Source organism: Aricia agestis, chromosome Z, assembly GCF_905147365.1.
Source record: "Aricia agestis chromosome Z, ilAriAges1.1, whole genome shotgun sequence".
NCBI classification, from domain to species: domain Eukaryota; kingdom Metazoa; phylum Arthropoda; class Insecta; order Lepidoptera; family Lycaenidae; genus Aricia; species Aricia agestis.
Genome location: NC_056428.1, coordinates 7,929,256 through 8,043,477, shown reverse-complemented (window position 1 = coordinate 8,043,477; position 114,222 = coordinate 7,929,256). Strand labels below are relative to the sequence as shown.

The following is a 114,222-nucleotide window of genomic DNA, read 5'->3' as shown; positions in this document are numbered from 1 at the left end:
AACATTTTTGCCTATTTTGTCTAGCTATGTATTATTGTACATAGACACAAAATAGGCAAATATAGTTCGACCAATGACCGATTCGACAAGGCTTTATTTGAACCATAAAATTAATATTTAACTTTATGATTTGAACGTGGGTATGTGACATTGACCGGAGCGCTGCTGGTAAAGGAGAACTGTCAAACATATGTCAATACTCAATAATGACGTTTTTCTATGATAGAAGCGTTTAGTTCCTTTTCTCGCCACGTTCAAATAAAGCCTTGTCGAACTGTTACATCTCGATGGCCGCCATGGCGGCTGCCGGCTAGCCGCTGCCCGGCGCCCGCTGCGGCTTGTCCGCTTGTGCCCGCCCGGCTAAAGAAAACTATCGTCTATGGTCAAAACTCAAGAAGTGACAACTGAGAACTGATATGTATTCTCAACACAGGGTTCCCAACACGGCAAACTGCACCTAATGAGGGTTATAGTGCCCCTGATTTGTCTATGTGTACTTCAAATTTATCTTCTCTTTTACACTGGTCAGTTCTATCATCTAGTCACGGTAGTGATCACTTCCCTATTCTTCTGTCTCTCCCCTGTAAAAATAAAAAGCAAAATCATCCTACTAATTCATCATCATTAAAATATAACTTAAAAAATGCAGAATGGGAAAAGTTTTATCATACACTAAAAAATAAACTACCCAATCTTCCTAGTATATCACCAGGTAATGAATCTGTTTGCGCTGATGCTCTAGCATCTGCTTTGATCGAATCAGCTGATGAAACTCTTCCTATTAAGAAAACACCTAAATGCTACATTCCATCACCTCCTTGGTGGGATAACGACTGTTCAGTCGCTATACATAAAAGAAAACAGGCTGAAAGAGAATATAATAATAATTCTACCTTTGAAAACTACGATATTTATTGTAAGTCTGTTAACGATGCAAAAAAAATATTTAAGAAAAAGAAGTCTGCAAGCTGGAAAAAGTTTTGTGAATCTATCTGTCCGGACCATAGACATAATATATACTGTCGTAAAGACCACCTGACAACTCGAAAATGCGTGACCCTTTTTGATCTGTCAGTGTGTGCGTGTGCTAGTGATGTATATTTTACTATCGATAGTATAGTATTTTGCTATCGATAGTTTAGTCCGTTCGAGTTATTTTACCTGAGTTTCTATAAGAAATAAATAATATGCAACTTTGATAGATTTGTATTTCAAATTAGGTATCATAAATTTTAATTGGCAAAAAAAGGTGACGATTGAAAAGTAGATACACATTTTCTTTTGGAATTATTTTTCAATCGTCGGATATGTTATGACATGAGGTTCTTATAGGGGTAAATAATTTACACATAACACATTATAAAGTTACTTATTTATTTACTCAGGTAAAATCTATCTGGTAAATCAGTCCTTACATTGAAAGTAAACGTTGAAAGTAAACAACACACATAGTATATTATATTTTATTCTTAAATTAAATACATATTATAAAATATCATAATATTTTATTACAATTATTTTGAACCGACTTCCAAACAGGAGGAGTCTAGACGTTCGCCTGTGGATATATTTTTATGTATGTTCAACGATTACTCCGCCGTTTATGAACCGATTTTCAAATTTTTTCTTTTGCTGTACATTGTATTGTTCCGAGTAGGTATCATGTTCACAAAAGTGGTGGTCTGGTGATGGAAACAATGAGAAATCGAAGTGACTCCTTGATATTCAAATGGGAACATATGGTCCCAGAAAACGTTCAAAATCTTTCGATTAATAAATTTAAAAAAGTAGTCAAAGAACGTTTTGTGCCAAAGCCAAAATTATTTCATAATTGATGGCACATCTTGGGAGTAGAATGCTGAATGACTGCTTGCAAGGCTACTTCTACATGACTTACAATTATTATGTATCTATCTATGTTTACATTGTATAATTTTTAGTTACAGCATTGTAAATTTTGTTTTAAAAGATTTTTTTTTCTCACTTTTTTTGCTAAAAAGTGGGCGTGCGAGTTTCTTACGCCGGTTCTTCTCGTCGGCTTAGTTACCGAACCGGTGGTAGGCACCATGTATTCTGAAAATATATTTTATTTTAGATTTGTTCAGAAATAAAGCAATTTTGATATTGATTTTTTAAAACACCAACTGTAAGTATAGAAAACGTTAAGGAAAGCTAAAATGAGTAAAATTATTATTTTTAAACAAAAAATTAAAACCGACTTCCAAGGCAATGACAATAGTAATATTATACTTAAATGAACTAAAAAGTATTAAAAAATTCTTATTCTGTACTCAGTATTAATTCTGTTCTCAATCTTCATTATTTTGCAATCGGTACCAGCTAACCTAATCGCCAGTTCTCTGACAGAATAGGTATAACAGCAACTTATAAACTTAGGACTGGTACCGACTTCAAAATTATGAAGATTGAGTACAGAATAAGGATTATTTAATACTTTTTAGTTCATATAAGTATAATCATAAATGAACTAAAAAGCATTAATTGCTTATAATTGCTTATTTTTAATAATTGCTTCAGTAACAAGTGCAACAGTATGTCAAGCTTACTGGCACAAATAAAGTTGGGATAGCTCCTTTAACCAAAATAGTATTTATTCTAATTTTTCTTTAAAAATTTTCAATGAAATGTTTGCCTACATATTGTTGAATTTTTCTTGGAATTCCAACCAACACGCCCAAATAATTTCAGCCATTTTCCTCTTATTAGAGGATCTTGAGGGAATCTGTAAAACAAATGATTATGATATATAAATATAAACCTTCCTCTAGTTTTAGAGTCACTCTATATTATAGTAGTTATATTATATTAGCTATATTATACTATACTATATTATATTAGTTAAAATAAGATAATATGTCCTTTTTAGTCCGGCCGCACATTTTCCGAATTTCTGATCACAAAAATTCGGACGCCCCGCCCCGCTCATACATTTTGAGACGTCAGAAATTCTTTTAGTATGATGGGTCTACAACAAAATGTATGAACAGAGTGCGTTCCGCCGGGCGTCCGAATTTTTCTGATCAGAAATTTCGGATAATGTGCGGCCGGGCTTAAGGTGATAAATATAAAGGTAAATGATTTTTATTTTAGATTTATGTTATTGTAAAATATCGATAAGCATATCGATAAATTTGATTCAAGCACTAGCGTATATGTAAGAAATTTTGATGAAAAATTTTTCTTCAAAATTTGTGTAATATAGGAACAATAGTACCTTTAGTTACGCAAAATATGAAAGTAAAAAGGAGGATTCACAATATTTTATTTGAAATAGAGAACTAAAGACCAGAATATAGCAAAAATAAACACATCGTAGCAATTAGGACATGAAGATTAATTACGGGTGAAATGTATATTTTTCAGGATTATTCCTATGATTTACACTGCAATCACTCACAGCACAAGTTATTATTGTTATATATAATAGTATTTGTTGAAAATAACATACGATTTAAATAATAAATTGCAAATACCGAAAGGGCATAAAAACGATTGACGACTTTTGACGACCTGTCAAATAAAAGTTGTTACAATTTTCATTAGACTGCCTCTCTCTTTTCATCTTGTTATAATTCCATAAAGGATTTTCTTCTCTCTCGCACTCTTTGTTGGTCTTTAGTATTATATTATGTCTATGGTCCGGACACACACGCCTCTATAGTTTGGAATAATATTAAAAGGTACAGGTCTGCATATAAACCTCCTTTTCATCCTATGCCAGACTCTTTAGCCAACGATTTTTTAAATAGATTAGCACCTCCTTCTGTATCATTTCTCCGTCCATCACCTTTAGGTGAAGTTAGCCTTAAAGATCTTAACTCGCTTTTTACATGCTTTTTACTCTTCAAGAGTTAAAAGGTGTTGTGACAAATTTAAAAGACTCGGCTCCGGGCATCGATGGTATCCCATACTCTTTTTTTAAACACGCTTCAGATGAAATTTTAAATTATTATTTGGATTTGGTTAATTTAATGTTAATAACGGGTAATATTCCAAATTCATGGAAAACACAAAAGGTTATTCCCATTTTAAAACCTGGAAAACCTCCGTCTTCAGCTTCTTCCTATCGCCCCATAGTCTTATCATCAGTGTTATTAAAGATTGCAGAGCATCTCGTAAAGAACCGTCTGGAGTGGCATATTGAAAAATATAAACTTCTTGCCAAAAGTCAATATGGATTCCGTAAAGGAAAAGGTACTATAGATAATTTAGCTCTTTTTATCACTGACGTTCGTATTGCTTTTTCAGAAAATAATTCAGTTTTAGCAGCTTTTTTGGACATAAACGCAGCATATGATAATGTAAGGATAGATATTCTCAAACGAAAGTTAGATTTATTAGGTGTTCCGGAAATTATAAGTAATTTTATTATAAACATTTTATTGGAAAGATTTATTGCTCTGCCTTTACAAGATACAACGTCGACGGAGGTGCGGGTTGTTGATAAAGGGCTGCCCCAAGGCTCAGTGATAAGTCCTCCTTTGTATAATATTTATTCGTCAGATATAGAGGATGTAGTGACTAGCGTGACTTCAGATTTGGAATCATATATGTTAACAGATATAGATGGTGAATTGTATCTTCTGATATATATAATACGCCGATGATTTAACAATTTATGTAATAGATCAATCTATTGAAAGGGCCTCCATTAGACTGTCGCGAGCCCTAGCACGTCTAAAGGTATGGTTAGATGAGAATGGATTAGATCTTTCAGTTAAGAAGAGTTCCGCTGTACTTTTTACCCGTATGCGCTTTCCTCCTCCAGTGGTGGTAAAATATAATAGATTACAAATTCCAGTTGACAAGGAGGTCAAATTTTTAGGCGTAATTTTAGATTCGAAACTTAATGGTAATGCCCATAATGAGTATATTGCGTCGAAGTGTGAACGTACGTTAAACATAATTAGATGTTTATCTGGAGTGTGGTGGGGATCTCACCCGTTTAATCTAAAATTGCTGTATAACGCTTTAATAAGAAGTGTTTTAGACTATGGTACATTCCTTTTAGAACCTTGTAACGTAGCTGGTTTTAAACAGTTGGATAAGATACAGGCAAAATCTATGAGGATAATTTGTGGAGCCATGGCATCATCGCCAATAAATGCATTGCAGGTAGAATGCGGTGAACCACCGCTCTATCTAAGGCGGCAATATCTGGCTGACAAGTTTTTTATTCGTTGTTTGCAATTTTCAAACCATCCCCTTATTCCGAAATTAAAAAAACTGTTAGATTTAGTAAATAATAATCAATTTTGGTTGCACAAATCTCGCCCTTGCTTAGTTAATAGCTATATTCGTTATTTGTCGCTTGATGCCCCTACACATAGATTACCTGTTTTCCCGCTTTTTAACTCATCCTTTGAATCCCTTGTTTTAAATCCTGATATCCGTTTTGACATAGGAATTAAAAAATCTGATAAATATTATGCAAAGCCTTTTTTTAATTATTTAACAACGAATAATTGGCATGGTTGGCATCACATTTACACGGATGCCTCTAAAATATCAGTAGATAATAATAATTGTGTTGGAGTAGGTATTTACCATCTCCAATACAATATAGTTCAAAAAGTTAAATTTCCTCCACAAACTTCAGTATTTACTGGTGAATGCTTTGGTCTTTTAAAGCAGTTGACTACATATTACTAGCAAAGCTTAAAAACACTGTAATTTTTACTGACTCTTTGAGTGCCCTGCAAGCATCGAGTAGATTTACGTTTAGATCAAAATGTTTTCCCATAATCATACAAATCAGAAACCTTTTGCACAGGTGTATTGTCAGTAATTTGTCTGTTACATTTGTTTGGATTCCAAGTCATTGCGGCATTCTTGGAAATGAGGAGGCAGATAGACTGGCCAAAGATGCGGTTTCTTGTGGAGATGTGTTTCCGTATGTGAATTATTGTCACGACTTGCCGTCTCTTGCCAAGAACTTTCTCCAACTGGATTGGAGTAAGGACTGGGCAGTAAGTAGTCAAAGAAAAGGTGTTCATTATAAATATATACAACCTGAGATTCAGTTTAAGCCTTGGTTCTTCAAAATAAAGCTATCAAAAAGTACAACTTCATCTATAATTAGAATGAGGTTGGGACATGTCATCACACCGGCGCACTTAAAAAGAATTCGGATTCGCAACGATGATGCATGCGATTGCGGTTTGGAAGTGGGTGATTTAAATCATATTATTCTTTCCTGTCCTCTGTATGATCACTCCTGTCTATATGATAACCTCTCCTCTATATCTATACCCTTTCCGACTTCTGTTCCAATATTATTAAATTCATGTAATAAATTAGTTTATTCTTTTTTATCTCAATATTTACGTCACAATTTAATAAATATTTAATATATTTTATTATGAAACTTTCTAACTAGATCCAAAATCCTAAATTCCGTACTTACTTTGTTTTTCCACCGCCTATTCCCTACCTTTGTTTATGGCAAAGTACACCCCAGTGTCAGTGCCAATTCCCAAAAAAAAAAAAAAAAACTGAGAACTGACAATTGATTGACAAATTGACAACAACACATCTGTGAAGTGTGGGAAAAAAGAAGAACAACATTTTTTGTATTTTGTTCTGCAAAATATTTATTTTCTATCATTGTTAGAAGAAATGGACTCAATCGAAGAAGAACAGTGTTTACATCAATGTGAAAATTATATTCAAAGTCATAATATTCAAATATTGTTAAAGGATTGTATTGTTCAGCTTTGCCTCAATAAACCTGAAAACCCTGTTTCATTTTTGCGTCAATATTTCCAAAAATTGGAAAGAGTGAGTCTCATTTACTAAACAGTTTTGAAAAAGTCATACCCAGTTCTAATAGCAAAAGCTAATTATAATACAAAATATATAATATTTATGTTGAAAAACATCATAGGACAGTTTTCTGTATGACAGCCGACTGACTACTAAAATAGAATCGTGCAAGTTTCTCAAATCGCAATCTTCCTCCAAAACTATAAATAATGCGTTAAAACTATATTTAATATGATATTACGTAATTTTTCTCCTAGACTTTAGTGAACATACTACACTTCTGTTCACATTTAAATACTTATATTATAACATTACATAGTTGAATAATCGATTTAAAAGCACTATTAATTTTGGAATGGGGGTGAGAAAACAAATACAATAAATATAACTGCTTTTAGCTATAATTTATCAGACCTGAATGATTATTTCATTTGAAAAAAATATTCTTCATACAACATATTGTAGTGCATGCAGAGTCTGTAAAATATTTTAATGTTATTGTATGTATTCATATTAAAATATCATAAGTAATTGTACACTGTTCCCTTCTAGAATGCTTCATAATTCTAGTAGTGATTATTTTGTTACTAGGTACTATGTTGTTTACTTCTAAGCCTCTTTGTAGGTCATATCTTGAATGTGCATTATTTCTCATTTCATTTTAGTTTAATTCATTATGAAGAGACAATATTTATAATTATTATTGTTTACTGCACAGTTTTTTAATTAATAACAAATGTCAGGTTTATAAGATAATCTAAAATCCCAAGTCCCAACTCAACAACAATAACACTTAAATAAAAGCTAAATTCTAAATTAATTTATGAGTAAATTTTTATCTTTAGTTTTATCATATAAACATATGACTGTGGTACTTATATTAATACTATTTGCTATTTTGATTTTACTGCATTACAAAGTAATCTTATTACTTACATTTTTTTAGAAATCAAATTAAAACAGTACAATATATTTTATCCTTAACAGAAACTACTTTATAAAAATGCATTTCGAACAAAAGTTTACGAGTTTGAGTAACATCAAATCAGAAAATGTGAACAATTTTTATCATTTGTCTAGTTTTCCATTCCATAATGCACCAAAATTGCATTAGGCTAGATGTAATTTAATAAGGTGAAACAATAAACACTCAAAGCTGGAATAAATCCTAGGAACAAGTAAAAGCCGCGGCGGCTGCGGCCGCACTTTCCGAGGGGGAAGCAGATGGAGAGCTCTCACCTCTGCCAGTGCCCGGGGGCCAGCTGCCACGACGACGGGGTGGCATCAGCGCTGAGCCCGTCACAGAGGAAGATGCTACCAGCTACGTCAAAAAGGTATCCATACCGCAAGAGATGGCAGTGTAGTAAATAATTATTTTTTTGTTTTGAATTGGCATAGGCCAACAAGTAACAACTCACCTGCAAGTGCAACTCTTCTGATGTTGTGAGGGTCTGTGGTAGTTGCTTTCCATCAGGTTGCATTAAAATTAGGGGGCAAATTATTTGTTCTGCTGTACAAGCAGAAGCTGTTTGCCCCCTAATTTTATAAAAAAATCATCAGTTTGCAGCACTGTCATTGCGTACGTTCATAATATTCGTATTTGAAATGCGAAAGTTTGTTTCTTAATTCTTGTTGACCTACTGAAACGATTTTGTGCCCTGGAAATAAATTCAGGGCCGTCTCTAGCCCATGTGACGCCCGTGTGCAAATATTACCCTAGCGCCCCCTAGAAAGCACGCATTCAAAATCAAATGGGTACAGAGTATAAGTACAGTTAGTTCGGCCGCTTAAGGGTGAGGATAAAGCTTAGGCCAAACCTACGCGACCAAAGCGACTGCGAAGCGGTAGCGTCTACCGCGCGGCGGACGCTGCTTATGTAATCATATTATGGCGCCGTGCACACCTACGCGACCGCGACGCGAAATGTTCGCGTCGGCAAAGCGAATCATGCGCGTCAAGTTGTCAGACGCGTGTTTTGAAGTGTACATAACTAGACCTCTTTTTTAAAACCTTTTTTATATTATTTTGTACAACTCTTTCTTCTTCTTCTTTTGGCGTAAGCCTCCCCATTTAGGAGTTGCCAGCGTCAGAGTTGAGGCGAAAAATGTGAACAGTTATAACTTATAACGAAAACTGTTTGGCATGCAGTGGGCACGGGTGATGACTTCATGCGACCATGCAAATACAAGATATAATAATAATGAAACAGAAAAAACCAGAACAAGCAAATATGTACAGCAAAATATTGTTTCTTAGCCTTTAAAGATACACAGAGTACATAAACATAAATACAATATAAATATAATAAATGTAAAAGGAAGAGAATTCATAATATTATTACAACTAGAGCCTAATGTGATTATGAGCAATGAACGAGCATAAGATGTCTTTAAATGGAGAATATACTAACGATAAAATAGATTTAAGATTAGTGGGACGAGGAATATTAGGAGGAAAATAATCGTACAATGAAAGGTTGTTTTCGCAAGCAAAAAATATACCTATGGTCTGGAGAGCCTTCATCCAAGCCACATTCACACAATGAGCTATCCCTCACCCTTATTTTAGCTAGAAATACCGGGTTACACGAGTGACCCAGACGTAGCCGACAGATAGTAGAGCAAACAGGCTTATTAGCTTTCAAATATTTAAAAAACCACGGTCGACTAGGTACTGAATCCTGAATTTCAGCGTAAAAACGTCCTTTATTCCTACTCGACTCAGTCCAAATGGTATTCCACTCCAGAGTCAAATGCGACTAGGCCAGAGGAAGAAGATCCTGACAAAAATTTTTGAAGTTACTTAAACCACCAGACTTTGCAGCTTCTTTGGCATATAGATCCACACATTCATTTCCTATAATCCCGCTATGACCAGGAATCCAAGCAAGTACAACCTGTATGTTGCTACAATAGCATTTAAATAATAACTCCCTAATTTTAAAAATTAAAGGGAAATTAAATTTACTTCTAAAGGGGTTTGACAAAATCGCTTCCAGGGAACTTTAACAATCGGACATTATAATTGTCTTATTAAGTTTGTGCGATTCCACAAAGGAAATCGCTTCAAAAATTGCTAGAGATTCTGCATTAAAAACCGAAGAAAATGAAGGCAATTTATTATTAAGGACAACATTAAATTTTGAATTCCAAACGGCACTACCTACACAAGAAGTATCGGATAATTTGGAAGCGTCCGTAAAAATCAACGTCCAATCTTTAAATTTATCACTTATTACAGAATTAAATTGATTATTAGAAACAGGGGAACCTTTCACTATGGGTAAATTTAAAATAATATTGGGAGAAAACACAAGGGAGGAAAAAGAAGCTTCAAATAGTGGATTAATTGAAAATTAGGCCACAGGACATGGAAGAGAAACTATCTTTTGATAGCTCTTCACAACACTAGGTAAATTTTTATGCGTCCAATAACTGCTGGTTGAAAATTGTGAAAGAGAAAACAGCTTTTTAATAAGAGGGTGACGAGACCACTGGTATACCTTAAATATAAACCTGTCCGACAAATATTGTCGGCGTAGGGACAAAGGAGGCTCCGCACATTCCACTTGAAGCGCATTAATAGGGGAAGACTTCATTGCACCTATGACTACCCGTTAACATTTTGCCTGCAGCTTATCACACATTTTTAAACTAGATTTGCTACATGGCTCTAATAAAAAGGACGCATAATCCAAGTGGCTACGAATGGGGATTGTCCATTTTTTTTAAATTTTGCTCATTACAAAAACATTTCGAGGAATAAGGTCAGTGATCGTTTTTCTGTATTTATACGAAAAAAATACCCATTAGTTACTTATATTTTTGAACAAATACGTTTAACCTTTGTTTGACCTTCAATGGCGTTAAATTAGCAATAAATTCGACCAACACTACGATTCGAAATTTTTTTAAGCTTCTCGTATCAGCTTTCACATAATGAGAACTTGCATTTGACGAAACAGCCATTATAAATAAGATTGAAAGGAAATTTAAAACATATGCAGAGGTCAATTGGCGGCCGATGATGACGTCAGAGCGAAACTTTAAAAAATTATTGAGAAAAAACTAGCCAATGAATTTCAAAATTATTTAATTTATATTCTTAAAATACCCTATTTTAACGAAAAAAAAATATAAAAAGTACATGTGATTTTTTTTGGACAATGCCCATTAAAGCATTGTACATTAACTTTTGGACGTATGGGTGAGAACCCCACCAAACTCCTGATAATGATCGAAGGATATCTAAATTTCTTTCCGCCTTTTTTAAACAATTATTAATGTGGCTTGTACCAGACAATTTCGAATCCAAATGAAGGCCTAAATATTTAACAGAATCCCTAATTGGAAAAACTTGGTTACTGTAAACTACAGAAATATCCGGGATATACTTAGCTCTCGAGAAAACAGCGGCAGAGCTTTTTTCTATGGAAATTGAGAGACCAGATTCTCCAGCCAGTCGCTTAAGTAGGACACTGCAGAATTTAGTCGATTACAACCTAGAATAATATCCTTACAGATAATATATAGAGCCAAATCATCAGCATACTGGAGAATATACAGAAGCAGCTTACAGAGCTTTCAAGGTCACAGGTATAGATATTGTATAGAAGTGGGCTAAGGACAGAACCTTGAGGAAGACCTTTCCAAACATACCTTGGAGGAACGGATATATTCTTATATTGCACATTAACAGTCCTAGACGACAGATAGTTACAAATATAATTAACATTTTTTCTTGATACACCTAATCTGAGTAATTTATGTCTAAGAACGGGGAGGAGAACATTTACAACTCTTTCGTTTATGATTTTTTGATTTGTTTACGTTTTGATAGATTGTGTCATGATATAAGGGTACCTACCACATGTGCATGCTTGAACACAGTTTTGCTAGCGCATGCTTCTCGCATGAAAAGATGTAAGACTGACTTATATACCACATGCATGCGCAAGCCACGCAATGTTTCTCAATGAAGAACTATATTTTCTTCTGATTTAATTTTTCCAGTGTTTGCTAGTGACAAAATTGATGAGCGATTGATGATGAATTGATTTTTTTTTATTCCTCCAGTCAGAATAATCTTTCGATTTGATCTTCCACAGAGCGAGCAGAGATTTTTATAATTCAATGAATTCAGTTGCAAACTGACGTTTATAATATGTACGTAAATCTGCCATTTTATAGCAGCGTGCGCGCATTTTTACACCATATTTTGACTGACAAAGAGCGGCTTGAACACTGAACTTCCAACCACACGCGCAGACAAGCAAGTTTAAAAAACAACAAGACAAAATTTGGGGCTTGCGCGAACTACGGTTTTACCAACTACACGCACAATGTTCAGTGTTCAAGACGGCATGTGCAAGCAAATCTGTAGTCAAGAATGCACGTGTGGTAGGCGCCTAAATTAATTCAACTTGACCATTGTGGACGTGTTTTATTCCTCTGCACCTTCCAAATCAAAAGCAAGCTTAGCATCTCGCAACCCTCATGTCCGTCCGACGCATCGGACTCTGATATTAAGTATGAGGATGTCATTACCACAACAGTTAGCATACACCAGATAAAGTCGCGCGTCTTCAGTGACTATTCATTAACAAATGAAGTTTGACGGTTCGCGCCGTAGACGTGCAGGTGTGCACGGCCAGTTTCGCGTTGCAGACGCTCCCGTCTCGCGTACCGCGTCCCCTGTCACTGACGCGTAAGTTTGTTCTAAGCTTTATGCCGGTCCTGTGCGAATACCAAAAGTGGCTCCCTTCTAAATAAAAAATAGAAGGGCGCCACTTTTGGTTTGGCCAATCGGCAATCGGTTTGCTCATTACAAAAACATTTCGAGGAATAAGGTCAGTGATCGTTTTTCTGTATATAAACGAAAAAAATACCCATTAGTTACTTATATTTTTGAACAAATACGTTTGACCTTTGTTTGACCTTCAATGGCGTTAAATTAGCAATAAATTCGACCAACATTACGTTTCGAACTTTTTTTAAGCTTCTCGTATCAGCTTTCACATAATGAGAACTTGCATTTGACGAAACAGCCATTATAAATAAGATTGAAAGGAAATTTAAAACATATGCAGAGGTCAATTGGCGGCCGATGATGACGCCAGAGCGAAACTTTAAAAATTTATTGAGAAAAAAGTAGCCAATGAATTTCAAAATTATTTAATTTATATTCTTAAAATACCCTATTTTAAGGAAAAAAAAATATAAAAAGTACATGTGATTTTTTTTGGACAATGCCCATTGACCACCTCAAAGTCTAATGACTTTGAGGTGGTCTGATCTGATAGGGGTCTGTTCTTGGCCTTCTTCTGTGAAACATCGGCATTACATCCTGCGAGCGGCCCATCTCCGTGGGCTACGTTTGGTCTGCTATCCAGACGATACATATGTGCTGGCCCACAGAGATATTTTTGAGGAGAAAATACGCCTGGCGAGACTGGGGTCTCAGGTTGTAGCGCTTATAGAAGCAAAATTACCGGCGCGGCTCTCATTTTGGCGCCCATTTTGACGACAATATAATCTTTATTTATGTGTTGTAACTTGTAAATTAAATAAGATTCATTTCACGTTGAAAAATAAAGTTTATATATTTTATACTAGCTGTTGCCCGCGACTTCGTCCGCGTGGACTTCAGTATATAGCGCGCGATGTCAACAAAATTGGTGTCAAAAGCTTTTATAAAAAAACCCTGGTACCCCTTAAATCAAAACACCCAAAAACAGCTGTGCAGTGTGCACATAACTTTTAATTAAACTTTATTTATGCCAAAATTTAATTTAGCCCCCCAATTACACAACTTCACCCATAATGATAATAATAAATCTATGGACGCTTCACACCACTTTAGTCTGGCCCCGTGGTAAGTACCTGATGGACTTGTGTTACAGGTACCAGACAACGGAAATATATTTAATACTTTTATACTATACATATATTTAAGATTTTTATTATATGATACAAATATTTAATACACATCCATGACCCAGGAACTTTGAAAACTTTTTGTTCCGTCGGCGGGATTCGAACCCGCAACCCCCGACTTGAGCTACCAACGCGCTCACCACTGAGCCACAGAGGTCGTCAAACCCATAAATTACTATTTATCATTAATAGGTTTAAGGTTACGTCACTGCATAGATAAAGTACTGAGTTATTTAATTAATAACGTAATAAAGAAGTAACAATCGAAAAAATCGAAAATCTAATTAATGCAAGATGATACCACCTCTTATAGAAAGACGTTTGAGTAAGCGTCAGCGCGATGTAGGAGACGGCACGGCGCCATCTATTATGAATTTTTGGAACTAACTTAATTTGAACAAATTTACGCATTTTCACCCCCTTACAACCCTTTTTCCAATTAAAAAAGTAGCCTATGTCCTTTCTCAGGCTTTAGAATATCTGTGTACAAAATTTCATTACAATCAGTTCGGTACTTTTGGCGTGAAAGCGAGACAGACAGACAGAGATACTTTCGCATTTATAATATTATTATTAGTATAGATTTCAAAAGTCGAGCCGCTCGAGGCGCGCCTTGTTTTGCTGTAATTCGACAAATATAAGAAGAGCTCCAGATGCTTCACAAAATGTATGCAAACTGGAGTCTGGTTCTTTTTACGTTGGTCAAGCGCGGCGGCCGGCCAACGCGGGCGTTCCGAGCGGCGCTTGACAACGCCCCTAGGACCGCGGCGCCCGTGTGCAACGCACACCCTGCACCTAAGGGAAATACGTTGCCCCTGCTGGAAAAGAATTACTATAATCAGACGAATATTTAATCAGGCTAGCAGATGAGACAACTGATGTCGCCTCTGTCAGACCCTCATTCCGCTCTGGATTAATGTATAAGCAGTATAGGCTATGGCCTATGGGCGGCAGCGTCCTGGGGAGGTGGTAGCGTCCTAGGTTGGCGGCAGAGTTCGTATATAGGGGCGGCAAAATTAAGGTTCCTCATAAAAAAAATATTTCCGTCCCTGTCCTCAGTTGTCTTCATTCATTTCCTCAGGTTGTGCCAAAAGATTACAAAACGATGGGGGCGCTGTCGCGGGCGATCGCGTCCAACGTGCTATTCACACACTTGGACGAGTCGGAGCGGGCGGACATGTTCGACGCCATGTTCCCCGTGCAGTGTCTCCAGGGCGAGACCGTCATACGGCAGGGCGACGAGGGCGACAATTTTTACATCGTTGACTCGGGTGAGGTCGAGGTCAGTACTGAGTAGTTTATACTTTATTGTTGTTTGCGACTGCCTTAATGTAACGACCACACAGAGGCGGCATAGGGCGTGGAAGACCTTAACCTCGCGGTCCAAGGGGCCTCGTGCCAAGGATTTTATGACCGTCACACAACTTTATTTTCTGCTGAATTTGTAACAGGTTCTTGTGAATGGCGAAGTGGTGACGAGTATAGGCGAAGGTGGAAGTTTCGGCGAGCTGGCGCTCATATACGGCACGCCCAGAGCGGCGACGGTCAGGGCCCGTACTCCGTTGAAACTGTGGGGGCTAGATCGAGACTCCTACAGACGAATACTGATGGGCTCCACTATAAGGAAACGACGAATGTACGACGAGTTCCTATCGCGAGTGTCTATTCTGGGTGAGTGAAATATAAGTTGAATTACTTTGGCCTACTTGCTCCAGTCTGGGCTAAAATTTACCCTGACTTAAATATTAACACAACACTTATGTAGTTTCTCTTGTTTTAAATATTATGTTATTTCTCTTATTTTTGCATTCATGACAGCATGATACTGTTACGTGCTAGGGTTCGAGGATTTGGAGAGAAAGACCTGGTGACTCTCTTGAAGACTTTATTAACACTGCACTAAACACTAGGTCACAACACTTAGCACTAAGTCCAAACACAAATCACTAGGTCCAATCACTAAGCACTATCACTGTCCTAGGTCGTAGCCAAGTCGCAGGTTTCACTGGTTCACTCACTATTGATCACTTGTTGTCGCCTCGAAGATCGCTCGAACTGAACTGACTTGCCGGGCCTGCCTGCGGCTCTTTTTATATGGCGAGACGAATTCCAGAAAGTTCCCGATTTACGTAAACAAGTAAACAACCGTGGGAACTTTCTAGGAGGCTCGAGCATGTACCACAATAAAAGTAAACAACTAAACACGTAAACAAAATAAACCGGTAAACACGTAAACAAAATGTTGGACTTTTCTAGATGGTTGAGTATGTACTTGCGCACCTCATGCCATCTAGTATTGAGTAGGGGATTTATGTTGCCTGTGCTCCCTCGGTAAGTTTCGCTGGTTTGTCGCTAGATGGCACCACGTGTCCGTATACCATGTACCGTAACAATACTAAGAACTTATCTTAAGTTTTTATAAAAAATAGAAGTTAGTTGTAGAATATAAAGCATATATTAATGAAAAATTTTGATAACTAGGTATTTAAAGTTAATCTCTTTACTAAGGAGTAAAGATTTAACATTATTTTGTTGAAATTCGAAGACATATTAGTAGTTGGAGCCAGCATCTATTTCAACTTAATTAGCCACATATTTTTATTAAGTATATTATTATAAATTTTGTTTACTTAATCTTTACAGAAAGCTTAGAAAAGTGGGAGCGGCTTACTGTGGCGGATGCATTGGAACCCGTGTCTTTTAACGATGGCGAGACTATAGTCAGACAAGGCGAGCCTGGAGATGACTTCTATATTATAGTTGAAGGTAACTAAGTTCTTTATATTTTATATGATCAATACAACAAACAATACTGATGATGATGAATGATGAAGGTGGCTTGTTGCTTGCATTCTCTTGCAACTAATGAGTTTTATTGTCGTAAAGAGAAATAATTTTCTAAGTTATTTGTGCTGTGAGCCCAACTAAAATTAAAATTGCAGAGATTCCAAGGATGATTTTCAGCATAATCTTGGCGATAAAAACGGGTTTAATAACATACTAGCTATTTGACTGAGCAAAGCTCGGTCAAATATATACATAATAGTATTCGATAAAACACGAATAAAATGACATTTTCTAAAAATGATTTCTAGCTAGATCGATTTATCGCCCCCGAAAACCCCTATATACTAAATTTCATGAAAATCGTTGGAGCCGATTCCGAGATTCCAATTATATATTATAAATATATATACAAGAACTGCTCGTTTAAAGAAATAAGATATGGGCCTAACTGTAAAAGGACACGATTTCACTTTGGTGCCCGTAATCCATGGACACTTAGTAAAAGCCCGGGCGCGCACTATCGGCCTGGTCGCGGCGGCCATCGAGATAGATATCTAAGTATGAAACCGCCATAGACCACGCGCACCTGGCCGCCACCCGACCAGCGGCCACACCATACTTTCGATGGCCGCCGCGACCTGGCTGCCGCGGCCTGGCCGCTAGTGCGCTATTGTGGTAAGAGAAGTTGATTCCTAGGCAGATGGCGACCTAAATAATTTGGTCGCGTTAAAGTCAAACCCATCCGACCGATCAAGATCACATCATCACAGCTAACATTGAATTGACATAAGCCGACCAAATGACGACCTGCCTAATAAATAGGAATCAATTTCCTCTAGTGTATATACTTAACACGTTGAGCGCCATGTGTATCGATTTGAAAACACAAAGCGCCACCTCTTGAGGCCACGTGTATCTTTTTGGAAACACAGGCAGTGCTTCATTGCGAGGACAGTGTTTCCAACAGGATACAAATTTTAGTACATTTTATAATGGAAACTGATTCGTCTGGCCTCCACGGTTGTTTCAGTCCGAGTGGGTTCTTACATTTTAACAAAATAAATACTTTTAATCTTTTTAATTATAATGGTTTTTTTACATGAAAAATCAATAAAAAAAAATCTTGTATATCTGTGAACGAAAAAATGAATAAAAAACAATGAATAATAAATAATAAACGAAAAAATGAATAAAAAAGGCAAAAAAAAAATTAAAAAGAAAAATGTGTTTCCGAAAGTATAACTAATAAACTGTATACTTTACGAAAATTTCTACACAAAAGTTTTTAGAGGCCTTGTGTATATTTTTGGCACATAAGGAAAATGGGGGAAAATCAAGGAAAATACTGTTTTATTTTACCGCAATATAGTACCAGAGCACATTATAAAATGATTTAACAAAAAAATATATATGTCCAAAGAAATGAAAAACACTGTCTTTGAGCTTGGCGGTCAACGTGTTAACATATTGTAACTGCCGTCCATAGTCCATACTCTATTGTTTTTGTAATAACACTTCGTTTTTTACCTTTTAGGTACAGCGGTAGTTCTTCAGCAGCGGGGGGGCGGTTCGAGCGCGGAGGCGGGCGAGGGCGGCGCGGGAGAGGAGGTGGGTCGCCTCGGGCCGTCGGACTACTTTGGCGAGATAGCCCTGCTACTGGATCGCCCGCGCGCTGCCACCGTCCGCGCCGCCGGACCGCTCAAGTGCGTCAAGTTGGATCGCGCCAGGTATTTTTTTTATTAAAAAAAAACGAGTTTGCTTTAGACCACATATCTTAAGTAAAACTTCTTGAGCTCCATCCATATGTATGTATTATTGAAAGAAGATGATGAAGTGCGTGCGCACATCTCCGTTCGCCTCGTTCGATCACACTTTCGTAACGTTCTCGTCACGCATTTACCAGCTTAGAGCCCAGTCCACACCGCGCGTTGCGTCAGCGTGCGTCGACGCAGCGCTGCCGTTGCGTTGTTTTACATACAAATAACCAAGACATTCACACGGCGCGTTGCGTCATTGCAACGCACACATGACGGACAGCAGCCGCCGAGACGAAGCGGGAAGGGGTGTTGACGTTGAGACTGCTTCGTAATAACGCTGCGATGACACAGCGCCCGGTCAAACGGCAGCGCAGAGCGCTGCATCGACGCAATGCGCCTTGTGGACTGGCTCTTCCCAAGTCAAGCGAGCGTAAAGAAGTTTTACTTCAAAAACTTTGCATCTCTTGTGCACTTACTAAGTACTTACAATATAAATGTAAATGGATTTCACGTTAACTGATTTTTAAATAGATTATCACATTAGCGCCTGCGACAGGCCTAGCCTTTTAAATAAACTTAAAGTATAACCTATGTAGCTTATTTGTTAGCGCGTTGACGCTCAAGCCGGAGGTTCTAATCCCGTTGAGGAGAGAAGTTTTTCAATGTATCTGTTGCGCCGCCGCGGCCTGCGTGCAACTCTTTGCCGTGAAGCCACACGTAAACCACTAGTATAATAAATAATCGATAACGGCCTAATTGTTATCAGCGGGGCTAAAATGGTCGCTTTGGAGAATCATATATATCATACATATTATGTATTATTATATCATAATACATAATATGTATTATGTAATATCCCAAAATGCAAGTCTGCTTGCAATTCATGTCTACAGCTCGACAAGGCTTTAAATCATAGGTTCTCAACGTGGGCGATAACGCCCAACCTGTGGGCGTTTGAGACTTTCGGGGGGGCAGTAGAAGACCCAGAGAAAATTAGGGGGCATTGAGATGTCGCAGATGGGGCGTGGGTAGATTAAAAAATATAATCTATAAAGGCAAAAAATACACGCTAATCACGTACTAAAGTAAATTAAAAATTTACTTTAGTACGTGATTCGTCTAATTCGTTTAATTTTTGTTATTGTAGGTAAGTATAATTGTAATCATTTTTATCATGTGTGCACGTATTATATGTAAATTCAAAATATTACTCAATATAACTAAGCATGCGTTTTATTTGAAACATTTGAAACACACATTCTCTTTGAAACATTCTTCTTTCTTTCTTCATTTTAAACTCAGATATAGGATAGGGGTAATATTCCTATCTTACGACTATAATATAATGTTACATTTAAATATAATCGTTAAAAAGTAAAGATGGGGGATCTAGAAAAAAACATATTCTCAAAGTGGGCGGTAAGCAAAATAAGGTTGAGAAACTATGCTTTAAATTAACGTGGCGAAAAAAGGGAACTAACGCTGCCATCACACAAAAACGTCATTTTTGACACTTCTCCTCGATCTCCTTCATCAGCAGCGCCCCCGCCAACGTTCGCCTTGTCGCACCATTGAGATACTGTCGCACTTTATGCTACTCATATACGGTTTTGCTCGTAACGTACGCTACATAAGCTACATAGGTTATACTAAGTACTCACATACGATTTTGCTTGATACGAGTAGTTATACTCCAAATCGAATGAAATTACATATTTGACATATTTAATTCCATCGAACCGGCTCGAAGCAAGCCTTCGAGCTGTCATTTCCACACAGTGCTATATTGCTCGATTTGGAGTAAAACTATCGAGCAAAATTGTATGTGAGTACATAGCTTTAGTAATTCGTACTAATTTGACATTTGTCAGTTTGACAGTTTTTACAATTTATTAGCTGAATTGTTTGAGAGGAATTGCTATGTGATCATTTTCCCCCGCAGTATTTGTAATGACTAATTATAAGCTTTTATAGAGAGAGATGATAGCGTTTTTTTTTTCGTTTGTCCACAGGTTTGAAAGAGTACTAGGTCTCTGCGCAGACATTTTGAAACGGAACATTGCACAATACAACAGCTTCGTCTCCCTGTCCGTGTAACGGTGTTGCCAATTTATTACATATGTTAGCCATTTAAATTAACATTGCGTTGAGAGTTATTTATTTTTATTTTAATGTGAGGTAACTTGTATTTGCCGATGTGTAATTATACCGTTTTGTAAATTACACTTAATTATATGCCACTGTAAAAGCCTAAATTGTAATGAATCCTCACATGGGCGTACCGAGGGGGGGGGGGGGCAGGGGGGGGCAGCTGCCCTGCTGGATCATGTTGACGTTCCTACTAAGTATATTATCTAGTACTTTTATCTATAAAAATTAAGAACGAATTTTTGCCATTTGTTTGCAATACAATATTTTTACAACTAAAAATTATTAATTTTTTATTCTTTATAAACACCTAGCTTATGAAAAATTTGATTTGCCCCCCCCCCCCCCCCCCCCCTGGCTCAGAACCTGGGTGATTTGCCCCCCCCGTGGCCCAGAACCCGTGGGTACGCCCATGAATCCTCATATTTAGCAGTAAAACTTAAGATTTTTTAAGTAGAGGAAACGAAAAGATAGACCGAGTAAAGCTTATACTGGGTGCAATTATTGCAATAGTACACTTAGTCCTAATAGTTACACCTCAATCTCCCCGAATTTATAAATTTATATAACTGCTGTGGCCTGTGTGGGAGCACCTTCGTGTTCAGCCAATTTAAGGAGTAGCGGTTTATCTGTAATACAATAATACGCCTTTGCACTGTGCACACCTTAGATTGACCAATACACGGGCTTTTACAGTAATATACCTATTACAGTATTTTATACTATACTTACAAGGGCTACAAAGAGCCTTTTCTTTATACAAAATTACAAGTCATAAAATATATTGACTAGTAATTTTGTATAAAGAAAAGGCACAATTCGCACACACAGTAAATTAAACATTATTCGAAGCAAATAGTCATTTATTGAAAATCAATTTTGAAATTGTACCTTCTACATCTTAAATACATCGGCCACATTTCTACATCCGAATAGAACAGAATCGGCCACCAACACAATAACTTTACTGATTGAACATAAGTACGTTTTTTATGACAATTATTATCCTTCAGAACATAATACGTAACTAATTCTGTAATCCAGAAATCCACAATTTTTATTTTATACAATACCGTACTTACTAAAATAAAAAGAAATTGAAAATGAAACAAGACAAATAATTATATTAATACTTATGAAATCACCATAATAACACAGCATTGTGTTAGTGAGGTATAAGTACATGTAACACTGCATTTGAAAGGTGTTCACTTTGCATTGTGGTAATAAATTAATAGTCTAGTGAATAATAGGTATACTAAAGTAGACTAAAGTAGCAAGTAACTGAATAAAATTAATATACTTATAATATTATTAATATACTTACTTACTTTAAAGTTATGTATTATAAAATATTTCTATGTTCGTCAAGTAACTTTATACGTGTTTCGTGCCACATTGTATCAGTATGTGTGCTTTAGTGTTCTCATACTTACAAAATATAATTATGACCTATGATTACAAAATATGATTAATACTTGATACTACAAATGATTTAACCATTAAGACTGGGTTGCACCAGAGGCGTGGGTAAAGTTAAATATGGCGTCCAAACACCCCATATTCTCATACGACATCTGTCAATTTTTCCGGTTATAGTTAAGGTTAAGGTTAAAGTTAAAGTGAGTTGGTGCAACCCAGTCTAAGACTGGGTTACACTACTACCAACTAACAATTAACTTTACCCACGCCTCTGGTGCAACCCAGTCTAAGATAAAATCACTAACTTTATGATTTTTTTGTAAAATATCACTGAATTATTGACTAAATTCTGTATTCATGCCTTCTAAGTTCTAGCCAATGGTCCACTATTTTTTGTTTAGCATTTCCTTTCATGATAAAATAATTAAAAATATTCGGAACTATTCTTTTGTGTACTTATTTCAGTTTCTATTTTAGATAACAATGTTGGGTACAGTCTTCTTGCAATTGTAACTACATTCTTAAATGATTATAATTAAAAATCATAACACCAAAATATTTAGGTGTGATGTGAAGTAGGTATAGCTATGGCGGTTGTAATTTGTTATTTGTTATTAATGGTATACTGTGAGTTAAAAGTCTTGGATGTTGGTAAATGTGCATATTATGGTATTCTCAATATAATAATTACTACTTAATTTTTTAAGGAATGTGAATAAATGTAAGTTTGTTATTTATGTTGTTTTCATTTAACCGAATAAAATTATGACAATATATTTTTTGGAAAGGTTCAATCGAAATTACTTTCTTCATGACCAAAGTGTATTCCTATAAATAAATAAAATTTAATGAAAATATTATTTATTACTGTATTACCAAAATTATTATAAGTAATATATAACAATTGATTTAAGTACAAAATTATTTCATTTGTATAATTTGCTGTGTAGCAATTTTTACTATGCCATAAAAATCTTCATTCAAATGAGATCTCCAAAACCTACATTTGCCCCAAACTAATGCTGGATAATTTGGTGACGAGATTCCCTGAAATATTCTGGCAACACTGCGTCCTGTAAACTTACAATCCTTATACATAACGATCAGAGCTCTTACATCTGCAGTAACTCTTTCAACATCCAATGGCCTTTCTTGTATAGCAACATTTTCAGGGAAGTAACTTTCTCTTTGAAAATAGCTGTTTATTACATTTTTTAACTCATCAGATTCTTGTTTCACATTCTCTTCTGAGAAGTCAATGTAGTCGCAAGGTTTTTTGCAAAGTTTTGTAAAAGACTTGGTTATTTCTTCTAATTGGTATAACATAACCTTCTCTTGTAAAATAACATTAGCATGCAGGTCATCTAACATCGAGTCAAGTTCTGCTGCAGACAAATCTCCAGGTGCTTTAATCCTAAATCCAAGTGTGTTAAACTCAACTTTTAAATGTGATCTTTGGGGCACTCCACCAGTTGATGTCCATTCTAAATTTTTTAAATGATATTTAGCCATCCCACTGTCCCAACCTACAGCAGCTGCAACTTCAATAATATTAAATTCTAATAAACTATTTTTCATAACATCGGGATTTCTCTTACCCTCTATCAGATATGCCATTGCAAGAGGAGGACAAGATTTAGCAGCCTCATGTAACTTTTGTGGTCCACCATAAGATGAAATTTTACATGTCACATATGCATTATTAAGTACTTTGATGTAATGCTTGTGGTGAAGTTCAACATAACAAAGTAAGGTTGCAATATTTTCAGATGGTAAATCTAATTCTTCCACTGTTTCGTCAATAGGAATTCCCACCTCATGACCATTACATCTATTTTTTTCAGCAACTTTATCAGATTTGCATTTACATGGTATGAATACCTTTTGTATAAGCTTTCTTATCACAGGTCTATCAATAGAGTTAGCATAGATGTGTTTGAGCAGTTCATCTTTGTCACAGCTGCTATTGTTTAGGAAAACATGGCAAAATGCAGGATGCCCATCCCTACCAGCTCTTCCAACCTCTTGCACATATGATTCAAAACTAGGTGGCATGTTGTAATGTATTATACATCTTATATCTGATTTGTTTATACCCATACCAAATGCAACTGTCGCTACTATTATTTTGAGGGTTCCATCCATAAAATGTTTTTGAATTTTTTTCCTTTGAGCAGCAGACATACCAGCATGATAAGCTTCCGCAATATATGACATTCTCTTGCGCTTGTTGTTTTGTTTCTCCATACTCACTTTTCCTGGTTGGGATAGACATGACCTCACTATTGCTGCAACTCTTTCACATTCATTTCTTCTGATACAATACACTATTATAGAGTTAAACATGCTTATTTTTTCTGTAGTAAGTAAAGATACTAAAGCTTTGTCCTTGTCTTTTTCAAAAGACATTGATAAGTATAGGTTGTCTGGTAAAGTTGGATTAGTAAGAACTCCATTTAAGCCATCGGGCACATTAATATGGTCTATTATACTTTTAATAGCAGGTTGACTTGCCGTAGCAGTAAGACCAAGGATACATTTAACATTTAATTTTTCTCTTAATACTCTACAGATCATTAGATAACTAGGTCTGAAGTTATGACTCCATTGTGAAACACAGTGTGCTTCATCAATACAAGCAAATGCAATTGGGGGAAGTGACTTAAACAACCCAGTAAATCCATTTGATGTGTCACCAGCAATCAAAGCCTCTGGTGAAATCAAAAGAATATTAATTTCTCCATTCTTTAAACATTCTATAATCTTGCGCCTCTGTGTAGGTTGTTGATTAGTATGTAGGCATCCAGCTTTAAGAAACTCTGGCATATTTAAAACTTGGTCTTCCATCAAGGAAACAAGGGGTGATATAACTAATGTTACACATTTATAATGTTGACTATAAATATAAGCAGGCAGCTGATAACACAAAGATTTACCACCTCCTGTGGACAGTATAAGCAATGTAGACATGCCACACAAAATCCTTTTAATTGCATGTTCTTGACCTGGACGGAATGCAGTGTGATTAAATTTACTGAGAGCTTCATACAACTCGGAGTTATCTTGATGAGCTAGGTCATATATTGGTTTTATATTGTCACTGCTTGGAGCCTCAGCTAATAGCTTCAAAACATTGTCTGGCACCTTGCTTGTTTGATGCACAACTACTTGGAGTTGTTCAACAGTAAGAGTATTATCTGTTTCTTTGTTAACAATTGCTTGCATATCTTCCAGGGTTGGTAGTGTATTTTCCTGATAATTATCTAAAGGAAGAAGTGCATTTTCTTTTTGAGCAGTACAATACCTTGCCATGTGTCCATCAGAACTACATTTAAAGCAAGTAATTTTTCCACCCTCTGGAAATTCCATCCCACCATGAAGTGCTTTTTTATCTTTCCACAATTTCTTTTTATATTTTGAATAATTCAAATTTTTCTTTCCCCTTACAAAAACTTTTTTCTCAATGTTTATTTTGACAAAATTTTCATTTAGTGTACCATTCTTGATTTTATCTTCTAATCTACTATATTCCTTATCACATGATAGCTGTTCTGTGTTTGTGGTCAATGTTTTTACAGTTTTCAATATATCTGCAATGTTTTCATGCCGTGGAGTTACATTTTCTTTTAGACCAAAAGGTATAAATTCTGTTATATCAGGAGGTGCATAATTGGAAATATCATCTTTTATTTCTTTGGATTTCTTGGACTGTTTTGGTTTTTGTTTAGGGCTTACTTTTGATTTTTTAGAACCTTTTCCCTTGCTTATTTGTATGTCCTTACTAATTGTATCTGTACCTAAATGTCTGTCATCACTTGCACCAATAGGTTTGTCCACCTTGCGTTTTTTTAAAGCAGGTTTTAACTTACTTAATACAATATCATCTTCTGAATCACTGTTTTCTACAAAATCCTCTATTTTTTCGACAGTTTTCAGTAAAGTTACATTACCTAATCCAAATGATTGTGTTGCATTATCAATTTTGTTATCAATACAGACACTTTCGTTAACACTACCTGTAGCCCGCTCAATCCATTTTGAATCTATGTGTCTTGTAGGTGTATTAGATAGGTCATCAAATTTTGAATTACTTGAAAAATAAGGTTTCACAGGTAATAGTTTACTGTCATCACTATCCAAACTTTTACCACATAAATCACGATCACACAAATTTATGTGTTTGTCATCATTATGCTTAAATAAAATATCAGCATCTAGCTTAGCAGAAATTATTGTGCTATTATCATTATCTATTTGTGAGGAAAAATCACTGTCTATATTGTTCTTTGATACAACTAGACTATTATTAGAAAAAGATTTTTCTTTATTAACTGTTAATTTTCTAGGGTTCCGAATAGAAAACTTTCGGTTATGAAACAGCTTTTTCGATAAATTTTCAGTGAAAGGACTGGCAGATTCTACTTTCTTCTGAGATTTAGAAGCAGAAAGTAACTTATCCAGCTGGCTAGCACTTGGCAGTTCCGGTATTGCTATTTCCTCTCCTGGAGTTTGTGCAATATCGAAAGGGATTTCAAAATTTTGTGCGGGTTCGGGAGAACCAATACAATCTTCTTCTAAGTCACAGATTGATAACGAACTTTCTAGTGCAGCACTTTTAAGATGAAAATATTTCTTATAGGCGTATTTAATTTTTGATGGTGCTTCTTTGATATCAAACTTAGATGGTGTTCTGGAGTGTTTATTTTTGAAATCGTTTTCCCAACTTTTCACAATTTGTTTACATTTTAGATAAGCTTTATCCCTTTTTATTGATTCTATAACATCCATTTTATAGTTTTTCTAATTTTGGAAAATAAAAGTCAATTTTCTAGTTATTATACTGATAAAAATAGTTTCACCCGCCAAAATAGGACACGGTACCTAATCAAAACTTCAAATTCATTCTGCTCACAGATTACTAGTTTAAATTTGATTCTGCTGTTTTATGTTTGACACATGAATGACATGTTTTTTTTTTTCTTATTATGGCACTTCGACTATTTAACCATGGCCAAGCGGGCATGCGGGGCTAAAATGGTCACATTTAGCAATTCCTCTCAATCAATTCAGTAAATGAATTGTCAAAACTGTCAAACTGACAAATGTCAAATCAGTAAAAAATACAGAAATGAATTGCAAGCAGAGTTGCATTTTGCGATTTTAGAAAAATGAATCATATTATGATTCATGACATGATTCTTAAAAGCGACCATTTTAGCCCCGCTAACCTCGATTATAATAATTTATTATGTAACGCTCGACTTATGATACGGGATACCCACCTGCTTTTTGTGCCTAATTGAAGCGGAATCAGCGGCCCCAATGCGGGGGAAGAGAATTAAATCTGACATATATTTTTTAGTGAAATAAGGGGGCAAACTGGCAAACGGGTCTCCTGATGGAAAGCAACTTCCGTCGCCCATGGACACTCGCAGTATCAGAAGAGCTGCAGGAGCTGCAAATGGCCGCTCTATCGTTATTGGTTGTCATCACTCATCAGACATCACTAGTATACAGTAGTATTGATTCCAAGTACTCTCACTGATACGGCCTTTACACTCGCGCTTCATCCCTCGCCTCGTGGCTCACCTCGTCCCTCGTGCGAGGCTCGTATAAGTTGCCTGTTTACACTCGCGTGCCGCGTTCAGTCGTCTTTGAGCTAGCAACAATGAAGGACGTCGAAGTTTTAGCAGCAACAAGTTTGTGCGTACTGGGCTTATACTGCTACGTCACTAATTTAAATAAAAGGAAGCTAACTTTTTGGCTGTTCTTGTGGCATTATTTGTTTAGGGTCCCAAATCGTTCTTTTCGAAATAGTTCTATGAACTTAAATGTTTCGACTTGCGACCAATCCATTATTTGACGACCTCTGTGGCTCAGTAGTGGGCTGTCGGTAGCTCAAGCCGGAGGTCGCGGGTTCGAATCCCGCCGACGGAACAAAAAGTTTTCAAAGTTCCTGGGTCATGCTTGTGTATTAAATATGTGTATTGTGTATAATATAATAAAAATCTTAAATATATGTATAGTATAAAGGTATTAAATATATTTCCGTTGTCTGGTGCCCGTAACACAAGTCCTTCAGGTACTTAGCCCGGGGCCAGACTGACGTGGTGTGAAGTGTCCATAGATATTATTATTATTATTATTATTATTATACGATGCATTTTTGTTTTTGCCTATTTTAAACTAAACCAGAATGTAACCAGAAAAAAAGCCAGAATGTAGCGGGAGGGCGAATGTAAACACCCACTCGCGTGCGACGCGAGGTCCTTTGACTCGTACCCCAAAAACCGCCCCGGATGCGAGCGCCGCGAGGGACGAGATGAGGGACGAGGCGAGCCACGAGCGTCTGTTCACACTCGCACCTCACCCCTCGCCTCGCGACTCGTACGCGAATGTAAATGGGCTATCAGCGCCAGTATAGTGACTTTCAAACGTCATTTATACGTCAGATTTCTAGTTCTCTTCCCCCGCATTGGAGTGTAGATGGAGGAGAACTATCTCTGTATGTAAAAAGTGTCCGCTGAAATGCGTTAAATTAGGGTGGTAAAGTAGCAACAGGGTAAATTTTAAATCATTTAGCTTTTATTTCAGCTATTTTAGGTTATACTTTTCAAAATAATAATAATAGATCCCACACCGGTTTTCGGTGACGCTGGCCAGTTTCATTGAAACCAGGCCAGCTACGCAGGAGTAATTTTATAGTGCCCAAGAGTGTGCGCAGTACCAGGGTTCAAATACCGGTATTTTTTTATAACGTTATTGCTTCAAGGGCATAGATAACGGTATGAAAATTTACCCGATACTAGAAATAACGGTAAAAATTGGAATTAATACCGGTAAATGTTATAACGGTAAATAGGATTTATAACGGTAAATATATGTTCTTTGATAACGTTACCTTTTGTAAAATAAGTACATACTTAATAAACCTATAATGCTAAAGACCAACAAAGAGTGCGAGAGAGAAGAAAATCCTTTATGGAATTATAACAAGATGAAAAGAGAGAGGCAGCCTAATGAAAATTGTAACCACTTTTATTTGACAGGTCGTCAAAAGTCGTCAGTCGTTTTTATGCCCTTTCGGTATTTCCCATAGACATAATATATACTGTCGTAAAGACCACCTGACAACTCGAAAATGCGTGACCATTTTTGATCTGTCAATGTGTGCGTGGGCTAGTGATGTATATTTTACTATCGATAGTATAGTATTTTGCTATCGATAGTTTAGTCCGTTCGAGTTATTTTACCTGAGTTTCTATAAGAAATAAATAATATGCAACTTTGATAGATTTGTATTTCAAATTAGGTATCATAAATTTTAATTGGCAAAAAAAGGTGACGATTGAAAAGTAGATACACATTTTCTTTTGGAATGATTTTTCAATCGTCGGATATGTTATGACATGAGGTTCTTATAGGGGTAAATAATTTACACTTAACACATTATAAGGTTACTTATTTATTACTCAGGTAAAATCTATCTGGTAAATCAGTCCTTACATTGAAAGTAAACGTTGAAAGTAAACAACACACATGGTATATTATATTTTATTCTTAAATTAAATACATATTATAAAATATCATAATATTTTATTACAATTATTTTGAACCGACTTCCAAACAGGAGGAGTCTAGACGTTCGCCTGTGGATATATTTTTATGTATGTTCAACGATTACTCCGCCGTTTATGAACCGATTTTCTTTCTTTTGCTGTACATTGTATTGTTCCGAGTAGGTATCATGTTCACAAAAGTGGTGGTCTGGTGATGGAAACAATGAGAAATCGAAGTGACTCCTTGATATTCAAATGGGAACATATGGTCCCAGAAAACGTTCAAAATCTTTCGATTAATAAATTTAAAAAAGTAGTCAAAGAAGGTTTTGTGCCAAAGCCAAAATGATTTCATAATTGATGGCACATCTTGGGAGTAGAATGCTGAATGACTGCTTGCAAGGCTTCTTCTACATGACTTACAATTATTATGTACTAGCTGTTGCCCGCGACTTCGTCCGCGTGGACTTCAGTTTATAGCGCGCGATGTCAACAAAATTGGTGTCAAAAGCTTTTATAAAAAAACCCTGGTACCCATTAAATCAATACAGCTGTGCAGTGTGCAAACAATAAGTACTTCATTTTTGTATGTTAAACTTTATATATTATGCCAAATTTTAAAGCTTATTTAGCCCCCCAATTACACAACTTTACCCATAAACTATTTATCATTGATAGGTTTAGCCCCAATTTCACCAACGTCTGTTAGTGTTAACAGCTTGTTAAAATATCCTGTCTTCTCTTTCATTCATATGAAAAACGAAACAGCTAACGTGATACTAATTCGAGCATTAACTTTAACAGTCGTTGGTGAAATTTGGTATTAAGGTTACGTCACTGCCTGCACAGATAAAGTACTGAGTTATTTAATACCGTAGAATAGATATAACAATCGAAAAAAATCGAGACTTAAATGTAAGATGATACCACCTCTTATAGAAAGACTTTTGAGCAAGCGTCAGCGCGATGTAGAAGACGCACGGCGCCATCTATTATGAATTTTTTGAACAAATTTACGACCCTTACAACCCTTTTTTCCAGTAAAAAAGTAGCCTATGTCCTTTCTCAGGCTTTAGACTATCAGTATACAAAATTTCATTACAATCGGTTCGGTAGTTTTGGCGTTTGGCGTGAAAGCGAGACTGACAACAGAGATAATTTCGCATTCATAATATTAGTACAGATTATGTGCACACTGCACAGCTGTTTTTGGGTATTTTGATTAATTAAGAGGATTCCACACCGCCCTTTTTTCCATACAAACGTTGCCCCTGTTTCCTCCCTGGATAATGCTAGTAGAGTTATATTTTTTTTCCTGAATATCTACGGCCACTAATACAATGTCCCTATGTTTTATTTTTTTTTTCATAATTTAATTATTAAATAAGATATGAACGTTCAAAAACCCAAAAAAATGGCCAGATTTTCCACTGTGTTCAAACGTCCAGAAAACAGATTTGGCTAGATTATACAAAAAAAGCAAAACATAGGAACACAGCTCAAGCCTTTTTTTAATCTTTAATGAAAAAAGTACTTAAATCGGTTAAGTTTTGGAGAAGGAATCAGGGGACAACGAATCGTTGATTTTCTGGATTTTCTGCAGTTGTCTCTATCGCGTTCTGCGGTATAGGCTTGAGGTAAGGGAGACAGCTATAGATATTACACGTACTTTTTTTTCATTTCTCTAGCCGCTGTTGTATCCTCTTAAGGGCCGCGCTACACCGGAATGGCAGCGGCGAGGCGAGCACTTTCAGCGCTGCCATTCCGGTGTAGCGCGCTGCGCGGCCCTAAGAGGGGTACCACTTACCAGGGTTTTAAAAAGTTTTTAAATTTGACACAAATTTTGTTGACACCGCGCGCTATAAACTAAAGTCCACACGGACGAAGTCGCGGGCAACAGCTAGTTATGAATAAAAACAATAATATATAATAAAGTAGGTATGATTAGTTCTGTTATAATAATGAAGTAAAAAAATAAAGCGCCACCTGTTTTCATATATTAGAATTAAAATGTTGATTGCATTGATATATTTTCTGGATGGAATATAGGCCAACACAACACACTCGAACTCCTTAGAAATGCAGTAGGAGTTCTATAAGATAAGATAGATTGATTATTATTATAGCAAGTGATAACATTATTAAACATAATATTCTAACGTATTAAAAACTATAAACAAAAACATAACAACTAATAAGTATGATTAGTTCTATGTTACAACGAAGTTAAAAAAAAGCGCCATCTGTTGAATCGTATTAGAACTAAAATGTTCATTGCATCGCGTCGATATATTTCTGGATTTTTTATAATATTATACATAAAATATATTTAAGATTTTTGAAATATTATTTTAATACACATCCAAGACCCAGGAACATTGAAAACTTTTTGTTCCGCCTGCGGGACTCGAACCCAGGACCCCCGGGATGAGCGCTGGCCACGCGCAATGCGAAGTAATTTTCATCGATATTTTCATGGAAATAAGATATTTTCCCACATCAAAATGTAGCCTATGTCCTTTCTCAGACTCTAGAATAACTGTGTACAAAATTTCATTGCAATCTATTCAGTAGTTTTGGCGTGAAAGCGAGACAGACAGGCAGACAGACAGACAGACAGACAGAGATACTTTCGCAGTATATTTCGCAGTATTTATAAGTCGCGGGCAACAGCTAGTTATGAATAAAAACAATAATATAATATAATAAAGTAGGTATGATTAGTTCTGTTATAATGAAAAAAAAATAAAGCGCCATCTGTTTTCATATATTAGAATTAAAATGTTGATTGCATTGATATATTTTCTGGATGGAATATAGGCCAACACAACACACTCGAACTCCTTAGAAATGCAGTAGGAGTTCTATAAGATAAGATAGATTGATTATTATTATAGCAAGTGATAATATTATTAAACATAATATTCTAACGTATTAAAAACTATAAACAAAAACATAATAACTAATAAGTATGATTAGTTCTATGTTACAACGAAGTAAAAAAAACCGCCATCTGTTGAATCGTATTAGAACTAAAATGTTCATTGCATCGCGTCGATATATTTCTGGATTTTTTATAATATTATACATAAAATATATTTAAGATTTTTGAAATATTATTTTAATACACATCCAAGATCCAGGAACATTGAAAACTTTTTGTTCCGCCTGCGGGACTCGAACCCAGGACCCCCGGGATGAGCGCTGGCCACGCGCAATGCGAAGTAATTTTCATCGATATTTTCATGGAAATAAGATATTTTCCCACATCAAAATGTAGCCTATGTCCTTTCTCAGACTCTAGAATAACTGTGTACAAAATTTCATTGCAATCGGTTCAGTAGTTTTGGCGTGAAAGCGAGACAGACAGACAGACAGACAAACAGACAGACAGACAGACAGAGATACTTTCGCATTTATAATATTAGTATAGATCTATCTATGTTTACATTGTATAATTTTTAGTAACAGCATTGTAAATTTTGTTTTAAAAGATAATTTTTTTTCTCACTTTTTTTGGTAAAAAGTGGGCGTGCGAGTTTCTTACGCCGGTTCTTCTCGTCGGCTTAGTTACCGAACCGGTGGTAGGCACCATGTATTCTGAAAATATATTTTATTTCAGATTTGTTCAGAAATAAAGCAATTTTGATTTTGATTTTTTAAAACACCAACTGTAAGTATAGAAAACGTTAAGGACAGCTAAAATGAGTAAAATTATTATTTTTAAACAAAAAATTAAAACCGGCTTCCAAGGCAATGACAATAGTAATATTATACTTAAATGAACTAAAAAGTATTAAATAATTCTTATTCTGTACTCAGTATTAATTCTGTTCTCAATCTTCATTATTTTGCAATCGGTACCAGCTAACCTAATCGCCAGTTCTCTGACAGAATAGGTATAACAGCAACTTAAATACTTAGGACTGGTACCGACTTCAAAATTATGAAGATTGAGTACAGAATAAGGATTATTTAATACTTTTTAGTTCATATAAGTATAATCTTAAATGAACTAAAAAGCATTAATTGCTTATAATTGCTTATTTTTAATAATTGCTTCAGTAACAAGTGCAACAGTATGTCAAACTTACTGGCACAAATAAAGTTGGGATAGCTCCTTTAACCAAAATAGTATTTATTCTAATTTTTCTTTAAAAATTTTCAATGAAATGTTTGCTACATATTGTTGAATTTTTCTTGGGATTCCAACCAACACGCCCAATTAATTTCAGCCATTTTCCTCTTATTAGAGGATCTTGAGGGAATCTGTAAAACAAATGATTATCTATACTAATATTATAAATGCGAAAGTATCTCTGTCTGTCTGTCTGTCTGTCTGTCTGTCTGTCTGTCTCGCTTTCACGCCAAAACTACTGAACCGATTGCAATGAAATTTTGTACACAGTTATTCTAGAGTCTGAGAAAGGACATAGGCTACATTTTGATGTGGGAAAATATCTTATTTCCATGAAAATATCGATGAAAATTACTTCGCATTGCGCGTGGCCAGCGCTCATCCCGGGGGTCCTGGGTTCGAGTCCCGCAGGCGGAACAAAAAGTTTTCAATGTTCCTGGGTCTTGGATGTGTATTAAAATAATATTTCAAAAATCTTAAATATATTTTATGTATAATATTATAAAAAATCCAGAAATATATCGACGCGATGCAATGAACATTTTAGTTCTAATACGATTCAACAGATGGCGCTTTTTTTACTTCGTTGTAACATAGAACTAATCATACTTATTAGTTATTATGTTTTTGTTTATAGTTTTTAATACGTTAGAATATTATGTTTAATAATATTATCACTTGCTATAATAATAATCAATCTATCTTATCTTATAGAACTCCTACTGCATTTCTAAGGAGTTCGAGTGTGTTGTGTTGGCCTATATTCCATCCAGAAAATATTTTTACATTTTAATTCTAATATATGAAAACAGATGGCGCTTTATTTTTTACTTCATTATTATAACAGAACTAATCATACCTACTTTATTATATATTATTGTTTTTATTCATAACTAGCTGTTGCCCGCGACTTCGTCCGCGTGGACTTTAGTTTATAGCGCGCGGTGTCAACAAAATTTGTGTCAAATTTAAAAACTTTTTAAAACCCTGGTAAGTGGTACCCCTCTTAGGGCCGCGCAGCGCGCTACACCGGAATGGCAGCGCTGAAAGTGCTCGCCTCGCCGCTGCCATTCCGGTGTAGCGCGGCCCTTAATTAATCAAAATACCCAAAAACAGCTGTGCATTGTGCACATAATCTGTACTAATATTATGAATGCGAAAGTATCTCTGTCTGTCTGTCTGTCTGTCAGTCTCGCTTTCACGCCAAACGCCAAAACTACCGAACCGATTGTAATGAAATTTTGTATACTGATAGTCTAAAGTCTGAGAAAGGACATAGGCTACTTTTTTACTGGAAAAAAGGGTTGTAAGGGTCGTAAATTTGTTCAAAAAATTCATAATAGATGGCGCCGTGCGTCTTCTACATCGCGCTGACGCTTGCTCAAAAGTCTTTCTATAAGAGGTGGTATCATCTTACATTTAAGTCTCGATTTTTTTCGATTGTTATATCTATTCTACGGTATTAAATAACTCAGTACTTTATCTGTGCAGGCAGTGACGTAACCTTAAGACCAAATTTCACCAACGACTGTTAAAGTTAATGCTCGAATTAGTATCACGTTAGCTGTTTCGTTTTTCATATGAATGAAAGAGAAGACAGGATATTTTAACAAGCTGTTAACACTAACAGACGTTGGTGAAATTGGGGCTAAACCTATCAATGATAAATAGTTTATGGGTAAAGTTGTGTAATTGGGGGGCTAAATAAGCTTTAAAATTTGGCATAATATATAAAGTTTAACATACAAAAATGAAGTACTTATTGTTTGCACACTGCACAGCTGTATTGATTTAAGGGGTACCAGGGTTTTTTTATAAAAGCTTTTGACACCAATTTTGTTGACATCGCGCGCTATAAACTGAAGTCCACGCGGACGAAGTCGCGGGCAACAGCTAGTGATATATAAATATAAACCTTCCTCTAGTTTTAGAGTCACTCTATATTATAGTAGTTATATTATATTAGCTATATTATAATATACTATTAGTTAAAATAAGTTAATATGTCCTTTTAGTCCGGCCGCACATTATCCGAATTTGTGATCACTAAAATTCGGACGCCCTGCCCCGCTCATACATTTTGACACGTCAGAAATTCTTTTAGTATGATGGGTCTACAACAAAATGTATGAACAGAGTGCGTTCCGCCGGGCGTCCGAATTTTTCTGATCAGAAATTTCGGATAATGTGTGGCCGGGCTTAAGGTGATAAATATAAAGGTAAATGATTTTTATTTTAGATTTATGTTATTGTAAAATATCGATAAGCATATCGATAAATTTGATTCAAGCACTAGCGTATATGTAAGAAATTTTGATGAAAAATTTTTTTCAAAATTTGTGTAATATATGAACAATAGTACCTTTAGTTACGCAAAATATGAAAGTAAAAGGAAGGATTCACAATATTTTATTTGAAATAGAGAACTAAAGACAGAATATAGCAAAAATAAACACATCGTAGCAATTAGGACATGAAGATTAATTACGGGTGAAATGTATATTTTTCAGAATTATTCCTATGATTTACACTGCAATCACTCACAGCACAAGTTATTATTGTTATATATAATAGTATTTGTTGAAAATAACATACGATTTAAATAATAAATTGCAAATACCGAAAGGGCATAAAAACGATTGACGACTTTTGACGACCTGTCAAATAAAAGTTGTTACAATTTTCATTAGACTGCCTCTCTCTTTTCATCTTGTTATAATTCCATAAAGGATTTTCTTCTCTCTCGCACTCTTTGTTGGTCTTTAGGTATATATTATGTCTATGGTATTTCCAATATATTGTTTAATTCATAGACTTAATATATACTGTCGTATAGACCACCTGACACACTGACGTGATACAACCGATAGAGGATGCAGAGTGAAGCAACATCTCGGCGTAATTATATTTTATTCTTAGATACATTACATAGTATATTATATTTTATTCTTAAATTAAATACATATTATAAAATATCATAATATGTTTACAATTATTTTGAACCGACTTCCAAACAGAAGGAGTCTAGACGTTCGCCTGTGGATATATTTTTTATGTATGTTAAACGATTACTCCGCCGCACAGACTATTAAGAGATTTTTTAAAAGAGATTTTTTAAAACACCAACTTACAGTTGGTGTTTTAAAAAATCAAAATCAAAATTGCTTTATTTCTGAACAAATCTAAAATAAAATATATTTTCAGAATACATGGTGCCTACCACCGGTTCGGGTACTAAGCCGACGAGAAGAACCGGCGTAAGAAACTCGCACGGGGCCCACTTTTTACCAAAAAAAGTGAGAAAAAAAATAATCTTTTAAAATAAAATTTACAATGCTGTAACTAAAAATTATACAATGTAAACATAGATAGATACATAATAATTGTAAGTCATGTAAAAGTACCTAGCCTTGCAAGCAGTCATTCAGCATTCTACTCCCAAGATGTGCCATCGTTTATGAAATCATTTTGGCTTTGGCACAAAACGTTCTTTGACTACTTTTTTTAATTTAGTAATCGAAAGATTTTGAACGTTTTCTGGGACCATATGTTCCTATTTGAATATCAAGGAGTCACCTCGATTTCTCATTGTTTCCATCACCAGACCACCACTTTTGTGAACATGATACCTACTCGGAACAATACAATGTACAACAATAGAAAAAAATTGAAAATCGGTTCATAAGCGGCGGAGTAATCGTTGAACATACATAAAATATATCCACAGCCGAACGTCTAGACTCCTCCTGTTTGGAAGTCAGTTAAAAATAATTGTAATAAAAAGTATAATAGGTATACTATGTGTGTTTTTTACTTTCAATGTAAGGGCTGATTTACCAGACAGATTTTACCTGAGTAATAAATAAGTATCTTTATAATGTGTTATGTGTATATTATTTACCCCTATAAGAACCTCAAGTCATAACATAATTATCCGACGATTGAAAAATCATTCCAAAAGAAAATGTGTATCTACTTTTCAATTGTCACCAAAATTTATGATACCTAATTTGAAATACAAATCTGTCAAAGTTGCATATTATTTATTTCATATAGAAACTGAGGTAAAATAACTCGAACGGACTATACTATCGATAGCAAAATACTATACTATCGATAGTAAAATATACATCACTAGCACACGCACACATTGACAGATCGAAAATGGTCACGCATTTTCGGGTTGTCAGGTGGTCTATACGACTATGGCCGTGTTCGTCGGCGTAATTTTTAGCGCATTCGCTGCAAAACCTAATTATTGCGCATGTCCAAATCATGTCATGCCATGGCAACGACAACTGTTTACGACTTGACATTTAACCCAATTGCAATTTGTTGGTGGCGTTGCAATGAACAAACCAGTGGGAGAGCCATGCTTCGGCACGAATGGGCCGGCTCGACCGGAGTAATACCAGGCTCTCACAGAAAACCGGCGTGAAACAGCGCTTGCGCTGTGTTTCACCAAGTGAGTGAGTTTGCCGGAGGCCCAATCCCCTACCCTATTCCCTTCCCTACCTTCCCCTATTCCCTTCCCTTCCCATCCCTACCCTCCCCTGTTACCCTATTAAAAGGCCGGCAACGCACCTGCATCTCTTCTGATGCTACGAGTGTCCATGGGTGACGGAAGTTGCTTTCCATCAGGTGACCCGTTTGCTCGTTTGCCCTCTTATTTCATAAAAAAAAAAACAATTAAATTTTTAAATTTTTCAAAGTGATCCATATCCATATTTTCCAAAATAAAATAATCAAACACTATCATAGTGTTAAATAAATTATTTGTGCGGCTGTTAGACAATTTAGGCTTATGTATTTATGTTTAGCTTTTATTATTTTAATCATGTACTTATAATTAGTAACATAGAATATCATTGATGTCACTGATGTATAAACAATTAAGACGTTGTTTACGACTTGACCAGCAACTTGTTATGGCGTTGCCATGACATCTTTTGGACATGCGCAATAAAAGGTTTGTCCAAAAATACGCCGACGAACACGGCCAGTATATATTAACAGTGGCCGTGTTCGTCGGCGTAATTTTTAGCGCATTCGCAGCAAAACCTAGTTATTGCGCATGTCCAAATCATGTCATGCCATGGCAACGACAACTGTTTACGACTTGACATTACTAACGTAACTAGATTGGAAGTTGAAAAAAACATTTAAATTTTTAAATTTTTCCAAGTGATCCATATCCATATTTTCCAAAATAAAATAATCAAACACTATCATAAGTCTATGCTTAATTTATTCAGGCAATTCAGTATGCAGTATGCACAAAATTAAACTAGACGTGTCTGGTGACTAGTAGGTATATAAGGTAAAAGCACTAATGGCAGACGCTTTAAGGAAACATAGAACATTTGAATTAGTCATAACAACTAATAGATGACATCACAGAAAACGAACATCACTAATAGTAGATACCAGAACTAATAGTTAACATAGAACATTACATTACATTTAACATTTTTCCTATTATTAGGTCTTTATTTGCCGTTTTTTCAAAAGATTTCATTTACTTCATCATAGTAACTACATGCATATGAAAAATTATCCACGCTTCTTCCATGCTAAAACGTTACGTTAGTAACATAGAATATCATTGGCTAAAACTATCTTTCCTATTTTTATTTTTCATATATTTTTTCCTAGCAAATTTATTTTCAGTCTTTAGTCTCCATGCATCTCTTGCCCCTTCTTTTTTCTTCTTTCTTTTCTCAGATCTCCTTTTTCTTCTTTTTACTGCTAAAGAACTAAAGCAATCGATTTTTAAATCAGACAAGGTCTAGACCCAGTTTCATCAAGCAATGTTAAATAAATAATGGCTTGTTAAATCAGTTAATGGCCTGTTAGAGCTATCGAGCGTTCCACCATGCCCTAATGTCATGTTAAGACCCAGTTTCATCAAGCAATGTTAAATAAATAACGGCTTGTTAAATCAGTTAACGGCCTGTTAGAGCTATCGAGCGTTCCACCATAAGCTAATGTCGTGTCAAATCGCCTAACACGGTGTTAAATTTTAATTCCTGCTGGGGAGGTCCGTTAAATATATAACAGGCCGTTATAATAGTCAAAACAACAACTTTTTAAAGACAATATCCAATATCAATAAAATAATCTGTTTTGACTTTTAAGTGTTGCCGCCATGTTTCGCCACATCCTTACATATTATTTCTTATTTTTCATGTTATGCTTAATTATTTATTTTCATTTTGTCAAAAATTCAGCCCTCGGATTTTCCTTGACATTGCAAATACACTGACTTGTATCAAAATTACCAAGCCGAAATAAGTAAATAAAAGTTTGTATCATGATTCATGTTTTCAGCTTTGACAGATCATAATTATTAACCTGGTAAATTAAAAAGAACTATTGTAGTGTAACAAATGTATGCGATCAGTGATATTTTAATTTGATCGCATTATCTACCAGATGACGTATTAAACGAATAAGGTGAAAATGACACATTGCAGCCAACATGTCGTATTAAACTTGTACATTGCAATTTCGTCGCCTTATAACAAGAACGAACGAATTGAATGTTATTCACTCGTTGTTCACTTAACGTTGCATTTACTAATCCGCTGTTAAATTTTTACTGTGGGACATAAGTATTTTAACAGGCTGTTTAATTTTCCAAGGTCCATTATGTAATGCCTTGTTAGGATTTAACAAACAGAGGTTGGTGAAATTGGGTCTAAACAAATTGCAGCACCATCTTGACTTGTTAAGTCAAAGTTTTTTTTTAATGAAAATAAGGGGGCGAACGAGAAAACGGGTTTCCTGATGGAAAGCAACTTCTGTCGCCCATGGACACTCGCAGCATCAGAAGAGCTGCAGGTACGTTGCCGGCCTTTTAAGAGGGAATAGGGTAATAGGGGAGGGTAGGGAAGAGAAGGGAAGGGAATTGGGCCTCCGGTAAACTCACTCAGTCGGCGAAACACAGCGCAAACGCTGTTTCACGCCGGTTTTCTGTGAGAACGTGGTATTTCTCCGGTCGAGCCGGCCCATTCGTGCCGAAGCATGGATCTCCCACGGATATAAAAACTGGTGCTCAGGAGTCGGAAGTTGGGCTGCGACTGAGATTTGGTGCACGACGCATACCGCATACCTGATGCCAGAAAATATCGTTATATTTACCGGTATTTTTATAACGATATTTTTTGGTTATGTTACTAGATATCGATAAAAAAAATACCGCTATCTAGCTACCATTATGAAAATACCGGTACGTAACGATATTTTTTCGGGTATTCGATAACGTTATGAAGCCCTGCGCAGTACACATTACACAAGAGCACTCTCTATAACGAACGCGGCTTTTATTAATTGAACGTGGCGAGAAAAGGAACTGTACGCCTCTATCATAGCTTACCATCAGCGCTCCCGTCAATGTCACCCACGTTCAAATATAGGCTCCTTGGCAGTTGGCGAACTGTAGATATTAACTGTCACGAGTCACGACTCACTACTTCACCAGACCTTCGCTACATAGAGCAAAGTCCTTTAAGCCACTCTGACATTGGCAACTCACCGAGGCGGCCATTTTTAAAAGAAGAAGAAGACTCACGACTACGAGTGACTCCTAAGACTGGGTTGCACCAACTAACTTTAACTTTAACCTTAACTGGAAAAAATGACAGATGCCGTATGAGAATATGGGGTGCTTGGACGCCATATTTAACTTTAACATTACCCACGCCTCTGGTGCAACCCAGTCTTAGTCTTTTCTTACCTACACTAGGGCCGGTATAAATAGTCAGTACTCAAAATGTATCTCGGTCTCAAGACACGGTTCAGGCTCTGTGATTGGTTGGCTGTCAAAATTTGGACCAATCACAGAGCCGAACCGCGTCTTGAGACCGGGTCGCATCTTAATAGACTTAGTTAGTAGTTAGTACTGACTATTTATACCGGCCTAAAACAATGTTTAATTATTCTCCATCATGGGCGTACCGAGGGGGGGCAGGGGGGGGGGGGGCAGCTGCCCCCGCCTGGAACATGTTGACGTTCCTACTAAGTATATTATCTAGTACTTTTATCTATAAAAATTAAAAATTAAGAACGAATTTTTGCCATTTGTTTGCAATACAATACTTTTACAACTAAAAATTATTAATTTTTTATTCTTTATAAACACCTAGCTTATGAAAAATCTGATTTGTCCCCCCCCTGGCCCAGAACCTGGGTGATTTGCCCCCCCTTGGCACAAGAACCTGGGTAGTTTCCCCCCCCCCCCCCCTGGCACCAGAATCTGGGTAATTTGCCCTCCCCCCCCTGGCCCAGAACCTGGGTACGCCCATGTCCTCCGTAATTTATTTTTTCATATTATAACATATTTTTTCCATATTTTCGATTTTTTCGTCCATATTTTATGTTATATATGTACATATTTTGGATGTTTTAAATTTTAATACATATTTTTCCGGGCCCTAATCATAAATCTACAGGAAATCATAGGGTTTTTAGTTTAGTTAGCACTGAAACTATTTTAGATTCCATAAACAAGTACTGTATATTTACACATGTTGGAGGGGTAATAATATTGTGTACTTATAGATAAAAAGTTACATCACACAGTTGAAATAATATTATGTAAACAGTAAACCTGATATTAACCACTTATAAATGAGAACAATATTATTTTTTTTGTCATATTCTCTGAAGTCTTCCTGTGTTTACATCTAATTTGCCTACAGTACCCTTAGGATCTGGCGAAAGTGAACTCCAATCAATCAATTTGCAGTTATGAAACTTGTGACCACCGCATACCAACTTTTCATCATGAAACATGTCGCTTGTGTAAGAAAAACAAGAACCCAAAACACTATAAAATTCTATACTAACATTATCAATCCACTCAATCAAATCCTCCTTCAATCTCTTGATATTAGACTTAGATATTTGTTCTAACATTTTTTGTTCATCTTGACTAGGTAAAAAGTTGTCTGGTTTGACAAAGTTGATGTTTTTATATGAATTTTGTGATCCACTGTGAATTAAGTTTGTTTCTTGGTGGGAAACTTCTTTGCCAGAAAAGAATTCCAATGGTGTAATAAGAAATTTGGTCAAAGCAACAGTATGTGTCCGGTCAAACAATCCAACTTTCCAAACTCCAGGCAACAACGGAAGCTTTATGTTGGGTTTTATGAAATTCGTTAAATTATTTTCATCCTTAAATATATTATTCACATCAGCAACATGACCGGCTGGGTCCAACCAAATAACAGTCAAGTTTTCTATGCTTTTGTCCATTTGCATGGAAAATTGATAAAATAAAACTGGCTCTGTCAGTGGGCCTAATATGTTACCCAAATTTCTAAAGGTTATTTCCTTTTGATCATACTCCGAACTCACTTTAAATATTTTGATGTATCCAGAGTTTTGATTGTTAAAATTTAAATCCAAGTGTGATTTAGGTTTGTACCATGTTTCTAGTAACAATTCAGAACCTTTGTCATCAATGACCTTATGCAAAATGAGATTTCCCTTGTAGACATCGGCATACTTATAAACGTTAATTTCTAAGATATCTTTAAAATGCACAATACATCCTTCCCTAGCAAGAATCTTGCCATTGTGGCGGACAATGCTTCTCGCGTGCGAAAGAATAACGTCGTCAGTGCTGGCAGTGAGATCTTCCACATCATATAAATTTTGCCAGTAAGATTCCAAGTTATTAATTTTGTAGTGGTCATGAAAGCCTATATACTGCTCAACTCTGGTTATAATTTCTTGATTTATTATTGGCTCAAACTTTCTTGCAAAAAATAATTGTCTATTTTGTGTATTCTGTATTCTAGCCCAGTCTTCCGTTCTGAAATCATTGGGAGAACACCCACACCAATCGACGACATGTTTATACTGGCACTTGCATCCTAACTTCCTTTTCCAATTTGTTACATGTAGGTTATTATCAACATAAGTATTACAGAAAATAGAGTTTCGTAAGACAGTATGAAAAAAAGACTCAGCTGGTAAAAGAGTGTGTTCAAAAATTACTTCAAGTCCCGCCAGAAGCTCATCTTTCTTACTTAAAACATAAGTAACAAACTTGGGTGAGAGTGCAATCCAATCACTGCCTCCATCTATAACAATACCTCGAGGTAACTTTCTTTCACCAATCCTCCACATGTGTGTCTCACATTCAACAAATGTTTTATCCAGGCCTTGCTTCTTTACAAACCGTTGCACTTCACGTCCATGGGACTTGACAAAATTGAGGTTTTTGTTAGCACCAAGAAATTTCTCTAGCTCTTCTAATGACTTTATTGGAAAATCACTTTCACTTAAATTGATAACATAATCCCAAGTCCAGCCCAAACTCAATATGTCTTGCATTGATGCCATAAGCATTTTTAATAGTGATGCTCCACCCCATATTGTAGAATACCTTTTTCTAGCTAATTTTATGTTTGCAAATTTTTCTTCTAATAAAGCTAATTTGCGGTGTAAATAGTCTTGTCTCTGTAACAATGAACATCATAGATAAGATAAAACTTGTTTGTTTAACAAATTCTTTTTATATAAATTTAATTTCAACTCAGAATTATATTACTTAGATACATTTTTAAACTTATTCATAACTTAGATTATAGTTTTGCTATAAACTCAGTAACATATCATTGGTAGGATGTATATTTTTAATTGAAAGAAATTGACTGTTACTTACTTGATCAACATGTATATAAAAATAGTGGTTAGATCTATAAAGAGCATTGATTAATCTGTGAACTTGACGTAATGCTCTACCATTTAAAGTAAGTAAAAATACTATTCTTACTGAACCTCCCTCTTCACTGCTTGAAGCTGGGGTCTGAGGCGTAAATTCTGAAATCAATAAAACAATAATTAATTTTATGCCTGTTGCTTCAGAATCTAAATAAAATAACACACTACCATGGTGCTTGTATAATATTTAAAAGATTTTTCATCTTTTCAGTGTCATACAAACTTAATCAAGCAGACATTTATTATAACTAGAGATCGCCAACGACATTAGGACTACTACCTAGTACCTACCTATGTTTTGTAAAAAAAATATTGAATAATTTATCATATTTTTTTCAACTCTTGTCTCTGGGACTTAGCTGATCTCAGACTGGCCGTGAAAGCATTGTCTAATAGTATCTAAGGCCGATATAAAATATAAATAGTCAGTACTCAAGATGCATCTTGGTCTCAAGACGCGGTTCGGCTCTATGAGTGGTCCAAATTTTGACAGCCAACCAATCACAGAGCCTGAACCGTGTCTTGAGACCGAGATGCATCTTGAGTACTGACTATTTATACCTTGCTAAGATTTAATAAAAAAAACTATAATCCATAGACCATAAATAAAAGAGTATAAGTCGTATAAATAGGTTTGTAACTCAAAAATCTGTCATCTATATGTAACGTTTATGTTGTTAAAAAAATGTATGATAAAAGCATAATTTCAAAATAATATTAGCTCGATGCACTCCTTCACCATGTAAACTATAACTGTGCAAATTTTCATTCACCTACGTTTCTGCATTTTTCGTGAAAAGGGATATAAAGTTTTTCGCTTGCGTATTAATATACAGGATGCAATTAAACCTACCTGCCAAATTTTTTTGGGGCTTGGGTATCATTAGGTGAGTCAATTAAATAAAAAAAATAGGATGTTAATTTTTTTACAATAACATATTTTATCCCAAAGAAATTCGGTGCACAATGGCCACTTCATTAGTTCATAATAATTACGATTACCGCTAGTCTGACATCGGAAGACTGGTTATGCCTAGGGGTAAAGCGGGGTGGGAGGCGGGAGGCGGGCCGGTCGTCGGCCGCCGCACACTGGTCCCAAAGTAAAATAAATGGGACATTAAGAATTTTTGGATCGAAGGTCAACGGATCAGGCTGATTTTTTTTGTAGACAGCTGATGCAATTACAAGTCACTTTTATACACTCAACTGCGATTTTTGCGCCTTTCAGAGCTACAGGCACTTTATTTTTATTTTTTTGGTCAGCGGATGAAGCATACGTAGTATCCCCTTAGTAGTCTGAGGATGAAGCTGTTTTTTTGTAGCATCTGATGCAATTACAAGTAACTTTTATATATGTTGTTTTTTTCAAATATGCCTTGTCTACAGAGAAAAAAAAATAAGAATTATTTTTTTGTATGGACGATACAATGAATAAGGAAACAGATGGAAGCGACATAACTACAAAAAAGTGTGGCCGGCGCCATATTGCCAAGAACTAAACATGGCGGCCTATAGTGATGGGACTCGGTTGATATTTGTCGAGGATATCGATAAGTAAGATGTTATGGTTAAAATCTTTTAAATAAATATATTTTTTAAATTCGATAAAAAAGTACATCACTAAATTTCAAATCTACTAATTTCTATGTTGATTAAATATCGAAAATCAAGCCATGTTATATTCTATGATCTATTCTATCACAAATCTTATTTACTGTCTAATTATTAACTAAATTAGCACATACGAAATCAAGCCATCTGTAAAATAACAAAAAATTTAGTAAAAATATAAACGTACCGATCCAAGGACAAATTTTTTTAAATTTCTTCACTTTTTTGACGGACTATAAATTAATTTTAAAAAAAGCAAATTGGTCGAAAAATTTGACCGATATTGATATTTTTTCAAATATCGATGTATCGATATATCGATATTTTCTTTCAATTTCGACATCCCTATATTACGACACTTTGACAGTTTATGTACCTCGGAGAACCGGAACATAAAATGACGGACCGGCCACGGTATTTTGATTTGGTAGAGACCATTATGCCGCGTCCACTTATAAAAGTCAATGGGACGAAATCATAATTTTGTCATTTTATTCCAAGATTCAAAGATATCTATACTAATATTATAAATGCGAAAGTATCTCTGTCTGTCTGTCTGTCTGTCTGTCTGTCTGTCTGTCTCGCTTTCACGCCAAAACTACTGAACCGATTGCAATGAAATTTTGTACACAGTTATTCTAGAGTCTGAGAAAGGACATAGGCTACATTTTGATGTGGGAAAATATCTTATTTCCATGAAAATATCGATGAAAATTACTTCGCATTGCGCGTGGCCAGCGCTCATCCCGGGGGTCCTGGGTTCGAGTCCCGCAGGCGGAACAAAAAGTTTTCAATGTTCCTGGGTCTTGGATGTGTATTAAAATAATATTTCAAAAATCTTAAATATATTTTATGTATAATATTATAAAAAATCCAGAAATATATCGACGCGATGCAATGAACATTTTAGTTCTAATACGATTCAACAGATGGCGCTTTTTTTGTACTTCGTTGTAACATAGAACTAATCATACTTATTAGTTATTATGTTTTTGTTTATAGTTTTTAATACGTTAGAATATTATGTTTAATAATATTATCACTTGCTATAATAATAATCAATCTATCTGATCTTATAGAACTCCTACTGCATTTCTAAGGAGTTCGAGTGTGTTGTGTTGGCCTATATTCCATCCAGAAAATATTTTTACATTTTAATTCTAATATATGAAAACAGATGGCGCTTTATTTTTTACTTCATTATTATAACAGAACTAATCATACCTACTTTATTATATATTATTGTTTTTATTCATAACTAGCTGTTGCCCGCGACTTCGTCCGCGTGGACTTTAGTTTTTAGTGCGCGGTGTCAACAAAATTTGTGTCAAATTTAAAAACTTTTTAAAACCCTGGTAAGTGGTACCCCTCTTAGGGCCGCGCAGCGCGCTACACCGGAATGGCAGCGCTGAAAGTGCTCGCCTCGCCGCTGCCATTCCGGTGTAGCGCGGCCCTTAATTAATCAAAATACCCAAAAACAGCTGTGCAGTGTGCACATAATCTGTACTAATATTATGAATGCGAAAGTATCTCTGTCTGTCTGTCTGTCTGTCAGTCTCGCTTTCACGCCAAACGCCAAAACTACCGAACCGATTGTAATGAAATTTTGTATACTGATAGTCTAAAGCCTGAGAAAGGACACAGGCTACTTTTTTACTGGAAAAAAGGGTTGTAAGGGTCGTAAATTTGTTCAAAAAATTCATAATGGCGTTCATATGGCGCCGTGCGTCTTCTACATGGCGCTGACGCTTGCTCAAAAGTCTTTCTATAAGAGGTGGTATCATCTTACATTTAAGTCTCGATTTTTTTCGATTGTTATATCTATTCTACGGTATTAAATAACTCAGTACTTTATCTGTGCAGGCAGTGACGTAACCTTAAGACCAAATTTCACCAACGACTGTTAAAGTTAATGCTCGAATTAGTATCACGTTAGCTGTTTCGTTTTTCATATGAATGAAAGAGAAGACAGGATATTTTAACAAGCTGTTAACACTAACAGACGTTGGTGAAATTGGGGCTAAACCTATCAATGATAAATAGTTTATGGGTAAAGTTGTGTAATTGGGGGGCTAAATAAGCTTTAAAATTTGGCATAATATATAAAGTTTAAGAGGATACCACAGCGGCTAGAGAAATGAAAAAAAAGTACGTGTAATATCTATAGCTGTCTCCCTTACCTCAAGCTTATACCGCAGAACGCGATAGAGACAACTGCAGAAAATCCAGAAAATCAACGATTCGTTGTCCCCTGATTCCTTCTCCAAAACTTAACCGATTTAAGTACTTTTTTCATTAAAGATTAAAAAAAGGCTTGAGCTGTGTTCCTATGTTTTGCTTTTTTTATATAATCTATCCAAATCTGTTTTCTGGACGTTTGAACACAGTGGAAAATCTGGCCATTTTTTTGGGTTTTTGAACGTTCATATCTTATTTAATAATTAAATTATGAAAAAAAAGAAAACATAGGGACATTGTATTAGTGGCCGTAGATATTCAGGAAAAAAATTATAACTCTACTAGCATTATCCAGGGAGGAAACAGGGGACAACGTTTGTATGGAAAAAATGGCGGTGTGGAATCCTTTTAACATACAAAAATGAAGTACTTATTGTTTGCACACTGCACAGCTGTATTGATTTAAGGGGTACCAGGGTTTTTTTATAAAAGCTTTTGACACCAATTTTGTTGACATCGCGCGCTATAAACTGAAGTCCACGCGGACGAAGTCGCGGGCAACAGCTAGTTCAAAATAAATCAAGCACAGCTTATAGAGGGACTCTTGTCGTACATTTTTGTTATAGACACTCAACTGCGATTTTTGTAAGTAAGTTCGCTGACCAAAAAAAAAAAGTGCCTGTAGCTCTAAAAGGCGCAAAAATCGCAGTTGAGTGTCTATAACAAAAATGTACGACAAGAGTCCCTGTATAAGCTGCGCTATGATTTATGTTGAACACATTTGAATCTTGGAAGAAAATGACAAAATTATGATTTTATCTATACAAAAAATAATTCTTTTTTTTTTTCTCTGTAGATAAGGCATATTTGAATAATAACAATATCTATAAAAGTTGCTTGTAATTGCATCAGATGCTACAGAAAAGAATCAGCTTCATCCGCTGACCAAAAAAAATAAAATAAAGTGCCTGTAGCTCTAAAAGGCGCAAAAATCACAGTTGAGTGTCTATGACAAAAATGTACGACAAGAGTCCCTCTATAACCTGTGCTATGATTTATTTTGAATACGTTTGAATCTTAGAAGAAAATGACAAAATTATGATTTTGTCTATACAAAAATAATTCATATTTTTTTCTCTGTAGATATGGCATATTTGAAAAAAACGACATCTATAAAAGTGACTTGTAATTGCATCAGCTGTCTACAAAAAAAATATCAGCCTGATCCGTTGAGCTTCGATCCAAAAATTCTTAATGTCCCATTTATTTTACTTTGGGACCAGTGTGCGCCGGGGGCCGTTTAGTACCCCGCGCATTGTTGTATAGCTAACACGTAATTATTTTGTTTGTCGCGGCCCCCGGGCCCCCGCGCTTTATTTAGTATCTGTGACAAAGTACCCACGATCGAGTGTTATGAAATATGGAGGTGCTACATTTTGAGTGGCGAAAGTTTACGCGGAACCCAGAGACTGCACGAGCAAGAAAGCCTTTCTCGTCTTCATAACAGCTGATTGATGATTCTCGAATGCAGCAGCTGTACCCTGAATCAGACGAGGTTAAATGTTGTGATTTTTGTAAGTAAGTCCGCTGACCAAAAAAAAAGTGCCTGTAGCTCTAAAAGGTGCAAAAATCGCAGTTGAGTGTCTATAACAAAAAAATACGATAAGAGTCCCTCTATAAGCTACGCTATGATTTATGTTGAACACGTTTGAATCTTGGAAGAAAATGACAAAATTATGATTTTATCTATACAAAAAATAATTCTTTTTTTTTCTCTGTAGATAAGGCATATTTGAATAATAACAACATCTATAAAAGTTGCCTGTAATTGCATCAGATGCTACAAAAAAAAATCAGCTTAATCCGCTGACCAAAAAAATAAATACAGTGCCTGTAGCTCTAAAAGGCGCAAAAATCGCAGTTGAGTGTCTATGACAAAAATGTACGACAAGAAGGGACTCTTAACTATAACCTGTGCTATGATTTATTTTGAATACGTTTGAATCTTGGAAGAAAATGACAAAATTATGATTTTGTCTATACAAAAATAATTCATATTTTTTTTCTCTGTAGATAAGGCATATTTGAAAAAATCAACATCTATAAAAGTTGCATCAGATGCTACAAAAAAAATCAGCTTCATCCGCTGACCAAAAAAAAAAGTGCCTGTAGCTCTAAAAGGCGCAAAAATCGCAGTTGAGTGTCTATGACAAAAATGTACGACAAGAGTCCCTCTATAACCTGTGCTATGATTTATTTTGAATACGTTTGAATCTTGGAATAAAATGACAAAATTATGATTTCGTCCATACAAAAAATAATTAATTATTTTTTATCTCTGTAGATATGGCATATTTGAAAAAAACGACATCTATAAAAGTGACTTGTAATTGCATCAGCTGTCTACAAAAAAAATATCAGCCTGATCTGTTGAGCTTCGATCCAAAAATTCTTAATGTCCCATTTATTTTACTTTGGGACCAGTGTGCGCCGGGGGCCGTTTAGTGCCACGTGCATTGTTGTATAGCTAACACGTAATTATTTTGTTTGTCGCGGCCCCCGGGCCCCCGCGCTTTATTTAGTATCTGTGACAATGTAGCCACGATCGAGTGTTATGAAATATGGAGGTGCTACAATTTGAGTGGCGAAAGTTTACGCGGAACCCAGAGACTGCACGAGCAAGAAAGCCTTCCTCGTCTTCATAACAGCTGATTGATGATTCTCGAATGCAGCAGCTATACCCTGAATCTGACGAGGTTAAATGTTGTGCTTAACAAACTTTTAAAGTCTTAAAGACAATGTGCAAAACGCGCTAGACTCTGCTTAGAGCAAAACGGATTGCAGTTTGAACTATGTTAAGTGTAGGCAAGATGGAAGTAAATAGGATTTAGAGGTGGGTGGTTTTGATTTTTAATTACAGTAGTTGTACTGTGTACATAAGTTGATTGAAAATTTTAAATACGCCTAAATGCAAAGGATGTGGTTTAGATTTATTATAAATTTCTAAAGTGCTTATTGTTTGTAATTAAAAAGTTGTAATTTCCCATTATTTTGATGTGTATCAATTAATTTTAATCTAAACATACCTGTCTAGGTCCTTTACATTTTGACGGTCCTAAGCTCCTTGTGAGTATAGTATTCGTTGGTCCTAAACCCGTCAAAGTACGAAGAGAAAATTCGCAACTTATGATAATAACAAGAATGTCAATGGAAGGGCGAGGCGCGCCGGGCCGCCCATGTGTGCATATTTTGTGGGGTTTGGTAGGATACCTTTCAGAGGCTATTTCTCAAAATTTTAGTACTGAGTGATTATAAAAGAAGAAATATGTGTATTTTTATTTTTAACAAGGATCAATATATCCAAATTAGGCAGGAAGGTTAAATTGCACCCTGTATAGATCTAATCTAATGAAAATAAATGTTAATAGAAACTTTTTTAAAATTTATTCAATGTTAATTGACTTACTCTCTAGTCCTGTTTCAAAAATATTCATGGTGAAATAACCTCCACACATCTTTGTCAAATCTCCAGGGCATTTCATATCACACAATCCATCTGTTAGTTTAGAAGCTGCTGGTGGAGGGTTTTCTCCACAGAAACATTCAGATCTGTAATATTGATATAATATTATGTATAAGCTACAACAAATTATATATTGATGATTATAAGGGCCAAACTGCAAAATGATATCAGAAGAGGTTTTAAAAGTCTACATAATTAGTAATTAGTGATGAGTACATTGGTCTAAACAAAAGTTTAGAGTAATGATTGATGAATAATACTATATGTACAGTGTATCAATTGAATTCCTCTGAAACTTACGCATATTGCACTCCAGCGAATGGGAATCCCCCTTGGACACAAATATCAAGACATAATTCAGGTGTATTTGTATTTACATAATTGCCATAAAAACTGGACAATAGTCTTAGCTTCTTTTCGTCAGCATAACAACCCAAATTTCGCCCATATACTTTATCTTTTGACTTACAAAGGTTTGGCAACTTAGCTTGGTAAAAGTTTCCATTTTGTATCATACACGTTTTATTTACTATCTGTTGCTTGCAATTTTGAGTTTTAGCTCTGTGAATAGCTGATACTGCTTCTCGGCTTTTGATTTCACAAGGCGGTATAAAGTCTAATTCTTCAACTCTTAGTTGTACTACAGGTCTATTTTGGACGTGCACTCTAGAGGAAAAATCTTCATCATCTTCCATGCTTGGGAGAAGTTTTCTGGCAGATTCTCCACCCCCATGCTTAACACTTGAAGGATGTTCAATCTTCTTAAGTAAGTTGTCGTTGATAGAGGGGAAAAGGCTTATGGATATAAATAATTGAGCAAAAAATGCAGTTAACACTGAGATCGCTAGACATTTTGCATACTTAAAAAATATTCTTCTGACGTTAATCGCCATTTTAAACATACACGTGTGTACTATGAAAACATCTTACAAACTTATGAAAATGAAATCATAATTTAATTTTTAGCAAAATAAACAACAATAAATTACAACATTTTCGTGAAAAGCCGAATGATCATATATCGTAGTAACTTATTCTTCTTCTTTTTTTTTTTTTCTTATTATGGCTTCGGCTATTTAACCATGTAAACCATGGCCTTTATTGTTCTCATAGCTAGTATTGAACTACGTTTTACATACGACAGTATGGATGAAACGGTGGTTAAAAGAAAGAAAAACGTTGAGCCATTTTATTTTAATTAAATATTGGACTCTGATGATTTTCTCAATTATTTTAGAATGGATGAAAATACTTTCAACGAATTCTTAGAAACTAGCGACCCGTCCCGGCGTCGCACGGGTTTAAAATATATAGCCACTTAAAAAAGTGATTAAAATTGATAGGCTATGATCCTTTACTTGGTCTACTTCTTATCTGTGCCAAATAAAATAAAAATTGGTCTAGTAGTTCGCATGATATAAGCCCTTTCAAATAATTTCCCCCGTTTGTTCTACATTCTCCTCAATGAATAAGGAAACAGAAAGCGACATTACAGACAGACTATTACAAAACATGACCTGTGTCTTGTTTTGTAATTAAGGGTTCATTAATCACTGTTGATGCGAAAAGCTGGGTCTGTGGAAGAATATTTAATAGCAACGTAAAGTACCTGACAGACGTACGAACTTAAAGTATTATATTCTTTATCGTTAGGTCTGTATAGGTCCGGGGGCGATACCGGTTCCTCCTAGTTGGTGTCCCTGGGCCCCTGGATACGCCACTCCGCCCCTTACACGGAGCGAGGTACCCAGGGTGGCTGATCGCCGGTCTGTCTCTATCTTTCACTCTTTTTGGTAGTTTACACTTCTTTTGTCATTTTATTATTCGTTATTCTATCTTTTCCCCACCTTTCTTCTCTATCTTTCCTTGTTAAGTTAACTCTTCTATACAATAGTGTGTGTTTGTGTGTGCAAATCAGTGAGTGTTTGTGAGACGGATGGGCCTGTGGGCCCCCAACCCTAAACTGGTGACGTCCGGTGACGGGGTGCATGGCGGGTGGGTGACCACGCAATGAGGATGTGGGGCAGAATCACCCCTTAACTGATCTAATATGGAAGGCAATACGGAGAAAAATATTCCCCGGGTGGGTCTCCGAAAGGGGGAATCCCACACTCCGGCTTCGGCCGGGGGTCGCTCCACGTATACGGGGGGAGCACCTATTGCTGTGGAGGAGGAGGAGAGGAGAAAGGAGAGGATAAACGACGACTTTGGCTTGATTACGGAAAAGGATTTGCAAAACGACTTGATTGCTTTGACGACGTCGCGCGTTACTCCGGAGCCGGTGCCCCTTACCGCACCGGTAGCGGAGCGAACGGCGACATGGAATGAAGATTCTCTTCACGCACTGCAAACACCGGTGGTGCAGCTCGAGAGAATAGATTTGACAGACGGCTCTCGGGCAGCAACGCCCGCGCCGCTACAAAGTAAGTTCTTCAATCTTGGAGGAAGAACTTCGGATGACTTCGAGAGTGGAAACGAGACCGCCGTCTCTCGAAGTCACGACGAGGACAAAGAGCGGACAAAAAGGCATTTCCGCAAAAGGCGCGGCAGTAATGTGGATGAGTCCGACTCTGAGAGCAGAAAGGGCACGACCTCCTCGAAGAGCGCAAAGCGCGGAAGTAAGCGTGGTAGGGGCAGGCCCCCAACCACCGGCCATTACGTAGGTTTGGCCAAAGCCCGACAGGATCAGATCACCCTTGAGCGGGAGATAGTGAAGGTGGAGGCCAAAGGCGCCGTTCCTAAAGAGACTGTAAGGACTCAACAAACGCGCTCGTTCCGTTTGTCTGAGTCCTCCATCTTATCGGATACGACAATGGCAGAGGAGGATGCGGTCACGAGGGCTAAACTGGGCTCCAAAATAACACAGAGCCTGGAAGTCATCACCAAAGTGGCCAAGACCTCTAAAAACTTGAGTGGGATTAAGACTCTGAAGATGGCGGTGTCCGACATCCAAGAGTCCTGCGCGGCACTCCTAAGACACTCAACGTCGGAGGAAACAAGAGCTCTGGAGGCGGCAAACACGCGCCTCTCCAGGGAACTTTCAGAGATGAAGACCGAGCTTGCGACTGTAAAACGCGAGCTCCAGAATATGAGACCTCAGGCTGCCCCTGCAGCCCCCCCAGACATCGAAGAGATGTTAAAGAGGGCGGTTCAAGAGGCAGTCTCTTTATCAAGCGCAAGGCTTAATGCACGACTGGAGGGGTTGGAAGCCCGGCTACTGCCGGAGCCTCGCCTGCGCCCCCCACTCGCCGCTGATAAGAGAAAGGAGCGTGAGGCCCCTGCTACAACACCTGCAGGCCCCTCACAAAAAGAAAAGAGGACGCCGCCGCCGGAGCCATCGGTCTCGACTCTGATGCCTCCGACGAACCCCGGCCCGGCGCCGAAGAAGGCGAAGAAGAAAAAGAAGTCTGCCGCTGCCATCGAAGCGGCAGCCTCGAGGCACGACACGGCAACAACAGCAGCGGTGTCGCAGCCCGCCACCACCTCAGAGTGGGCGCAGGTGGTAAAGAAAGGAAAGGCGGACAAGAAAGCTGAGCGAAAAGCGCCGCCTAAAAAGAAGAAAAAGAAGAGCGGAAATAAGCTACGCGTTCCTAAAACAGCAGCCGTAGTCCTAACGCTGCTACCGGACGCGGCGGAACGAGGTGTCTCCTATGGGGACATCCTCGAAAAGGCCAAACAAGAGCTGGACCTGACGGCACTGGACATTCCACCAGTGAGATTTAAGCGGGCCGTGACCGGGGCCCGTATGTACGAAGTTTCTGGTCCAGCCTGTAAAGAAAAGGCCGATGCCCTTGCAGGAAAATTGAAGGAGATCATCGGGGAGGACGTCGTTCGTGTTTCTCGGCCACAAAAGTGCGCCGAGCTACGCATAGTTGGCCTCGATGATTCTGCCTCTGCGCAGGAGATTGCCGCCGCCATCGCGAGATCTGGAGGATGCGCAACGGATGACGTCAGGGTCGGCGAGATCCGAATTGATAGAAGCGGCCGCGGCACTACCTGGGTCAAGTGCCCGATCGAGGCGGCGAAGCAGGTGACGACACCGAACACCAAGATGTACATCGGGTGGACCTCAGTGCGTGTGACGCTCTTGTCCTCACGACCTATGAGGTGCTACTTCTGCCACGAGATTGGACACACACGGGCCACTTGCCCCAAAGGTGACGACCGCAGCGTGTTATGCTTCCGCTGCGGCCGAATTGGCCACATGAATGCGCAGTGCAGTAATGCACCCCACTGTGCGTTGTGCGACGGCCACGGCAAACCAGCGGACCACGTTGTGGGGACAAAGGGCAAACCCTGTAGTGAACCCGAGACCAAGAAGAGGAACGGCCCCAAGAAGAGCCAAGCGACCAGGAGGAACGCCAAAACATCTAAGGCGGCCTCCGGCGCCAGAGAGGTACCTATGGAAGCCCAATAACGGACAACCTCAGGTTCCTGCAGGGAAACCTGAATCACTGTGCCCGGGCACAGGACTTGTGGATTCAGGAGATACTTGAGTCGAAGATCGATGTCGCCGTCGCCGCTGAACCGTACCGCGTCCTAAACAGAGACGACTGGCTGGGGGATGCGGACTCACGGGTCGCGCTCGTTTTTGGTCCCAAGGTTGCGCCACCGACCTCCCGTGGCATAACAAGAGGCAATGGGTTCGTGTCTGCCAAACTAAGGGCACTCACTGTGGTGGGGGTATATTTCTCCCCCAACAGGGCCCTTGCCGATTTTGAGTCGTTCCTGTTGAGACTGACCACGTTCGTCGAAGGGACATCCGGTCCGGTGATCATCGCCGGGGACTTCAATGCGAAGTCGACGCTATGGGGTTCCCCGGCGACGGATGCCAGAGGCCGAGTCGTCGCTAACTGGCTGGCGTCCAAAGGCTTTGTGTTGGCAAATCGCGGTACCACTAGCACCTGCGTTCGGTGGCAGGGCGAGTCGATAGTAGACCTGACGTTGTCCAGCCCAACTGTCGCTCGCCGGATCACCAATTGGAGAGTACTGAGCGACAAAGAGACCCTATCGGACCACCGATATATACGCTTTGACGTTTCTGCTTGCACGTCAGAGCTGGGTCGCCGAACTCCTTCTCACGGTGGTCCAAGGTGGTCCTTGAGGAGGCTCGACCGAGAAATGCTCAAGGAAGCAGCGATAGTCGCAGCATGGAACCCCCTCCCTCCCGAAGGAGGAGTTGAGGAATTGGCCGATTGGCTAAATGACGCGGCGCATAATATTTGCGATGCATCAATGCCCCGATTAGGTCCTGTCAAGCCTCGTGGCCAGACATATTGGTGGTCCCTGGATCTCAAGCGTCTCAGACAAGTGTGCGTGGCTGCTCGGCGCCGATACACGAGATACCGTAGAAGACGCAACCGGACTGAGGAAGAGGAGGCGGTCATTTATGACGCATACCGTACGGCGCGCCACAACCTACGCGATGCCATACGTGCAGCAAAGAAAGAGGCCTGGGATGAGTGGCTTGAGTCGTTGGAGCAGGATCCTTGGGGCAAGCCTTACAAGTTGGTGAGGCAGAAGCTCCGACCTGCTGCCCCACCGCTCACACAGACCCTACAACCGGAGTTCCGCAGCACCATAATCTCGGCCCTGTTTCCATCTAGGGCCGAGTGGTCCCCGCCCCCTATGGCATCACCCACTACGGAACCCGAAGAGGAAGTAGAAGTGCCCCCGGTGACAGCAGCAGAGCTGGCAGCTGCGATCCATAAAATGGGCAAGAACAAAGCCCCCGGTCTTGACGGAGTCCCCGGAAAAGTCTGGGAGCTTTCGATGGAACAGCTGGAGTCCCACGTACTCTCGGTATTGACCAGTTGCGTGGTCCAGGGACAAGTGCCGAGGCGCTGGAAAACCGGCAAGCTAGTTCTGTTGAGGAAGAATGGAAAGCCCGAAGACCAGCCGTCGGCCTACCGCCCTATCGTCCTGATAGACGAAATCGGCAAGATCTTGGAAAGAATAATCGTGGCGCGTCTCAACCAACATCTCGAGAACGTCGGCCCGAACCTTAGTGAGGCTCAACACGGTTTCCGATCTTGCCGATCGACAATAGACGCGGTGGCCCGGCTGAAGGCCATCACGGAGGAGGAAGTCGCCCGGGGCGGGGTGGTTCTAGCTGTGTCCCTAGACATTAGCAACGCTTTCAACTCCCTACCCTGGGCAACCATTGAAGAGGCCCTGAAGTACCACCGCGTTCCGAGGTATATGCGGAAGCTCATCCGCAATTACTTATCGGAACGATCGGTGCAGTACCCCACAGAGGACGGCTGGGAGGAGTACGAGGTCGATTGCGGAGTTCCACAGGGTTCTGCACTCGGTCCGACCCTGTGGAACATAGGCTTTGACTACGTTCTGCGTTGCAGGATGCTTTCTGGAGCTGAGGAAATAGCCTACGCAGACGACACACTTGCCGTTTGTCGCGGCAAGACGATACGAGAGGCCAAGATTCTGGCGACGGCGACGGTCGCTCAGATTGTCCGGCGAATACAGTCGCTGGGCCTGACGGTGGCTCTCAACAAGTCCGAAGCCTTGTTATTTCACGGGCCAAGGAAATCGCCTCCGCCGGGCCTAGCTGTAACAGTAAGCGGCATTAATATTGAGGTGAAGTCATCAATGACATATCTTGGCCTGGTCCTCGACGGCCGATGGACTTTTAAGGACCATTTCCGTCGCTTATCCGAGAGGGTCAGTAGGTCAGCGGGGGCCCTGGCATCCCTCCTGCCCAACCTCGGAGGGCCGAGCTTAACGTGCCGACGACTATATATGGGAGTCATTCGCTCCATGATAATGTATGGGGCGCCGATATGGGCCAAAGATCTGTCGCCTTCAAATCGGCTTGTCCTCGGGAGAGTACAAAGGACCATGGCGACGCGAGTAGTTCGTGGGTATCGCACCATCTCAAAAGATGCTGCGTGCCTGCTCGCCGGTAGTGTCCCATGGGACCTTGAAGCTAGAGCCCTCGCCGACGTCTACTGGCGTGGCGCAGCGACTCGCGCGGGGGGCAGCAACCCCCTACCGGATGCCGTACGTCGGTGGAGGGACCAAGCCAGAGAACGGACCATCGAGCTGTGGGAGGAAAGGCTGCAAGAGCCTCAAGTCAGCGTAAATCTGGTGCAGGCCATTCGACCAGTGCTGAAACAGTGGTTGACAAGGAAGACCGGCGCGCTCTCCTTCCGACTCACACAGGTGCTGACCGGGCATGGCTGCTTCGGTCGGTACCTGTGCGAGATCGTAAGTCGAGAAGAAACCACGCGATGTCACCACTGTGACTGTGACAGGGACACGACCGAACATACCGTCACGGCGTGTCCCTCCTGGATAGTACAACGTGCGGCACTCAGTGCTACTATCGGACCGGACCTTTCGCTGCCGGCACTATTTCGTGCAATGCTGAGTAGCGAACAAGAGTGGAAAGCGGTGGAGGATTTCGCTCACGACGTCATCTCCGCAAAAGAGGAGGCCGAGCGCATAAGGGAGAGGGAGGCGCTCGACCCTCGTCGCAGAAGTAGGCCAAGGCGAAGACGGGTCAATCTGAATGACCAAAGCGTCCCACCTTAGCCAGGGAGCTCGGGGCGGCGGTATGGGGATGCCGTCGCCCATTGCACCGAGTCCCCGAGAGGGTCGCGATGCGCTGCGTACTCTTCGCGCATCGCGACACCAAAGTGGAAGGGCCTCTGTTCGGCCACGGAGCCTGTATGGGCTCGAGGAGGGCCTGCTGGTGATAAGCAGGCACACGCACGCAGAACTGCGGAAAGAAAGCTCGCGCGTTCTCGCAACCCTGCGTGCGAAAAGTGGAAGAGTATAGACGGGTTTTAGTGGGTAGGGCTGCGGTCAATTCACCATCTTTACGGCCGCAGCGAGTCCTACATACCCGGAGGAGTTGTCTCCAAACCCTCCGGCATGCGTAACAGCCATTCCCCGTCTCAAAAAAAAAAAAAAAAAAAAAAAAAAAAAAAAAAAAAAAAAAAAAAAAAAGGTCTGTATAGGTCCACAATAATTTTTGTTAGGTCCCCTATAGTTTTTTAATAAATATTTTTTTAAATTTTATAAAAAAAAATAATTGCATCTTAGCATCTCATCTAAACCGAAACTGATTAATTTTTATATTTTTGCATTCTTTATCGTTAGGTCTGTATAGGTCCACAATAATTTTTGTTAGGTCGCCTATAGTTTTTTTAAAGAATAATTTTTAAAATTTTGTAAAAAAAAATTGTATCTTATTATCTCATCTAAGCCGAAACTGATTCTTTTTTTTATTTTTGCCTTCTATATCGTTAGGTCTGTATAGGTCTACAATATTTTTTGTTAGGTCGCCTATTATATAGTTTTTTAATTAATATTTTTTTAATTTTGCAAAAAAAATTGCATCTTAGCATCTCATCTATACCAAAACTCATTAATTTTTATATTTTCGGTGGAGTTTCGGTTGAGATGAGGTGCTAAGATACCATTATTTTTTTTGCAAAATTTAAAAAAATATTTATTAAAAAACTATAGGGGACCTAACGAAAATTATGGTGGACCTATACGGACCTAACGTAGACCTATCGATTAAGGTCATTTTGATTTCAAAAATCCTTTGATGGGGTGCTAAATTTGTGCAGGTCTAGACGTACCTTCTCGGCTCGCCGTCGGTGACACACGAGTACAGGGTTACGATGTCGTCGACGGAAGAAGCTTTGTGTTATTTAGGAATAATATTATATTACGTAAGGTAAGAAGAAACGTTACATTACGTTGGGTAAGAAACTGGCTTACAAAAAGAGAAAGTCTATCACATGTAAATTTAGTAAGGGAGTTACATGGTGAGAAAGAGAACTGTCAAACACATGTCAAAAATGACGTTTTTGTATGATAGAAGCGTTAGTTCCTTTTCTCGCCACATTCATTTAAAGCCTTGGAGCACTGTTGATTAGATTCGGCCTAAAGAGGATATGGAAATGCAGTTATTCTTACTCAGTTCCGATTTCGGGTAACATATTGCGCTCTATAGGTACCAAGGAGAGTTATAGTTTGGACCACTGATGAAATACTCAAACCAGATATTATGTTACCACCGCGCGCGTTGTGAAGCTTCACATACGGCCCAATTGGGCCGTCTGTTGTTTAGTCTGCATCGAGCGCAATCACGAACGTGCCGTAATCTCTTACCAAATGTCTTGATTGCAATAAATACCTCGATTTTTTACATTTTCAATTATTTTTTCGAACAATCTCGAAAAATCGAATTTTCGTCATAGCTCAGGCGAAGAAAGAGACAGCGATACGATTCGACGTTTAAAAATAGAACTGTCTCTTTTATGTAAATGGTTTTTCGTATCTTTTGTTTCACTTATCTGTCAAATTTGTCAATGTCTGCAATTTTGAATTTGAAAATTGTTCGGAAGAGATTTAAGCCGGAAAATAGTATGGACATAACATATCTGTATAAGTAGAATATCATTGGTTTAGACAATGAATTTTCTACGTCTACATGTAGATTGTAGGTACACCAGCAGCAACAGCTATCGATGAACACCAATAAATTAATAATAAAAAAGAAACGAACACGGCTATTGCCAACTATTGCTTTATTTGAACGTAGGTGACATTGACGGGAGCACTGCTGGTAGAAGGACATTGACTTTGTAAAGGAGAACAGTCAAACACATCGACCCCTCTGGGTAGAAACGTCGTAAAAGCCAAATAGGCATTTTACAGTACGGCCAAAAAACAAAAATCGTAATTTTGTTTCAACTTTCATATTTTTTTATTCTTTGAAGTAATAATAAACCACTATAGCTTATTAAGCTTAGATTTTCGGGTAGTTTACTAAATAGAAACTCAAAATATTCTATATTCAATAGTTTCAGAGATCGCATGGCTTTTACTACAAAAATCTAGTTGTTGACTTTTACAACATATTTTTTTTGCTTCACGACTATAACCATTTATTTATTTGGTTATATATATTAAAAGACAAGTGTAATAATTAGAAAGTGTAATTTGTGTATTAAATGCGACAAACATTAGTGACAAACGTTAGTGATAGTTTTTCATGATTTTAATGTATAATTGTACTTTTTCGACAAACTTTAATAAAATTATCAAAATAATCGGCCAAATATAAGTCGGACTCGCGCACGAAGGGTTCTGTACCGTTATAGAGTCAAAATTGTGTTTTTTTGTATGGGAGCCAAATGTTTATTTTATTCAAAAATCCATACTAATATTATAAATGCGAAAGTATCTCTGTCTGTCTGTCTGTCTCGCTTTCACGCTAAAACTACCGAACCGATTGTAATGAAATTTTGTATACAGATAGTCTAAAGCCTGAGAAAGGACATAGGCTACTTTTTTACTGGAAAAAAGCGTTGTAAGGGGGTAAAAATGCGTAAATTTGTTTAAATTAAGTTGGTTTCAAAAATTCATAATAGATGGCGCCGTGCGTCTCCTACATCGCGCTAACGCTTGCCCAAAATTATTTCTATAAGAGGTGGTATTATCTTACATCCGATTTTCGATTGTTTTTTCTTATTTACGTTATTTAATATATAAATCAGTACTCTATCTATGCAGTGACGTAACCTTAAACCTATCTATGCTTATGGGTAAAGTTGATAAGCTTAAAAATTTGGCATAAAATATAAAATTTAATTAAAAAATTGAAATATTATGTGCACACTGCACAGCTGCAGTTGGTTTTTTTATAAAAGCTTTTGACACCAATTTTGTTAACATCGCGCGCTTTAAACTGAAGTCCACGCGGACGAAGTCACGGGCAACAGCTAGTTATTACTAATTATTAAATTACACATATAAGTAAGGAAAATTTGTGAAAATTTCAAGTGCCTACCTGTGGCCATTATTAATATTGAGCAAAAAAGGCCAAAAACGTTTGTTGTACGAGAGCCCCTCTTTAATATTAATTTTATTTTGTTTTTAGTATTTTTCGTTATAGCGGCAACAGATATACACAATCTGTGAAAATTTCAGAAGTCTAGCTAAAGCGGTTCTTAAGATAAAGCTTGGAGACAGACAGGCGACCAGCCTACCTAGCATACGCCAACGAGATATCTCACTCTACATGTTTTCTCGGTGTTTGATGGTTTGTCTCTTCATCTCTATTCACCCTAGCATGACAAACATTTTTTCTCGCGTAGATCTATCATCGAAATAACACATTTTTATAGAGTTTGGTCGAGATTTTGACATTATGAGATAAATAAATAACCCGGGGCTTAATAACTCAGTGTTAACGTTTTTAATTTTAACTTACATATTGCACCAGAAGAATTTATCCCAGAGTCGACTAACCCGGGCTTATGTCAGGTTCATTCATTCTTTTTACATCCAGCCAAATATGATAGAGCGAATGCTGAATAATTTAAGTGTACTGCTCTCTCTCGCTCCACAGTACTTTAAATAAGGCTATCTCCTTATGTCAGATTTGAAATGACACGTGGTTCTATGTCGTATTGTGCGTGCGTGTTGTGATATTTTGTGCAAATAAATTAAGCGGAAAATGATAAAAATTGGAAAGAAACACTTGTGTCCAATAATAAAGGAGTTCACTAAAGACGCACTAATCCAATGATATTATTATTAAACTTTGGTAGGGAATTACTTTTTATGCTCATTTGTATATTGCAATTATTTTCAATTTTATTTAATAAAAAAAGAGAATAGTTTCTTTTTCTAGGCGAAATCTTCGATGGAAATCTTTGTCTCTTTGTGAGTAAATACGGGACCCTAAACAGATCGGTCCGTTCTACAATTCGAAATGTACTCGATAATTTCTTCATCATCATCAGATAACAACCACTGATCATTTATCATGGTCAAACACAAAATAAAACCGGTACCTATTACTGAAAACAACAAAGTACATAAGACATAACCAAAAAATCTCAGTCTTGATATTACTAACCCAGAGTTAGTTGATTTAACCCTCCGACATCGGTGGGTTAAAAATTAAAAAAAATAACTCGAGGTTAACTCCTAACTCTTGGTGGTGCAAGATATGATGTCAATTTAAATTCGAAGTATAATTTAACTCAGAGTTAAGCGTGTTAGCCCAGTCTGGCGCAAGTGGGCCTCATAATGTCAAAATTTAATCATCTCGAGAGTGAGATATCTCGTTGGCGTATGCTAGGTAGGCAGATAGCAAAGTCTTAGTAATAGGGTCCCGTTCTTACCCTTTGGGTACTGAACCCTAATAACGTGTTCGTTTCATTTTTTCGCAGTTTGGCAGCTGACTGTCAACTTCATAATGGAGTGTCATGTTCTAACTATTTCTGTCGGGGGTTTTTGCGGAGAATGTGAAAGAGTGATGTTGTGTTTTTATATTATTTTAGTAAAATTGTGTTATCTGGGTTTTAATGTGTAATATTGGTAGGATATTAACCATTAGATATTCGTTATCTCAGAACAGGAAAATAAGGAGAAGTGTTATGTAGCGCCGTTTATATGGAAACCTATGTCGCCGACTTCAATGACACTATTATTGTCAGCATAGTGTCAATGGTACACGGTCTAGTGATGTCCGGTCTATCTCGGTGTCGATTAATTATTATGACGACGATATGGATGTATTTTGGTAGGTATTTAAATAATATTAAAAGAATGAAAGTGATAAATAATTAATATTACATTCTAACAAAAACAACTTAAAGGTGCCGAAAGGGGTTGAAATCATCCGTGATTACGAAAAACTTTTACTATAGGAGCAACTCAATTCGGCAAAATAATCAGCTGTTTGGCAAAATCGTAACTAGGCAATAGATAAACAAACATTCATTAAATATTATATAACCAGATTTTAAGTTGGAAAAAGACAAATATATCTGCGAAAACCGGATCAGTAGTTTTCGTGTTGGAAAAAACATATAGACAGACATACAAAAACTAGCCACAGTTTTGGCTTCTATAGCGATGAAGTAACATCCCCCGCTTATTATTTTTTGAATATCTTTAAGAAGGAAAAAAGGAACCCTATTCCTAAGACTTCGATGTCTTATTGTCTGTCTCTGCTGTATATCTCAATAACCGCTACACTTCTGAAATTTTCACAGATTGTGTATGTCTGTTACCGCTATAATAATTAATAACAGATACTAAAACAAATTAAATTAAATATTTAAGGGGGGCTCCCAGACAACAAACGTGATTTTTTTGCTATTTTTTGCTCGATATCAATAATGGCAACAGGTACTAGGTAGGCACTTGAAAAGTACAAAATACTCCATTGTATTTATACTTTAACAATTAATAATAAAATTAAAATAAACTTTGCACTTGGCCGATTTTTTTCATACATTCCTCTTTGAATTTTGTGTCTCTGGGAAAACGTAAATAGGACTAAAAGCGATGAAGTTAATACAAATCATTCCTCAAAGATGCACTAATTATTGTGAGTTATTATATGAGTAAGCATTAAAACACCACTTCTTTCGACTATAAAATAAAACTTCCGCATATTTTTAATAAATTTAGACCTTCCGCGAGGCTTCGCGGCGCACTTTAAATTAGGAATTTCAAAGACAAATTAGCCCACAAAAATAGCCTAGTAGTTCCTAAGATTAGCGCGTTCAAACAAACAAACTCTTCAGCTTTTTAATATTAGTGTAGATAATAACGCAACCGCATAAAAAATGTCGATAAAAATATCGATACCAAAATCTGCATCACACCATATCACTAGTGCCTTAGTGATAGTTCACGGAACATTTTTCGTGAAGAATAATTGATTTTTATATTAAAAAGTCGTATAAATTACAGTTGGCTGTGATAGGTGAACCCGCTATTTTTGAAATTCACAGTATCGCTGCAATTTTTGTAGGTAATTATAGCACAAGTCAGCATTTTGTTCACAATTTACGGCGTAGTGAAAACGTGTAAGCCGTGGAGTGATTGACATACGACTGACAATTTGTGCGCATATGGGCAGGATTTGGCAACATGTCACACGCTCTATAACATATCTCTTACTTCTAAAATCTGTGTTCGTTATCGTGCACAAGTGTGGGAAAGTGATGTAATAACCAGACACGTGCGAAAAGTTTCAGTAAAGCGTCTGCCACTTTACTGAATCGACCGACTTGACTTCCTGACTGTATTGACTATATACTTAGACTTTGACTAGACTTTAGACCTGACTGACCTGACGATAATATAGAAAAAATTATATTAAAGAATATTGTTTTCCCGCCATAATAATACGACACTGGCGATGGTTATAGCCGAAGTGCCATTATAAGAAGAAAAAAAAAATTCTGTCAGATTTTAGAACATGACACTCAGTATACTCACACCATTGACATGATGATGATGATGAAATGTTCACAAAATACTCAGTTGTATACATACTTTAATAATAATAATAATTGATAGTAAAATTAAAATAAACTGTAATCACTTCGTGCGCGAGTACAACTAGTATTTGTCCGATTTTTTGGTAATTTTTGCCCGATATCAATAATGGCAACTTAAATAATAATTAATTAATAAACTTAAAATAAATTAAATAGTTTTATTAAAATTAAGGAGGCTCCTATATGAAAAAAAAAACATATTTGCCTATTTTGTCTCTATGTACTATAATACATAGAGACAAAATAGGCAAAAATGATCTTATATATAATATAAAAAAAAACATTTTTGATATCAATTTAATATGTAATATAACAGGACGCTCACTTGTTAGTTTAACGATGTCCTCGACAAATATCAACCGAGTGTCCCATCACTATAGACCGCCATGTTTAGTTCTTGGCAATATGGCGCCGGCCACAATTTTTTGTAGTTATGTCGCCTCCACAGATTACTAGTATATATTGGTCGCCTCCATCTGTTTCCTTATTCATTGACTCACACTGACATTGCACTGACACTAATTTTTAACTTTGCGCATGGAAAAAAAAAAGCGCGGGAATCTCCAAAAAGGGCGGTCGTGTTTTTTCTGGAAAAATTTAATTTTTCGAATTATTCATTGTAAATATCTTAGTTAGTTAGTTTTCTTTTTATATTTATTTAGTTTCTTTTAGTTTTTATTGTTTTCTGCGCATTTTGGTAAGTCTCTTGTATATAGTATTTTGTAAATATGGATGTGGACCCGGGGGGGCCGGAGTGCCCCCCTGCTGGCCAATTTATAACTGTTCAAACAACAGAAATTAATGATTCTTCTATGGACACTGACTCTTCGATTAATAATAATTCATCTTCAAACCGCAAACGCCCTGCAACATCCAGACGAATTTGCAGAAAATGTAATAAGAAAATTAAGAAAAATCCTAATAAAACTAAACCAGATATCAACTGCCTGTGTTTAAGTGATACAGAAAACAAAGAAAGCTTAAATAATATCCAAGAAACACAAGGAGTTGGTATTATACAGAAACATCAGGGCTTGACTAATCTCCGTGTTAGTCGTTTATTGTACACAGACACTGACTCTACACCCTACATAGTACATATTCAAAAGGAGATTTCAACTTCTAACGGAAATTGCTCCTTACATCCTGTAGAATTTGGTCGTTTTCTTAAAAATAATAATATAAAAAATGTGGAGAACGGCAGTCTTAAAAGGATTGGCAGAAATAGATTATCATTATCCTTCTCAGTGTTTTCTGATGCCAATAATTTTATTAATAATGAAAATTTAAAGCAGAATAATTACAAGGTTTTCCTTCCTTCTTTCCAAGTTTGTCGAGTAGGCTTGGTTCGAGGTATACCAGCAGATTGGACTGAGGATGACATTCTGGCTAACGTTACTCTGCCTTATGGTTGTGGGGAAATTTTAAAATTAAGACGTTTAAAGAAAAAAAGCGTTGTAAATAATACTGCACAGTTTGTTAATACTGAGTCAGTAGTTTTTACATTTGATGGCCAAACATTACCTAAAAGAATTTTTATATGCTATAACTCTTTGCCTGTTGACTTATACATTTACCCTACCATACAGTGTTACAATTGCTGTAGGTATGGGCATGTTAAGTCACAGTGCAGATCGACTCCCAGATGTTTTCGTTGTGGTCAGAGTCACTCGGGTGACAAATGTTCAGTAGATGAGGATTCTGTGTTTTGTTGTTTATGCCAAGCTTCCCATATAGCTACTAGTAAGAATTGCCCTGAGTTTCACAGACAAAAATCAATTAAAGAATCCATGGCTCACAAAAATTTATCATATGCTGAAGCTTCAAAACTCCACCCTCCTATCTCAAAACTGTATTCAACTGTTTTATCTTCTCCTAGTTCTCCACCAGCTTTCATAAACCAACAAAAACAAAATTTACCCAGAAATATCTCTGTAAATAAAACAACCACAGAATCATACAAGAAAACTGTGTTCAGACAACCTAGGACACCACCTAAGACAATAAGTGGATATGATAAAACAGCCCATTTTAATTTAACTAAAGACTATAATCCACCAATGGGTTCAAACGGTTCAGCATTAATAGCAAACAGCGACAATAATATTTCAGTACCGGAATTGATATCAGCTATATTAAGTTACTTGACTCAATCAAATATTATATCTACATCAGTCACACCGTCCAACGTAGCCTCTATTAATAGTACCAAGCCTAAAACCATCTCCCATTATGGATTATCTGATCCAATGGAACTGTCGCAGTGCAGCGAGCAAAAAAAGTGAAATTACTCATTTAATAAACAAATATAAACCAATTGTCTTTGCTCTTCAAGAAACATGGCTCAAGCCAGATTCTCTTTTTAAGATTCCTGGCTATACCTGTATAAGAGAGGACAGATCCGATGGGTTTGGCGGTACCGCTTTACTCATCAACCATCATCATTCATATGTACATATTTCACTTCCATTACATAATCCTAATGTCTCTATAATTGCTGCATCTGTAAATAACATCTGTTTTGTGTCATTGTATATTCCTCATCCATCCTATTCTATATTTTTAGAAATTAGAAATTTAATAAGCAATTTACCAAAACCTTTTATAATTCTTGGTGATTTTAATGCTCAACACTTGTCTTGGGGTAGCAGTAATAATAATCAATGGGGTTTCGAAATATTAGATTTATTAGATTTCCACAAGTTATGCATTCTCAATACAGGGTTTCCAACGAGGCATACTGCACCCAATGAGGGTTATAGTGCTCCCGATTTATCAATTTGTACTTCAAATCTATCATCTCTTTTACATTGGTCAGTTTTATCATATAGTCACGGTAGTGATCACTTTCCCATTCTCATTTCTCTCCCCTGTAAAAATAAAAATCAGAATCATGCTACTAATTCTTCATCATTAAAATATAATTTAAAAAATGCAGAATGGGAAAAGTTTCATCATGCACTAGAAAATAAACTGTCTCTTCTTCCTAGTATATCACCAGGAAATGAGTCTGTTTGTGCTGATGCTTTAGCATCTGCTTTAATCAAATCTGCAGATGAAACTCTTCCTATTAAGAAAACATCTAAGCAATACATACCATCACCTCCTTGGTGGGACATTGACTGTTCAGCCGCTATAAATAAAAGAAAACAGGCTGAAAGAAATTATAACAATAATTCTACATATGAAAACTACACTATATATTGTAAATCTGTTAACGACGCGAAAAAATTATTTAAGAAAAAGAAGTCCGCAAGCTGGAAAAAGTTTTGCGAATCTATTAGCCCGGACACACATGCTTCCATAGTTTGGAACAATATTAGGAGGTATAGGTCTGCATACAAGCCCCCTTTTCACCCTATGCCAGACTCTCTAGCCAATGATTTTTTAAAGAGATTAGCACCTCCCTCTGTGTCACTTCTCCGTCCATCACCTTTAGGCGAAGTTAACCTTAAAGACCTTAATGCGCTCTTTTCACTTCAAGAGCTAAAAGGTGTTGTCTCAAACTTAAATGATTCGGCTCCTGGCATGGACGGAATTCCATATTCCTTTTTTAAACACGCTTCCGACGAAGTTTTATGTTATTATTTGGATTTAGTTAATTCTATGTTGTTGACAGGCAATATCCCAGATTCATGGAAAACCCAGAAGGTTATTCCCATTTTAAAACCCGGTAAATCTCCCTCTTCTGCTTCCTCCTATCGTCCCATAGTTCTATCGTCGGTGTTACTAAAAATTTCAGAACATCTTGTAAAGAATCGTTTAGAATGGTATGTTGAAAAACATAACCTCATATCGAAAAGTCAATATGGATTCCGCAAAGGAAAAGGTACTATAGATAATATCGCACTTCTTACCACAGATATTCGTATCGCTTTTACAGAAAATAAATCTGTTTTAGCTGTTTTTTTAGATGTAAATGCAGCATATGATAACGTAAGAATAGATATACTCCGACGAAAGCTACATTTATTAGGTGTTCCCATAACATTAAGTAATTTTATCATAAACATATTACTTGAAAGATTTATTGCTCTGCCTTTGCAAAATGAAACGTCAACGGAATTGCGGGTTGTAGATAAAGGGCTTCCCCAAGGCGCAGTAATAAGTCCACCTTTGTACAATATTTATACATCAGATTTAGAGGAAGCAGTTATTGGCGAGACTTCAGATTTGGAAACATTTACGTTAACAGATATAGAGTATGTAGATGATGAATTATATCTTTTGCAATACGCCGATGACTTAGCAATTTATATCATAGACCAATCCATTGAAAGAGCCTCTATTCGATTATCGCGCTGTCTAGCAAGACTAAAAATATGGTTAGATGCAAATGGATTAGATCTTTCAGTTAATAAAAGTACCGCTGTTCTATTTACCCGCATGCGCTTACCTCCGCCTGTGGTGGTAAAATATAATGGAATGCAAATTCCAGTCGACAAGGAGGCAAAGTTTTTAGGGGTAATTTTAGACTCAAAACTCAATGGTAATGCTCATAATGAGTATGTTGCGTCTAAGTGTGAACGCACTTTAAACATAATAAGGTGCCTATCAGGAGTGTGGTGGGGTTCTCATCCGTTTAACTTAAAATTACTCTATAACGCATTGATTAGAAGTGTGTTAGATTATGGAACATTCCTTCTTGAACCCTGTAATGTAGCTGGTTTCAAACAGTTAGATAAGATTCAAGCAAAAGCTATGAGAATCATTTGTGGAGCCATGGCTTCCTCCCCAATAAATGCATTACAGGTAGAATGTGGTGAACCACCGCTCTACCTCAGGCGACAATATCTGGCTGACAAGTTTTTCATTCGCTGTTTGCAATTTTCAAACCATCCTCTTATTCCGAAACTGAAAAAACTGTTAGATTTAGTAAACAAGGATAATTTTTGGCTACACAAATCTCGCCCTTGCTTAGTAAATAGTTATGTGCGATACTCATTCCTTGACGCCCCTACACTTAGATTACCGGTGTATCCTCTGTTTCAATCTTCCTTTGAATCCCTTATTTTGGATCCGGATATCCGTTACGACATAGGTATAAAAAAATCAGATAAGTATTATGCAAAACCATTTTTCAATTATTTAACAACCAATAATTGGGAAGGCTGGCATCACATTTACACAGATGCCTCTAAAATATCAATTGTTAATAATAATTGTGTTGGAGTTGGTATATACCATCTCCAATACAACATAGTCCAAAAAGTCAAATTTCCGCCGCAAACTTCCGTATTCACTGGAGAATGTTATGGCCTATTTAAAGCGGTCGACTACATTTTACTAGCGAAACTTAATAAAACTGTCATTTTTACCGATTCTTTAAGTGCCCTTCAAGCATTAAATGGATTTACGTTTAAGTCAAAATGTTTTCCCATAATAATTCAAATTAGAAACCTTTTGCAGAAATGTATTGTTGCTAACTTATCTGTTACGTTTGTCTGGATACCGAGTCATTGCGGCATTCTTGGAAATGAAAAAGCGGATGCTTTGGCCAAAGATGCTGCTTTTAGTGGAAATGTTTTTCCATATATGAATTACTGTCATGACTTGCCTTCCCTTGCTAAGAACTTTCTCCAACAGGATTGGAGTAAGGACTGGGCACGAACGAGTCATAAAAAAGGTGTACAATATAGGCTAATACAACCTGAGATTCAATTCAGACCTTGGTTTTTCAAAATTAAATTATCAAAAAGCACAACTTCTTCTTTAATAAGAATGAGGTTAGGACATGTCCTGACTCCGGCCCACCTAAAAAGGATACGAATTCGCAACAATGATGCTTGCGATTGCGGTTTGGAAGTGGGTGATTTGAATCATATTATTCTTTCCTGTCCTCTGTATGACCACTCCTACCTTTATGATAGTCTCTCCTCTATGTCTATACCCTTTCCTACTTCCGTACCAACTTTATTAAATTCATGTAACAAATTAGTTTATTCGTGTTTATCTCAATATTTACGTAGCAACTCCATTAACCTTTAGTATATTATTATACCTTGTAGTGAAACTTCCTAACTAGATCCGAAATCCTGAATTCCGTACTTATTTTGCTTTTCCACCGCCTATTCCCTACCTTTGTATATGGCAAAGTACACCGCCAGTGTCAGTGCCAAAAACAAACAAAAAAAAAAAAAAAAAACTTTGCGCATGCATTGAAAAACGAAACGAACACGACTAATCTGTTATCCAATAAAAACAAGAAAATTAAATTATGGCCGGGTATTATCGTAATTTAAAGTATGAAGATACTTTACAGTGCACCCTTTACTTCTCTGAAGATGTTCAGAATCAGGGGCAATTTGAGGATTTACAAAAATCTATGAATGTTTTTATTAAGAATTTATCTCATGAATATATTTGGCACAGAGATGATTTTAAGCTTTGCTTGCATATTTTAAAAGAACATTCCGGTTGGTATTTAAAGTTATCTGAATAAATTTATATTAAGTACTAATAAATTTCTAACCTCAGTTTTTTATTTAAGATTTACCATGCTTAACTGGTACAACATGTTTCGGAGACAATGTGGAAGATGAATGGTTCATAGTGTACCTTATCTTGGAAATAACTAAGAAATATTCAAATGTGGTTGCACAAGTTGAAGACAATGATGGTGATTTCCTGTTGATAGAAGCTGCTAATTATTTACCTTCATGGGCTAATCCTGAATCCACAGAAAACAGAGTGAGTTCCATGTAGTGCAAGATTTTACATAATATTTCGAACTTGTGGAACTATGCCAAGTTTTGATTCTGAATTGGTATTAAAATATATCTATTAATCCTTACATTTCAATTATTTTCAGGTATTCCTGTACAAAGGTAAAATACACATAATAAATCCAACTGTTGTTCCATGTCATTCGAAAATATCAATACAGGAAGCTATTTCAACTATAATTAATAATTACCAAAAGACAATAGCACCCACTGACATACAGCAAGCAATATTACAAAGGATTGGTAATTATCCAGAAAAAATCGAAACACTTTGTCATAGAACAAATGTATCGGTACCAGTAGAATTAGCAGCACTTTTGTATTCAAAGCCATCACTCATCTCACCTATTGTCACATCTTACTGTAATATGGATTTGATTGATATGAAACATTGTAAAAATTACTTCAACGACAATGTTACTGTGAAAATTAAATTTACAAAGTATTTATATGCCATGCTTTTGAGTTCCAAATCCATCAATCTAGCTGGAGCTAAGAACATAGATGACAAGAAAACTCAGCTTGGCATGAAATTAGCATGGGGCTACCAAATTATTAAAAAATCACCAGTAAAGGACGAGTTTAACTCTTTAGAATATAAAAAGTTTATAAACAGTTTGAATAAGAATGGATATTTTAAAAACAATTTAGAGGGTTCTAAAGATTATAAGGAGTTACTAGCAAAAGCAAATGAGTACTTTTTAAGCACAGAGTCTTCTGTAACATCCCATGTGAATAATATAATCTGCAATGTGCAGTCAACTGTAGAATACAATGATTTACTTGAAACTCTAAAAGTAACAAGTTCAGCAGAAGAAGATGACGATGATGACTGGTTAAATGTAAATCCAGAACATTTCAATGACTTTCTAAGCTCAAAATACAGTAAGGATAATACAAAATGTAATGAAACATTAAAAAACAAACTCTCAAATTTTCTCCACGAAAAGTCCGACTTTGAGGGCATTGATAAAAGAGATGAAGACATATTTGAGGACAACAACATAGAATTTGATTCTGAAGAATTTGTTAAGTCATTAGACAAGATGCTTAGGTTTGTTTCTAATGAGTGTAAATTAAATGATAGTGACTCTGATAATGAGTTTGAAGTATTGTTGGATGATATGAACAATGTGGATGATGAGCTAGCCTCAAAATTAAATGATGTAGGAGATTTTAGTAGGAGATGTGATCCGAAGGAGATAGCAAAGAATTTAATACAAAGTCTTAAAGAAGAGGATCTGTCAGGGCCATCTAGTAATATATTAAAGTCAATAGGAATAAACAAGAATGATATGTTAGATTCTGATGATGATGATCAATAAAAACAACTAAAGTTGACATTGCATTTGAAAATTACAATGTGTTAGGGGGTATTACATTATCATTTATATATGATCATTTCTATGATCATATATAGGATCCAATATATATGATCATTTGTGCATATTACATTATCATATGTAATATGCAGATATGATCAAATGACATTACATATTGGATCCTATAATATATGATCATAGAAATGATCCAATATAAATGATAATGTAATACCCCACTTAGGGGGATATTAGATTATCATTTATATTGGATAATGTAATATATATAAATGATTCATTTCCTCCTTGATCATAGATTTTTGACATTTGCTGAGAGATTGGATCCAATACGGTCATAGAAATAGGTGTTGCTAGTTATTTAATAAGTATAATATAGAGCTTTTAATTTCTTGTTCGTTAATATGTTTCAAATAATGTAATGTAATTATATTTCTAATTATATACTTAGATAATCTTGCTGAAATGACAAAAAACAAGCCATATTAAAAATGACGATGTCTTTTGACAAATCGAATTCTCTGAGATCTAGTATCGTTCAATTATATCTGTCAGCGTTAGCACTCGCCATTGGCTATTGAAACCACATATGACGTTAAAATAGGATGAATGAAATATGTTAATGTAATATGCAGATTGCATATATGATCAAATGATTATAATTATATATGGGATCCTATATATGATCATATAAATGATCCAATATAAATGATAATGTAATGCCCCCCTAACTATAAACAAAGGAGGGCAAATAAAATATTTGCTATAAAATTATTTATATTCATAAAATTATTGTATTAAAATAACTACCAACAAGTAGTAAATTGCACTTATAATATCACTCTTGAATACATATACCATAATATGATTAAATTATAAAGATAAAATCTATTGTAAAACGTTAATATATTCTCTGGGAATGTATGATCACAGGTGGGCGTGAGTACCGCCCGCTACCACCAAGGTTTGCCCGGTCATGTAGCTTGCGTCATCTGACACTAAGAAAGCAACGGCAGCCGCAATTTCAGATGCCTTTCCGAACCGCTTCATTGGCACATTCGATAGGCTTACCTCTGCACCCATTTCATTTGATGTTATCTGAAAGGTTATGACTTATGATAAAGACAAATACTGTGTAATAAAAGACAATCTCTCATGAAAAACATTAAGAATAAGCAAGCCTTATATGTATATAATATGTTGGTTGGAATCATTAACTTGATTAGTTGATAGTTGATACAAATCAATAGTTTAAGCATAGTTGTATTATATTACAATAAAATGTTTGGTGCGTTTTTTCCAAACTGAACGGAACCAAGTTACAATAACTTATTGTACTCACAGCACTAGCAAACTTTGTAGGTACAACTCCAGGTGCAACACAATTAACCCGTATGTTTTCCCCAACAACTTCATTGGATATGGCCTTTGTCAATCCCACTAATGCAGTTTTGCTTACACTGTAAGCTCCTAAGGGCTACAAAAAAGAAAATAATGTAATAGAAAACTGTAGCTAAAAAAATTTTAAGAACAGTTATAATACTTACATTACTGTTCTTAAAATTTTTTAAATATAAATTTTACATGGAAATGTACCAAACACCATAGATAGATTAAAGTTTGCTATTAGGATGAAGCCAAACCAGCGTAATTTTGTAAGTTGTGAGTCGCAGAATTTTGGTCACCTAAATATCTTTTCATACAAATCATGACTCACAAAATAACGCTCGTGTGAATCAAACAGGACTTTTGTGTGAAACTAAATGCAGCAGAATTTCTGCCAGCCAAAATTCTCCGACTCACAACTCACAAATTACGCTCGTTTGGCTTCACCCTTACCGTCATTGGCTGGTAGGCTGCAATAGATGAAATAAATACAATGTTGCCTGCTCCTCTTGCTTGAAATTCTGGATATACTTCTTTGGCAAGAAGCCAAGAGCATTTGACGTTGATATCAAATATCTTCTCCCAAACTTTTTCATTGGTCTATGCATAAAAAAAATACAATTACTAAAGGAATTAATAATGGTTTAAAATATTCTAAAATCTAAGTATATAAAATCTAAGTAAAATAAGACACTACAGTTACAGTGAAGTAATAAAAATAATATTGTTATTTTAATATTTAAATCTAATATTCCAAACTCTTACCTCTAAAATGGGTGAAACATCTGGATTCACAGCAGCATTGGAAACTAAGATATCAATGCCCCCAAATTTTTTCTTGGTCTAAAATTTTAAAATCTTTTCATCATATTATACCATCATACCTTTACATAGAAAAAATATATACGGTACTGAGGAAAGCTAAGCAAATTAACATGAACTTTATATCAATTCTGTAGACTATAAACTAATTAAGATGTGTAATACTTACAAATTCAATAAGATTTTTTCTTTGTGCTGGGTCACCTACATGACATACAACACCTTCTACATTTATTCCTTCACCACGCAACTTTTCCAGTGCTGATTGGACATTTTTTTCCTTTCTACTACTTATCACAACAGATGCACCTTCATTGCCAAGCCTTTGAGCTATTGCAAGGCCAATGCTGTAAATAAATAGTTTTACTATTTAAATATACTGTAATAACAAGCCAATTTGATAGAAAACTTTTAATTTTTTTCCCTATTTGAAGAAAGGTAATTCAATAAATGTAGGGATTTTTTTATTTCTTTGGTTAAATAACCTCCTACTTTTTGGAAGTCAGTTAAAAAGTAGCCTGTGTTAGTCCAGCACCATACCAATTTTGGTCAAAATCCATTCAGTAGTTTTTACTTCTAGAAGGAGAAAACATACACAAACACTCACAATGTTATGTCAATAATAATATACCTACGTAACATGTCTAAATTGGATACTTATTTACAACAATTTAATAAAATATTTACCCATCAGTAGATGCTGTAACTATTGCTACTTTCCCAGTTAATCTTGAGCTGTGGAACTGTTTCATACTTGTATGAGTAGAAACTTTATTTTGCAAAACCAAGGCAGTTGCAAACCGTTTTACGAGAAACTGTAAATTTTATGCAATTAAGTAAAGTTTTTTAATCAAGACCTTTTGTTATTGGAAGGCACTTTACAGGGAGTTAACAGCTTTATACATAATCAAACAATAATAATTGTCGATAATAAAGTTTAAGTATATTACTTATACTCTGAGAAATTCTTACCCGCATTGTAGCAAATAATATTTAATGCTATCAGTATTTTAAAGATAATAATGATCTTTAACCTTTACCTAAAAGATAAACAAATTCCGAAAAATATCTGCAAATTGCAAATAATATTTACTCAGGTAGGTATTCAAAGACCAAAGTATAAAATAATGTTTTATAATTATTATTCTTAAAAATGGGTATTGAGTCTTACCTTTTGGCTAAACATTATAAATTCCTTTACCTGGCGAAAGAAACTTTAACCCTTGCCTCTGAAGATAATAAAATCATAAAATTAAGGATCAAAGGTCCACTCTCGACAAGGCGGCTCCATCTACACCACAGAGTACCTACTTTATTATATATAGAAAATCTACACTCCCTATTAAGGTCACAGATTAATATATGTAGCAAGCTAATCACAGAATACTAGTATAAGCTAATTAACGGCCGTTCCCAATATTTGATCTATCTCTGGTTTTGCCCTACTAGAGATAGGAATAGCTCACAATTGACATAAAATATATGTCTCTAATGTCTAATCTGAGCTATTCCTATCTCTAGTAGGGCAAAACCAGAGATAGATCAAATATTGGGCACGGCCGTAAGTAATTAAGGTAAAGGTACCACCGTTTATATTATTGCGGCTCTTCACGATGGGCCAGCGTAGTGGGCCATCACGATGGCCCAGCGTGTGGAGGACGTAGTGTAGCGTAGCGTAGGATGGCCGATGGCGCCAGCGCTGGCCGTAGAATGGCGGCGCGGCGGTGTCGATTTTTCGGCCGCACATCAAAGGATGATCTCCCAGCGATGGCGGTACCCCTCTACACGTTGGCGATACGACAGTCGGTGCCTGACCGCGGTCGAGTGAGGACGTCGTAATTCGTATTACAATTTACGAATTTCATTCAAAATGACGAGTACGTGGTCTCATAATGAATGAAACTATATTAATATGATAAAGCCGAAAGTTTGTATGGATGTTTGTTACTTTGGTTACTCTTTTACTTCTAAACTACTGAACGGATTTTAATGAAACTTTACAATAATTATTATAGCTTTTACATTATATATGTACATAACTCCTGACTCTTTAAAGATACAATTTTGGGAGTTTCGGCGTTGTTTTAAGAACGGAAAGCATATTATGCTATTATTACATTCATCATTGTCATCATCATCACTACCATAAACCATTATTTTAATTTTAGTCTCGAAATAATTATTCGTAGAATTCAAGAGAAGGTTCATATTAGGAGGGAGGTGATACGAAGTTTACCGGGTCATCTGGTGAAGTCATAAATTATTAAAAATGCACGTTTTGCATTGCCGCAATGGCTAATGCTTACACGTCCATCTTGAACGACGTTTAGATCACAACTGAACCACAGATTACTAGTATATATTTGTAGAAACTGAACACGGCCATCATGTAAAGGCGTTGCGACCATTGCATAGCCATCGCATGCGCCATTCGATCGCCCAGCGTTGGCCCATCTTGAAGAGGGGCCATAGAACTGTCAAACTCAAATACATGTAAAAAAACCCGGCCAAGTGCGAGTTGGACTCGCCCATGAGGGGTTCCGCAGCAGCAATAAGGTTTATTTTTATGAAATTAAGAGGTTTTTTTCATATTTCAGTTGATTTACGGCCATTCCCAATATTTGATCTATCTCTGGTTTTGCCCTACTAGAGATAGGAATAGCTCACAATTGACATTAATGTCAATTGTGAGCTATTCCTATCTCTAATGAAAGTTAAATTAAGGTTTACCATTTATGACGTATAAAAAAACTACTGGCTAGATCTCGTTCGAACCAATTTTCGTTGGTATTTTTTGTAGTAATGTATATCATATATTTTTTTAGACTTATCATGCCCCTACTTTAGAAGTTAGAGAGGGGAGGGGGGGGGGGGGGGGGCACATTTTACCACTTTGGAAGAGTCTCTCTCGCAAATTATTCTGGTTAGAATAAAATGATATTAAAGTTTGTGCGTTCTAAGATGATATGGGTGACAGTTTTCATGTTCCTTGCTACGGGTTTTTTTTTCAAGAAAACAAAGAAAATCAAAATGTATTAATTAAATTCCATCTACAAAAACAAATGTTTCCTATAATTGTAAATGAATAAAAATGAAAAGATGCTAAATGCTAACCTATTACTAAAAATTATAAATATTAACTGTGAAATAGGAGTTTAAAATTATTGTTACGAAAACATTTGAAAAATGTCATACGTATGCATGAAACGAAACTTATGTCAATAGAGATTGACTCTGTTGAATCGAAATCAATACGTAAGTTTTGAACAACGTTTTTTGGGCTTTTCAATCGGTATTTTTGTAAGCTAAAAAAATAATTTATAAGTTTATTAATCCTTTATTCGTGCTATATAAGGCATTAGTGCTAAAAATGTCAAATAAATTAATAATTTAGCTATAAAAATTGCATAGCTTTTTACGTGTGTTTATGGATTCTCATCACTTGAACTATAGTTAATCGATATCATGAACTAATTGACTTTCTTTCGGCCTGCTGCCCCTAGACCTGAGAATCCAGGAAGCGGCAACCCTATTTAAAATAAAAAAGGGTACTCACAAGAATACCTACCACCAAACAGGGAAGTGGAAGCTAAAGTGGGACCACTTCAAAACCCACATCCATCGCAACTCATCATAACTGAGTACGAATGCCTGGAAGACGTAAGCCAAAGCCCCACCGAGGAACACCAAATAACCGGCCCCCAAATATACACGGATGGAAGTAAAATAGAGGGGAAAACCGGAGCTGCTCTAACGTGGTGGAATAACGGCCGGGAAACCAGACATTCCACTTTCCACCTAGAACCGCACAATACAGTCTTCCAATCTGAGATCTATGCGCTCTATAGAGCGATCTAATTGGCAAGGACATCAAAGGAAAGTTTAATTAACATCATGAGTGACTCCAGATCGTCACTAAACATGCTGAGAAATCCTTTGGGAGCTATAACAGAGGAAGGCAGAAAAGTGCGGCTATTCTGGCTAAAAGCGCACGTAGGTACTCCAGGAAACGAAAGAGCGGATGAACTGTCAAAAAAGGCTGCACTTACCATAAACACGGCCTCAGATTACAACAGAGTGCCAATGTCCTATATACGGAGAAAAATAAGGGAGGGGACAACAGTTAAGTGGCAGGAAAGATACCAATCCTCCTCAACCGGATCGGTCACAAAAGTTTTTTTCCCCACTGTTAAAAAGGCGTGGGAAATACTAAGGCACGTTACAATAACGCCTACACACGTGCAAGCCATGACATGGAGGATTCCCAGCATACTTGTATCGTTTCCACCTTAAAGACAGCCCGTCCTGCATTTGTGACCCCGCAAAAGACGAGACAATATTCCACCTGCTCATTGAATGCCCAAGGTTTGGTAGTAACAGGTCTGACTTAGAAATACAACTGGAAATGGAGCTAAGTCAGGCAACCACCATCATGGAGGAAAAAGCCACCAGAGAACCGTTGATGGTATTCATTAGCAAAGTTGTCTCCAGTGCAGCCACAGCAAATGGCTCAACGTTATACACAGGCCACAACAAATTAAACTATACACCAAAGCGAGTAATAACAAACACATCAACACAACACACACGAAATCAATCACAACGCACACGATCACAAACCCCAACGTCCATACAGACACACTACACATCAACCCACAGGCCAGGAGAAATACATGCGCCAACACAATCATAGGCACACACAGAAAAACAACGGGCAGTTTCAACCGAAATTGTAACACAGCCGACCCTAGAGCAAACCCAACAATTACTAGCCCGCGGACAAAACGGGGAACCGAAAATTAAACTAAGGCCGATCCCTCTCTTTATGTCAAATCCAACCGAAACATTGGGTATAACATACAGCCGTCTTAGTGAAGGAGTTGGGAGCAATGGGGATAAGACACAGTACCACCCCACGCATAATCAGCGTAGACGCCATGTCACTGGGACAGGACAAAGGCAGGGCTGCAAATTACTATGGAATAGTAAAAGCCTCAGAACATCATGAGATAATCGTCTACGAGAACAGAGGGGATGACCTAAGCTTCCTCAAAAAGAATCGTGATGATCAGCCAGCAGCGTCCCAACCCAGCAATAAGGCGAACTCATCCTCCGCAAGTGAACGACTCCAAGCATCACGGGAGAACAAAAAAGAAAGAGAGAGATAAAAATGAAATTAAGAAGTCTCTAAACTTAACGGCCAAATTAAAAGCGTTTGTGGGCTCCATCAAAAAAGTACTTCATCGTGAAAGAATGATCGAGGACAAAAACACCCTTTCTCGGATCAAGGCTTCGTCACAAACAAATCGGCAGGCTTTAGCAATAAAGGCTTTTTTGAGGGAACCATCTACACAAACACCGGCAAATAAAAACAAAAGATATAGGGCCGATCTCGGGCAAGTGCTCCCGCCAAAACTCAGACTGGCCCAGAACCCCGAAGATCATATAATAAATGCCTTCCTCGAGTTCCAGGCGATAATAAAAGCAAATAAGACCAAGCTCTTGACCTGCAATAAGATCATGCAGGCCTATCAGCGGAAAAATCAAAAGCTGTTAGAAGTGAGACTCGAGGATGCAATTCTGCCATATACGACAATGTCACCTCCTCAATAATTGCCGGGGCGATGACAGGGCAGTATATGGCGGCATTAAGTGCCGACTGTGGATTCGTGGTTCTGGACGAGGATGAGACAAAACGGGAACACGGGAACACTCAAATTTATCACAAAAAATGGTAATAGCGGAATGTACCAGAATAATGCTGGAAGACAGGATACTAGAAATGGCAGAAGTCCTATCTGGGGACCCCGAATCCAGCATGGACTGGGATATATTCGCGAAACCTATCAACTACTCGTGGGTCAATGGGGTTCCTGGCTGTGGGAAGACAACTAGGATCATTAATAACTTCAATGAGGAAACAGACGTTATAATAACAACGACAATCGAAGCAGCCGAGGATCTAAATCAAAGGCTATCGCTACGAACTGGCAACAAAGTTAAAGATAAAGTTCGTACCATGGCCTCTTTGCTGGTAAATGGGACAAAAGAAACCTACGAAAGGTTGATAGTTGACGAGGTCCTCATGAACCATTTCGGCTCAATCGTCATGGCGAATCAGTTAACAGGCGCCAACGATGTCATCCTCATTGGAGATATTAACCAACTCCCGTTTATAGAGCGTGAAAACCTCTTTAAACTTAATTACACTCGTCCAAACCTGGTAACCAGCATCACCCAGGAGTTGTCTTGCACACACAGGAGCCCTATGGATGTGGCATACGCCTTAATCATGGTCTATAATAACATCTATTCATCGAAGGAAATTGTGCGGTCCCTAAAGCTAATGAAGTATACAGGAGCGAGAATACCTAAAACCGATCTAAATACCCTGTATCTTGTCCACACACAAGAGGAGAAAGCAGCCCTCACTAATACAGGCTATGGATCGGGAACGGACTCTTGCGTCCTCACAATCCATGAAGCTCAGGGATTAACGAGTCCCTCGGTGATCATCATACAGACCAAGTCCCGAAAGCTGGCAATCCATGACAGCGTTCCTCATGCAGTTGTAGCCATAGACATAATATAGGTATATATTATGTCTATGGTTGTAGCCATATCCCGGCACACTAACGAGACGCTGTGGCAAGCTTCATAAAAAAAGCCACGGAGGTGTCTCTTTTTATGAAGCTTGCTACTTATATTAAAAAAAATTGACTTTCTTTCTTGTATCATAATGTGCTTCGAAATAATCGGCAAATAGAAATATTCAAAAAAATAAACGCACACTACTTGTATGAAAAAAATCACAAAATGGCCACGCAATGACGGGCTAAGACTACATCTATACTATAATACTTTATCTATGGCCGGCACCACTGAAATGTCAGTACGAAATCGATAATTTCGATTGCAATTCCCATAGATGAAGTATATACTATAGATGTAGTCTTAGCCCGTCATCGCGTGGCCATTTTGTGCTTATTTTCATACAAGTAGTGTGCGTTTATTTTCTTGAATATTTCTATTTGTCGATTATTTCGAAGCACACTATGATACAGGAAAGAAAGTCAATTACTTCATGATATCGATTAACTATAGTTCAAGTGATGAGAATCCGTAAACACACGTATATGCAATTTTTATAGCCAAATTATTAATTGATATGACATTTTTAGCACTAATGCCTTATATAGCACGACTAAGGGATTCATAAACTTATAAATTATCTTTTTTGCTAACAAAAATACAGATTGAAAAGCCCAAAAAACGTTGTCCAAAACTTACGTATTTAATGTTAAATCCACGTGTTTGAGGCATTATTTGGCCATTCTTATGGTTTATTATTTAGCGGAACCACAAAACTCAACAATATGTAGCATTAAAATATGTTCACTAAAAACCTTTATTAACACTTTTATTACATGAAATATGCAGACCGACTCCTTTGTTATGTCCTAGTAAGTAGGACATAACATTACACGTTTTTGACGCTTATACACCTATATAAGGCTCTCTCCAGTATAGGTACTATAGTACCTCAATGGTTTGGCTTGGCCTTGCTAGTTGCTGTCACTTTTCCTTTGTCTATGCTGTCACTATGGGGCGATCAGTGTTGCCAACTTAGTGGAATTTCCACTAGATCTGGTGGTTTGGACATGCCTTTCGGCGGGAAAATTTTGGTTTTAGTGGCTAGTGGATTTCTTAGTGGATTAGATTATTTAAGTTAGTGGTAGCTTCGATGTTAAACCACTAGTTTTTTTTAAATTATGTTTCTAACCCTTGAAGTCCCACACTGGAAACTCAAAGTTTATATTATTATCTTTATTCGTTTTACCGCATTCTAACGCTGATATAGAGCGATTATATTAAAATATATGATGCATGATGAAAGACTTAACAGAGAAACCGGATGAAGTTTGATCGCCATTCTTTCGGGCAGGGTTAGCACGCGAAGGCAAATGCTGTAATAACAACATAATACCAAATAGGTACCGTATTACAAAAATTAGAACTAAAGAAATTTATTCTTCACAAACTGAACAAGTAAATGACACTGATTCCTCTGAAGACATTCATCTTTAGTTAAGTACCTACTTATACATACATAGGTAACTAAAGTTTTCCTTTTTGTAATACTTAAGAAAAATAATTATTTCATAATAATAATAACGTTGTTGTTGTATTATTTTCAGGTAGGTTGTTGTTGTCTTTACGTTATTTAGTGGAATTCTGGTGGTTTGAGAGGCCATATAGGTTTTAGCGGTTTCTGGTGGTTTACGCTGCTGCATTTGGTGGGTTAATAAAAAAAAAGTTGGCAACACTGGGGGCGATGTCGGGCTTGTCACTGATTTGTGATTATGGTGAATCAGATGGTTCGGAAGAAAACGAAAATGACGATTTAGAGACATTCAAAAGGTAGTGTAAGGTCTGCTTTTTATAGAAATTTACATTTGCATTGATGTAAAAGCTTTTTAATATCATGTAATGTGCAATATCGTTACGACATAATTGTTGTAAACAATGAAGTGTTGGTTTTAGGACAAAACTTCCTGCTCCTGATCTTAGCAAGGTATCAGTTATTAAAACAGAAGAACATATTGATAATCCCGATCAGCACGGAGGAAAAATTCGATCATTTTCACATGTAAGGGGGAATTGGGCAACATTTGTTTTCATTAAGTGTAAGTACCTACCTACATTTAAATATGGTAATTATGTTTCAATAGATACTCCTTTATCTGGGGGCACGGCAATGCCCCAGCCAAGCTTTTTAGCAAAGGCACGGCCGTAACATACTTTTCTCGAAGCGGTTCGCGGCTATTTAACACCCCTTTTATCTTCGATGTTAACAAAGCTAGGGATTTAGAGCTAGTATTAAAACTAGCTTAACCTCCAAATTACATTAAATTTCGATAAATAGTTTAATAGTTACGGAAGGTCAAAGTTAAGAACATTTTGTCACTCACTAACAGATCATCAAAATTCTAAGGTACTTCTAGCAGACTTAGAACCTTGAAATTTGGAACCCGGATAGATCTTTATTAACAATGAAAGGAAAAATTATGAAACCGGCCAAGTGCGAGTCGGACTGGCGTACATAAGGTTTTTTTTTTTTTTTACTACAATCTCGTCTCCTGAGTATGGGACATTCAGCATTTTGGTTGGTGCTGTTGTTGGCGCGCTCGGTATGTGACCTGTGTCACATCCTCTTTTTTTAAACAGAAATATATTTTACTGTAGTATATCTTGCGGTATTTTGCGCTTTAAGCGTCGTGCTTTATTGTCATTATTCATTAATGATTGTGCCAGGGTATTTGGATGGTGTTCAATGCGTTCCTTGTAGGATTTGGTGTAGCGTACAATTTCTTGTTTTACTGTGGGTATACATAAGTCATGGTGTAACATTTCATTTGGCACGAACCAGGGAGCATTGGATATCATGCGCAGGGTTTTATTTTGGAATCTTTGTATGATTTGTATATTTGATTGAGATGCAGTTCCCCAAAGTTGTATTCCATATGTCCATATGGGCTTCAAAATAGCTTTGTACAAAAGTATTTTGTTTTCAAGGGATAGTTGGGACTTTCGGCCAATGAGCCAGTAGATTTTTCTAATTTTTAGGCTGAGTTACTTTCTCTTTGTAAATATGTGTTTTTGCCAGGTCAGTCTTTTGTCCAGATGTATGTCAAGGTATTTGACATGGTCAGCCTGGGGAACTTCGATATTATTTAATGTGACTGGATGGCATGATCCTCTTTTTAAAGTAAATGTTACATTGACTGATTTAGTTTCATTTGCTTTTATGCGCCACTTTTTAAGCCACTTTAAACTTTTTAAGCCAGCGAGATATGGCATCAAGTCCTTTCTGAAGTATCTGTGAGGCTGTTTTTGGATCACAGTGTGCAGCTGGAATAGCTGTATCATCGGCGAAGGTTCCAGTTGTTAGCGTGTGGCAGGTTGGTAAATCAGCTGTGAATAGTAGGTAAAGTATTGGACCTAGGACGCTGCCCTGTGGGACTCCTGCATTAATGGAACAAAGCTCAGTCAATGCTTCTCCATACTGCACTATAAAGTGGCGTTTTTGCAAAAACGATTTGAGGATTCTATACAAATAATCTATATAATTTTTTTATTTATAAAGCAATCCCTCGTGCCAGACACGGTCAAAGGCCTGTGATATGTCCAAGAAAGTACTTGCACAGTAGGTCTTAGCTTCTAGCGATTTCATGATCTTTTTTGTTAATCGGTGCACTTGATCGATTGTGGAGTGTTTACTGTGAAACCCGAATTGATGGTCAGGAATAATTTCTTTTTCTTTTAATATTGGTAGGATTCGTTGAAGCAGAAGTGTTTCATATATTTTGGATGGTATAGGCAGCAAGCTTATGGGTCTATATGATTTTGGATCTTCAGGGTTTTTGTCTGGTTTTAAAAGCATTACAATTTGAGCAATCTTCCATTCTTGGGGAACGAAGTGCAGTCTGGTCATGGCATTGAACAGATGAGTAAGAAACATTATTCCGGATTCTGGTAGTTCTTTTAGTATTCGGTTTGTAATAAGGTCATATCCTGGCGATTTTTTTTGGTCCGATTGTTTTATGATTCGGGTAACTTCAGCCTTTGTGAATTTTATAGGTATTTCATCTTGGCTGGTGGAACTATTTAGGTGGTTGGTGATTTCTGCTTCATCTTCGGGGGAACCTTCATATGGATGAGGAGTGAAGACTGTTGAGAGATGTTCCGAGAAGGTTTGAGCTTTTTCTTTGTCTGTTCGTGCCCAGGTACCATCAGGTTTTCTTATTGGATGAGAAACACTAACAGGTCTTTTTAGTTTTCTGGTAGCCTTCCATAGAGAATAGTCTGAAGAAGCTGTAGCATCCAGACCAGCGAGATAATAGGGAATATGCAAAAAAAATAATTCCATCTCAAATATATTTTTCTGTAATCTTTATCATCCCCACATTATAATCAAAAGGTATTTTTTTAATTAGTTATCATTTAAACCTATAAAATGTTGTTTGAAAAATGAAAATTAATGGAGGGAAATTCAAACTTACTAAACCATTGGTCGAAACGAAATGTGACGTCAGATGTTACATATCGGCGTCGATATTCATACTGCGGATATAGTATTTGTTGAAAAAATAGTTTAAAACTGGTGATTTCTACTGAATCTATATGAGTATATTAGGTTTTATAAATGAGTATATTAGGTTTTATCAAAGCACAATCGGACTATCTACCGAAAATAAATGCATTTATGATGTTAGAATATTTTGCATGAAATCTTGATTTTACGATTTTATTTAATTAGACTAGCTGACCCGGCAAACGTTGTTTTGCCATATAAATTATTTCTAGTATAAATTTAAAAAGTGAATAAAAACCTATTCTCAAACCTAACAAATGTATAAGTGTACAAAATTTCAACAAAATCGGCTTAGCCGTTTTGTAGGAGTTCGCGCACGAACAGTGACACGAGATTTTTTTATATTTTTATATATTAGATGTATAACAGTAACATATGCTATATACGTAGCATACTTACGTTGTAATGATCATCACAATAGTAATAAACACGATAATGGAGATAGAGAATTTATACGTGGGAGAGCCATGCTTCGGCACGAATGGGCCGGCTCGACCGGAGAAATACCACGTTCTCACAGAAAACCGGCGTGAAACAGCGCTTGCGCTGTGTTTCGCCGAGTGAGTGAGTTTACCGGAGCTAGGAGGCCCAATCCCCTACCCTATTCCCTTCCCTACTCTCCCCTATTACCCTATTCCCTCTTAAAAGGCCGGCAACGCACCTGCAGTTCTTCTGATGCTGCGAGTGTCCATGGGCGACGGAAGTTGCTTTCCATCAGGTGACCCGTATGCTCGTTTGCCCCCTTATTTCATTAAAAAAAAAAATACATTAACGCTTTTCATCATCTTACACCATGGTTCTCGTATTTTTACATCGTATTTTTACAGTAATGCTTTTGCACTTCAGTATCACACAATACTTGAAAGAAGGTTTTTTAGCCTCGTCCATGATCTCAATAGCAAATAAACCCGAAAATAAGTACGAAGTAACTGAATCACTGAAGGAAACAAACACGGGACATAGCATCTGACGTCATCAACATGGCGCGCTAAATGCCGGCGTTTGAACGGTACCAATTTAATCATTGTTTTAAATTTCAATTTAAAGAGTAATTTGAATATTTTGAAGCCTATTTATGTTTTATTCTCATTTATAAAGATATAAAGGACTAATTAAAGTCATAAAAAAAATCATGCATATTCACTATTGTTGAAGCCGTCATTGCGATCTTTATCCAGGGTGTGTTTTAGTTGTCGGCTAATATGATTAAGTTGTTTTTTTAATGACGCGGACGGGTCTCTGGTTGCTTGCCAATGTTTGCGTATTCTCCTTTTTTGGTTTAGTTTGTCAAGAATATGTTAAGATATAGAGTTACCCTTAAATTTACGTGTTGGCGGAGCAGTTGAGGACCAGGCTGCGTCTTGCACGCTGTTGGTGAAATAACGAACTGCTTCTGTAACGTAATCGCTGGTTTTAAGTCTGACAGGCAACTGAAATGCTTTGTCAGTGAGCTCTCGAAATTGGTCCCAGTTAGTTCTTTTGTTATGCAGAACGCACTTTTCGGCACACTCTTGGGCAGCGGTATGTAGTTCCACTATTATTGGAGTGTGGTCTGAAGATAGTTCCCAGCAGCTACGGCATGAAATGGTGTTTTATGCGATTCCTTTGCTAACACAAAAGTCGATGACATCTGGAATTTTATTTTTGTCTGTGGGCCAGTATGTCGGTTGACCTGTTGATATTATGTTCATGTTGCTCATTTCAATGTACTTTAGGAGCTCTCGGCCTCTAGGTAGAACGAGTCTGGAGCCCCAGAACGTATGTTTCGCGTTGTAGTCGCCGCCTGCGATAAATCTATTTCCAAGGGTTTGAAAATAGTCCTTAAAATCTGCTTGTTTTATAGAGCCTTTGTAGTTAGCTGGGTGGTTTTCCTCGCAAAGTACATATTTAACTTGATTTGATCTTTCTTTTCGTGGGCAGTTTGAGGTATGATGTGAGCCTGCACACTTGACACACCTAGGCTTTCTGTTGCAAAACTTTTGGGTGTGGTTGTAATCTTGACAGTTGCTGCACTGAGGGATTGATCGTTTTGGTCTGGGGGCTTCAACCGATATCCGGCAATGTAGAAGATATTTCACGTTGTATATGTCTTTGTTATTTTCACGAGGTTCTAGTTCAATTATCCACATTGGTAATGCAAATTTTCTTGAATTTTGTATATTCCATATATTTTTAACTTTGTGGTTAAGCTCCTCGATAGCTATTTTTATGTCCTCTTTATCTGTTGAGGCATGAAGATTTTTCAAAACTACTCTGAAGCTGCGGTATTGTTTGGGCTGGTAACTGTAGAATTCTGTATCTTTTGCTTTCAATTCTTTGTAAATAGTAGAGTAAGATTCGGCTGATTTAGACTGTATTTTAACTCTGTCGCCTCTTAATACCTTAATTTCATACTCTTGATTTGCGACTTCTTCTAAGAGTTTCAGTAGTGGTTGGATGTTTTTTACGCCGTCTATGAAAATTGGAGGAGGCTTTATCGGTTTTGGTAGAAGTGATTCGGTTCTGCTTCTGTCTGATTGCTCGGATGTATTTTCGAGTCCTTCGAACCTATTGGATGTTGTCACTGCTGGTGTTGCAAGCCAGTAATTCATTTTTGTTTGTTTTTGACTACGCAGAGTTGCGTCTGGGCTAGACCTTTGTCTTTTACCATAATGTACTTCTGTGAATGGTTGTTCCTCGGTTTCATTGTTGGAATTGTTTAAAAGTTCTATTACTTCTTTGTCCTGGTTAGTAGATGTTCCGCTAAAAGAACTTGACCTTGGCCGGTTTATAAACTAAAAATAAATAGTTGTTGAGTCATAGTTTTGTTGTTCTTATCTAGTTTTGTGTTTTTTTCGCAATTGTAAGATATATCCATATTGTTCCCACGAGTAGGGTCGAATTAAATCGTCACAAGAGGGGTAACGCCCATTCCCTCGAGAAGGCAAATTCAACGGCGTTTGCCAGGTCCGCCGAGGTTGATCGCTAACGACTGAGTCTCCCACCAGCCACGCAGTCTCTGGCGCGTATCTCACCGTAGACTTGGGGTTATTATTTTAGAGAGGTATTCTTCCTCGTGGTCCGGGCGATTAAGCTAAGACCGCCGATCCTGCGAGTCATGACCACAGGGTTGCGGCTTACGATGGTCATTTCCTACCATCATAGTTCTGCTACGTTTTCGTGCAGGCGCATCGGGCTAGTTAACCGCCGCCCGAGCCTCGGCGTTGTTGTCCGTTTAGCACCACCCAGGGGACACGTGTAGGGTGGGCCAGGAAAAGGTGGTAAATCCTACGGACGCGGACAACTCCATCCCCCGTACATAAGGTTCCGTACCGCAAATTTGTATGGGAGCCCCCCTTAAATAATAAGTTTATTTAATTTTTATTAATTATTATTAAAGTTTAAATACAATTAAGTATTTTGTAAAGTTTTTAAAAACCTTACTGTTACCATTACCATATTGAGCAAAAAAGGAAAAAAAACGTGTTTGTTGTATGAAGTCCCCATTAATTATTTAAATTGGACTATTAGCTTTTATAACGACACCAGAAACACATAATTTGTGAAAATTGCAACTATTTAGCTATTGCGGTTCTCGAGATCCAGCCTTGTGACATACGGATGGATGACGGCCAGACAGCAAAGACTTCAATAATAGGATCCTGTTTTCAACCTGCATATTTGTTTTACGTAAAAAGGCTTTAAGTTAGTTATGTACTTAATGAAATGGTATTAATTAAATATAAAATAGTATTAACAACGTTAACAATGAAACAATAATTAAATTCGATTAAAATATGAATTTAATCAGTACTGCGATATACTTAATATTATACACTCTTTACTCGCTCGATATATGGGAGTTAGTTATCACATGAAATTAATAAGGTGTGCTCCTTTCTTGAGAGGAATTTAATAATCGACTCAGAATTCAGAAGTATTTACGTTACGTTGTCCACCTATTGAAACTAACGAAGCCTTAAAGAAAACATATAAAGGAGATAGAGAATGGGTGCTAAGCTAAGTACAGAAAAGTTATAACGTCACCTGAAAAGAAAAAAAACCTTAAAAAAAGAAATGAAATCCCACCAAAACATGTTATGTAAATGGAGCCAAGCAAAATATTGCATAGCAATACTTCTGTCGTAAAAAGTTTTCAGATCTCACAAGCCTTCAACTTATTTAGTAATTTAAGTCAACATTCATTAAATGTATCAATAGATTTCTTTATTTTATATAAAATGGGGGTAAAAGTGTCTTGTTCACTTATAATAGAGATGATGACAAGGTCAAAGATTAGCAAATTTTGTTAATAAAATAAAGAAATCACGGTAAAAAATAAGTGTTCCCAAAATTTCAGCTTGATAGCATTTGTATTTTTTTTGTTATGCGCCTTCAAAGTTGATTATTCAAGTCGAATTTTTTTCAATTAAATTTCTTAATATTTGTATACAATTCGATAACTTATGCAATTAAAAGCAACTTTTGTTATGAAATCACTTTCATTAACGCAATATTTAATATACTTGTCGAACAAAGTTGTCTCCCGATGCGTACAAACTACGAAAGACTGACGTCATACTTTCGTAGCACTTTGTATGGAACGTTTCGGGCAGGTATTTTTTATGAGATATTTGAATTGTCATATCTTGGTGAATTTTTAAGCTATCAGAGTCATTCTTTCAACTATGTTTCTATTTTTTAAGTGTCTTTCAATTACCGATAAGAAAAAAAATAGTCATCATGCCTATTTTTATTTTCTTACAGATCCAGACTTGGAGAGCTTAAATATTATAACAGAAAATTTTGCTAATCAAATTGAGTCCATAGGACTTGAATGTAAAAAGTGTGATGATTTCCATATAAGTTTATCGAAAACATTCGTGTTGAAATATCATTTAATAGCCCCATTAACAGAATCTTTACAAGAAGTGTTTAATACTTGCGACAGGTATGTAAAAAAAAAAAAAAAGCAAAAAAAAAAAACCGGCCAAGTGCGAGTTGGACTCACCCATGAAGGGTTCCGCAGCAGCAATAAGGTTAATTTTTATGACATTAAAAGGTTTTGGATTTATTTTTATATTTCAGTTGATTTCATCAAAGTCAAATTAAGTCATAAAAAAACTACTAGCTAGATCTCGTTCAAACCAATTTTCGTTGGTAGAGTAATGTATATCATATATTTATTTTAGACTTACCATGCTCCTACTTTAGAAGTTAGAGGGGGTGGACACACATTTTACCACTTTGGAAGAGTCTCTCTCGCAAACTATTTAGGTTAGAAAAAAATGATTTTAGAAACCTCAATATTAATTTTGAAGACCTATTCATAGATAGCTCAAACGCATAGGTTAGATGAAAAAAAATTTTTTTTGTTTCAGTTGTACCTATGGGGACCCCAAAATTTTTTTATAACTTCCATTTTTGTATCAAAATCTTAATGCGGTTCACAGACTACATCTGCCAAGTTTCAATAGTATAGCTCTTATAGTTTCGGAGAAAAGTGCCTGTGACATACGGACGGACAGACAGACAGACAGACATGACGAATCTATAAGGGTTCCGTTTTTTGCCATTTGGCTACGGAACCCTAAATACAGGCTATTACGTTATAATATGAAAATTCTTGCTGTCTTCTCCCAGTAGTACAGTTTTATGTATTTCCCTAAATTAAAAAACAAATACTTATTTGATTATGCTGTAAATAATGATTTCAAATTCTTTTCAGTTTTGAATTAGGATTTCATTCTATAGCAATTTACTGCAATGAGGAAGAGACTCGTACATTTGTTGCATTGAAAGCTGATATCTATTCTAGCAGGGGATTACTTATGATTACTCAGAAAATTGATAACATTTTGGTAGAATACAAATTACCACAATTTTATGATGTAAGTTTTCGATTTTTATCAATTAAAATAATACTTAATATTATTCAGCTTTTTCTTCTGTACATAATGAAGTGTATACTTATATACATCCTATTTCATATTATATAAAATTAAAGTAAGAAATTAAAAAAAAACCCCCGCCAAAACAACTTTAAAAAGTAATGAAATAATATTTACTGCCTTTAAGTTCAAATGATACCTAACTTATGTAAAGTAATAATTATTTTAGTCCATAATTGTTGTCACGGTGTGTCGGGGGACCGCCAAGTAAACTAAAACCTACAACCGCCAAGTCGCTGATTACCTATCTCGATTCAGATCGCTGTGAATTGATCCTTGAACTTGTTAAGTGAAATTAAACATCTACATTAGCGGTCCCCCGACACACCTTGACAACAATTATGGACTAAAATAATTATTACTTTACACAAGTTAGGAATCATTTGAACTTAAAGGCAGTAAATATTATTTCATTACTTTTTAAAGTTGTTTTGGCGGGGGTTTTTTTTAATTTCTTACTTTAATTTTATTTCATACTCTTTAAACTTGTGTTGGTTATAGTACTCTAGTGCGAAGGAGTCACAATAGATCCTCATGGGTCGCAGTGACGTCAGGGCTACAGCGACCTGCCTTCTTTTTTTTATTAAAAAAAAGTTGGTTATAGTGCAGAATAATTCCTATCAACAGAATCATATTCTCATGATTACCATCTATCAATGTCCTTTTCGATGACGCCGTTAAAATGAGCCCAAACATGAAACCTCCACTTTGGGTTCATACGAAGCTCGGTTCCTATAGAATCCAGGTGATGCTGCAGCAGCAGCATGTAAATATTTACTGTTTATACTTTATCTACTTCTTACTGGTTGTCAGAATTAAAATGAGCCCAAACACGAAACCTCTGCTCTTAGTTGGTGAGGAGTTGGATATCCTATTGATTACCAGGTGATGCTGCAGCACCAGGTCAACTTTCCATTATTATGTATATACATATATTGTATATTCACAAATATCACGAACTAGAAGGAAATATAAAACCTATCAAACGACTACAAGTTGCTAACGGCCTTTCATGAACCAGATAAACCCTGATTGTCCAGGACTGAGCAGGCTGATGATGATGAATTATAGCTAAGAACACTCTCGATCATGTCAGCTTTCAAACAAAAAAAACTAGATCAAAATCGGTCCACCCGTTTGGATGCTACGATGCCACGGACAGATACACACACAGACAAACAGACAGACAGACAGACACGTAAAACTTATAACACCCCTCTTTTTTGTCGGGGGTTAAAAATATAAATGATTTATGTCAATTTGTATATTAATCTTTAATTTTTTTTAGGATCCATCGTTTCACATGAGCATTTTATATGTCAATGGTAATAAGAAGAATGAACTTACAAAAATATTAGAAAGGCTGAATGGTGTATTTGTTAAATACGAAAAGAATATTGGCTCTGTAATTATAAACAAAATTGAGTGTAAAAGTGGAAATAAGTATTTTCAGTACTATTTGCAATAAAAATATAAGAAGACGGAAATGGAAAACCAAAACCAGAAAGTGTATATTAATCCAAACTTCAAAAGAAGTGGTGCACATTTAAACCAGCACTTCCCACTCATTGTTCCTAATATAGTGCCTCAAAATGCAAGAAAAATATTTGTTAATCCTAATTTTTTTCCTACAAATAAAAGTATCAGTTCTACATTTCAAACAGTTCAACAAAAAAGCTCTGGACAGCAAACAATATCAAAAAGTTATGTTCCTCACTGTACTCAAAATTCTTCATGCTCCAGCAGGATAACGAATGTGCAAAGTTTAACATACCAGGTTGTTCCAAATCAAAGTGTATGTCACCAGCAAGGTTCTAATAACTATGAAAATATTATTAACGATTACAACAAGCCTTCGGTGCTCAAAAAATACAATGCAGTGTCTAGAACAAAGTCCAAGTACACCTTTATACGAAATAAAAACTTGGTACCCATAAAACGAGCGGACAATTTTAACGTAACTCAAGATATACAGAAACCAAATCTAGTCCCTGACATCACAGTTCCACTAACTACACTACCTGAAACGAAATCGAGATATTGTTTAATTAGAAATAAACAGACCTGCGTAAATACAAATAGTGTTCATTTGAAAAAGAATACTATCAAAGTGAGCAAATATAAAACGATTACAATTAGTACCTTTAAAAAGGAATTAAAAATACCCAAGCCATTAACTAACAAATTTTCTTACCCATCACAAAAGACAAGGGTCCAGATACAAAAGCATGCACCTCTTAGATCACCCTTACAAAGTAAATACAAATATAAAAATATTGAGGGTAGTCACAAGTTTAAAGATGAGACAAAAGAGTTTAAGCTAAATTCATCAATTAAAAGAAAAATTCTAAATAGGCCACTTGTACTTGGCAAATACAAACTTAATAATATTCCATGTCCTTTGTTTGTAAAATATGGTAAATGCATTAGAAAACTGAAAGCAAGATGTAACTATCTTCATGATAAGAAACATGTGTCACTTTGCAGGAAATTTATCAAAGGTCTCTGCCATGATAAAAATTGTTTGCTTTCTCATGAGCTTTCCGACAAAAAGATGCCAACATGCTACTTTTATTTGAGAGGAATGTGTACTAAAGAAAATTGCTCATATGTGCATGTCAAATTAAATAACAAAACGAAAATATGCCGGGATTTCTTAAGAGGCTACTGTGAAAAGGGGGAAAATTGTCTAGAAAGACATGTACTACCTTCTTTTATTAATAAAAAGAAAAAACTTAAAGAAAATCAATTAAAAACGCCATCAAAGGTTACAACTAAATTAAAGAGGAGTCTAAGAATATCAAGTACACCAAAGGAAGAAAAGTGTACTAATCAGAATGATTCCGATAAAAGATATTATAAAGATAGTGTGAATGATAATGAAGAATGTGAAACAATCAAGCCCGTAAGATGTAAATTAGGTACACTGCCATCTTATATCCAGCTGCAGTAACAGATATGAATTTAAATGCAAAAAGTGCAAACAATCATGAAAATTACGAGTGCTTAGAGGAGGTATTTCCTCTTTTGTTTTTATTCTAGCTCTCTAAATGGCAATAAACTTTAAAAACAATATCAAGACACAAAGTTGCATAATTATTGGATTATTGGGTATGTTTATTTGCAACTAACATTTTATAAGAAGTTTCGTTATTTGGCCATATTATCTTTCCATCAAGATATTGTCTTGTAGATATGATATTGTACAGTTTACATATACGAATAAAATTTTTTTTAAACATGCTTTTTAATTTTTTATGCAAGTACTAAATTTCTCCGGCGCACAAATGACACAAAATTGGTTCATAAATAATTCTTGCTTAGCATGAAATAATATGAGGTGCAAATGTATAAATCATTTTTAAAATAATAACTAGCTATTTGACCGAGCTTTGCTCGGTATTCGATAAAACACGATTCGATAAGATCGATTTATCGCCCCCGAAACTCCCTATATACTAAACTAGCGACCCGCCCCGGCTTCGCACGGGTATAAAATATATTTACCACTGAAAAAATGATTAAAAATATCGATTCAGCAGTTTTGATTTATATTCATTATAGCGGTCGCCCGCGGCTCTGCCCGCTGCAAAAAGCATACCCAGGAAAGATTCGGTCAGCAAAATGATTGCCAGGTCAATTCAGACTCCGACACTACCATCGACGACGCAGTCATTATACGCAGGCTGCATACCTACTGCACAGACTGTCTTCCTCCCGCACGCGCACCCCCGCCTTGGGGACGCTCACTTTCGTAATATTTTAATTTCGCCATAACTTCTAAACCAAAGGTCCAATTTTAATCATTCAAATACCAAATATTATCTACATAAAATGTACTTAGTGATGAAATAATTTATTTTGATAAGGATTATTAATAGCATGAGTAAAATAAATGCATTTAAATGTAGTGCACAAAAAAAAAGAAAGATTTTTAAATAAAACAATGGTTGTTGTGCCTCACTTGACATAGATAGGTATAGTGTGTCGCAGACATTTTTGTAGATATTTATAAGATCTACATTTACTTAGAAAGAACATTGTATGGTTCTATCTTTTACGTGGGTCACACTGAAAGTGTTTAGAACTAGCTGGTTAGAAACATTACTAATGAAAACTTTTTTTAAATTACAATTTTAGAACTCTTTGGTAACATAATCTGGTATATTACATTTATTTGTCATTTGTTTTGGTGAATTGGCAGCAAATCTAAAACTCTTGTTACACGTGAAAATTAACTTAACGCGAGAAAATTTTCAATTAATGATTTTTTATGACTTTCGTTGTGGGCTTACTCAATAACAAAGCTTTGATAGGCTGCTATTACCACTTCATAATGAAGCCCCATCTCGTGTCACTATTTACAATTGGTTTAACGAGTTTAAACGTGGACGTAGCAATCTCAGTGATGATCCGTGTGAGGGACGTCCTTTAACAGCGACTACTGAAGTTAACATTAGTGTTGTGCGACGCATGATAGAGGGAGATAAAAGAGTGACCTACCAGCAGATACGGGCAAGCCTAGGCATTGCTATGAGTCAAGTTCAACAAATATTATATGAACATTTAGGCGTCAGGAAGCTTTGTACCAGATGCATTCCCCATACTTCAATCGACGACCAGAAACGCCTTCGCATGGACTGGTGTCGCCAAATGTTAGATAAGTTTAACGGCGGTGACTCAAATGCTGTATTTGACAACCTCACAGGTGATGAAAGCTGGATATATTGCTACGAACCCGAAACCAAAAGACAATCAGCTCAAGGGGTGTTTCCTTTCGAGGTTTGGCCAACTAAGGTAAAGAAAGGAAGAAGTCAAGGCAAAAAGATGATTGCCTCATTATTTGGTAGGAAATGTAATTTTGCGACAGTTGTGCTAGAAGACGAAAGGACAGTTACTGCAGAATGGTATGTCAATCGCTGTGTGCCTGTCGTCTTGGAAATATTTCGACAGCAGCGCCCTCGAAGCAGGACACTCCTTCACCACAACAATGCTTCAGCGCACTCCGCGAGACGGACTGTTGAATATTTGACTATGGCACGTGTTGAGATATTGAGTCATACGCCATATAGCCCTGGCCTGGCGCCCTGCGGCTTTAATTTATTCCCAAGAAATAAAGATAAAATTCGAGGTACTCGCTTTACGAGCCCTGAAGATGCGATGAAAGCGTACGAAAATGCCACAGAAGAGACCCCTAAGGAAGACTGGACTTACTGCTTTTTCGGTGGTTCCATCGAATGTAACGATGTGTAGAGAGGAACGGAGATTACTTCTAAAAACAATAAAAGTATTGGCAACTTTCTACATTAAGCCGTTTTTCATTTTCTAAACATTTTCAGTGTTACCTAGGTATAGTTAGGCAGCGTACGCAAAATAAGTTTATTTTCCAAAATAAAAAGTAGCCTATGTTACTCCTAAATAATGTAGCTTTCGAATGGTGAAAGAATTTTTAAAATCGGTCCAGTAGTTTTTGAGCCTATTTATTACAATTAAACAAACAAACAAAGTTTACCTCTTCATAATATTAGTATCTAAGATTTCATGAAAATCGTTGGAGCCGATTCCGAGATTCCAATTATATATATACAAGAATTGCTCGTTTAAAGGTATAAGATAAGATAATTAAGAGCCAAAACATAAATAAGTAGAAAAAAAAAGAAGTACTTAAATAAAGTTTAGCAATATTTTAATAAAAGTACTCATACATTGTTATCCTCATTGGACAGCCGGATTATAAGTATAAATTGTGGTGATAATATAATTAAATAGGAGGTTTATAAATGATAACCCTACTTCTTAAACCACTTGGGCACCTTACTCTCCTTAGACTTAGATGAGCCTGCACCAGATGCTGGATTTTCATGTTCTAATTTTCTTCGACTAGGAGCTCTGAAAATACAAAAACATATTATTATATTATTTTAAAGACCAAGCTGATTGACTTTTCGTAGAGAAATGTGCAGTGTGATATTGGATTATTATCATTAATATTGGATCATTTATAATATGATCCTATATATATATGAGATGAAACGCATCTACTTGGAATCGTATAAAAAAACGGAATATTAAAAGCAATTCGAATCTAAGAATAATAATATTTATGGTAAGAAATGTCGCAAAAAGTAAAAAATTCAATGTGGTACTTTTTCTCTAGTTTAAAAAAATGTAATTTATGTTAAATATCAATAAATTTCAGTAAATAATCGTAATTTTGAATGTTTTACCAAGTTTCGGTTTCGGTTTCGGCCGAAACTAAGAGTAAGGCCGAAAGTTCGGTTTCGGTTTCGGTTTCGGCTGAAAAATCAGTTTCGGTCGGACACTAAATTATTTACTGAAATTTATTGATTTTTAACATAAATTACAACTTTTTATACTAAAGAAAAAGTACCACATTGAATTTTTTACATTTTGCGACATTTCTTAAAATAAATATTATTAATCTTAGACTCGAATATGTTCCCTAGAATCTTTTTTGCACTATAATCCGTTCCTATATCTACTAAAATCCGTTTTTTTATACGATTCCAAGTAGGTGCGATTTCACCAAAGAAATTGAACGCACTTAGGGCATACTAAACCGGTTTCAAACGTATTTAAACACGTTTATAACAGATATGAGAAGATTATAAAATCCATTTGAAAAAAAACGATATTTACATCCCTGTAGGAACACATTTAATGAGAACTAATTTTTATAAAACGAAGTTGTGTGATTGGTGAAATCCTCCCTTAGACATTAACGACGTACAACTGAAAACACTATTAATTACAGTATATTATTTTTATGGGAAATATGGACACGACCACGGTCGAAGTCCAAAACGAAATTACTGAGCAAACTTGCAGTTGACGTCACATTTTTTTTGCTCCAGAAGGCGTTTTGCCACTAATCCTGAGGGCCGCAAGAGTGATGCTTAGGGGGAAGTGGACTAGATAAGATTCTAACAGGGTAGGAACGGTCTAAGAGATTGCGTGTCCATAGTTAAAAGCTAATTTTGTGGGATATGAGCGTGGTCGAAGGAAGATCTTCCGACCGGGCGAGGTGTTATGCTCGGTCAGGCCGATGCGGAGTCGCCCAGGCCGCGGTACATTGCGGCTAGTGGACGAGGTACACGATGAGGCGATGCTGGCTGGCGCGGTGCGCAAGGGCGGGGAGTGATGATGATGAAGGAGGCGTGTGCTGTCAAGGGTCACCAATGTGGGATATGAGCGTGGTCAAAGGAAGATCTTCCGACCGGGCGAGGTGTTATGCTCGGTCAGGCCGGAGTCCACGTGATACATTTCAGATGTCGTATCGAAGTTTTCTAAAGCGCGTCAGTATATATATATACTGACGCGCTTTAGAAAACTTCGATAGCGCGATGCAGGAATGTTAGGCGAATTGTGGGTTTTTTTTGTGTGGGCGCCACAATTTTAAATATTTAAATAAAACGCGTGGTAAAAGGAAAAAGTGAGGCGAGATGATTTACTAATAAATCTCACAAGATAATATTATATCCTATAATCTGACAGTCAAACAAAATTCTTAAGTAAATAAAGTTCACACACAATATAATCAATTTATCATAGTATTTACTAAATAGCTTGTTTGGGAAACATTGTTATATTGTTATAATATGTAATAGCACGTAATTTGCCAATTGTTATGTATATTAAATAAGCCTGCGTTTGTCGTAGAAATAAATATATGTTTAAATATAAGTTTATATAAAAATAAGTTTAGACAATTTAATGAAAATAAAACGAAGTGCTGATTTCTGATTTGGGACTAATCTGGAACACAATATAATCTCAAAACTAAATAAATAGATGGTGGCGAACTGAGCCGGGGCCTCGCTGGCAAGCAACCACGTCGAGTTAACTGTGAAGTTTACCGAACGACGCATGAGTTTCGGCGGGGCCGAAAGTTTCGGCTATATTTTGGCTGAAACCGAAACTAATGCCGAAACTAGATTTTTTGGCCGAAACTGGCCGAAACCGAAAGTTCGGTCGGTCACTACTAATTAGTGTACTAAATCGGAAAAAGTGTGGCTTCTGACTGACTAAATCAGTGTTGCCAGATGGTTTCAACCTTTTATCTGTAGTGGGAACTGCTAAATCTGTATTAAAGTCAATATATATTATGTTATACAATTTGGAATCCATTCGTGGGTAATTTCTAAAGTCTGCCGGGTTCCAAGTAGTTCAGAAAGTTCATAATTCATAATTTTTCGTGGAGCAAAAATTCTTTCAACCATCTTTTTCGCCTTTTATTTATTTTGATTTTCATTGAGCCAAAAGATAAGCCTATGAGAAGACCAATTTTTTGTTGCTTTGACAGAACTGGAGCCATTAACCGATTCAGTACGGATGACACGGGAGCCGTGTCATAAGCGTTTTTAACGTGTGGCGCATGACACGGGAGCCGTGTCATTTGAAAAACGATTGTATCTCCCTCAAATAACACTTTAGAAGGTTCTACTCTGAACAAAATCATCTTAATTTTTCACGTAGAACAAGCCTATAGGCTTCACCTCTGAATATTCTGAGATTTGAAAAAAAAGTAGGTGCCGTCAACCTTTTTAAAAGGTGCATTCATTGTGGATTATACGGCAGCCGCGTCTTATGGGTTTTTAACGTGTGGCGTATGACATGTGAGCCGTGTCATTTAAAAAGCGATTTTATCTCCCTCAAATTACACTTTAGAAGGTTCTACTCCGAACAAAACCGTCTAATTTCTACGCAAAACAAACTTATAGGCTTCCTCTCTAAATATTCTGTGAATTGAAAAAAGTAGGTGATGTCTCCTTTTTTAGCCCACCGTACATTATCCGAAATTTCTGATCACAAAAATTTGGACGCCCGCCGGCTAACTAGCCGCCAGCTAACCTAATCGCCAGGTCTATGACAGAATAATGTAACTGCAACTTATAGGACTGGTACTGACTTCAAAATTATGAAGATTGAGAACAGATATACTGAGTACAGAATAAGAATTATTATTTAATACTTTTTAGTTCAGTTCAGAAAATTACTATTGTTTTTACCTTGGAAGTCAGTTTTGATTTTTTTGTTCAAAAATAATAATTTTACTCTTTTTAGTTATTCTTAAGGTTTTCCACACAGTTTTGGCGTTTTTTATTAACATAATTGTCACCAACACACCTTGGTAGCCATAACATCAAATTCGAATAATAGTATTATGCTTTAAAATAACAAAATAATATTAAAATCATTAGATAAACTACAGAATAATGATCAAAAACATCAGTCTCGATCGATAAGGCTATGAAAAGTACTAATAACTGGGTCATAATTTGATGATGCATGGTGTAGTGTTGATGATGATGATTAATGTAATCAGCATAGTAGCTTATGATTTTCGAAATCGAAACTCCCAAACACGTATCTACAAGGAATCAGGAGTTCTGTTCAGCAGTCAGCACAATCGGGACCGTGGTATACCATGGTGCAAAATTTTACTTTTTGGTATAATATGATCAAAACACATCCCATAAAACCAAAATAACCATATGTTCCCATTTGATTTTCAAGAAGTCCCCTGGATTCCTCATGGTTCCCATCATCAGATCACCACTTTTGTGAACATGGTACCAACTCGGAACCGGATCAATCGGAACAAATACCCCATACAACAAAAGAAAAATTTTGAAAATCGGTTTACAAACGGCGGAGTAATCGTTGTCCTCTTTTTTGGAGTCGGTTAAAAAAACTTAACAACGAACCTCTTTAAATTTATCTACGAACGTATTATTTACTTTGGAAACCCAGATCTATTTAATATAGGTAGGTACTCATTTTTCTAACTTTGAAACATACAAAAGGTTTGCAACATCTGAATAAAAAATTCGCTTACCAGCCATTTTCAGGTTTACACTTAGTAACACTAGGTACTCGAAATCAACTCAAAACAATGTAGCCTTCCGTCAACAACAATGGTTTGGGATCAACTAAATAAATCAAGTTAATACAAGCGTAAAAACAAAAAAAAAACATAAAGCATTTTGAACGTGGCGGTGACACGGTAGCCGGGTCATCTACTTCTATGGCGTATGACACGGCTCACGTGTCACGGGAAAATTGTATGCCGCCACGACTGAAAGTCTTCAAAAAGCTGCGCCGCATTGAATCGGTTAAGAAGACGTCTGGCCAAAATCGCCGCGTCGTCACAACTGATTTACGGCCGTTCCCAATATTTGATCTATCTCTGGTTTTGCCCTACTAGAGATAGGAATAGCTCACATTAGACATAAAGTGAGCTATTCCTATCTCTAGTAGGGCAAAACCAGAGATAGATCAAATATTGGGAACGGCCGTTAGTTACTAAATTATGACAAGTGGAATAAGAAGCATCTAATTAATCTTCTTTTTAGGATTTTAATTAGAACTTCTAAATTTAGTCAAATGGATTAACAACTTTAGGATGGTCATATAGTAAAAAAGAAATTTTCAATATTCCACACCCTAGTCAGTTCAATAAGCTATCAAAGTTTGTTTGCCAAAGATACTATGTATTTCAAACAAGTGTAGTCACGGGCAAAAGCTAGTTATAAGTAAAAAAAAATATAGAAATATCAAAACATTCACAGTACCAACCTGTATTTTGAAGCAAGAATACAAGCAGCATCACTAGATGTCTTCTGTGAGTATATTTCTTCCTTTAGGTATTGTTGATTACAAGTATCGTCTGCCCATTTGAAATGCATAAGAACGCATGGAACAAATTTTGCTTCCAGCAATGTCATCTTTGGATCAAGTGTTTCTTTCAGTGGAGTTGAGACTGCAATTTTTTTTGTTATATTAAATATTAAGTTATCATGATTTATCGTAATACGTAATATACGTCAACTTGGGGAAGTCCGTCTGGGGGGTAAGTCCATCTAGCGGCAATAACTTCCATATTTTAACGACTAGATTCATATGGCTCAGTGGGTAAAACAGTATTGCAGAGTTAGTTTGATCTAAGAAGCATGTCGCAATTTTTTTCCCGTTTTGTACTCGTATTCAGAGTGTAAGTCTCTGCCAAAAAATTAAAAAAGTGGCAATACGAAGGATTTTTTTGAGTTTCTTGGATTACGTAAGTAATTTAGTAATCCTTTTACTTATTACTGGTGTTCAATTCGTTAATATCGCTTTAATTTGGTTATTTTCACCTGCAAAATATTTCTTACCTAAAAGTGCAATAGTAGGAAAGTCCGTCTAGCTTGCATATGGAAAGGCCGTCATATGCCGGTCTTACCTCCAATCAGATATTGTCAACCTTTTCAAACCTACTAGATGGCATTGCCCATAAAGTGGCCAAGTCACAAGTGCGTTCGAAACCTGACCTCCACCATCGAAAATTATGATTTTGGGCTCATAACTTTATAAGTAAATATGTTCTTTTATAACGTTGTTATATTATGGATTACCCATGTCAAAAAAATGTTTGATAGCCCTGAACCCAAACACATGCCGGACTTGTCCTGATTATATTTTTTTACTCCATAAAAACTAAATGAGGCTTTAAGATTATAACAGCATAGTTTCTTTTTCAATTCCTCTTACTTACAGATGTCACTATCTGGCTTTTAGTCTGTTTAGTGTACATACGATGTCGAAAATCGCCTTTAGACGGACTCGCCTCAAAGACTGGGCAAGTCCGTCTACAAGACGTTTCTTTGAAATATCAACTATATTTTCCACACAATTAATGCGTGGGGACATCTAACGTCTGTATTAGGTTTATAAAAAAATACTTTGCCATCTACTGTGAACACCGTCTTTCTAGAGTCATTACAGAAGAAATAGGGGCAGCTCAAAGCCAACTTCAAATAAAGTGTGCTGGGCTTACCCAAGTTGACCATAATTAAATAATATTGCATACTAATGTAATATTGTAATAAAAAGAAACAAGAATATTGCTTACTTACATATATGAAATGATTGGTTTGGATTGTGTAAATGTTCTTTAACAAAATTGAATACATCTTCTATTGTGTTACTGGGACTAAAAACTCCTTGTAAAATTATCCTGTCTGGAAACTGTATTCTTACTACTGTGTTTTTATATGTGTTAGCTATTTTAGTTACTTGCTGAAAAAACATTAAATTATTTAGGCAAATGAAAATAGACAACACACTAATAATCCGTTCTCACAATCGATTATTAGCTATTGTGCTAGTACATACTTTGATTCAAATTCATTCAACTTGGATTTGAAAAGTTACCGGCCATACAGGTTAACTTGTCTTGTGTAAATCACAAGAGGTCCCTGTTCAGGCCCAGTCTTAACAGAGACTGGAGAATGAAAACCCAAAACTGATGATTACAATTTGAATGTTATTGATATTTGGACCCTTGAAGTAATACAAGTCCGTCACCAAAGAAAAGCTTGACAGTGTAGTTACACTTGCTACAGTATCAGTGCCTTTCTATAGCGCTGGCAATGCTTATTGTGCTGGTATAGTAATAACAATGTATAATTTCAAACTTCATACCTGTGACTGGATTTCGTTACGTTTAGACGATATAAGTAAAGGAATATTTTCCAATTCAATACGATTTTTTTGTAATTCATGATATATTTTTTTCACTTCGTCAATGCTCAAGTCATAAAAATCATCAGGTAGATCTGCCAGTTCATCTTCATTTTGGTCAGGTTGCATAAATGCTATCGCTTTTTGTGGACCCACCTAAAATATAAAATTTTATTAGCATACAAATGCTTTTATTCTAATTTCATATTTTTATATAATCCAATATTATATGGAATTCTATTTGATTGAAACTAACAAATGACATGTAACTTTAAAAATAGTAAATATTTTTCCCTTAAAAGAAAAGGAGTATTTAAAGAAACTTACAAAAGACACTTCATCTTCAATACAAAGACGTCGTTCAAGAATCTGCTGATCCATGACAGGCAGGCATGCTGTAGCACATTTGTTTTCATCAATTTTAATTTGTTCCTTTACTGGTTCTACTTTGTTGATAGGATTCAATTCCTCCTTTTCTTCATATTGTTTGATATCATTTTTAGTATCTTTTACTATTTCTGCTTCTTTTTTCAATAATTTTATGGGGTCGAAATGGTTAGAGTTATCAATTTCTTTCTTAATTTCTGATGGGCCTGCTTCATCCATATTATTTTGTAAAGAAATATTGATTTCTTTTGAATTACATTCAGTTTCTGGAATTTTTTCTTGCACCTTCCTGTACACTGATGAAACATTGGCCTGTCTGGAATAGAAAATAACAAAATATTTTAAATATTGAAATTAAAATATGTAGGTAATTGAATGAAAAAAAATAATTAAAATGCTACTTACTCTGTATGTATTTTGTCTAGTAATCTTAATATAGCTCTTCCAGTTAACAAACCAAGCTGTCTCAAAGTCTTCTCCTTGAATGCTGGCAGGCCAATTACTTCTTGTCTCATGTATGTTATCATTGGATTTTGTAAGCTATTAAGCACCTCAGGTGCTAAAGCTATGACTATGTCATGTAGAGATGTATTTGGTGAAAAGTCCCCTGTTCTTCTTTCACCTTCATTTAAAAATGTTTAAATATTACTCACACTTTTTGCAATTTTAACATAGTGTAGTGTACATAATAGAAGAAAGTATAATGAGCCTTATAATATATTATATAATCCAACACATACTGAATGTTAATTAAAAGTAGTACATTACCATCTTCTAAAGTTAACCCTATTGTCACATTTGATTCTACTCTCTTCTTTTCTGCTTCCACCATTTCAAGAGTAGCTCTATTTGGTATATTACAGAATCTTACTGTTGTTGTTAAGTCCAGGACATGATTATGATGTTTTAAATCATAATCGGACGCCTCATATCCTTGTTTAGCGCAAACATCCTCTAAAACCTGCAAGTACATAAGCATTGGAGCTAAGCAACGCTTTTCATCTAATATTTAAAACCTTTTTTTAACTATTGGATTAAAATTCCTCTTGGAATATAAATGTAAAAATGAAATACTTATTTTGGTACCTTCAAGAATGTAGTATCAGGAGTACAGTGTACTTTGGTTCTACGACCATTTGGTGCCAGTACGGTCAGGTCCCGAGACATTTTATTTTCGCAAAGCAACAGTTCGTAAAAATCAAAATACTATTCTTTATAATCGTTTAGATATCGTTTGAATGATGAAAATTTAAAAGCCGATTTGTGTTTTTAGATGTAAAACAAGTGCAAAATTGTAAATATCATGCTTTGTCAACTGTCAAGTTGACAATGAAACTATATTTTTTTCTGTAGTAAAAGTTAAAAACGGCGTGACAGGGCTTCATATATCGTTATTTTTTCGTAACGTTACTGCTTCTGTGACATTGATAACCATAGATATAATATTATATACTGTTTGATAACGGATTTTATAACGGTATGAAAATTTCTTTGGAAAAAAGCTTAGACCAAACCAACGCGACCAACGCGACTGCGAAGCGGGAGCGTCTACGGCGCGGCGGACGCTACCCATGTAATCTTATGGCGCTGCACAGTGGCGAAAATACCGAAAAACATGGCAAAAACCTAAATTCTATTAATTTGTTATGAGAACGTTTAAACTAATATATAAATAATGGACCGGCTCGACCGGAGAAATACCACGTTCTCACAGAAAACCGGCGTGAAACAGCGCTTGCGCTGTGTTTCGCCGATTGAGTGAGTTTACCGGAGGCCCAATTCCCTTCCCTATCCTCCCCTATTCCCTTCCCTTCCCATCCCTACCCTCCCCTATTACCGTATTCCCTCTTAAAAGGCCGGCAACGCACCTGCAGCTCTTCTGATGCTGCGAGTGTCCATGGGCGACGGAAGTTGCTTTCCATCAGGTGACCCGTTTGCTTGTTTGCCCCTTCTTTTATAAAAAAAATAAAAAAAATAATAAGAATAAATAGTTTATAGCTCAACGTGATCAGTTTTCTGGGCAAGGCTGTCGATTATTATTCAAATAATATTTAAAAAATGTGATGAATTAAGTATTTCAGTAATCTAAATGACAAATTTTTTAGGCCATGGCTATTTTCTGTTATGTAAATGATCAAAAGCCACGCTTTTGTCAAAATGTCTAAATTTGCACGTCTTATCTTAACAAAAAAAACTTTTTTTAAATATGGCCTATAGCCATAGACATAATATATACTGTCGTAACCAAACAGGAGGAGTCTAGACGTTCGCCTGTGGATATATTTTTATGTATGTTCAACGATTACTCCGCCGTTTATGAACCGATTTTCAAATTTTTTCTTTTGCTGTACATTGTATTGTTCCGAGTAGGTATCATGTTCACAAAAGTGGTGGTCTGGTGATGGAAACAATGAGAAATCGAAGTGACTCCTTGATATTCAAATGGGAACATATGGTCCCAGAAAACGTTCAAAATCTTTCGATTAATAAATTTAAAAAAGTAGTCAAAGAACGTTTTGTGCCAAAGCCAAAATGATTTCATAATTGATGGCACATCTTGGGAGTAGAATGCTGAATGACTGCTTGCAAGGCTACTTCTACATGACTTACAATTATTATGTATCTATCTATGTTTACATTGTATAATTTTTAGTTACAGCATTGTAAATTTTGTTTTAAAAGATTATTTTTTTTCTCACTTTTTTTGGTAAAAAGTGGGCGTGCGAGTTTCTTACGCCGGTTCTTCTCGTCGGCTTAGTTACCGAACCGGTGGTAGGCACCATGTATTCTGAAAATATATTTTATTTTAGATTTGTTCAGAAATAAAGCAATTTTGATTTTGAAGAAAAAAAAATTAAAATCAAAATTATGAAGATTGAGTACAGAATAAGGATTATTTAATACTTTTTAGTTCATATAAGTATAATCTTAAATGAACTAAAAAGCATTAATTGTTTATAATTGCTTATTTTTAATAATTGCTTCAGTAACAAGTGCAACAGTATGTCAAACTTACTGGCACAAATAAAGTTGGGATAGCTCCTTTAACCAAAATAGTATTTATTCTAATTTTTCTTTAAAAATTTTCAATGAAATGTTTGCTACATATTGTTGAATTTTTCTTGGGATTCCAACCAGCACGCATTTTATTTCAGCCATTTTCCTCTTATTAGAGGATCTAAGGATCTTGAGGATCCTCTGTAAAACAAATGATTATGATATATAAATATAAACCTTCCTCTAGTTTTAGAGTCACTCTATATTATAGTAGTTCTATTATATTAGCTATATTACACTATACTATATTATATTAGTTAAAATAAGATAATATGTCCTTTTTAGTCCGGCCGCACATTTTCCGAATTTCTGATCCCAAAAATTCGGACGCCCCGCCCCGCTCATACATTTTGACACGTCAGAAATTCTTTTAGTATGATGGGTCTACAACAAAATGTATGAACAGAGTGCGTTCCGCCGGGCGTCCGAATTTTTCTGATCAGAAATTTCGGATAATGTGCGGCTGGGCTTAAGGTGATAAATATAAAGGTAAATGATTTTTATTTTAGATTTATGTGATTGTAAAATATCGATAAGCGTATCGATAAATTTGATTCAAGCACTAGCGTATATGTAAAAAATTTTGATGAAAATTTTTTCTTCAAAATTTGTTTAATATAGGAACAATAGTACCTTTAGTTACGCAAAATATGAAAGTAAAAGGGAGGATTCACAATATTTTATTTGAAAAAGAGAACTAAAGACCAGAATATAGCAAAAATAAACACATCGTAGCAATTAGGACATGAAGATTAATTACGGGTGAAATGTATATTTTTCAGGATTATTCCTATGATTTACACTGCAATCACTCACAGCACAAGTTATTATTGTTATATATAATAGTATTTGTTGAAAATAACATACGATTTAAATAATAAATTGCAAATACCGAAAGGGCATAAAAACGATTGAAGACTTTTGACGACCTGTCAAATAAAAGTTGTTACAATTTTCATTAGACTGCCTCTCTCTTTTCATCTTGTTATAATTCCATAAAGGATTTTCTTCTCTCTCGCACTCTTTGTTGGTCTTTAGCATTATAGGTTTATGCCTATAGCCTTTTCTTATAACTGGGCTATCTAACACTGAAAGAATTTTTCAAATCGGACCAGTAGTTCCTGAGATTAGCGCGTTCAAATAAGCCCTTCCAAATAATTTCCCCCCGTTTTTCCACATTTTCCTCTATTTCTTCGCTCCTATTAGTCTTAGCGTAATAAAATATAGCCTATAGCCTTCCTCGATAAATGGACTATCTAACACTGAAAAAAATTTTCAAATCGGACCAGTAGTTCCTGAGCGCGTTCAAAAAACAAACAAACTAACTAACTAACTAACTCTTCCGCTTTATAATATTAGTATAGATTATTTTGTTCTAGTGTATCGTTTGGTCGCATTAAAAATTACCTTGGTTTAGCGAACAGATGTATAACGCTTTTATTATGACCATTTCCAACGATGGATATGGCAAGAAATATTAAAGAAATACTTATATACAATGAACGTAATATTTAATAGTAAATTAGACATTACGACATTTGCAACCCTAAAAAAAATATGTGTCATAAATCATACTTTCTAGGCAAACTTAATTATATATCTTACTTCCAGGAATGGAATCCACAGCAGATATTAACAGGATTTGTAGGAAAATACCACAAAAAATTAATTTTACTCCAAGTTGAAAAAACACAAAACGCATCCGCCCTTCGACTAGTCACACTTTGGACTGAGTTTTAACAAGCTAGGGGCAGGGATGTTGGTCGACTCCGACGCAGATAGATAGCCCGGTCTATTGTCTTGAGTCGCACAAAAAAAAAAACTGGTTTCGGATTACTTTTAGATTTTTAGTTTTTGCCATGTTTTTCGGTATTTTCGCCACTGTGCGCTGTGTACACCTGCGTGACCGCGAGTCGCGACGCGGGATGGTCGCGTCGACAAAGCGAGACGTGCGCGTCAAGTGCCAGACGTGTGTTTTGAGGTGTACATAACTAGACTTCTTTTTAAAACCTTTTTTATAATATTACGAGCTTTTGCCCGCGGCTTCACTCGCGTTAAGGAGTATTATTATATACAAACTTTCATCCTCTATTTGAACCCCTTGGGATTGGAATTTATCAAAATCCTTTCTTAGCGGATGCCTACGTCATAACTCATAACATCTACCTGCATGCCAAAGGTGAATGCCCAAAAAAACCCATGGTCGATTGAAATAATTTATATGCAGCAAAGTAGACCATTAATAGTTTGCACATCGACGCTAACTTAGACTGGCATACACAAATTGCTAGCGTCAGTAATAAAGTCACCTACTCTTTGCGAGCATTATACCGACTTAAAAATTTCTTACCATCGTGTATAAAATTGATGCTAGTTCAGAGTCTTATACTCCCAATAATTGATTACTGTGACGTTTGCTATCTTGACCTTAATGCGGACCTCCTTAACAAACTAGATCGTCTCCTGAATAGCTGATAGCATTAGATTTGTTTTCAGCCTCCGCAAGTACGATCACGTCTCCTCCTACCGCTCAAAATTACGCTGGCTCCCTGTTCGCCAACGCCGATCCCAGCGGGCAGTGTGCATGCTCTATTCCATACTATACTCCCCCTCCGCTCCCAGCTACCTAACTCCTCTTTTCGAATACCTAGGCAGCAATCATGACAGAAATCTCCGTTCCACGAATAATTTACGCCTCCAATGTCCTCCCCATAGTTCCACTCTCGTCCACTCTTCCTTTAATATTCAATCAATTCTCCTTTGGAATTCACTTCCAAAAGAAATTAGGATGTCCAAAACTAAAGAATTGTTCAAACGTAAAGTTCATGAACATTACCTTAAATCATTAACTAAATGAGACAACAAAATCGATATTAATTAGTTATTTTATCTATCTATAATCTATATATATGTCTACTTATATTTTATATTTAGTAGTTTATTTTATACATAATATTTATACTTATTATAGAAGTATATATTTCAAATATGTATTATGTTTATTTTATTTTGAATTAAATATATATTACTATGTTGTACCTAGATATGTATTTATATTATCATAATGTTAATTATAAGATGTTTTAATCCCTCTGTCCTCTAAATGTTTGCATCTACCTCACTATCTCTGCAACACCCTAAGGTTTGGCTGGAAGAAAATGCCACAAGGCATTAAGCCCACCTTTGTAATACAACGTGCAAAAAGTTTTTAAATAAATAAATAAATAATAGTAGATTGTAAATATGTAACTCATTTTATTCAAAACCATAACCGTAACTAATAATTTGAAAAAATAAATCTGAGATTTTGAGACAGCGCTTTGAATCAACTATGTAGTTTCTTCCTTTAAAACGTTTCTCCGTAAAAACGATGGTGACACGTATAAGATTAAACAATTTAGAGAAAATAAAGTCAAAACCGGCCGAGTGCGTATCGGACCACGAGCAACATATAAGGTTCCGTACTCCGTAGTACCGCCAGTTTTTGATATTTTTTCTCTCAATCGGAAAATGAAAATATTTTTAATTATTTTTAACAAAAAATTAAAACCGACTTCCAAGGTAAAAACAATAATAACATCCTTATAATATGAACTAAAAAGTATTAAATATTTTTTCCTATCTAATAGTGCCTTTTTCCGAATTCGGCTAAACCTCAACTATTTCTGTACTCAATCTTCATCATTTTGAAGTCGGTACCAGATAGCTGAATCATTAGTTCTCTGACAGAATATTTAAACTTTTGGAACTGGCACCGACTTCAAAATTATGAAGATTGAGTACAGAAATAGTTGAGGTTTAGCCGAATTCGGAAAAAGGAACTAATAGATAGGAAAAATTATTTAATACTTTTTAGTTCATATTATAAGGATGTTATTATTGTTTTTACCTTGGAAGTCGGTTTTAATTTTTTGTTAAAAATAATAATTTCACTCTTTCTAGTTAGGTACCTACTACCATCCACATCCACCTTACCATCTTACCATCGCGTAAGAAATTACTTCAACCCCTTATAATATTATCTTAATCTTGGTAAATGTTTACAAACCTAACCCAATTTATTTGACAAACTACTACAAAAGAAAGTCGACGGAGCCGCGCTACGCGGCCTAACGCTAACCTAACCTACTTTTGGACTTTCTAGATTGTGTTTGTTTTTGTTTTGGCGGGGGGCAGGGGGGGCTGCGCCCCCCTGTCCCCCCTTTCGGTATCCGTGGCTGAGTAGTTAAGTAAGACCCACTCATCACAGCCTTGAGATGTCTTAAAAATACTTCGTAAACATCAGAAAACAGATGATCTTATATGAAGATTACGAAAATCTCAAATTTCCTCTAAACCGAGAGTTCACTGGCGGTGGAAACGGTAAGTAGGAGTTTTTCTCACCCAAAACAATCCACCTTAACCCATGTCACCAACATTTAATTGACGTAGGTTCCTTAACCTTAGCCAAATTTTTCTAAGTATTTTCGCCATACTATAACAAGGGTCACATTTCGGCCTGTCTTTCGACAGGGGTTGATTTTTGAGAAAAGTTTATCTGAGCTTTTTTGCTCCCCTTGGCGCCCCCTATCGATTGGTATATTCAAAAAGGGTGGTTATAAGAGGTTAAAATTTTGACTTTTTTTTATGAAATAAAGGGGCAAACGAGCAAACGGGTCACCTGATGGAAAGCAACTTCCGTCGCCCATGGACACTCGCAGCATCAGAAGAGCTGCAGGTGCGTTGCCAACCTTTTAAGAGGGAATAGGGTAATAGGGGAGGGTAGGAAAGGAAAGGGAATAGGGGAGGGTAGGGAAGGGAATTGGGCCTCCGGTAAACTCACTCACTCGGCGAAACACAGCGCAAGCGCTGTTTCATGCCGGTTTTCTGTGAGAACGTGGTATTTCTCCGGTCGAGCCGACCCATTCGTGCCAAAGTATGGCTCTCCTGTATGCCTTACGCTCTGGAGTAAAGGTTGAATTTGTTACTTATGTTC

The 114,222-nt window shown here is 36.5% G+C and overlaps 9 protein-coding genes and 2 long non-coding RNA genes across 16 annotated transcripts; 5 read left to right on the top strand and 6 right to left on the bottom strand.

The window, feature by feature from the left end:
* The first annotated feature begins 6,585 nt into the window (after nucleotides 1–6,585).
* On the top strand, nucleotides 6,586–20,548 carry LOC121739254 (cAMP-dependent protein kinase type I regulatory subunit). 2 transcript variants are annotated; one of them, XM_042131614.1, is made up of 7 exons: nucleotides 6,586–6,801; nucleotides 7,959–8,120; nucleotides 14,803–15,003; nucleotides 15,173–15,392; nucleotides 16,365–16,487; nucleotides 18,043–18,235; nucleotides 20,278–20,548. In XM_042131614.1, exons 1-7 carry the CDS (start codon nucleotides 6,640–6,642, stop codon nucleotides 20,360–20,362), a joined length of 1,146 nt encoding a protein of 381 aa, XP_041987548.1. In that variant the 5' UTR covers nucleotides 6,586–6,639; the 3' UTR covers nucleotides 20,363–20,548. The 2 variants fall into 2 exon arrangements, with proteins under 2 accessions (XP_041987548.1, XP_041987549.1); XM_042131615.1 differs by lacking the exon at nucleotides 6,586–6,801 and adding an exon at nucleotides 6,857–7,147.
* A 2,170-nt stretch (nucleotides 20,549–22,718) lies between these two features.
* On the bottom strand, nucleotides 22,719–26,708 carry LOC121739251 (ATP-dependent DNA helicase Q4). Its single transcript, XM_042131608.1, has one exon. It carries the CDS (start codon nucleotides 26,621–26,623, stop codon nucleotides 22,757–22,759), a length of 3,867 nt encoding a protein of 1,288 aa, XP_041987542.1. The 5' UTR covers nucleotides 26,624–26,708; the 3' UTR covers nucleotides 22,719–22,756.
* A 15,323-nt stretch (nucleotides 26,709–42,031) lies between these two features.
* LOC121739252 (xylosyltransferase oxt) lies at nucleotides 42,032–52,580 on the bottom strand. The gene is made up of 4 exons (XM_042131610.1): nucleotides 51,879–52,580; nucleotides 51,522–51,664; nucleotides 44,208–44,365; nucleotides 42,032–44,002 (listed from the first exon to the last, which is right to left on the bottom strand). The coding sequence occupies exons 1-4, from the start codon at nucleotides 52,478–52,480 to the stop codon at nucleotides 42,188–42,190; spliced, it is 2,718 nt and encodes a 905-aa protein (XP_041987544.1). The 5' UTR covers nucleotides 52,481–52,580; the 3' UTR covers nucleotides 42,032–42,187.
* Nucleotides 52,581–53,628: 1,048 nt separating this feature from the next.
* LOC121739522 lies at nucleotides 53,629–59,447 on the top strand. Its single transcript, XM_042132022.1, has 2 exons — nucleotides 53,629–55,974; nucleotides 56,064–59,447. Exons 1-2 carry the CDS (start codon nucleotides 53,629–53,631, stop codon nucleotides 59,130–59,132), a joined length of 5,415 nt encoding a protein of 1,804 aa, XP_041987956.1. The 3' UTR covers nucleotides 59,133–59,447.
* A 7,937-nt stretch (nucleotides 59,448–67,384) lies between these two features.
* Nucleotides 67,385–68,396, bottom strand: LOC121739258. Its single transcript, XR_006037417.1, has 2 exons — nucleotides 68,241–68,396; nucleotides 67,385–67,681 (listed from the first exon to the last, which is right to left on the bottom strand). It is a non-coding gene; the product is annotated as an uncharacterized LOC121739258 (long non-coding RNA).
* A 194-nt stretch (nucleotides 68,397–68,590) lies between these two features.
* Nucleotides 68,591–69,242, bottom strand: LOC121739257. Its single transcript, XR_006037416.1, has 2 exons — nucleotides 69,024–69,242; nucleotides 68,591–68,796 (listed from the first exon to the last, which is right to left on the bottom strand). It is a non-coding gene; the product is annotated as an uncharacterized LOC121739257 (long non-coding RNA).
* A 2,859-nt stretch (nucleotides 69,243–72,101) lies between these two features.
* Nucleotides 72,102–73,990, top strand: LOC121739253 (protein ecdysoneless homolog). 2 transcript variants are annotated; one of them, XM_042131612.1, is made up of 3 exons: nucleotides 72,102–72,342; nucleotides 72,417–72,616; nucleotides 72,738–73,990. In XM_042131612.1, exons 1-3 carry the CDS (start codon nucleotides 72,144–72,146, stop codon nucleotides 73,974–73,976), a joined length of 1,638 nt encoding a protein of 545 aa, XP_041987546.1. In that variant the 5' UTR covers nucleotides 72,102–72,143; the 3' UTR covers nucleotides 73,977–73,990. The 2 variants fall into 2 exon arrangements, with proteins under 2 accessions (XP_041987546.1, XP_041987545.1); XM_042131611.1 differs by having other exon boundaries at nucleotides 72,414–72,616.
* A 762-nt stretch (nucleotides 73,991–74,752) lies between these two features.
* On the bottom strand, nucleotides 74,753–77,503 carry LOC121739255 (tropinone reductase-like 3). Of its 4 annotated transcripts, none has more exons than XM_042131616.1 (7): nucleotides 77,368–77,503; nucleotides 76,884–77,011; nucleotides 76,366–76,543; nucleotides 76,140–76,217; nucleotides 75,828–75,974; nucleotides 75,331–75,465; nucleotides 74,753–75,086 (listed from the first exon to the last, which is right to left on the bottom strand). In XM_042131616.1, the coding sequence occupies exons 1-7, from the start codon at nucleotides 77,380–77,382 to the stop codon at nucleotides 74,916–74,918; spliced, it is 852 nt and encodes a 283-aa protein (XP_041987550.1). In that variant the 5' UTR covers nucleotides 77,383–77,503; the 3' UTR covers nucleotides 74,753–74,915. The 4 variants fall into 4 exon arrangements, with proteins under 4 accessions (XP_041987550.1, XP_041987552.1, XP_041987551.1 ...); XM_042131618.1 differs by having other exon boundaries at nucleotides 77,398–77,503; XM_042131617.1 differs by lacking the exon at nucleotides 77,368–77,503 and adding an exon at nucleotides 77,169–77,191.
* Nucleotides 77,504–84,530: 7,027 nt separating this feature from the next.
* Nucleotides 84,531–94,749, top strand: LOC121738887 (U6 snRNA phosphodiesterase). Its single transcript, XM_042131152.1, has 5 exons — nucleotides 84,531–84,617; nucleotides 84,729–84,883; nucleotides 92,098–92,281; nucleotides 93,059–93,221; nucleotides 94,570–94,749. The coding sequence occupies exons 1-5, from the start codon at nucleotides 84,532–84,534 to the stop codon at nucleotides 94,747–94,749; spliced, it is 768 nt and encodes a 255-aa protein (XP_041987086.1). The 5' UTR covers nucleotide 84,531.
* Nucleotides 94,750–94,767: 18 nt separating this feature from the next.
* LOC121738886 (zinc finger CCCH domain-containing protein 7) lies at nucleotides 94,768–96,520 on the top strand. Its single transcript, XM_042131151.1, has 2 exons — nucleotides 94,768–96,237; nucleotides 96,268–96,520. Exon 1 carries the CDS (start codon nucleotides 94,768–94,770, stop codon nucleotides 96,232–96,234), a length of 1,467 nt encoding a protein of 488 aa, XP_041987085.1. The 3' UTR covers nucleotides 96,235–96,237; nucleotides 96,268–96,520.
* A 2,425-nt stretch (nucleotides 96,521–98,945) lies between these two features.
* On the bottom strand, nucleotides 98,946–107,487 carry LOC121739213 (tether containing UBX domain for GLUT4). Its single transcript, XM_042131566.1, has 8 exons — nucleotides 107,277–107,487; nucleotides 106,959–107,151; nucleotides 106,596–106,812; nucleotides 106,131–106,506; nucleotides 105,765–105,959; nucleotides 105,197–105,359; nucleotides 103,881–104,064; nucleotides 98,946–99,170 (listed from the first exon to the last, which is right to left on the bottom strand). The coding sequence occupies exons 1-8, from the start codon at nucleotides 107,355–107,357 to the stop codon at nucleotides 99,071–99,073; spliced, it is 1,509 nt and encodes a 502-aa protein (XP_041987500.1). The 5' UTR covers nucleotides 107,358–107,487; the 3' UTR covers nucleotides 98,946–99,070.
* Between the last annotated feature and the right edge of the window lie 6,735 nt (nucleotides 107,488–114,222).

What these genes read in the sequence shown, in the direction of transcription:
- LOC121739254 (XM_042131614.1), top strand. Translation starts at nt 6,640, where the DNA reads ATGGACTCAATCGAAGAAGAACAGTGTTTACATCAATGTGAAAATTAT. An exon ending in CTACCAGCTACGTCAAAAAG is followed by an intron (nt 8,121 to 14,802) that starts GTATCCATACCG and finishes TCATTTCCTCAG; the next exon opens with GTTGTGCCAAAAGATTACAA. An exon ending in CTTCTATATTATAGTTGAAG is followed by an intron (nt 16,488 to 18,042) that starts GTAACTAAGTTC and finishes TTTACCTTTTAG; the next exon opens with GTACAGCGGTAGTTCTTCAG.
- LOC121739252 (XM_042131610.1), bottom strand. Translation starts at nt 52,480, where the DNA reads ATGTTTAAAATGGCGATTAACGTCAGAAGAATATTTTTTAAGTATGCA. An exon ending in TTCGCTGGAGTGCAATATGC is followed by an intron (nt 51,665 to 51,878) that starts GTAAGTTTCAGA and finishes TCAATATTACAG; the next exon opens with ATCTGAATGTTTCTGTGGAG. An exon ending in TTTTGAAACAGGACTAGAGA is followed by an intron (nt 44,366 to 51,521) that starts GTAAGTCAATTA and finishes TATTGATTTCAG; the next exon opens with AATTTACGCCTCAGACCCCA.
- LOC121739251 (XM_042131608.1), bottom strand. Translation starts at nt 26,623, where the DNA reads ATGGATGTTATAGAATCAATAAAAAGGGATAAAGCTTATCTAAAATGT.
- LOC121738887 (XM_042131152.1), top strand. Translation starts at nt 84,532, where the DNA reads ATGTCGGGCTTGTCACTGATTTGTGATTATGGTGAATCAGATGGTTCG. An exon ending in GATTTAGAGACATTCAAAAG is followed by an intron (nt 84,618 to 84,728) that starts GTAGTGTAAGGT and finishes TAAACAATGAAG; the next exon opens with TGTTGGTTTTAGGACAAAAC. An exon ending in AACATTTGTTTTCATTAAGT is followed by an intron (nt 84,884 to 92,097) that starts GTAAGTACCTAC and finishes ATTTTCTTACAG; the next exon opens with ATCCAGACTTGGAGAGCTTA.
- LOC121739522 (XM_042132022.1), top strand. Translation starts at nt 53,629, where the DNA reads ATGGAAGGCAATACGGAGAAAAATATTCCCCGGGTGGGTCTCCGAAAG. An exon ending in CGGCCTCCGGCGCCAGAGAG is followed by an intron (nt 55,975 to 56,063) that starts GTACCTATGGAA and finishes TTGTGGATTCAG; the next exon opens with GAGATACTTGAGTCGAAGAT.
- LOC121738886 (XM_042131151.1), top strand. Translation starts at nt 94,768, where the DNA reads ATGGAAAACCAAAACCAGAAAGTGTATATTAATCCAAACTTCAAAAGA.
- LOC121739253 (XM_042131611.1), top strand. Translation starts at nt 72,144, where the DNA reads ATGGCCGGGTATTATCGTAATTTAAAGTATGAAGATACTTTACAGTGC. An exon ending in TATTTTAAAAGAACATTCCG is followed by an intron (nt 72,343 to 72,413) that starts GTTGGTATTTAA and finishes AGTTTTTTATTT; the next exon opens with AAGATTTACCATGCTTAACT. An exon ending in CTGAATCCACAGAAAACAGA is followed by an intron (nt 72,617 to 72,737) that starts GTGAGTTCCATG and finishes AATTATTTTCAG; the next exon opens with GTATTCCTGTACAAAGGTAA.
- LOC121739255 (XM_042131616.1), bottom strand. An exon ending in GAAAAAATCTTATTGAATTT is followed by an intron (nt 76,218 to 76,365) that starts GTAAGTATTACA and finishes TTAAAATTTTAG; the next exon opens with ACCAAGAAAAAATTTGGGGG. An exon ending in CTACAAAGTTTGCTAGTGCT is followed by an intron (nt 75,087 to 75,330) that starts GTGAGTACAATA and finishes ATAACCTTTCAG; the next exon opens with ATAACATCAAATGAAATGGG.
- LOC121739213 (XM_042131566.1), bottom strand. Translation starts at nt 107,357, where the DNA reads ATGTCTCGGGACCTGACCGTACTGGCACCAAATGGTCGTAGAACCAAA. An exon ending in AGGGTTAACTTTAGAAGATG is followed by an intron (nt 106,813 to 106,958) that starts GTAATGTACTAC and finishes TTTTAAATGAAG; the next exon opens with GTGAAAGAAGAACAGGGGAC. An exon ending in ATTCTTGCTTCAAAATACAG is followed by an intron (nt 99,171 to 103,880) that starts GTTGGTACTGTG and finishes TTGTATTTTCAG; the next exon opens with AGCTCCTAGTCGAAGAAAAT.